General features: G+C 37.4%; 1 long non-coding RNA gene across 1 annotated transcript; it reads right to left on the reverse strand.

The window, feature by feature from the left end:
* Positions 1-140,372: 140,372 nt before the first annotated feature.
* Positions 140,373-141,553, reverse strand: LOC140669690 (uncharacterized). Its single transcript, XR_012047378.1, has 3 exons — positions 141,278-141,553; positions 140,908-140,954; positions 140,373-140,430 (listed from the first exon to the last, which is right to left on the reverse strand). It is a non-coding gene; the product is annotated as an uncharacterized lncRNA (long non-coding RNA).
* Positions 141,554-144,179: the final 2,626 nt, after the last annotated feature.

Consider the following 144,179-nt stretch of genomic DNA (forward strand, 5'->3'; position numbering starts at 1 on the left):
AATATACGAATGTCTCAATGTTATGTATATAACTTACGTGAAAGTAGGGAACGCAATAAGCAACTGTTATTACTACCGTAATCTCTACGCTGCTTATGTAACGCGATTGTTCGCACCATCTGCTGCGATATCGTCGCGCCTCGGGCGATAAAAAAAGTAGGCTTACGAGGTGGATATTTGCATTCGCTTTTGCACGGTAGGTCAATGTAAATGATCCGCGGAGGCCGAGAGCGAGCGCAGCTCGCGTTTCGTGAGAAAATAACGCGAGAGAAAATTCGCGCAAGGTGATCGAGTGGAGCTCGTTGTCATAAGCGCCCGTATATTACGAGCGGCATGTCTAAAGAATGTTATGCTCGCAAGCCAGCGAGCTCTCGCCGCCTCCGCCAAGATTATCCTCCATGTGTCGATTATCAACAAGGATGCTAAATATGTACATCATGCATGGTCACATTATGGCCTCTCATCGTTTTCTATCTGTCCGTATCACACGGTACTTACGACGGAGTTACTCATATTATTGTTTGTTACGACAGTCTCAATTGTTGCAAATATAAATGGACAGTAGATAAATTATATCCAGCAGTATTTTTTTTTTAAATTTAAGCGTAACAATTTTATTGTGATATTTATACATATATATGCCGTATTTTATTATATTCTAACAAAGAATGCGTGTCATTGTTAAAACTGAAAATAATCAATACGTAACAGCTTAAATTTAATGTACGGTTATTTTTAAAATAAACATTTTTGCATTAATTTTCTGTGTGTTACAATAGAATACAATGGAGCGTGGAATACATTTATGGAGAAATCAGTAAATTATGTTACGTAACGGCAACGCGAAACGGGTTAGAAATATAATATCAGTTTGCGTTATTTATTGATGGATACGGTCGCTTGTTAATATTTACAAACTAACTATTAGTCATGAATATGTATTTTCATGACGTAATAAAGCTCTTTTGTTTTTCCTGATTGTATGTTAATATAACACGATTGTATATTAATATATAACACGATTCTTTCCACATTATATACGTAATACGCTCTGCTACTATCATATAACTGTTATTATTTAGAGAATTAATTAAAATCTTGAGAAAAATATATTTATATAATTATATTATTCATATAGCTAAATACTAAATATTAAAACTATTTTGCGTAAAAAAAACTTTTTATACAAAAGCTTTAACTTTAAAATTTTGCAAGAATTTCAAATGCTTGCTAAATAATATTTTATGAAGATTCATTTCCTTGTCGGTTGTACTTCCAACTACTGAGACAGCCTGTATATCTGAAGGAAATGGACTTTCAGTAAATTGCCAGGAATAGTGTTGCATGTCTTTCGTGCACATGAACAATGGCGGCTTACAATGAAGGAAGGATAATTACTTTGGCTAGCTCGGGCGATTTTTGGTTCTCTTTAGTCTTGTGCCAACATCAAGAACTTGCTTGTTCCTGGAAAGAAGTGACGAATGAAGCCACGTGAACAAAGACCGATCACCTCGCTGAAATGATCCTGAGTATTTTGAACTCCCCTGAGTAAATAAGACAACGTAATGACCGCTTCCACACTCAAACTAAATAAGCTGTTCGTCTGTCTCTTCTTGTGTTTCTAATTAACACGTGGGATTAACAGGTGTGGGAATTTGTTAAAAATATATCTGCTTTATTTATTATGAGGAAAAAACTTAAAAATGAGGTATTTTAATTTTAGAAATGAAATTTTAATGATAATAATATACATAACTATGTTTTTACACTCTACGTTGAAAAAAATATTATACGATGAAAAAATGTGATAGAATACAGAGAGAGAATATATATGTATTTTTCTGAATATATCATCCATTTTTCATTTTTCTTAACTACGAAATTCATTTATTTCACGTTCACGTCGCACACAACGATATCATATGTATTTTCCAACAGATTGCTCGATCATTGAACGACGTCCCGTCGAGTAACAGTGCCGCCTTCGACAAAGACTCGTCATGTAAAAAAGTCCATACGTAACGTTTCCATCCTTCCCCTTCCCTCTGCAGTCACAGTATTTTTTTCTATTTTGTCGCCCGTCGCGGAATTGCATTTTACAGCGAAACGTCTGAAACGCGTCCGTTAACAGACAAAGGGAGATAGATAGAGAAATGACACAGTACCGCGACGCACCGGTCGAGTTATTTTCATCGGTCGAAAGTGGAGTAAGCAGTATAGCAGTGTTTCCTCCCCGCTATGCAGCTCCGAGAGCTGGATGGCAAATTCAAAGCAGAATATATTTTTAGCGCCAGACAAGCCCATTAGACGCCAACACCGGTTAAATTCAGCGGTTAAATCCCTCGGCTTCAAATCAAAGTCAGATAGCAGTCTCACTGTCGACTAGGCTGTGAGTTCGATCCTTTTGAAGTTTAGCCAAGTCCTTGCTTTTTATCTTTTTCTCTCCTCGATTTTGTTTTAGATTGTGAGAATTCGTGCGCGGTTAGCGAATCTTTGAATTCCAGACATACAAATACTATGTACCTTTTATCTTCTAACAGGTCACTCGAAATTCCGAGGAAAGCATTCTTTTCGTAGTAGTACCAATATATCATTTAATCATTTAACACGGTAAGTTCTCTTGATATTTTTTATTTATTATTATAAAATCATTGATATACCAAAAGATTAATTCGAAGTTAAATGTAACGCTTTTAATCATTTTATACTATTTCGCTTTCGAATAACTCTCATGTCTTACCGTTCAATTAACTGTACTGATTTCCTAATAAATTTTACTGATTATTCTCTTGTCGATTCAACATTGACGTCACGACGAATTGGACCGCAACGTCGGATAAACTAGCTTCCGCCGGATGGCTCTGTAAAATCTGGTCTTTGGCGAATCTAACATTTTCATTCACCGTCCACGCGGCGCGACGACCGCAGTTTAATTTACGGTGCCTTGCTGCTAGTCGCTAGAAATGCTCGACCACAGAACCGCAGCGGGTTACAAATATGAAACTCGCTGTGAACGAGAATTCTCAAGATCTAGGCGCACCCCAGGGGAGCTTGTGGACAGCGCTGTTATACAGAACGACGTAATTTAATTCTCATTGAGCGGAATAGTTTTTATGATTTTTAAAAGTGCAAATAGATATCGAAATCACGTGTTTTTCAGTTGCGAAACGTTAGCAAATATTTCGCTTTTTCTACAGAAAAATATAAAATTTATTATATTACAAAAGAAAAAATCTTAAAGAACGAGTCATACTAAAAAACATGTTTTTCCATGTAGTCTCATTTACACAATTTAATAATAATTCCTCGAGTATTAACGAAGATGGCGTGAAACATTTATATTTTCTCGACTTATTTTCCTAGAAATGAGTCATTTGAATCTCACGCAGAAATCAATAAACGAATTTCTAAATAGGAAAGTAAATACGTATTGTAGTCTTATTATCGCCTTTTCTCTTTATCACGATCCTTGTCGATTGATGACTGTACATCGGGTGTACATCGAGTACATTAGCAACCACAACATCGGATACCACGGATGCTAAAGGGATCGGACGGAAACGTGGCCGAGAGAGGCTGAGGAAGCTTTGACAGCTGTGTTAGTCGGGCTTTTGCTTCGCTGTCTACCACTGTACGGGATAGACGAGAACACGATGGGCCGCTATATAGACTCTGGTAGCTCTCCCGTTTCGAGTAACTCCTCGGGCCACTTCAAACGTCGCGTCCATTTTGATTCATGTCAGCGTTTCCATTCACTACGAGAATGCAGACAGTCGAGTATGTAAGTATGCGTTTTTATAGTAAATCGTGACATAATAGGCACACAATTACACGCATTTAAAATCGTATACAAAAATGCTCTTCCACGTAGGTACATTTCGAAAAAATTTATATACTATTGGAGATTGTATTAAATTTTTTGTTTTCTCGAATATTATTTCTCAATATTATTTTCATCTAGTAAAATAATATGTAAAAGATGCAGAAAAGATAGGCCACAGATCGATATCAGGTTCAAAATACATTTTCATTTTCAAGAGTAGGTATCTTTGGCTACTTAAAATGTCACGTTCAGTTTGGTTTCCATCAGTACAGCTCCCCGTTCAACATTAGGCTAAATGGAGAGCCGTCCTCAATTTTAAATTCAATAGTATTTTTTATAAGGTATCTTGCATAATAACGCGCAGCGTGAAATACGATCTTCTGTTACAAGGTCAGAATAGAATGGTAGAATATTCGTGATGAAACACATTCTTACATCTATTTAGTAATTTCCGTTGTTTTAACGTTTAGAAATATATTTTTCATGACATTTAAACTCTTCTCTTATCTTCTCTTGTGTGCATTGTGTATGAAATTCATTATATATATTAAGATAATCTCTATATTATCTACTAATTAATTCTTTTCACTATTATCTGCTAATAACTCCTTACTTGATCCTAAATAACCGCTTCTTCTGCAAGATTTTACCTCAACGTTGCAACCATAAGACAAGATCAAGACGACAGCTAAATTAGCTGTGACATGACACAAGGGCATTTGTTTTATATATTATTCTAATAATTTTCGCAATTTTCGCAATTGCTCTTTGAGCAATACGGTTAAATCCGCGAACGAGTGCTCAAAGGAAGGCTTTTTCCACGCCGCTCCTTTACATCGTTCTACCTAAGAAGATGACGAGGGCGAATGCACGGAGTGAATGCAACGCGCGACTGCGTACATACGTCTTCCATCAATTTATATCCGTCGCTTGGAAATTGAGCCTTAACATTTATGCTGGCACGCTTAATCTCGCCAGGTCCGTCGTCTCGTAACGGCTCGTAAAATATTTCGGACAGTTCGGCGGAACGAAGAACCCGTACGCAACCGTAACGAAGACGAATGACCTTTATCGTTGAAATCAAGCGCGGTGCACCGCGCGAACGCACGACGATATATCCCGTTGTTGCCTGCTTTCATCTCCTCCCGCACAACTCCGCGATATATAATACACGGTCGACTTTCACCGCGCGCCGTTAACGGCGATAGTCAATAAATCCACACGTCTCTCACCCGCGATGAAATACAATGGCGCGTACCCGTGTGTGACCTCTTCCCCTCTGCGATTATGCGGCATTTATCGGAGGACGATCTTTTTCGTCGGCTTGCACCCTAATTGGCCCGACGCCTTGGGACGAGGAAGTGAAAGCTCTCGCCGCCGTCGCCGCCGTCGCCGCAACAGCCGCCGCGCAGCCGCCGTGTCGCTATTTTTAATCTTTGCGAAATCATTATTGATATCCATTGGCGGCTCTCTATGAGTCACGGATAACCCGTCTAAGCACGTCTAAGTCGTCGTTCCTCGCAGAATCGAAGCTAGGTGTGTTCGGCATTCCGGTGGGTAGACCGCAGCAAGAACAACGAGACACGGAGACCAGAGAAAGTCTCTCCCGGGTTCGACACACGCGCACGACACGCCATCACGTGCATCACGCGACGATTGTCCGCGCAAACGAGTTTTGCAACTTTACCGGGGCTGACATCATTTGGGACAATGCGCAGCATAGCATGCACTCCTGGCACAGATTCTGCACGCCTCGCACCTCTGCCTGCCTCGTAGGACAATGGAGAACTTCCACTTCCGTCAATGCGATCGTTGCCAACCGAATGGCTATCGGAGACACCAAGTCGATTCTCCCACCGAGAAATTGCTGTGACATTCACGCCAATATTTAGCAGTGATGGTGATTTATTATGCTTCTGATCAAGATCTTTAATAATTTTTTCCAGCATTTATAGGATTTGCATTAAAGTTCATTTTAAATGATTCCTAATTATCGTGATGTCAGCTGGAAAGAAATTTCTCACTCTAAAGATAATTGTTGACATAAAATTTGCTTCATCTATTTTGTCAAAAATCCAAAGTTTATTTCTTCTTCATTTCTTAGTCAATAACCAAAATTTGATTTATTTCGTATTGCATATATAAAATGAGAGAAATTAAATATCGAATTTATTTTTAAATACATTAGCAGCTATTTAATTCATAATAAATCAAAAAGTGTTGAATAATTGACTGTTCCATGTATTGATGCAATAAATTATTTTTCTTTCCTAAATTAAATATTATTATTAACTTTTTGTTATACTGTGACGATACATGTATTAATAAGTATATTTTTCTTTCTCGCTGCTATTGTACTGCAGAACGAATATAAATGGTGAAAAATATAATAATAAAGAATCGAGAAAAGAACGAGATAGAAGTTAAAACTGTTGCTGTGTTTTCCATCGCTCGGATTACGTTTATTACGTTTATATACGTATATACATCGCAATACCGTCGCAACGGTTTTGAAATAGAGAAAATATTTAGTAATGAAAAAATAAGAATGTTAGAGAAAAGGAAAAGTAATCAGTAGCAATGTTAATATAAGCTATACAGCATATATGTCTCGCGTCGTATTACCAAATACTTTCCCAGAGATTTCTATTCTTTCCCTCATGCAATTCGATCCGCAATTCTTAACGAGCCAGCAGATTGTTGTCTCAATTTGTACGTAAGACAGTAGCGTGAAATCATTAACCTCTGTATCTTGTTTCGGCTTTGGTTTTTCTAAAAATAATGAAACCTGTATTTTTCGTGATACAGCTTTAAATATCTTTCTCTAGATGAAGATTATAATTTATTATCAATTTTTTAGTACGCGTTATATATTCACATTAAATAGAGGGAAATCTAAATAATGAGATTACAATTTTAACCTTTACTCCGTATTGTTATTTTTGGCACCTTCCAACTGTACAAGTGGGTCAGCGTATTTTTGATAAGTTTATTAATATGTAAAAGTGTTTTAAAAAATCTGAAAAAAATGTATATACCTTCATTGAACATTCTAAGTAAAGACTAAAATAATAAAATTAAAAAATAATTTACTTAAATATATTATTTTATGATTATTTATTTTCGAGAAATTGATATTGTTAGAAAAATCACGGACAAAAATGACCCACCAATACGGAATAAGGGTTAAGTTTATAAGATAGCTTTAATGCAAATTTAAGATTCATCATGAATTAGAAAGTCACAATTACGATATTACATTCATTAACATTAATTTCACATATTTCACAATAGTTCTCGTAATGCAATTTTTTAAATTCGAATGAATCAATCTAACGCATATTTTCAATATGAGGTACAATAAATTTAATATCGTAGAAATTGCTAGAATCCAGGGTATGATTTTGAGTTGAATTTTAGAAATTCAAAGATCTCTGTTTCTCTCCAAGTGTGTAGTCGGAAATAAGAAAGGGGGCTACCGACATACAGTACCTGATATAAGGAAATATATGCTAATATATGACATGTACTATGTACATTTATTCGTATACAGAACGAGATATACATAAAGCGGCAGTGAGCCGCGCACAATAGCAGCTTTACGTAATCATTCTATGTAAGCTATTATGTTCTGCCGGGATTCAATTACGCCCTCCACCTTGTCGGTCTTTCTTCTCCCGTTTCTCTCACCCTTCTCGTACTCTGCGTCTTTTACACCCACTACTCGCCGCTTGAAGTGCTGCAACGGTAACGCCTAAGGTTGCTCCGTACTGATGTACGTCAGTTTTAGCTTTATACGTTTCGCTTGGGTTAAAATATTATCAAACAATATTTGTAATTTTTGAGAGAAAAAAATTTGTAGAGAAAAAAAAATTGAAACGAAAGAGAAAAATAATAGACAAAAAAATTACTAGTTTTTTTTTTCAATAAAAAATATTTTCTCGATTGTAACTATTGTTATTTTTCCGCGCTTTTATATTTTATTGTACAATCTAGTATGCTAGCTCTCGTTGGCAAACACGTGCTTTTAATAAATATTGCGCGAAAGTACTCAAGGAAAGGAAGACCTACAAGGACCTTTCGTTCGTGTACTTGAATTCGGGCGAGGATTTAGTGGCCAGATCGATGGCCATTGACGCAATCAAGCTACCAGCATGATCTCCCCGCTTTGTCGCGCAGGCGGCACCCATATGTGATTTTTTTCTTAATTCCCACAAGCACGTGAGAGGGGACCGCAGGGGAGGGGTGACGAACCGAGGGGACGCGTGCGGCGATGCAAGAGCCCGAAAATCGGGGGACATCGTTCTTCGCGCTATTATTTATCCGAGCTGTCGACCGTCCGATCAGTCATGCCGACATATGCTTAAGTAAGATTACATTTCTACTAATGTCTACGAACGTACCGCATCTACTTCGACTAATAGGCGCAACATAAGGGGGATAAAGAACGTTCTCGGTCTCGGGGAACCTGAAGGTGGGGATGTAAAAAAACAGAAAGGAAGGGTAGACCAAGTTAGGTCGGCACCGAGTGATATATCGCGCTTCAACAGGGTGGGTCAAATTTTCTTTTTTCAGTCGCTTAATGGCCGCTCTCTCGACAGATTACGATGGCGCTGTCCCAACTGGGACGATCCCTTATAAAGATTAGTGGCTTATCGTGGAGTATTACTGTAATGCGCCGTGGAGCACGTATAATGCACTGAATGTTTCGCATGACAGAACCGCGGTTGCGTTAAATAAGTCTACCGTGTAATTCGAGACTGCACGCGTTACCTTTCGCTCTTCATTGAGTTTGATATCTACGGATGATTGCAAGGAGAAACCGAAATGAAAGAGGAAAAGATTGTGTTGCGTTTGATTTGCATCTTTCAACGAGATTAAAGCAAGCAACTTTTCCTATGTTTATTCTATAACAAAAGTGCATTTTTTATTTATCTCCGAAAAGTTTAGAAATTAACAAATTGCTTTACAAAGTCTCGCGCATATTGAATAACAATTAAACCTATTTAATCATTCCATCTATTATATTAATTATATACATGTTTGAAATTTAATTGCATCGTCGTTATTATTATCGAGTTGATAACAAGACTAATTTTAGACAATTACAGTAAACAACAGACAACTATTCTCAATTGAAGACAACGAAAGCCGACAATGTGTTTCATTAGTCTTGTTGTTTCCATAAGAGAAACTTTTTCCGCGACCTACGTATAGCAAAACGAAATGTAACGAAATTACATAACAATAAAATGGTACCGATGCGCTCCAAAAAGTTTCTCCCTTGCCCGAATGTTTGATGTGCGAATCGGTACACGTGTCATCGCGACGTCTGGATGCACCTGGTGCTTGCATACGCACCTCCGAAAGCAGTACAATAGGCCGCTAATAAATTTGGCAGACATTGGAGGGAGGGAAGGTAATAGGAAGCTTTATGACGAACACAAGTGATCTTTCTCACGCGATACCGCGTCATAGTACGGATACATTTAAATGCATCATTTACGACCACGTTATGTCTGCGGTAGAATTTTTTTATGCAAAATTTAACACTCGACGTGAAATAATATTCCCGACTTATTCAATTTGTATGGTTTGAATTATGCTATTTACTCTTGAATAAAGGTATTTATACTTAATTGATTGTTAGTTTATGACGTAAAAACATGCATATCTAATAATATATATAGTTAATAAAAGTATTAAATTCTTGAATAATCAGTTTGATGACTTAATAATAATACACGGTTGGAATTTAATAGCGTATGTATAGGAATCGTACGATACTGAATGTCAATTGCAATAGATATCGTTATAGAGATGATATGTATATTGACTGCACTTTACGTTGCGGAATGTACATTGCGCAAAATTTATTACGCAAAAACGACGAGGTTCTTTGAGAGTTATTATCCGATGTATCCTTCACTTTTACTAACTAGATATTGTCATATTGTCGATTAATAATCTGTCGGAGGCTATATATAATCTAGAGATTATCGGTATCTATCAGCCGCAGGATAATCGATAGATATTCCTTTATCAGATCCTTCGCGTCCGTCAGTTACATATCTTTGCATATGCTTCTGCCTTCGCGAAAAATCTCGTCAAACGCAAGTAAGCGCACCTTACGTCATCCCAAAGACACGTTTCTACATGCCCGTTCACATGCCCATTCGTAAAAGGATCGATACTTGTAAAGAGGAAGCGGACACGTGACTGTCCTTACCTAATACTTATGCGATGATCGCGCGACTTGATAAGGGAAAGTTCACTTGTGTTTGGCTGGTAACCAAACAGGCGATCAATCGATAGATTGCGATGCGCGAAAGTCGACTCGAGCATTAACGATGTCGAGAAGCCTCGTATTTTTCGATGTAGAAATTCATCGTCACGCAAATTTGTTTCTGAATGTAAAATTACAGAATTGTATAACGGACAGAAATTTGACTCAATAATATTTTCGAAACATAGTAGATATATACGTTTTTATACATACACATAGATTTAGAAAAATATTCTTCTTTTAAAAGAAAATATGGTTATTAATTATGGTAAATTAATAACATAATAGTAAAATGTAATAAATTAATACACATATATATATATATATATATATATATTAATTGTTTCATTTAACTTTTCTCTTTCTTCCTTGATAACTTTCTAATTTATAAATTTTTTGTTATAATTTTTTCAAATTAACAATTTAATCACGCCCTATTTTTTTTTTTTTTTTTTTTTTTTTTTTTTGAGAGACACTTTCAAGAGCATCCATATCCCCTTTCCTTTTAGCAAACAATGTTATTATTATATTCTGGCATCGCACGGATGTGCGATTGATGAAAGTGACGAATTCGAAAGAATGACATTTGATTCGGAACGAATGAAATAGACAACGTCATTTCCGAAATTGACATATCGATTAGTTTTTTGGAAAGGAAACGCGAGAAGAACCGAAGAGTATGTCGACATAAATATCAGTTACTGAATTTGTGATGTGAGCAGAACAAGTTTTGTCAATATTTAGGATATACCCTTCGTCAAAACTGTTTACCTGAAACTTATACTTCACTTCGCAAGGTATTGGATATAATAGCAACAATCTCAAATTTAATAATGAAACTATATATCAAGATATTTAATATTAAATATTAAAATATGAATAATATCGTCAAATATTGATTAAAAAAAAACCATTAATTTAAAGTTTATCACAAAATTTAAAATATCGCACCGAAACAAAATAGAAAATAAAAATTTAATAAAAAATGAATATCTTCGCACTGTAATCGATCCTCTCTATTTTCATTGTATCGTTCAAAGAAGCATACGAGTTAAGACAGCTGGAGATATTCACCGTAATTATTGATAAACATAATAATCCGAGTATTGGTGATGACGATACGCGTGGACGCAACGATAACTCTATCACGCAAGTTACAGGGTAAGCTCGTATATCCTCGTATTAAACCGTATACACGACGTACTTATATCCAAGTAACTCTGCACTTGCACGCCCATCCGACTTCCCGTCATTTCACCGACGGGTCTGGAAAAGTCATGGCTTTTCGAAACGAGGGACGCGTGCGTGGCGTAGCGTCGATCACGCGGCATTACCGACGATAGCGATCGATGAGATCGCCATCTCGTAATTTCTTCAACATTTAGCACTCTTTCTTCGCTCGTTAAGGCTTGTCCGATCCGAATCGAGCGCGCGTAAAACGGTCTATATACGGCGCTCGCGCGGAACGCATACACGGTTCTTACATATACCCAGCACCTCCGGGGCCCTCGTAATCATTGCGATTACCACGCGGTAATGCGGCGCATTCTCTCCCGTGAACTCTGCTTCGTGATATCCGTGTGGAACGGCGAGTACGTGACTCTGCTAGCCGCTGAAAACAGGGAAAAATGTATAAGGACATGTGTGAGTATACGTGATAGTAACCTTAAAGTAGGAAAGTCGGCCGATACATATTCGTACTTGTATCTACTACACATATTCGGTCGCAATTTTACAATTTATACAAAGGAACAAAAGGCTGTTTTATTCACGACGCTTCTAGCTGGACCAGAAGATTGAGGGGGGGTCTCATTATCCTTGAATACGACAGTACAAACTGTTCACAAGATTAGTGTAATTCATTACCAGATAGTGGATAACATATTTAATTTGTAATTATTACATGCAAAAATGTATTTATAAATATTGATTGCTAATCCGCACATTTTGCTACCTGCGTGTTCTGAATTTTAATTTTAATGACCCAGTGTTTAACTATATATTATTGTTGTCATGTTATTTTTTTATTGCAACGTATCTTTTTAATGCGATTAATCTCTACGATCAGATCACGATTATTTATAAACGTTGCGCATTATTTATCAACTTATACAATCTATATTTCTACAAATTCCGTATAGACTGCTAAATTGCATGGTGAATATTTCACTTCCGATAATACCATTTGTCTGACGATGCCCGAAAAGGGCGAAATAGCGTAAATAGCTATAGCATATTCGTACAATTTTCGACGAATTACGCTCTTCAATGCCCCGTACTTTCCGCTTGTATTATCAATTTTGTGATTTGATCAATCGATGCGGCAAGTTTGGTTTTGGAATACAAAGATGGATGGCGATAAAAGCCGATCGAGGCCTTTATCGCCATCCATCCTTTCATGATTATCTATGCGCAATATTCCAATATTTATTGAAGCTGTATGACCAAGTAAGTAACTACACTCATTTTATATTGCTAAATATATGCATTTTTGTTTAAATACAGTTATCGTGAATGTAAGGTTTGAATTTTACATCTATCATAGATTAGATATTAAAGTATTCGAATTCATGTGCACTTTTTCAGCAATAGTATTTTTAAATTTAGTAATATATCAAATATGTTAACATTTCGCGTATATCATTTTTAAAATGCAGTATGATATATCATAGAATCTTCTGTATGTCAAAAATAAATATAAATTTATATTACTTAAATATCATTATTATAAAAAATATTAACAAACTCAAAACTTTTTTTATTTTCGCGAATTGAATCGTTTTTGTGTCAGCATATAGATGCAATAAATTATTAATTGTAATCTTCGGCAGATGCGTTCGATCGGTGATCCGTTTAGATATGCCAGCGTTCGAATTTAAGAAGCGTACACACACTTGGGGTTGTGCGACTTTGCTCTGTAATCACGTGTACGTGCTTAATGGGAAAATAGACGAGTGCCGGCACTCGAGTGTCGCGATATCTCGCGCGAGCAGGGTCGACAGCACGGGGGTGCCGATTCGGAAGGGCGTTGTCTGCTCCAATCGCTTAGGGAAATTGACAAAGAGTCGACAACTGTCAGCGTGCAGCTGGGTCACCGACTTCGAATGCTCGCACGTCACGTACGCGTATATTGTGCGCGTGTATACACGCCGAAAATTTCCCCCTATATATCTGGCATCTCTACCCCGCCGGCCAACAGCGACGCGATGCCTCTTCGACGCGCGTTCAAAAGGGCACATATCGCTCACCCCCTTTTCCGCGACTCGCAACCGTCCCATTGAATCCGTTCTATTTTTCCTGGACTTGACCAGTTTTCCGTTTCGCGCGTTTTCATTTCCGCGGAAAGCAACCTCGAGTTATATCGCGCGTTTATTGTAGCGCACTTCACCTCCGTTTTCATTGCAAGATGTCTTTTTCTTTTTCTTTTCTTTTCCACAAAAGAAAATGCTGCATTTAAAGACTCAAGAATGACTTGTCTATCGATTAAAGTAGAGTGGCCGAAGATTTGTCTTATAATCTATGAGAGTTATTGCCATTATTACCATCAGTAGCAACGTTATTATTATTACTACCTATTATTATTTTTATAAATTCAGTTCTCAAAGTAAGTAAATAAAAATGTACAAAAAATGTCAGATGTATATATAATAATAAAAAGAAATAAAGGAAAATGCAAAAATATAACACACTTGTGTGCATAATATATATATATATATTAAACAATTATAGTAAAAATTATAGTAAAAAAATTAATTATTAAAAAACTAAAACCAAGAAAAATTTAATAGCGTGCTTTTTGTTTAAATATAAAAAAATCTTATTTAAATATTATCAAGAGAAATGATCATTTTATGTTTGCACTAATAATTCAATTTTATTTTATTATTGTATGTAAAAATGATCAAGAGCATGAAATGCAGCGACACGATTTTGTCAACGTAGTTTATATGGAAACCGTTCTAAGTGCATTAAAGAGGATCGCGATTCCGCGATGCTTTAATGAGATTCGCGAATTTTACGCGAACACCTCGGGTCCCGGAAATGAATCTAAAAACTTCCCCCGATTCGAATAACCGAAGACGTTCGTTTGGTCGATCGTGTTTCCGCGTACGCGCGCGCGATCTTGCTTGTTCGCAACCGATTATAAGCATTGGGAGTCGAAAGGCAAGCGAGCAACTAAAACGGAGAAGCGTTATCTGCTTCTACTCCGATGGATATCATTTCACGGGATCCTGAGCAACTCCATCCAATCACCACCCCTGCGAAAAGCCCTATCCGTCTCTTCTCCCTCCACGCATCCGACGTTCCTCTCTCCTTCTCTCTCGCGAATAAGTTGTTTCTCCGTCTTCACTTCCTCCGCCTCTTCCTCAACTTACTTCGGTGCAAACTATTGATTTGTTTCATAGCCTGCGGCTTCTGTAGCGAGACGTGAGGTAAGGGCTTCTCTCTGTTCCCTCTGCAAGCTAGGGTGGCTAGTGGTACATACCACCCCTGTTTTAATCGTGGCAATGTCGAACGTTGCTAGCCAGCTTGCGATGCTTACACACATACACAATCACGTACTAATCTCTTTTTGTATATAATGTGCCCGGTTATGCGTGTAATCTCAATCGATGTCCGCTTACAGTTTTATCCTATCCAAGATTTTTTCCACGGGTTGTCACGTGTACCAGCGGCGATGTTTGTTGCGTGCTATAACTCGACTCACGATATATGAGATATAACCCGCATATGTTTCGAGAGGCAAATAAGTTGTCAGTAAGTAACAAATGTTCACTTCATAAATTATCGTGCGATATCTTGCATATTTCATTTTCCAAATTGTTATTTCTATCGACTAATTATATAAATTGCAATTCGTGACATACCAATTCTGCAAGAATTTAAATCATTTGTTATTTGAATCTACATATTAAATTGTACTAAAAACTGATATAGACTATATTAACGCTATTTGCTTGAATAGTTCATATAGCTTATTACTAACGAATACTCGTAAATTATATTAGGGAAGGCAATGCTAATATAATATTAATTTAAGTGCCGCAATATGCATTAAATGCGCGTGCATTAAAGCGAAATATTTAAGACTGGAACGTGATTTACAATTGCTTTTGTCTAATCATTTGAGTCAAAAGATTTTATTCGTCGCGATCTAGTTACTTTCTCTCTCTCTCTCTCCCCCTCTCCCCCCCCCTCTCTCTCTCTCTCTCTCTCTCTCTCTCTCTCTCTTTTTCTCTCGCATTCAATTAAACCTAACGGCGAAATTATTAGATAGCCGTTAGGTTTCTTCCTAACGTTAGTGATGTAGGTAGACCGGTTTGATTCCCATGTGACGAATATAATTGAGATAATTTATTGGCGAAAGCACCGTTAATCATATTTACATTTGAATCACGTTTTGCACTTGGAAATGGAAGGATTGAAATCATCGCTGTTTATATTTTATGAAAGTTAGTAATCTTTCTTTTTCTTCTTTTTCTCTCTTTCTTTTTTGCAATTATTTGTAAATATTTAATGAGGCGCATGTGAAAAATAGATGTATCTTGATCACTAAGACCTTTTGTACAAAGCTTAATTAAGGAAAATTTTATATTAATAATCACACTATCGATAACATCTTATTATTTATGTTTAATAAATATTTGTTAACATTAATGATTGGAGCTCAATATTTTAATTAAAACTTACACTTTGCTATGTTATTAATAATTTACTGCCATATCGTGTGCGTTCTTTTAAAGTTTTGATTCGGAAGTGCATGATTTCTCTTATATAAAAGCTGTCCAATTATCTCGCCATACAGGTACGTTTTGCTCTTTAATGGACAGATTAAAATCCCGAAGGTTTTCATTTCCATGGCAAGAACCTCTTAAATGAAAGGATGATCTCGTGGCCGTAGAATAGAAGCGGAATGGTATGAAAAACGTTTGATAGCTCGTACTTGATTGCAAGGGGTGCATTCTGTTGCGGTGGATTTTCGTGGCAAGTTTGTTCGTCCATTTTCGGGATAAGATGAGAATTACAAGCGTTCCGTTTCAGGATCCTCTTTCCCTTCGAGAAACATCGTCATTCCATGAACACAATGGGAGATGTTTCGTGGGGTGGAGTTGTTGCTGTCCCCTTTCTCTCTTTCTCTTTCTCTTTACCCCCTCGATAATTCGACATGGGATGTTACGTTCACGATTTTGCGAGGGTTTGTATGCGCTTACACAACCATTTCAGCAGGTCGAAGCATTTTAGGTAAATTGTTTCGCGCTAATGCGGCTAAATCCTACGAAAGGGAATCGACATCTTGTATTTCCGTTGATAAATGCCTATAGTGGTTGTATTGTTTTCTCGAAACTTTTTGAAGACAAAAGATTTATCGAAGATTGCGAGAAACTTTTATAATTATTATTGTCAGAAACATCGATAAGTTACTACTTTTAATTAAATAAAAAATACAAGATATTCTGCGAATAAACCGCCAAACTTTTAGAATTATGTATTCTAGACGTCATTCTAAGTAAAAAAGTTTATACATTAGAATTTATCAGTTATCGACAGATCAATCATTTTATTAATACTGTAATAATCCAAAAATATCAAAAGATTTATAATATTTTTTTTACGAATATTATTCTCTAAAGCTAAATCGAAGCATATTTATAAAAAATAATATGACTTTACTTGACACTTTAAAACAGTCTAAATATGGAAATTTGTAGTAGTAATAACAATATATGGCTATGTGTGCGGTAGCTTTAGCACTATTCAAACACCAATGTTTTAATGTCAAAAAAATATTTGATGTGACACAACGTGTATCTAATGGAAATGTACTTTAAGCGAGGCGAGGCCAAGAGCTATGGTCAAAACTTTGCGTCACTGACAAGATATATCACTCAAGATATGAAGAAATAATTTCTAAATCTAACTGAACCGAATTGATATAATATATATAAACTTTTTGGCTTTAGAATGAACTCTAGAACACATTCTAGAAGTTTGTCAGTTTACTCGTGGGACATTTTCTATACATATACAGAATTTAATAAAAAATTTTTCTCGTTTTTTCGTTCTCGATGTAATTTTAAACGATAATTCGATAATTTTAAACGATAAAGTAAAAGTCACGTTCTTCGTGTTGACTGAAACCAATTCCGAAATAACTACCAAACACGATAAAACGTTAGATAAAAATAATAAATTGCGGACAGCAAATTAACTAGTGTTCTCACAGCGACTTGTCGCCGAGAATTTTCGAGCGCTGCTACGAATCTTAGCTGCACAACTTAACCAATTTTCCTCCAATGTCGACGTTATATAATCCACATCTGTGGATCGCGCACTGCGTATTAATCTTCGTTTAATCGAGCGCCAGGCTCGCGGATAATGTTTTATCGGCCGACATTTCTCCTGATAGTCGATAACGGGCGATTAAGGAATTTTATGGGCTTGCTTAAGGAGGAGAGGACAAGAATCACGATCGACCTTATCGTGTAACTGCCGTGCGGAACAATATTTCAGAAATCGTTTCACTTTTAGGGAACAAGAATGTCCCGCGCGTCCTGGCTGGGGTGATTCACTCCCGTATATGGCCACGAACCCTCGACTTCGTAATTGATTGGTCCCGATACGCCTCCTTATCTCTTAATCCATCTTCCGCTCCCACGTGTCGCTCGTAGATTCGAACCATTCTGTTTGTTATGTATGTTAGGCTTTTTTGCACATGCATTGGGGTATCAGGGGAAATAAATGCTAAAAAAAAAGAAGGGGGAAGGGGATCTTAAAGAATCAATTTTTCTGCGCGCGTACGTTATAATGAATGTAAATGTTTGCTATGATTGTATAAAGATCGATCCACGTGCCACTATTACGGAACAAGAATGTATTAGATGAATAACGTATCTAAAATAATGTTCTTAATATATTGAAAGAGATGAGACATCGACATAATTACGAAAGAATTTGCCTGCTTTTAAGACAATTTCTATTAAATATTAAATATCATTATCACGATGATACTAGTACTTATTACTACATAATATCTTCAGCGACATATAAGCGAGAAAATATTCAAATTTATGGTAATAAAATTGTAATAGCTGTTGTAATAATCTACCCTCAAATTATTTAGTTCGCGAGATTTGTTTTCTTGGAAAGAGGAATGAAAGGAGAAAAAGAAAGTCAAAGACCAAGAGATCGGCCATGCATGAATGCTTTGGTGAACGTGTGCATATTAGTAAGACGATGGCATGTGCGTGTAATTGTATATTTATGCAAAAATGATTGCGAAACCGACCAGTTTCTGTGTCCGTCCTGATAACAACCGTCCGCAGCAATAATATTTAAATCGCTAAAATTATTTATTTATCGAGAAGGTTTTTCTATTAATGTTAGTCAAATACAAATGTTAGTCGACAAATCGAATTTGCGCGGCATTGATAAAGACAAACTGTACATATCGTTCTTGACATGTGTAAATTTACGCGCATATTGGATTATTTCTCGAATATATGCTTCGATGTTAAATCATTAGTGAAACTATACATACACTCGTCGTTGTCTTGGCGGAAAAATAATGGTACGAATTGTTCATGAAAGTCTATAATTAGACTAAATTGCAACTGGTTTCTCTCGTATGCGCCTAATATAACTCAACGTCCAATATAATACGTTTTACAAGAGTGCACGCGAATTTTAACATATTTTATTAATTCTGTGAATGTTTATCACAAACATTTACAATCAGGAAAAATGTACCTCAACAAGATTGTTAGCATTTTTGCCAGGCATGCGTCTTACAAGTAAAAAAACTCTTGTATTGCTATTAATTAATAAAGGATTATTTATATTATCAATTCTTATAATCATGTAATGACTGAATACGACGACATGAGCTGAAGAAACGGACAAAAAAAGCAAAGTAAAATATTACGAGATTATAATGTAGAAAGTATCGCTGTATATTTCGCTTCTTAAAAATCCTTGCTTGTTAGAGAGAAATTATTAGCTGTGTTCGATTTCGCTAGAGAATACGTTTTAATCACACTGCAGAAAACAACTCCTACATATATCAATTCTCTTACCTGCAGAAATAGCAATTGGTATAAGTATATAAATGTTGGTAGCGCTGAATAATTAAACGCATATCTTTGCCATTATTAATTTATGAAGTTTCATATTTTTATAATTGAATAACTGACTATACTGTAAAATTTTTAAATGACTAAAACGATGAAACGTGGTTCACCAATAGATTTACCAATCTAAAAATATTTAAATTTAATTGATCTGCAGATATTTAAACGTGTAAAAGTAATTTTCTTTTTCTCTTTGTTTCAGGTAAGTGTCAACTACATACATATGTTGTTATCTGACCAGCCGTTCAGGTAAATTCAGTTTAATTTAATCCGACGATGCAAGACCAACTACGAACTTTCTGAACTCTTGTTGCTAATGAAGAGCTCAGGGCTAAGTAGCCTATAATCCATTCTGTTCTGGTCCTTGGTTAGCATCCTCATTTCGTGTCTTGCCGTTCCGTCGCGTTACATATGTATTAAGGTTCGTTCCTTTTACCCGTTACAAGCACGCTATGGCATTCGCGAACATTATATGTGTTTCCCTTATGTGTGTGTTTAATCGCTAGTGTGCGACGGTCGTGCTTGCCACGCGATATCAATTAAATCTCTGATTAGCAAACCCCTCGCGACTTCAGTCTATTACCTTTGAATCTCGCTGGCGATTATAGACTGTTAGCGTTAACTCGAGACAATCGAAAAGTTCGCTGGTCTAGTCGTGCGAGAATCGAGTTAGTTGAGAGTTGTACGCGACAAGCAACATGTTGCCGGTGTGTGTGATAAACGAAGGACTTGTATTGAATTCATGTTGCTTTGTAATTACATTATGAGTACATTGTTTATAAAAAGATGCGTATTTTAGGCTACAAGCTTTTTTACAAATAATATTGTTCATTAAAAAATATAATTACTGTTAGTAATTTTATTACTTAGGTAATCAATTTTTAATCGATTAGATGTATAACTCGCTTGTATTTTGATATAAATGTACATTTAATAACAAACTTTTTTATTCAAAATAAAATTAGCAAGATAATATTATTCATATCAATCCTGCAATTAAATTTGATTAAATTTATCGCAATCGTATATTCTTTTTAAACGTTTTTATAATAATTGTCAGATACATAGAGAAGAATTTTAAATTTTCTTCGTCATCCGCGCGCGCGAGAAGACCAGTGTGCCGTAAAAAATATCCAGCGATATCTCTATACATATGTAAATACGACGTAGGTATTTTTCGCGTATCTTCGACAAAAGGCATCGGCCCGGCGGACGCGGATACGTCCGACGAATAATTTAACGACCCACAAACGGCACCTCTCCGCCTCGGCTGACCGGCAAAGCGGTGGAAAGGCCATAAATTCAGACGCAACGAGCGACAGAATAAAACGCAAATCGAGGTTCTCACCGTCGTTCCCTGTAGATCTCTTCGCAATCCGAGCTAGTCTGGAGGTTTGCCCCGCACGCGGCTTTACGAGAAATAAAATAAAAAAAAAAAACGAACGGTCGGTGGATTCTCTCTCTTTTGGGCGCGAGGTCGAAGAAGTCGCGCGAATCGAGAGGCGTCGAATCGATCGCGGGAAAGCGATCTGAAAAGAGCGGCGCGAGTGCAGGATTTATGATTGTCGCGGTTCGTTGTTGCCCGAGGATATCGAGACCCCTCGGGGCCCGCGGCTACCTGGGGAGCCCCGGGCGATCCCTCATGTCCGTCTGTAACGGCGTATCCTGCTACGCCGCGAATAGAGACCGAGCGGAGAGTAATGGGCGGCCCCGGACGGAGCAGCCCGGAGGAATCTCGATTTCGCGTTAGTCCCTGTTAGTAACCGCGCTTGTTCGACACCGACTCCGACTCGTCGGAGACGATTGTGCGTCTACCGGCCGGTTATTTATGCATCTTAGCGGATTCCACGTTTTACGCGCCGGCTGCCGCTGCTTCGGGTATAAAGAACGGATTTTCGGTCCACATCTGTAGAAATCCGCTTCTTACGACGGGTCGTTTTCGTAGTCGATCGCTGATTTCTTGCACGTAACCCTTCTAGACGACATCCGGTGGCCACCGTTTTATTGTTATCCTTCAACGTTGTTTATTCGCGATTTTACACGTTACTTTTTCGATGTCACTTATCTTTATGTCGCCGTGGCGAGTAATTTTTATATCCTTTGTAAAAAAAAACAAAAAAAAAAAAAAAACATTTACGCAAGAGTGGTACTTTACGATCGAATATCAAAATAAACAGTATTGTAAAATAAATATGATACATTATTTTTGCAATATGCGAATACTTTCCACAAGGCATGAATAGCAAAAAATATTTCTCAATTATTTCTTGACCAAAATGTTTTACCAATATTTTTCTAATATGCAACATCATGTTTTATTTTAAGAGTATATATTATTTATGATTATTTAATAATTTGATATAGATTTATAGATGGCTCTTCATATTTTTATCCTACTGCACTTTGAAATCGATACCGTTTGTACAATAAGAGTTGCATAAAAGCAAACAGGGTGAATTAATAGATTCACTTTTTATTACAGTATTTCGTATTATTATACAACAACACAGATTTATATATATCTCGCGTGGTTTTTATCACACTATAGAATTTGATAATTAAGTATTTTCAGTTGTTTTTCACGTAGAGTATTGGGTCTTTTGATATCGAATAATTTTTGCAAGAAACGATAACGATGCACGACTTTTATTGCACCACACTCATGTTTGACATACTTGCATTCTGCTGTATGTCGCCCTTAAATACGCTTAAACGAGCAGTGTCATGGCAAGTCACTGTATTTCTACAAGTTAGTTAAAGTCTCTTTCAGTCGCTGCACTTATTTACCTGTACGTACAATGAACACAAGTAACTGCATTTAAGCTTATGCAAGAGCACTTGCAATTGTCGGGGGCGAATTTTAAGACGCGTTTAAAAAGCTCTTGTGATAGTTCTGAATGAAGCTTTAAATAACGAAAAAGCGAGTCTTTAATTATACAAATTTCAACATTTTAAAATTGAATCTAATTTTAACCTAAAAGGTTTTTTTTCTTCTAAGTAGTAATTTCATTTTTTCTTGTAGTAATTTATTGCTTTTTGTCAATTATTTATTTATTACACATCTTTAAATCTATTAGCTTTATATTTTTTTATTCTAAAAAATAAATATTATTAGATAATAGTTGCATTATATAACTATATATATAGATAATATGGTAATTTAATTGGAAACAGTGTTACGATGATTCTGCTTTTAATAAACTCGAAAGACATTACAGGTCAGGTACGTAGTATAAAATTGTTGAAATTCGTCTAACACTTTAGTGAATATTTATATCTAAGACTCGTCAGGATAGAAATGATTGATGACACCACATCCTATATAATTTCGTTGTCTAACGCCTAGTCTCGGCATAATGAAAGCCTTTAGTCGAACACTACGATTCATTATCAAAATTATATAGTCTTACATCTTACAGACGTTATATACTTTTCCCCACCACATAAAGTACATATATCAAATAAAGCAAACTGCACGGCGTGTGAACTTGCTGTAACGTCAAAGCGTCGCTTTTTGCCATATTTAGATTTTACTTACAAGCACTTAACTATCACGCAAATAGTTCATTCAATAGCATTCCGATGTGTCAACGATGATTTATTACCTTAGAAACTTTCTTAAAAAGACACGAAGTAAAAATGCGATTCTTTGTCGATCTTACTTAATAAAATTTAGATTGCTAAAAGATAATAGTCCAAGTAACTCCAAACTAAAGTTTTATTATAATAAATTTGCGCCAAATTAAATCGATAATTGATATGCTTTATTATTCTTCCGAACTTTAATTAATTAAAATTTTTCAACTTTTAATCGTACTTTTAATCGTAACTAAAAATACTGATTTGACATTTTGAGAAATCGGTCATTTTCTCTTCTCGGTCCATAATATATATGATTCACAGAGAAAGCGGCCAACTTCTAAAATAACAACCTATATTTGTATCTCGCTTCCGCTTCGCACGACAATGAGATGAGCAAAATATACTTTCATTTTACGTGAATAAGCGAGCGATAACTCGAGCGTAACTGTAGAACGTACACAGGAAGATGCGCGACTCGAGTTACAAGTTTGCAGTTTAACGACACGAATCAATCGATTCGCCCAATGTATTCTTTTACTCCCTCTCAATTTTCTACACAACAAGAAACGATTATGTTCTATAAAAGCCGGGATGACTGGTCCGGCGACGCGTAACTTCTTACGACTCGATTTTATTGTTACGCGAATTCTGTCGCTGAATAACTTTCCTCCAGTTCGTCGTGAGACACGTTTGTTTTTTAACGTCTTTCCAAGAAAGAATTAAGAATAATTAAGATATGAATTAGGGTGTTTATTCCTTAGAAAAACATGGAAAGTTTGAAATTCTCAGGGATTTCTTTTATATCTAGAAAAATTAGAGAAGTCCTCATGGAATTTTATTGAGAATTTTCAGATAATTTTTTTATAAGATTTGAGTACACTCTGTGTGTGAAATTCATGCGCTTGCCACTTTTATTAAATTAAAACTTGAAATCTAAATCATTTTTGAAAATTGTAGGCATTATAAGAATTTGAATGAATATTTCTTTTAATCGAAGAAACGTTTCTAATTTATAAAATATTGAAAATCCAAAAATCTTCAAAATTTTGATTTTTAATTCACTATTAAAACGTTTAATACGATCCAAGAATAGGACGCAACTGCGGAAGACGCGTGATACAGAAAATGAGATCAAATTTATCATCCATGCGATACATGAAAATATACAAAGTATCCATTTAAATACTTCTATTTCACAATCTTTTGTGATTCTCTCATTATCTTGACAATGGCGACTCATAATGTTTACGCATAATGTTACCGCAGATGCGCCAGCAATTATGCCGAATCGGGTTCATCTCGTGCGTCATTAACATACGAATTTATCAGTAACGTGCATCCTGTCCTGATGGCGAAATTCAGCAAGTGATATGAACGCATCCGCGTATGTCGCATTCCCGCCATTGGACCAATATACCCGAATGATTTACTAGTACTTGTAACAACGCATATATAGAACACGTATATCACGAATGCAGTAAATAATGAATCATTTCGTTCGACATCATGTCCACCGATCGAAGCCCACGCAAATACATAATTATTTATCAAAGAGATATAGAATCATCTCGAACTTTGTCGAGCTTTTCAAAGCCGACAAGCCTTTATAAATCTTGATGCAATGATGTACAGCTTTTATACATTATGATTTGGAATATATTATTTTTTACATATATGCGATATATATATATATATATATATGCAATTTTATTTAATATTTAATATTTAAATTATATGTTATATTATATATCATAAAATTATATATATGTATATGTTTATTAATTATATATTTTCTATTTCAAATAATAAATTATTGTAAGAAATTTTTATAGTTTCTTGATATAAAAATTCAGATTATTTAATTGCATAATAAAACCATAATAAAAGCAAACGTTTGATTAATGGTCAATGAGAGCAGCATGACAATGATCAGCAATTATTTCTTGAAAAGTTAGAATTGGCTAATTCACGATTCAATAGCGATTACATGTTATGCCGCTAAAAATACCGATACCATCTCGAATTGTTGAATTGCAAAGGAATTTTTAGCACTATGTGAAACGGTTTATAATTCTCGCATTGAACAATGGTCAATAAATCCTAGACAGGAGTGATTTCTAATTGTACGGTAAAGGCATATGCCATTTTCGTCGCAGCATGAGGAAATTTCAATGTTAATGGCTTGACATTTACTTAATCATGACTGTACGCATTACGGCCACCGGACTTGATGTTTCCGAAACCCCTTCGGGAGGCAAGTTAGCGACTTAAAGCGTTCCCGCAATAATCCGCGTGAATAATGACCAATAAATCCTAGTTTTTTTTTCGCTCGTTCGAGCAACCCATTTGTCAATATTAACCATAAATCTTAGCGAGTGTACCGATTCTCTCAGTATTTGCGCACGCGCCTGCTGTATCATTGATATGTAAATTCAATACTAATACATATTAGTTTTCCGTCGAATGATTAATGCGTCGCCGATACGTTTTTCTCTTGCAAACGCAACGACGCAAACTGTATTTCGGTTCGATGTACATACTCTTGTTTTCATGTTTTTATGCTCCTCTGTTTATGAGATGGCAATTTCTGCAAATTGCCACGGCAATTGACGTTTCGTCAGATCCAAAATAAAAGAAATTTCAAACTATACTGTCACTTTTCGAGACTCTGACAGCCCTTCATCTTCTGCCCCCCTCCCACCCGATTACCTTTAATTCTTACCATTTACAAACGTAAGCTTACGATACGATAATTATACGTGCGAACCAACATTTCGCCCATTTTTATTTTTCTCAACAAGCTATTCTAATCGTTTGAATTTGTTGTCGTATTTAAAAAATGTTGATGCAAAATTAATTGGTGAATCTGGATAATTTAATTTATATTTCAAAATGTGTTAGCAATTGTTTCATAAATTAATGTCGTGTAATTATTTCAGGAGCGTAATAAACGCGTTAATAAACGACCAATATATTCATAATAAACGATGTACATATCCCGTAATGCAACATATCGATCCATTTATCTATTTATTATCTATGAACTTGCTTTAACCCCATCGCGAGTAAGGTATGTACTCGATTAATATCTTTGCTCGAAACACTGTTGATAAGATAAGGCGTGGCTGTGGCTGGTATCTCCGCATGCATGAACTTTGACTCGGTAAAGATGATATATAGTTCTCATTAAACGTCTTTTACACAATTTCTCGTTGTAGGAGAGGGGGGGAGGAAGGCATGAAAATTAATTGTTTTTAACTTTTTGCAAAAAGATTTTTAAAAAAAGCTGTAAATAATTTTCTAGCTTCCATTATTATCTAAAATATTGCATATGTACAAAAATATTTCTGAAGAAATATTTATTCTTATTGCAGTTGTTATTGATGTTTATGCTTCTTTATAATTCACAGCAACCGATTCAGCTTTTGTATTTGTTATTTATACCCTCAAGATATAGATCCGCAGGCACTTAGGGGCTAATTGCGCTCGCAAAATTATTTATGAGATTGACCTCGTTATATCAAGATAGCGTTGGTGTGATATAATTTTGTTGCAAAGAGCCCTTTCTGGAGAAAATGGATACATTACCTTATGAATAAATTACCGAAAGTAGTGATGCCACAATATTATATACATATAATATCGCGCGATTATATATAATATATATATATATATATATATATATATATATATATATATACATATATAAACAAGCATTTAATTTGAAGTAATTGACAGCGAGACTAGAGACGATATTATATAAGCGCGTAAAAGCGATGATCACGGAAAAGATTCGACGCCTCTTATATAAATTTTCAGACTTGATTATTATTAACGTTTTAATTATCTCACTAACAAAATTTAATTTTTGACTAATTTAACTCATCCGATATTGCGGTGAGAAATAATATTTATTTACGACGATGGGTACCCAAAGTAATTATAATAATACTCTAGCTATCCCATTAATCCACCTGATTCGTTACTTCACCGCACTTATCCGCGAGATGATTAATTTCACGTCGATAGCGCGAGTACCACGGCAGGCGGAACATGTGTCGGTATCGATAACCGAACGAATACCGAACGGGGTGATTGCGGAAGCGCGGCATAATCCCGAACACGTGCACGTATGAACCTTGACCCTGACCGGAAGGGATGATGCACGAATGCACGAGACACGTCTGTACCCCTTAGTCCCATCGTTCCGACCGAGTCGCTTCCAGGATCCGTGGGGTTGCGAGATAACCGGAAGGCTCGGGGCTAGATGAATGGCCACGAGCGTGGCTGGTATAACCGAATAATATCACTCATCGCTGGCGATTAGCATAATCCAATGATTCTCGCGGAGGGCGATACCGCCGTATTCATCCCCAATGGGAATTGCTTTGGATCTTCGTTGCATGCTGCATTTTGCATGTGAATGTGAAATTGCTGTTTTATTGAAACAACGAGTAAGCGTTTCACTATATTTTTCATGAAATTTTTCCTTTTTATGTAAATCTTTATCTTCCAATGCTCAGAAAATAGACGCCTTTTTGCTATTTATTTAAATAATGTCAAGTATTATAATTGATACACATAAAGTATGAAAAATAATTAAATACATATTTTCTTTATTAATGCCTATTTCAAATTATTTTATAGATATAAAAACTTAGAAAGTATTTAATAAATAAGAGTTGTTTTAATTTATATTATATATTTTAGATAATTTCTAATTATAGTAGTATGCAAGTATGAAATTAAATTCGTTATAAAATCATTTTAAGGAACATTATTTAACATTCCTATTTCTTTCAATGTAAAGTTCGCTGAATTATATACTTAAATTATAACTCCATCAATAATAATTATAATAGCATTAGTCAAGTACAAAACAAGTGGTTACGAATATCGCCAACGTCGTCAAATAATATTACTCGCCAGTCGCGATTAGCATAATCCAATGATGTGTAGAATGATTAACAAATTTATTGTCGCTGAGATCATTTTCACTTGGAATGAACCACAGAGCACAGGCCAAATATACAAAGTTTGAGGACATTAAGCGCATTATTACACGACGATGCCAGCCAAAAGCGGAATAAATAATATATCGTCGCTCGCGGGGCCTTGGGCTTCCTTAATATATCGTGCGGTATAATGTACATGAAATGGCGCTCCCAGACATTGGAAGCGAACGAGCGGACCCACTACCAATGGGTTATTTATTGATTTATGTGAATAATCAGGTTTGAAAGCACACCTTGTCGGAGCATTAAGGTTCTTTTCCGGCCGGTAGTCGTACGCCCTTTTTTATTCTCTCGTACCTTTCTCTTCTTTTCTTTGAGCGCAAATAAATTATGATTTAGCGCCTATTTCGCAGTGTATTAAGCATCAATAAAAGATTGAAAAAAAGCAGAGGGAAGGAAAGAGGAAATGGATGTTTCGGAGAACATGCAGAAAGGGAGGTCGAGGTGAAAAGAAAAGGCTCGAATCAGAGGGCATTTCAATTTTGGCTCGAAATTATTACATTTGTCCGTAGAAAAAATATCATATTTTCTGAATACGTGTAGGTATACGTATGTCTACTTGTCTTCTCTTCTTCTCGCTTGCCCATCTCTTTTTTTTCTTTACGCGTCATTCTGGCTCGCTCGTTTTCCGCGCGCATACGAATTGTGGTTAGCGGTTTGTTTCGCTTCACGGTCTTTCCGAAACGAGGAAGGTAAGTAGAAACTGCTTGTAACGATCGAAAGTAATCGGTCGGTCCACGGCAAGGGACTAACTGGGGCCTGGGGGAGAATAAACGAGTATCCATTGTGTTAAATGTGCGAGCTTACGAAAATCGGAATTCTTTTAGCAAATAATTTCTCTTGTGCGAAAGCGAACATGGAAACAGTATCGAATAATAAAATGTGAAGATATATAAATTTTGTTATAACATATGTTAGTACACTTTGTTATCGTCTAAAGAATCTTAGAAAAAAGTAAATGTAAAGGTAATCGATTATCAGTGAAATTAAAGAAATCACACTGTAAATTATCTTATTATTTAGTTTTTTATTATTTATTGTAATAAATGTGTTTTGTGCGTGTGTAAATAATTCAACGTGATATGAAATTTATTATTATTATACCTATTGCACGAAAGAAAATTGTAATCATATATATATATAATACTATTACATCAACATTATATAACACACAACACAGGGTCAGATAGATAACGATATTACGCATTTTATCTTGCGCATATTTTCCCTTGACGTTTGCATCCATCCATTTTCACGCTATATTACGATATTATGATATTCAAACGTGCATGAAACCCATATGGAACCACAGAAATACTCTCCTAGAGTAACTAAGTAAGTAGATAGGGAGGGAGGGCAAGTCAGTACTGCAAGTAAGTATCGATTACACATAGGTGCGATACCCACGGAAGGGCTTCCCACGATTCACTATGGCTATTCTAAGCTTATTTTCTTTGTTAATTCTTCAACATGCATCTCGTAACCATCTTCATAAGTATGAGAATAATGATACTTCTTTTTTTGCAGTGATGATTCACCGATTACGTGATGTATCGGTGAAAAAAATACTCGTTTTTTTATCTCTTACTTCTAATTTAATTTTCTTATTTCTATTTGCGAGAAATATACCGCTTAAAATAAAAAAAGAATTGAGGTTAATGATGAGCGCAGCCTGATTTTTATCAAAAATTAAAAACTGTTCTTATTGTTAAATTTCAATTTTTTGGATCATGTCTAATAGTTTAATCCATTACAATATCTATCTTTATATTTATGCTATAATATTTATGAATATTAAAAAAACGACGAGAATACAATAATGTAATTTCATTATAATAATTAGGTAATACAATCGCAAAAACTACAATTACAAATTTTACAGACAAGCCTTATATATGTTGGAAAAATAATCATTTATCGAAAGAAAATCAGCCAAAAGCATGTCATCACACAAATAAAAACTTGCAAAATTGATGGTTGCATCCTTTCGTGTTTCCAAATTCTACGTGTTAAAGAGAAAAATAATTCGCTGGTTTCATGGTGTTGTATCTGTCGGATGACGTGACGGCACGTGGGTATGCAAAGGGAATCGGAGGAAGTCAAAGTTAATGAAATGCAAACGGGCACAGGAAGTGGCGGATTTGCGTAAAGCGCGGCCGGCTGTTAACAAGCGCAAAACAAACGCGTGAACAAATACACTGGGGATGCCGCGAATAAAATAGTTTGATGGCCTCTCCTCTCCTCCTCGCAATCGGGAAGAAGGACGGTAGAATGTGAATAACGAGATGAGGTAATTCGAGGGGGTAACAATCGGCGCAGCGCGACCAAAAGGGAAAATTAATAGGTAGATATTTATTAAATTGAACCGCCGCTCTGCACGGTCGAATGAATCGGTATTTGTTCATTGTCTCGCCCATTTAATTGTAAATATCAATATGTTTTATTTGCCGTTTAACTACCCTCTGCATATGCCACTCTCGTTGCTGACAATGCGAAATATCCGTAATTTTTTTCTCTTACGAGCTGCCGATCGATCGAAACGTGCCATTCGAAAATTTAACGCGCTTATTTGGCTCAATCAAACATTTGTCCGCTCGTTTTACCGTGAAAAAGTAGCGAACTTTTTGATACAGCAAACGTTAAAGTAATAAATCAAAGCTGGTCGATTAATTTTCTCCCTTTATTGCACTTCATGCTATTTTTTTCTAGGTTCGTTAAAAAAAAACACACATATATCTTTGCGTAACATCGGGAAAAAATTTCCAGAAATAATCTCCGATTTATCCGCAAATTTATTTTCTCTCATCGATTTCATTCACTATATTTACGATGAGATTCGCACAAAAGCCTTTCTCTTGATATTTTAAAGAACTTGTATCTTTCGATCATACGCCAACGCAACGCTTTGTAAGAAGATACTTTTACGTCGAATGTCGATTTACCGGTCGATCTGTCCGATTTTCTTGCACAACCGACATGTAATTTTCACGGTAATTTCTTATGATTACGTACAGCACCTTTCACTCTCATTCCTTGTCTTTGTTCAATTTATGTACGTGTAATTGTCGTCCTAGCTTATGAGTACGCAAGCAGTGGGATTGCGAATCATCGTCAGGCTTCGATTGATTCTCATGGTATCTAGAAATTACGAGAAACATAATAGTGAGCAGATCGTAGGTTAAAAATAGGTGTGTTTTCTTCGCAGGAATTCAAACCTGAACTCAGGTAAATTTCTTGATCAAATGAGCTTGATGATCAAAAGATATAAATTCAAGTAAAAATAAGATATTAAGAGACTTTTAAAAATACAGACAATTAATCAGCCGTTCCATGCAATTTTTTTTTTTAACTTTTAATCGTGAGATGACGATTCATCACTTGATTATTTACATAATTTGCCTTACATTATTTAATTAAATTTCACTGTTGCATAAATTTCGTAGAATTTACAAGCGGATCCGCATGACGGTCTTAAATACCGGTATATCGATCAATCGAAATCTCTTATTAAAAATTCAGTTTCTTTCGATCAAATACTATAAAATTTACTGAAATATCAAGCTTGTATATTGAGGCTCATTTAGAAATAATATAAAATTGTATACATATTCTATGTAAAAATTCTTCTGATTCTCCTTCCTTAGATTTATTATTTAATTCGAATACCAGTAGCGATCAAATAGCGCAGAGGACAACATGAACACAGTGAAGAATTTAGTAGGATTGAGAAACACGCGAGGGGCAAACGAGATATTCGGGGTTATTGAAGAGAGAGAGAGAGAGAGTCGCGCGATGACGTCGCCGGCTCCTATTTTACGTCCATTTTCATAAATTAAGCCTTATATCAGGGGGCTCAGGCGCGAGGCTGCGCGGTCGTAACTTCGGGCATTACAATAATAAAGAGTCGGGTTAGGCCCGGCTGAGAACGCGCGTTACAGAAACGAGTTGGGGACGCCGCGCTGTGAGTTCGGACATTTCCATAATCCGACCGCGATGGTACCATCCGGTGCCCCATGAAAAGCTCGACTTTACGCGATGTTTCTAAACTCGGCGTTCCTCGTGCAATCCTAAGCGTTGTTATATATTTGCGAAGCGCGTCTCTTCTCTCAGTTCCTAACTATTCGCGCCGAGAGTTCGGAATTTATATCGTTCGAAAGCTGCACTCGACTTTGACATACATTGCATATTTGGAATAACAGGTTACGAAAAAGACCTTGTATACATATTTGGCATATAATTTGGATAAACTAATAACCATATAACGTAATGTTTCATATGTGCAAACACAGCTATCGCAAAGATAAACTCACAAAACTGTGTGAAAAATTTGTTTACTATTGATCTACATATATTGTATATTCTTTATATAAAAAAAAAAAATATTTATAATTGTAAATTTTTTGTTTCTCCATATATAAGGATTTTATGCTAAAATTACTCATGAAAAAGATTATTTTCAGATATTATATGTTAGCATTATACTCTAAAATTCAAATTCGATCGTATTAAAATTTAATCGCCGTTCTTTCGCTTCTGAATGATATTTTTCTTTGTTATTTTAATCTTGACGGAACCACGCTTTGGTTGCTCGGGTGTGCTTAATCCTTTTCTTTACGCGCGATATATTATCGATGCAGCGCCCACGGAATTCTTTATCGTGAACTTTCGTTCGGGTTACAATCGGGTGGACGGCCGACGCGACGCGAGAAAGAGAAGCCAGCTTGAGAAAGAGAAGCTACACACACATTCGAGCTAGCAACAGAGATAACTTATTACTACGGCAGCACAATAGACGTTACTATGGAATTACATCTCGTAGCAAGCGAAATAGACCGAATCTGACTGCAAGTACAGTTAAATCAATTAAGGATTCTCGATTCTCTCTGTGCATGCGTATGAAAGCAGCTATTACTAAACAGCGATGTCTGCAATGTCATATAGAAACATGCTGCTGAGAAACGGGGTCATGCAGGGGATATTAAAATGAGTGCCTAATTGAATATCTAGATCAAAATATTGCTTAACAAATTTCTTTTTTTCGCAACCTTATATTTTATAATTTTAAATAGTATAGCATAGACATAAATCTCATTGACAGTTAATCGTAAAATTATGATTTGTGTTATTTCGTGATAATTTCTAAAGTATTAAAAAAAATTAGAAATTATTCATACATTTAAATTTAAATCTTATAACTCAATTAATCTTTATTTTAACTCGTTTCTTTTTTTTTTTAAATATGTATTTTTTCGAAAAATTACGTACATTCGAAGTTAAATATATGAGTTTAATTAACACACTTTATATAATATATATTTTATTAACTCATTACATCCTACATCTGGATTTTTACACACGCTCAGTAAAAATGAACTGCGCACAAATACCTTTTTTGTGTGATATTATTATTATTAGACACAAGTCTTTATTCCGATCACGTCATATGAATCACGGTCAGCCACATCATTTTACGATAACAAAAAGTCGGGAATTAAATTCCGTCTGCATAGCCGTTGTCTGTGTTTCGAAAAGATCGGTAGCTGACTGACGAACGGTCGTAGACGGTACATAAATAAATTCGATTGCCTTGACGATGGTCTCAGAGAGTGATCGTTTCTTTTTGCATGACAAGTCGTGCAACGAGAATGTTTACGTACGCTTAACAATAAGTCTCCGCCGTATGTGGCCTTCGATGGACTAAAACTTTATCGCGCATCTGTTAGGTATATCAGAATGCGACGCACATACCGATTTCGACGGTGAAGGTCATCGCCGAGAAGGTCCTTTCGAAAGAATTTCCGATGGAAGTTTCGTATTAGCAAAATAACTCAGGATTATTAGTTTATGCAATTATTTACGTCGCATTTACGCACTTTTTGTGCATTGTATTATAGGCTGCGATTGACGCAACAAGACTAAAACTATAGCATTCGAGAAGAAGTAACCGCGTTGACGAAAAGGATTGCTGGTTTATATTATATGTACGTGACGGCATCTGACTCGGCATTCGGTGCACACATGTACCATACCTCACAACCCCTTGTCTTTCTCCATATATGTATGTATACCGGCACTCGTGAATTTTCTGTGTAAGCGTTTTTTAAGTGACTCCCAACGTCGCGTTCTGGCGAGCGTTCTCGATTACTGGCTAAAGTGAGGGAAGTCGGTGCGTCTCTGTAACGTACATTTTCCTTCGTGTGATATCAAGCAAAAAGATCACGTTAACATGAATTTTTTTATAATGTTCTAAAAATGTGAATATTTCAGTGCACAATTTAATTTAAAACATTTTTCTCTCGATAAAATATTTTTTATATCGTCTTTTAAACATTTTTTTATTTCATGTAAACAAATTTCTGTATACATTCTGTGTATATTCTGTAATGTAATTATATTATTATAAAGGGAAAGAGTTTCGATATAAGAAAAAAATAATATGAGAATTAAAATACTATTATAAATCGCATAGCGATGTGAAAGACTGATATGGTTTTAAGTTTAATTAAATTTTAAAGCGCATATCTTTTATTTTTTCTATATCTATTCATCTATATCTAACCTGTCATCTAGCTGTTACATTCGATCACAGTTTATCAGATGTACTTGTATATGAATAGTTGACCGGACGACATATCATATCGATTCAACGAGCGGCGGAGATGAAAGGACATCGGAAGGGGAAGATTTGATCGTGACGTTCGCGAGTCAACGCACGTTTCATCACCGTCAATCGATCGCGAGCTTTCACTTTTGTTCACTCTTTCGATGTCATTGACCGTTTAATATGAATACCCATACTTGTTATAAAAGACCGCTACTTAATGTATAATTTATGATAAAAATTAAAACAAAAATTTACAATGTATGTTGCACGGGTCCAGATATATGTATACGTGCATCCTGATACGTATCCTGTAGATGTGTATATTTAATTATTCAAATGTGTATGTTTACACGCGACACAAAATTATGAATACAATCTTTTATCTTCAAATTTTATCACACAACACAAATTAATTTAAAATGTCGTTTTTCCTTCTCTTTCTTTGTTTATATATTCGTTTTTATATTGTGATATACTTATATTGCAACTACAGAATATTTCGACATTTGCTTAATAGCATAATTTCATTGTAATATCAACTACTTATATTTGTCTACTTCTGTTTATTAATTTGCAAATGCTAAAATTTATCAATATTATTAATTAATTTTCATGATATTTCTGTAATCGCATAATGTGTTCATAGATTTTTGGTTTTATATATACAAATAGTTTACTGCATATATATATATCTTCTTTAGATACGTATTTTAGTACTGCATATCACGACGTGATTGTGAGATTTCATCGACCGAGATCAATATGCATCCTTTGAGGATTCTGAATAAAAGTCATCATAGATTCAAGATTTTCTGCGAGAAAGATGTCACCGACATCGGTATCACAAAACGAAGGACTCCTGTCACGCGTATATAAATACGGTCTTACTTTATTTCCCACGACATTCGAGTGGTCACGATGTAATCTGCATTGAGGTGCGACCATTGTCTGTGCTAACTTCCCCTCTCTCTCTCTCTCTCTCTCTCTCTCTCTCTCTCTCTCTCTCTCTCTCTCTTTCGACGTATAGCTCTGTTCTGTCCGCCACTCAAGCTCAGATTCTCTGTCTCGACAGACGGACGGTGGATAGCTTCGCTCGCATCCTCGTACGAGCTAATTGCGGTTCTGAGAGTCTGAAACATTGCGCGAAGGTTTCGCCAGTTGCCTAGGATTACTCCGAGCTCTTGTCTTAAGAGGATATAATCAGATTTGCTAATGCCTTCCATAATTCATCGAATGTCCCGGTTCGTAAGCAGAATACTGAAGCAGTGCTACGAATATTTTGACCCACATGATTGTATTAATTCTTGAATTTAAACGAGATAAAACCCTTCATAAGAAAAAGAAAGACGAATAACTATAAAGTTTAGAAATGGATTTATATAGCAATTGATAGTATATCTCAATCGATTAAAATATTAAAGAAGAATTGCACGGATCAATTATATTATAAGTAAATGTGTCCAATACATTTCGAGATTATGAATTTAATATTACGCAAAGTACTTTTAGCCTTTTAAAAATAAAATTAATAACTCATTTGTGAACTAATTTGTAAAGTAAAGATTTTGTTCTGTAAAATATAATTTGACCTTAAAGTCGTAAATATTATATTTTAAACTTTTTTATAGTGAATGTACCACAATAATTTTATATTGATTAAAAAATAAACAAAATTTTAAGGAAAATTTTATAATGATTAAAAAATAAAAATAATTTTAATTTTACAGGGCAAATCTTTACTTCAACTCATAAATTAATTATTAATTTTATATTGTAATAAAAGTAATTTTAATTTTAAATTAAATCTCAAAATATATTAAATATATTAAATTCATTAACTTTTGAAATAGCTGATTCGTGCAATTTCTCCTTAAATTAATAAAGCAGTTATTCTTTATACACTTAGAGATGTATCAAATATGCGTTAAAAATATTTATCAGACAACAGTAAATCTTAACAATAGTATAACTATTATATTTCTTTTTATATTCTTATATATATATGTATAATTTTATATTATAATATATTTAATTGTACTCAAATTTCTTAATTCCCTCATCATATTTGAGGTCATCTCTTACGAACGCTCGACCTTTTCTCCTGCTTCGTATTTGTAGTATTCAATTAAGAATATATAATACTATATGAAATCTGCCACGCTATCCGGGATCAAGAGTTTTGCCAACAACGACTAGCCGCATCTTTTCGATATGAATCAGGATTAGCTTTTTCGTTAGACAGCATCGTGATTTAAGAGAACGTACTAACTGTGAGAGTCGCGGGGATAATGATTATGCATGCTCTCAGACGTGCGGGTGTCTCGAAATAAGAGATAAAAAAGGGAATTTTAATAGCCAGGCCGCGAAGATGGCGTCTTCCCTATCAAAACACGAGACGCGTTCACCATTATTTATTGGTTATTAAAGTCATGCGAGAGTCCGCATGTGTATCCTTAGCCCACGTTTTCGAGTGCGTGGACGGACACGCGTGCGTAAAACGCGCGTGTTAGGCGAGAGATGGGTGTTGTCATTATTTCGCCTTTGTCGTCGGATGATCTACAACGACGGATTAGATTCCTAGTTGCGCTTCTTTGATGGTAATATTCGTGAAGTATGGCGGGATTAACCGCATACCTAGATTCTGGCCTATAAAGGAATCTATGAATCTATAAATTCTCAAGAATTTTGTAAAATAATCTTTCTACAGCTATTTGTATATCCAAAAATCTACAAACATGAATATTTATCTCGGATTTAATCAAATCGAATCGAAAAGTTAGTCGATACTTGTGTAAAAAACTTGAACTTCTATCATAAAAGAAATGTGTCAACCGATATAATTATCTTTTAATTTAAAATATTCTATCTATTACTTTATTTAATATATTTTTATATTATTTGTTTATTATACTCTAAATATAATTTGAGATAAAGCTTATTTTAATTGTTTGCTCAACGGCATTCATTTATTACGCATTTAGAGTTGTTTCAATTTCGTTAATTAAATTTTCGTTGATTAAAATATCTCATCGTTACGAGCAACACCTACTTGGCTAGAAAACGTCGCGGTATTCCGTCGTGTTAACGTACGTCGCTGTGTGTATTTCGGGTTAATTGAACAAACCAGAGAGTTAGTTTGTACTCTCGAAAGAGGAGTTCGCTCTCTCTCTCTCTCTCTCTTCCCTCCATTTTATCCGTTTTTCTTTCTTTTTCATCCTTCTCTGTTTCTTGTCGCAACAGGAACCGTTAAAAGTTAAACGTCCTCGCGGCTTTCTTCGTCAACGTCCTCATCATCATCTTTTGATCCTTCCGCGGTCTCCTTCTCTGCGTAAATCGAGCTTAAGTTCATTAATTTCGCGAGGCTTTCGGGTGTTTTGGAGCGAAATCGTCTCGACGACTAAAGGATTAAAATTATGGGCCGAGAGCATCAACAGTGCCCGAACTAAACGTCATATTACAATTAACGATGAAGTGGCCTCACAGCTCCGGCTCTCTCGCGCAATCAACTTAAGGACCGTAGTTTGCCAGGATGTTCTTCTCTGGTTCTCTCCCTTTTTCTCTCGCGGTTTTATCCGCTCTCTTCTCCGTATATAACAAGACCGAACGAAAAAGAGTTCGTGATTCGTCAAGCAGCTATGAAATGTTCTCGAATTATGTTCAAGAAGTGGTCGACCAACTCAAACTACGTCGATAAATTTGTTCCCGCGCGTCTCATAATTCGCGTTAATTGACGTCACTTCTAGCGCGGCTACAAACATTCTAGACAGCGATGAAAAGTGGCGTGTTGTGCCGGAGAAGAATTCGAAGAAACGTCGCGAGAATCCGTTGAATTATTCGCGAACTTCGCCCCGACTTTATTCCAAGCGCATTCGTCGCTCCGGACAGCCGCGATTGTCGCGAAGTCTTAAATCCTTCACGATATAAGAATCACTAGTCACTCCGCGCGCCGGCTTTTAGAAGTTTATAGAATTTAAAGCGCCTCGTTGTGAAAGGGATTTTCAGTATACTGCCGCATGTGAGTGGTACTTGTCGCGCGAATACACAGAACTGAGTACCATCTATTGTACATGATATGCGCATTGCACAAAATTTATGATGCGACTTGCGCGGCTCCGACAAATTGGAGATGCAAAAATAAAACCAGTCAATTGCATTCAATTTAACGGTATTATCTCGTGGTTAATTTTTATTCATGCTGTATTATTGGAGAAATAATCGCATAAGACGAACTTTGCTAAATTTCTACTTTTGCTTGTTGGTTGTATTTCTCTTCTTTTCGATCGCGTCCCAAGCTACGAAAGACCGAAGACGCTCCGCAAATACCGAAGTGCGATTTTCTTGGGAAGTAACGAGCCGGCTACGTCTCTCACGATAATTGACTTCCGGCCGCCTCGTCTCGCGATGCTAAACTTTTCTCGAAATGAATGGAGAACGCGCGCGAGAACGAAGTCTAACGGACTGGGACGAGGTGAGAAGTTCCGGGTTGAGCGTTTTACGGACTTTCTCTCACATTCCGACAGAAAGAGAGAGAGAGAGAGAGAGAGAGAAAACGGGACGCAGTTGGGGAAATGCAGTTCGGACATCGTATTTCCTTTTCGCTCGACAAAAGCGCCGCGGAACAACTTCGCAAACGCGACGAAATCCGGTTGCGCCTCTCACTTACTGTCGGTCGCTGTGATATTGTTGGAAACTTTTGCACGCGCCGAGAAGCATTCGCTTAATTGCCGCCGGGTACGTCGACGATGATGACGAATCTCCGAGAGAGAGAAAGAGAGAGAGAGAGAGAGAGAGAGTGAGTTAAGAAGGCAACGTATTCATGGTTCTGTCGTATAACGAGCGATAACGTTCTTGTACAACGTCGGTTTATCCGCTATTCAAACACACCCTCTCCTTTCAATCTCTCGAAATGTGAACGCATTAATTATATGTATTGTATAAACGTTTGACTTTTATTTATTCTCTATTTAGGAATCTTCGAAATTTTCCGCGAGCATAAACTCATAGCATTCAGTGCTCTGCCAGTGGTTTTTAAGATATAATCGTATATTATTTGTACTGCGCATTTAATTTTATGAAAGAGAGCATTAATAAGCAGTTGGTACATTCTATGGAAGTCTCAGCCGATTTACTTTGTGGATTTCAAAATGAATTGCTAATTACGTCACCGAGCATCTCGTTAGAATAATATTAAGATAATTATTGTTCTCGTGCAGTTTCCTTTCTTTTTTTAGTGTAAAGGTAGTATTTCCATTTCAATATTTAAAATATGTATCATTGTAGATTAACCCTTACTCCGTATTGTTATTTTTAGCACCTTCTAACTGTACAGGTGGGTTAGCGTATTTTCGATAAGTTTATTAATATATAAAAGTGTTTTAAAAAATCTGAAAAAATGTATATACCTTCTTTGAACATTCTAAATAAAGACTAAAATAATAAATTAGAAAAATAATTTACTTAAATATATTATTCTATGATTATTTGTTTTCGAGAAATTGACGTTGTTAGAAAAATCACAGACAAAAATGATCCATCAGTACGGAATAAGGGCTAATTTAGCATATACGTATAATTAAAATATATGATAATGTCTATCTATAAATTTCTTTCAATATATAATTAGACAATTACTATTTTCATTCTTCATCATCTTACAATTGTACTTTATTAATCGCAAAGAAGTATTTCTCGGGAAATAAGTCTTTTACATTCTACGGAAGTCATCCCCATCATGGAAACGGGGAAACCACGACGATACGTCTGCAAAGTTGGCGTGCGATCGAAGGAACAAGAACGGCAGTGGCAGGAGAGGAGAAAGATACTAAGAAGACACAGACGAGAGAGTTTTAAGAGACTGCGAACACGGAGATCCTGCTGCGAGCGCGAGCTACCCGCGCCTGGGTGGCGCGTATGCGGTACGATTGTAATGGGGCAACTTGTCAGCTACCGCGGCTCGTCCATCAGAGAACGAGAGGTACACCCGACTCTACTCGCCAGGATAGGAAATGATCCTCGGAAAGCAGTGCGCTTTTCCTCAAGAAAGCCAATCCTCTGCTTCGCCTCGTGTTCATGCCAAAGATGTAAGCGACTAATACAAAGAATCGGCTCTTGATATCCCCAACATGTAGAAGCGCCGAGAAAGGAAAAAAATACCCGGCATGCAAGAGATACGCGACCTGCTGATGAAAACTTTCATCACGTTTTATTCTTCTCTAAACGCGCGCTTAGACTTCTCTCATAACGCGAGCTTGTCGTCGTAATTTAAATGTCATTGCCATCGCGTCTTAAATATACGCAAAGATAATGTCATAGCTTAGAAGGAAATTGAAAGTATTTTAGAGACAACAGATAGTATCATGATTATTATAATTGAATATGCAATTTGACGAAGACATAAGTATATAATGCATACAACCCGTCTCAGTTCTTGGAAAACAAAGTTAAAAGTTATGAAAAAAATTTGTTCCTTATTTTTGCAAGTATATCTACAATTTCTCGAAACATTTTATAGTTTTTTATTATTAAGATTTTTATCTATAAAAAGTTTGCTTATATATAGACGAATAAAATATCATACAAAAAGATTATTTTTCTTGGCAAAACTCTTTCTGTGAAACTCTTTTTGTTTGATACAAGAACGAAAAATTTAACAAGACGAGACTACCTGTGCGTCATGCATAAAATATTCTTTCACATAATACTTTCAAGGAAGCGTGTGCGTTTATCAGAGCGCACGGTCGCACGAGACAGTTTTTAAAGCAGCGCACGTGCCGTGATTTACGCGTCCTAGTTGTTTAACAGCGAGATTATCGAGCGTATCGTTGCTGGCAGCGTACGCGTCGGGCAGCTTTATTTCTCTCTTTTTTTTTTTTCACCTGCATCGTCGATCGACAATTACGCGATTGCGATCAGCGCCCGGAGCCAATAACGCGCCCGCTCGTTCTCATTTCCATAATTCACACGCGTTTCGCCTCTTCTGTGCCTCTCGCGCGCATCATCCGGATGGTCAGCAACCACGTCTGGGCCTCGCAGCTGCGCTCGCGCCGCGTCGCACATCTGGTTCATCTTCGAGATTCGCGTAACGCAATATCGGAATATCAATCTGGCGATCTTCCGGAAGGACCGCTTCGTCATCAGAGATACGATTCAGAGAGACGAAAAGCGACGATCAATTACGGACGGTCCGCCCGTCGCGAATTCCATCCGTTTTGCACGAGCTGTTTTATCCGCAAAATCCTTGTGCATTTATACTTTATTCCCGTTCGCTCTTCATCTGACAATGAGAGCGAGAGGCGTCGATCGAGCGTGTATAAAACACGATTGATCGAATCAGCAAACGAGGCGAGAGGTGTTATTTATTTTCGCAGACGGTGAGTTCGCCGATTAAGTCCGATAATCATCCCCTTACGCGCGACTAATCTTCCATCCGAGAACGACGTCACGGATTATCCAATTCACGCGCTCGCGTTCACTCGTTCGCCTCGAACGGCGGAAAATCTCAGGGATTGGATCTATCTCTCCTCATTTTCTCCGTCCTGCTCTCACTCTTGCGCGCGCGTACGAGTACACCTCTGTCATTCTCCCGCGAGTACTATACTGTACTAGCATTATGCTCGAGACGCTCGAGTCTGACCGGCCATAACTTCATCCTCGACTTGGCTGACGTTAATTGGCGTATCGTGCCGTAATGCGGTCACGCCATTATCTCTACCTACTGCGAGAGGTTGATATTGCATTACCAAGTTGATCTTTCATCGTCAGCCCATTTCCTGAGCTCTGCCTGGACGAGGCTCTGGCCGCGGGCGGCACGTAGCGAGCGGCGGAGCGGATGAACCGGAATCCGGCGACCTTGAAAAACGTGACTTTGTCATGGCCGATTAGGAGGTTCGTTAACCTCGTCTCATCTCGATTCGCGATTGAAGGATACGTCTTCGACATCGATCGATCGAACGTTAGCTGATTGCGACATAATAAGTCTCGTGATAATCGCGGCGATTAAATCGGAATTTTTGAAAAGGGACCTAGTGCGAGGTGTAACTTTACACTTTTTTTTAAAGGTGAGAGTGAAGATTGTGACGACTATTAATGACACTACAGATACTAGAATGCAAATCGATATATCGCACTACCTGCGAGGACGACGATGACGATGCTGCTGGACTCGAGAGCTGCTACAAACACCGCATCAAGGACATAAGATTTATAAATTGCCGGCTTTTATTTCGAGTTAAGCCAGCTTTAGGAGTTGTCCCATTAGGTGGGACTCTCTCGCTCGTCGTCGTCGTCGTCGGACGTTGTTACGTCTGCATAAGCGCCGTTTATACGAGGGTAGATTAAGAGGCTCTTCGCGGCTCCTAAATATCTTATTAAACAGCGTCGCGATGGTCTATTAACTCGCCTATACCCGCTTCTCTTTTTTTCTTCCTCTTTTCCATCGTCGTCGTCTTTTTCTCTCTCATCTTTTTCTTCGTTCTTTTCTTCGCAACATGCAGTGTACATCGTCGCTAATGCGTTTTCATCGCGCGGCTGCCTACGCCTCCAGCGATTTTTCGTCGACCGCACGTCCACTATTAATACCGTAAGAACGGGGTATATAAGATCATTCGAGGATGCTGCGATAACGTATGACTTCTGTAACGTGAATGACTCGTCGGAAGTCGTCGATTAATTCCTGATTCTTTCCGATCGCAACCGCGTCCTGGAATCGTTCCGTCGGAAGCGATTCCGAGAAATGAAACCGCGCAGATTGCTTCTTTCACGTTACGTCCCCTCTTGCTACATGTACTCTCTATTAAATTGCTATCCGCTTTGTGAACCTCCGAGGCATCAAGATAGAATCGGGGGAAGCTAGTCCACGCCGGCGACATCGCGTCTCGTGGAAGAGCATCTCGCGTTCCCTTTGATTTCGCTCGGAGCTTTAAACTCCATCACTTGCTGGTGTACTCTTCGCTAGGAAGCTTCTTCTCGTTTCCTTTTACGAGGAGAGCGGTTTACGAGCACGTATAGGTACTGGATAATTTGTGATACAGTTAGAAACACTGATATAGCTTATCGTGTATTATCAGCTAATGGTTTTGCAGTGTTTCCTCGAAAAAAATAACGTGAATATAATCGTTTATTGTAAAAGGATCCATCATCTTCTAGAAGTTTACAGTTACAGATTGCAAATAATGAAAAAGGCGTAAAACTCTGTCGGTTCATATTTAGTTTCCCGAATATATTAATCGTAGGAAATGCAATTAAAACACAACGGCGTTTGAGTGACATTTAATACGCTCTAAAACATAGGAACGCTCTCAAATATAATTAAACTTGAGCTGGTTCTGGAAATACAGACTTTCAATTAGCGCTTTCTCCTTTCATATGAATTGACCAGCACGGTCGTAAATAATTCACGAAACTTCATCCGTGTGTGTTCCCGCCCGGCTCCACTGTCTCGAAAGTTTTCGGACGGGCCGTCTGACGGCAATGTTATACCTAGCTCCTGCATCGTAAACACCAACTCGTCTTGAAGTCCTGTAGACCCACGTTCACCTGAATGCGTTGTCGTCGGGGTAAGCCTCATCACAGATGAGTAGCAACTTTCCCGTCGGAGGTGACTTCTTGACACGTACGTGAGGTAGTTCATATGCGATCTACTATTAGGTGTCTTTATTGATTACAGGAACCATTAACATCTATTGCGGTTTACAAGTTTAATCAAAAACTGTTGGAAACACTGCATTACTGAAATGTTAAAAATTGTTAAGTTATAAAGAATACATTTGTGATATTGAAATTTATTTTGTTTTTTTTTTTTGTGTTGAAAAAAACTTGAGTGCCGAAATTAATGACTAAAGAAATTACGAATATATATTAAACGAGTATGTACTATTAGTATGAAATTTATCGTAATTTAGACATTAGAGTATTCCTTTATTACATCGATGAAGCTTTATTTTAATATAATAACAGAAATATCAAGTTAATTTATTTCTTCAACGTTCATTTCCTCTCTCATCTTCTAATTATTAATTTTCGCAAAGTTATTAAAGTAAGTATAGCGATGGGAACTGATACTTTAGTCGGAGAAAATGAAGAGAAGTCAGTGTAAAAGCTGGAAATATATAATCGCTAACGGTTCCCGTTCTCCGAAACGAAGACCGTCTCGTCGTGAAATTCGATGCTTTTGCGAAAACTTAATTTAAAAGGGGGCGAGCCGAGCGGCGTTGTTGGACCATCACGTCGGTATATTAATTATGAACCGCAAGTTGCAATGGCGATATAAAGAACGGAAACCGCTTCAGCCGCGAGACGAACATCGCTGCTACGTATTGAATTTTAATCATTTATTTGAAAGTTGGCACTAATTGCTTCGAGAGTTTCCGCAAGAAACTAGTCGCGTCGTCTTTCAGAGCGGCGGATAGACAACTTTACCGTATCTTTTCACGACGGGAAAAAGCGAGACGAAGGAATAGGCGAAGCCTTGGAAGGCGACACCAGTCTACCTTGAGGTGGAAACGCAAAGATTCCCAAGAGATGCGCATCACATGCACATGCACAAGATTGCAGGAGGATCATTGGCTATGTGGGTGTAAATGTTATCTGGCGAGACGCGGGATATCGCCGGTAGAATCGAACGTATTTCAGAAGCGCCATGAAAACCGGATTATTCTTGGAAGGGGAGATCGTAGATCGGACTCGGATTACGTCTTCTGTCATGGATTTCTTCCTTTTATATAACGGTCGTTCGTTGATTCTAAATCATTTCCTTTATTCAAAAATTGCCGAAATCCATTTAAATACGATTATATAAAAAAAAGAAATGCATAACAGAAGAACAAATTTTTGACCAAACTATTTATCGTAAAAAAGGTCTATATAAGTATCATTTTATAATATATACATATATATATATATATATTTTTTTTAATTATTATTGATTAAATTTATTATTGCAAAGTAACAGTCACAATCATCATGCACCGATATGGTGCCCAAGGTCGGAACGAATGCTCTCCGTGTGTGTAACTGGCAATAATAAAGTCATCGCGCCTGTAAAGGGCAGCGCGATGAATCTCGCACGAGTTGCGTCTCCATTCATCGGTTTACTTTGCAGGTGCATCCTCGGCGACATAAACTCACCACGCGTACGCTACCACGATACCAACATATATTCTGCAATAATTACGGCCGCAAAATATTTCAAAAGTATTTTTATCGACGTTATTTTGTTTACTATTTTTTGTGAACTATGAAAAAAGCGCCCATATTACAATGTAATCTTAAATACAGAAATAGTATGAGATGTAATACGCGATAATGCGTTATATGTTGCATAATAAGTAGCGCCGGTTTAAGATTATCCATAACAAAAAAATGATTCAAAATATCACAACTCTTAATTTTATACATATTTTCTTATAAAAGTAGTTATTTTATTTACGTTGTGTTATTATACAAAAACAAATTTAACTGTTAATTGCCCATTAATGTAATGCATTTTTAGCTGACAACCTCGAAAGGAAGTTTTCCTCAGAGCGTCTTTTTTTCATATGATAGAGATGTTGACAAATGTCGTTTTCTTCTTAATAAATTTTTTTTCTTTTCTGTATTTTCAATGTCCAGGAACTTTAGATAACTCTGTAGCACATTTATTCAAGATTCACAAATAAAATTAACGTGGCGCCGCAATATTACAATATATTCGTAGGCAGATCGCATATGAAGGTCGCGTACGGTAAGCGCCTTGCGGTTCTAGCCATGGAATGTCGCTGGAGTTAATTGTATTGGCTTCCTCAGGCTCATTCTTATTCAATCGTGATCATTATCCGTCGAGGGACCGTCCTCCTACGTGTAACTCGCGCGAGTGCGCGCGTTTACGTCAATCGAAAGTACACGAGTACAGATGCAGACACGCAACGAGTTCTCTTCGAACTTATATCTTATATTCACCCATACCGACGACTGTGCTTCACCTATTTCAGTCACATATCCGTGCGTGTCTCCGCCCGTGAATGTACTGCTTCTCGACGTAGAGCGTTGGTGTATTGAGAAAGATATAGACGCTACTTTATTCGCCATGAAGACTAACTAACGAACGTACGAATGTATGGTACATGCACGTTTCTCTCTGTTCCATGTTTCGATACAAATTAATAGCATTTGTTCGCCAAGGCGCATTTCGAGCTTCGTACGTGCATCAGAGCCTCTATTGCGGCCAAACTGAGAATCGCATGGACGATGAGAACACACGTGCACAGCCATGCAATCAGTGAAAAATCAGAAGTGAAGAGAGAGAAAGAGAGAGCGAAAGCTGAAAGAGGCTCTCGTCCAACGCCAGGGGTGTCGCTAACAAGACGCAGACTTTCCGCGAGGGATATACTACAAACGAACGCGTGTACACGTACGCATGTATGCAGAGCGAAATGGCGGACCGATCCACGCATATGCATAACGGTGCCAGGAACACTACACTGACACGCAGACACACGCAGATACACGCAGACATATACACATGTACACGCACGTCCAGTCCCTAATGACTTATTAGCAGGCGCGCGTTAGTTAACGACGCGACAGGATTACTCGCGTCTATTGTAGGTTCGTCACCCCTTTTTTTTTCACTTGCCTCGCCTCACTCGATATTTGTTCTCTTGCCACGATCGCGGCACTACGACCCTCTCGCGTAGCAGACTTTCTTCGTTCCTGGTTAATGTCGACAGTATGCAACGCAGTCTCCCCTTCCTCTTGTCGTCTGCTCTTTGAATTTTTATTCCTACGCCACACGCTCTTGCGTGTCAACCGAGCTGTTCACACACATTATGTTGTCATATTTAAATATTAAGTTTTGATATTAATTACTCACAGCATGTAATACGTGGCTGTTAATTATTAACATGTGCATTTTATTAGATAGATATGTTTATTACGTATATTTTGTCCTCTATGATTTTTGTCAATCGATGTGAATTTTAATTAACGGCAGAACGATCTTACTTAACGCATCGCGGTTACTTCTCTCGCTCGTCTCTCCGTCGTCTTCCATAATTTTTCCCCGTGCTAATTCTTTTCTCTACGCACTTCCGTTGATTTTCGCTCTCTGAATTTTTATTTCTGTACCGTGCTTACTTCCCCACATCGCCTGGGTCTTTCCACGCAGGTGAATATGAAGGTAGCAGGAAATGCGCTAGCTCTCGAGAATGCAGTGCGACGAGAAAAGGGGAACTTTTCTGCGTCCATTAGGAAAATTAATGATTTTAATTTTAATTTTTGCTCTCCCGAGGAATCGACCTCAATCTTGCGTCGATTGCATTCATATTTCTGCGTTCAAAAACATAATGTTAATAGCGAACAATTTGTCTACGATTACGTTTGATATTTGATATAAAAACTTTATTAACGAAAATTCATCATCGAAACATCAATATATAATATTTAGTGCGATAATTATTTAATTAATCGACAAGACTTTTCAATTAATTTTTATTTTTTGAACTACATGGAGAAAATTTTACATATCTATCAGAATATATGGATTTCTTCTATTATAAACTATTTTTTTCAAAATCACTAAAAGTTTGTGCGAATTGTATATATTTAATGTCTAACATCTTTCAACATGCGGAACGAGAATCGCGCGGACAAAATTATGTTCTATTGTTTTATGTCTCTTGTCGCACAAAATGTGATATTTATATCCTTAGACGCAGAATCGCAGGTGCACAAAGAACTCGTATACAACGATGCAACTACTAACTCGATATCTGATTTCTGTTTACGATCGCCGCGTGAGAGGACGAGATCTGTATAGTGGAATGGCAAACCGAGAGCGCAGCTTTGCGATTCGACGGCACGTATTCCACGTTGACGCGAAAGAATACGCGTGCATTCGGACACGCAGAGGAACCCTCGTCCCTCGAACGCGGCTTCTTACAAGCGGCGAGGCTCTTTGATAGTCGGGACCGTTCAAGCTTCAGGTTCCCCATGTACGCACCAGACTGGCGAGTTTCAATCGAACGAAATTGCGCGTAATTACGTGCAAGCGCGCACGCTTAAGCGTCTAAGATTTAAAGGAATCCGGCACCCTGTGCGTGTCGTGTTTATGCGTGTATGCATATACATATATATACGTACATTTGTTTACGCGAGAGATCGTAATTACGCGTGCATGCAAGAGCCATCTCTGCATCGGCGAGCGAACGGTCGGCTAAAGCGTTCAGATTCAATTGATATTAATTAAAATAGCGAGGGATGCTGAGAGAGAGAGAGAGAGAGAGAGAGAGAGAGAGTGCGGCGGATATAATTACGCGTTTATTTCTCTCTCTCTTTAACCCGCCTGCGTTTCGAGAGCGCATTCGCGCTCGCCACGAGTTGCGAGCGACGTTCCTGACGTGCGTTACGGGCGTACGCGTTCGCTGCAGAAATGCAGAAATCATGTCGCACGTTATTGCGAGCGTCGTAATAGCGCGAGTTCGCGTTCGCAATGATGCCAGATTATACGACTGTGCGATGTCTCGGAGCTTCGCCGACGCTATATTTAATTAATGGAGCCGAATGGAGAAGAATGAGGCAGGTGCGAATTGGAAAGTGAATTCTCATGTTCGTTTATTTATTATTTCTGATTTTACGTCGACTTGTAAAATATATCTGTCCGCGACACGAAGCCGGAATATGTATATCTCATAGCATAATGATAGGAATGTATATGTGATCGTATCCGGAACTGTCATATGAATAACTTGTTAAAATACAGTTAAAGTATCCGGTAATGTAATATGGTAAATTATTAAATGATATAATCTTTGCTTTTTCCATCGCGTGACATTTTAATTTTTTTGATGACTCATACTTATAAATTAATAAATACTCTCTCTGTGTATGAATGAGGGTGTATGTACATACATGTATATATGTAATATATATATATATATATATATATGTATTATATAATTAGCGAATATATCATTTCCATAATGGTAAAAATGATATTTTATTTCTATGTATGCATTATAATTACGATGTGTATCATTGAATAGCTGTAAATTGATTTTTTTATTCATATAGAGAAAAATGTAATTTGCGTCGTTATAAAAACCTCGGAGCGTGCTAAAAATTTGATTTGCCAAAGTATCGCTCCTTTACAAAACATTCTCGACTCGATGATCTAGATCGTGCGAGCATCCTCGTGGAAAGCCGGAAGTACAGTAAAGTCTCTATCCGTCGTGTACAATTCTCAGACTCGTTATCGCGATATACGCTTTGTACAGCTGGTCCACTCGTGCCGTTCTAAATACAGTGGACCACCGGGGTTGGCCGAGCCACATGGCCGCCATACTTTGTACAACAACACACCACATGGAAAGGAGCGCACACAAGTGTCGTGTATGCATCTACATGGACAAGGACATTACAGCGAAAGCTCACGCTTATCCCAGGACGGTACAAGAGAGGGCGTGGTGCGCCACGCTCTAATTATCAGCTCTTCATTTTCTTATCTTCAGGGTACGAGCGCTGCCCCCGTTGTCTCTTTATGAGACAGCCACGTAACATTAGATATGCGCTGATCTCTTATTTATGTCTGAGTGAATTTCTACCACACTCTTTCGAAAGTACGAAGAGAAACCTACCTATAGCGTAAAATCCTATTGTGAAGGCGTGTCGAGATCGCTTAACGGACAGTTTTTGCGCGCGCTTTTCTCCACGTGGATTGTCATCGATCTCTCTCCCTCTCTTTATCTCTTTCTCTACTTACCTCGAAAAAAGGATGATTTATGCGTCGAGAAATAGGCGCGTGTCCTGACAAAAAAACCGTACATGAAATGTGGGGAATTACTTTCTACGCGCGCGATGCAGATAACTCCATATCAAATTGATATGCAAGTGCGAAAAACTGGCTTATCGTATATAGCGCTGATCGTACATTTTCTATAATAGGCAATGATTTTTAGAGTTGGGTTATACATTGCTCTATCAATTGTTGTTCGGTTAATCGATTTATCACTGTCATAGATTTAACATGAGCAACATTACGATAATGCATAACGTCAATAAATGGCAAATTTCTGCAAACATTTTTTTTGTCATAAACGAGAATTTTCGAATTAATATTTTATAGTAATATTTCGATATTTTATCACTATTAATTATAGATGCGTAATGTATAAAAGATGTCCACGTGACTATTTTATTGAAAGAGATATTCGTATAGTTGTCTAACTATATGGTATATGCCGTTATGTAACGTATATGATTATTATACAATCACCTTTCCCTTATTGATACGCACCAGAGATTTATGTATACAATTATCGCGATTTTCATCTTAAAACTTCCTCGTTAGTTATTAAAAAAATTTTTATCATGAAATAAGTATTTTTCCAAGTTTTTTAACACATCAATGTATTAAATGTGCGCATATTTATATTAACGAGTTTCGTTCTTGTTGCACCGTGCATATGCATATTTTGCGCGTTTTTCTACGAGTTCTTTTTCTTTCTTTTTCACATTTATAAACTTTTTCTCGGTGCGAGCGATAGTGGTGCGTATGAAACGCGAGCTAAACGGAAACCAACGTCGCAACCGTCATCACTTCGTCGTCGTCATTGTTGACGACATTGCGCAAGGGAAATTCTACATTTTTTTCAGTCACTGCATCGCTCACCGAGGGGGAGCCATGCATCTACCTGCTCCACGCATGTTATAAGTACACGCGACGATGCACCGCGTAAGTACGTAGGGTAGGACTAGAAATTGGAAGAGTGCGCGAGGCGCAAAGGGGTGAGGGGCGAGGCGCGGTGAGAGGGGATGCGGAGAAAAAACCGGGGTAGCAACTAAGGCACCCTTTACGCAAAGCCTAGGGATCAATGCACCCGTCGTCAGGGTGCACCGCCCTGGCGAGTGTTCGCGCGCATCGCGTATGCATCTTCGTATGCAACTCAGCCCGGTTTCATCCTCGTCAACCTTTTTTCCTCCGCGCACCCTTCTCCTCGCTTTCTTCTCTCTCTCTCTTTTTTTTCTCTGTCTTTCTTTTCTTCTCTCGATCCTCATACTTCCGCCTGCATCGCGTCATCTCTTTCCGTCACATTCTTCGCACCAATTTCTCATCTTTCTCAGCAACGTGTACACCACGCATGTCCCCTTATTCTCTTCTTACCTTTCCCGCAGCGTTCATAGGCACTCCTCTTTTACTTCGCACACTTACCCCCGTCCCAAGACCCTCCTCGTCTCGTCTCCCTTTTCGCACTTTTACATTCGCAGTGGCAAAGCCCTACCTTACCCTATGAATAATCCCTGCCGTAGTATGGCGATATATATACGTAAGAGAAAAAAAGAGAGAAGAGAATTCATTCTACGCGCAGTTACGAGCAGCCAACCGAGGTCGATCTGACTGTCGTACTGTTCCTCCTTCGGCATCAATTCTGTCGTTCTCCGCCTTGTCTCTTTACGCGTAAACTGGCAAAGGGTAACGACAAAATGTTAAGTACCAAAGGCTGCGTGTGCGTGCATCTGCAACCCTTCACGCAACCCGGTCGCTGGGTGGTCTAGATTTTTTTTTAAATACCGCGCGTAGTACAGCAACTCGACTTGGTTGCCAAGGCGAGAGGGCGAGAAGCTAGATAGGCGAATATATTCTTGGTATAGAACGTTGATCTCCTCTTCGTCACACGCCTTCCGTTTTCATTCTGCGCATATGTAGGTCTAATCGAGAGGCTTCGTGGCACGGTTTCTGGCCACTCGATAAAACGAAGCTGGCGCAGCGCTCGCGTTTCTGGTGCATCTTTATCACGCTGATGTACGACACTTGACTTCTTTTTCTACGCGCTCAGCTGATCTACTCGACTTGTCTTGCAGTCTTGCAGGGAAGGGTAAAGAGGGGAACGCACTATTATGGAATGGAGTCCATTAAGGGGTGCATCCATTCCGTTTTTTTTTCTTATATTCCTTGCTTTCTGGAGCCCGAAGATGCTCTTACCTTTTTATAGAACGTTGCTGCTACGTCCGCGCGACTTCCGTTTCCAACGAAAATTTATTATCCACCCAAGTCGAAATAAAGTGAAAGCAATTTCGACGACGTGAGTGGTTTCTTTCGACTCAAATTTCCGGTATTATTTTCTCTACTTAAACTTGTAGATACATAATTCAAAAAAGAGATAATATATATGCATTTTATATTTTTCTAGAATGTTTACATTTATTTATAGAAAATATTATTGTACATATGATATTTTTATTATTTGTGTAAGTATGCTATGATTTTTTTAATTAATTGACGAAAAATGCAAATTTTTTTACAAATTATAACAAAATCACGACAATTCTCTCGTCCCAAATAGATAATTTCTAATATATGGAAGATTTTGTGCCAAGAAAAAAAATGTCGTATATATGATACATAGATCGGACTATAAAAAGCCTATCAGTCTCGGCATCACTCTCGTCAACAAATAAGGCATAAAACACCACGCATCAGGAAATCGTGACAGGCACGTTTCGCCTGTGACGTGCATTTCATCCTTACATTCGACATACTTCGGTAGTCAGTCTAACGACTGCGCCGCGGCTCGCATTCAATCCGTTGCATGTTATCGAGTGTCCACCTCTACTTATTTCTGCGAATACACTAGCGAGTCTTTCTTTGGAGACTCGAGTTCTTACGGAATTCTCTCGCGGGATGTAACGTACTTAACTCGTCGAGATCGTCGGCGTGAGATCTATTCCTCGCAGAGAGGAGAGGAGACATCCAACGGCAACTCGGTGGTGGATCCAACTAAACCGGGAACCACCAAGGATGTACTCGCAGGTCCCGCGTACTTGCACGTTTATCTGCCGACTGTGACAGGTGACTCGAAGAGAACACCCCCTCTTTGCTATTCTTCATGCTCGAACTATCGGGCAACCAGTCGAGTCATCCGGAAAAAAAAAAAGTAAACACGGTTGATGGCGCGTTGGCGTATTCCAATTTATTGCAAGTTCGCTCGTCAGCTCGTCGAACTGGCCGGCTGGTTACCCGCTCGACGACCGAACGCTATAACAGAATTCGAGACCACCTGAGGCGCGTCTTTCATTCGCGAGACAATCTCGACCGAATAAATTTAAAACTTTATTTCTTTAATGCTTTTAAAACTTTCCTTTAACTGCTATAATATTAATTGAACTAGTTAATTCATGTATTGTAGTCGAGACCATGAATAAAGATTACAACACTTTACAATTATTATCATTGCAATTTTAAAAGATAGTTTGTTTAAAAGAGGCTATATAATCGCAGAGATGCATGCAATTCGATGGGAAAGAATGTCAATGTAAATTTAATAAGTCGTAAGCATTAAATGCGACAAAGTAGCTAATTCCGAGGCTCGATGTTATCTCGATGATATCGCCTTCCCATCAAGTGTAAGGATCGTTTACGATTCTCATCAAAGCCATTTAGCCTTATAAGTTTGATGACAATGCTCTCGAAGCGTAACGACTAATATAGGCGATCCGCAATAGCGCGATAAAAGACGATAAAGACATATTACCGGAACGTGCGTCATCGTGTCACTTTTTTTTTTACAATCTCATTTTGACTTGCGCGTATTGTTCGCTAGTAAATTTCCACGTCAGTGGATGTAAATCGGCCCTTTTGCTAGTTCCGATTGGGTCGAGATTGGAAACTATGCGGTGGCGTTAAATCGTTCAACTGCAACTGCATTACGTTCGGAAATTAGCCCGGGTGTGTAATCGATTAGGCTAATGTGGTCATACCACTATCGTGTATCATGGTATTTCGATATCGTACATACGATTGTATTGATTCTAGATGGATGTACTTGGTGATTATTACTTCCCTTTTGATTAAAGAGCCTAATATTTCGTGTTTTGTTTTACGTTATTTAATCAAATGTTATTTTATTTTTTTCTTAATTTAGCAATAATATAGAAATATGTAATGAAGAAAAAGGGAACGTAAAGTGGAAATCCTTCCTCGGGCGAAGAATTTTTTTTGTCATGCTGCATTTATTTTAAAAAATTCAAAAAGTTGAGATACAGTTTTATAAAATTCGATAATGTGTGCGTACAGTAATAACGATAAAAAATAATTAATTACCTTTCTCCTTTTCTTTTTTCTCTTTATTGTAAATTAAACTTATTATTTCCCTTTATTAAATTAGAATATATTATAAAAACGGTAGCTATGAGAGTTTTTTAATAATTTAATTCTCTATACTCTATGACAATATTAATAATTTCGTCATATTGTTTAATTCTTACTTAGAAATGTGAAAACCACAGGACCACACGCAATATACAAACGAATATTTTATGAATGCAATCAAGTATTTTATGTGCAATAATTTCGTGGGAAATTGCAAGCTGTTCACTTAAGTGCACTGTTTACTTACATATTATTTATGTCATTGCAGAAAATTACAGCGAAATCTCGCGTAATTCGATAGTTGGATAATTTATCGAATTATTGTGATGTCTGATAGATATACTAATTTTTCTTCTTTTTTTGTTTCAGGTAAGTGACGCTACTGTTTATTGCTGATCATATTTCTCCGAGATGTATGTAAAGGTATTATAAAATATTATACTATAGACAGATAAAAATAAAATAAGAATCTCATACATTTTCGTTACATGAAACATTAAAAATAATTATTATATATTGTTACATTAATAACATTACATTGTTAATTATGTAATATTATTAATATTATTCCAATAAGTGTCTTTGACTTTCATAAATTTACAAGCGCATCTACCAATAAGTTAGCATGTGTCTTTGCTTCTGGAGATCAAAGATCAATACCTACTAAAGTTGATTTGAGAAACGCCAGTCCACACAAACATTATTATACTATTGTCTACTTTATATACAGTGCTTTGCCGCCGTATATTTTGTATACAGGCACTTTCTGCTCCTCCCTTCTGCCTTTTCTGTCTTTTACCAATCTCTTCGAACGCGCATACGAAAATGTCTCGGCGGGAATGTGCGTGAGCGCGAGCTTACAGGTAGGAAGGGAGGGAAGAGGAGGGAAAAAAGGAGTAGGATGAATAGCGCGACGCGTTCCTGGTGCAACTGTATGTTAATGGAATGCGCATCCGAATACGGAATCAGGATGGAAGCCGTCCGGTTTGATATACCATTCTGCTTACGTTCTTGGCCGCTTCTCATCCTCTACCTCGTCATCTGGTCGTCTTTTCGTATCTGTCTCTTTCTTTCCTCCCTGAGCTGAGCAACGAGAGCGCGGCTCCTCGTCGACACTGCATAAGAATCGAAAACTATCCATCCCTCGTCTTATTCTCCGTTCCTTGAGACCATCTTCGGGGCCGTTCTTTTGGCAAGCCTCGCTTGCTGATCCTGTCCTCTCTCTCTCTCTCTCTCTCTCTCTCTCTCTCTCTCTCTCTCTCTCTCTCTCTCTCTCTCTCTCTCTCTCTGCCCTTCATCTTTTTCTACCTTCGTATGTATCAACATGGCATATATGTCATATCGATAATCCTTTACAAGATTTCGCTTGTATACGTAATATTATATGAGATACCTTTGTAGGGTATCTGCAAATTAATACGACACAATATTGGTTTTGTTGAGACGATCAGAATTAAATTATTGTACGAGAAAATAGATATAATCAAATAATTTATAAATACGCTAAAAAACGTGAGCAAAATTTTATGATCTAAGTGCAATCGTCTATTTTTAATTTAATTTAATTTAATTTAATTAATTTTTGAATTTTAATTTAATTAAATTAAGAAAGTATCACCGCATCTTGATAAGCAACTTGCTTGTTTCTGGGGTCATAAAAGAAAACGGTTAGTAGTTAGTATAGACAGTATATGCGCTCACAATTCGCAAAATAAACATCGAGCGAGATGATCGGGATACCGATCGATCGCCAAGTTCTTTCTCCTTTTGTCGACCGAGATCTCGTGGCAAGAAACGCACGCGGAATGCACAAACATGTTGCGGCAGCAGCAAAGGCGACCTTAATTAATTAATGAGGCAACGTTCGTCGAATGTTTAACGCGCAGATGAACGTATACTATCTATATGAATCAGCATTCAATTCGAGAGAAGCTGAAATTATTTTAATTATATATGTATATATATTAATTATTTATTAACTTAATTTTTTTAAATATATATTGTTACATTTACGATCCTCTCACGTTCGTATAGTAATTTTATGTTAATTGATTACATATTTTGATGGGTAAGAAACGAACAATGCATTTGTAATATAATTGTTTTGTTCCATACTAATTACGGTAATGATAATGTTCTACAAAGTATACGTCTCAAGATTAATAGCGAATAATCACATTAATAATGAAATAAATCTGGAAATATTATACCAAGCAATATTAATGACGTAATATAGTGGATTTCTCTGTCAGTGTAATGCTACCTGTTTGATTAAAAAACTATCTTAATTAATTAACAGATATCACGTTCGACAGATGGACCACGTTGAAATATGGAGGCTGTCTAACAAACTGATGTTCTCTATGCAGACAAATAATCTTCTTAATTTCGATTGTCTTACGATATACAATTAATCTGTTTACAAGTATAATAAGTATATTATAAATTGATTCTTAATCGCTTGGCAGATTATAAATACGCATATAATAACAGATTGTTAACTTACAATAGTCATAATTCACTCGGAAAACATATTTTCTTTTTTCTCTCTGATTGTATTTTCTTTTATCTTTCACATATACATATATCCATTTACGAATAATAATAATAGCTGAACGTGATTCAAGAATAAGAATGTTTTTAATTATATACGTTATTAATCAAGTATCTGATTAATTGGGCTTTTTAAAAACAATTTTTATGATAACAGACAACATTTTTTTTTTATTATTTATAAAAAAAGATCTATATCTTATATAAACACTTTTCGCGCTGTCGCACGTTGTGAGAGTAGATTTTTATGCCGTGCCACGAATCCAAGAACAGACTAAGTCGAGTTTAGCTAGAATGTGGCCTTAATTAATTAACGAGACGGTGCTCGACAGATTGTCAGAACTCAAGGGAGCGGGTCGCGCGGCGGAAAACCGGCGTTCCGTATGAGCGACCGACGCGTTCTTCCGGGCGTATCCGTGCTCTACGGTGTGCTAATTCGGTTAAATGCTTAATTGCTTAATTCCACTTAATACGTCTGCTTTACGAGCGACTGCGTCCGCCTGTCTCCGCTTATCTCACCTTCCTTCCTCTTTGGACTTTTTCCGCGCACGATTCCTCGCTCGATCGACGTTCCCAACCTCTCCTCTCCTTCTCTTCTCCTTTTTAATCTCTACCTTATTCCAGCTCCTTAACTTTGTCTCTGTCGATTGACCGGACGTTCCACCTTCTCGAGGACGGCCCGAAGGACTCGAAGAAAGGAGGATCGACGCGGACGAGTGTGCATTTCCGTCGCGACCGACCGGTCCGTTCGCGACGAGGTCGATGGCCTCGCTACGCTGGGCCATCATGGCAGAAAGAAATCACGAGCATAATTAGCGAATGATTGATCGATGCGTGTCGCACAAGCTATGCATGTGCATTGGCTCCTCCCTCCCTTCCTCGGTAATGCATCTTCGTCGCTCTTTGCTTCGTCTTCGTTTCTGCCTTTTCGTCGCAGGCTTTGCCCCCGATCTCTTTTTCTTTTACCTTAATTTAGTACCCATCCGCGGCAGGCATACGTTCTGAGAACCGCGTATATGCACACGTATGTATATACGAGAGATTCGTATGCAGGTACATATTCGGCGTTTTTTGCCGCCACGACGGCCGTTTAAGTTCCACAAAGTTCTATGAGACGAGATCTAAATTAGGAATAAATTGCGGGATTGTCCTGTACGATCTGCTTCTGCCGTACCAGCATTTATTTTGCACCGTTATCCACGCCTTGTACCATGGAAACTCTACAATTCGTCCAAAGTTTACGATGGCGTGCCCTATCCGCCCACGTGCGGTAATTCGTGTCTTGCATTTACGGAAGGTTGTACGTAACATAGCAATGTATATACATGTACACGCATTATCTCGCAGAATAATCGCGCCGCGACAGTAATGACCGACCATAAAGTAATTAACAGTGGCAGTAAACATGGTCGACTACTGCTATAGCCAAGTAGACTACTCGTCACGCATCTAAGGCGCTTTGAAACGATTTTACGAGACAACGGGCAAAGATTCTCTCCTACGATTTTCTTCCGTCCGAGGCATAAATTGGTCATCTATCCATAATAAAATCTCCATCGCATAGGACCATTAAGTTCTATTATAATTTATAGCACGACGTACGAGAACTAAACGAATTGATATTCGTGATTAGATAATCCTCCTGTGAACAAATTTATAAGTGGCAAATAAAAATAAACAAGCTTATAAGACAGTTTATCGCACATTCGCAAGCTTGAGAAATAATCATTTAAAGAATTCACCAGGACTCAGTTATACCAGAGACACCCACTATTCCGAGGTCTTAATTTATAATCGACTGAAATGAGTTTCCTGCCGTCTCGATGTCTATTATCAATTCCATTCAGAATTTAATTCGCGACGGCTTTGCGCTAGTAACGTCCGACTGATTCGCTCTAACAAATTCGATAAGAAAGATATATTCATGCTCTTTATGTTCCCTTTATCTCGTTCGCGTCTCGATATAACTAATTTTCGCGGCTCGATTCAATTAGCGCGACCGTCTCATTCACCCTCGTGCAATATCGTTTTCATCACTTTATCGAGCGATCCACGCTCGTGCGATGAATTATTCTCGCGCGTCACTCGTGTCTCGGTAAAGGCGATCGCGCGTATAAATCACTGCCCACCTATGATCGAGAAACTCACCGCGGGTGGGTTAACCATCGAGAGAGAGAGAGAAAGAGAGAGAAGGATTGTACCAGGACAACAATGCGTTTTAACCAAACGACGCGCACTCGCTCGTTAAAAGAATTTATCCCGACCGGACAAGCCGGCCGGCCGGATCTTGTCCACGGTGTCGCTATCAATATTACCCACGAATTTATCGTCGTCCGTAGGAGAGCAGGTCCGGCCGACCGGCAGTGAAAGCGCTGGCGGATCGCGTGGATGTCGGACATCTATCGCGATACACTCGATCTCGCAGTGGCACGAAAAACCTCGTTGCTCTACCCGATATCATCCATCGACCTAATCTGGTTTGACAGAAAAGTGACATCTTGTTGTGACGGACCTAACTCTGACGTTGTTTCCTCTTGTCCGCTCACTCGTTGAATCCTGTCTGATCTCTTTCTCTCCATTTATCGTTCTCATTTTCTCTCGTTTGTTGCTATATGTAAATCGAGATACGGTCTCTTTTGCGACGAGTATATCTGCGAGTATAGATACTATCATGTAATAAAATACAATATTTTTCTTTGAAAATAATTAACCGTGTTAACAATTTGTACAAAAAGAATAATTAAATAAAAAAAGAAAATATGGCAAAATGTGATATTATCGATATTATTGATGAAGAACGAAAATTTGCTATAATCTAAGCAAATGCTTATTTAGACTCCATTCATTCCATCGATCAGAGCGCATCTCCGCTCGAAGGTTCAATTACCTGTTTCTGCTACCGCGAAGCCCTTCCCCGAGAATTACGGCGGTCGAGATCTCCGAACCCTTAACCTGAACTGTCAGGGGGCTCTTTTGATTAGAATCAGCAGGAGCGGAAAGTTTCATGCATGGTGCGCGGTTAGTCAAGTATACGTAATTTTCCGTTTCACGCGGCCGGATATGAACAATTTTATAGAAATAGAGTTGTCAGATTGTATTTTCTTCTCCCCTGTTTTTCTCTGCTTTTAGCATTTTCAACGAGTAAAATAATTTTATAATTAATATTGATTAATATATAAATATTACCTCAGTTCAAGACATAAATATTATTATTTTTATTATTAGTTATTCATATTTTTAACGTTTATTACTAATAATAACTAATATACTATATATAACATTTAATTATTACACACAAATAAGATTTTAAAAATTAGCTCTTAATCCTTCGTAAAAAACAGATAATTTTTCCATCTTGAACTAGTATAGTATCTCGTTAAATTAATGTTCGTATATTATTCCCTCTTTCTTTCTCTCTTCCTCTTTCTGAGACAAAGCGCAAAACAAGCAATAAACTAGAAACATTTCTGTTTCTTGTTTCGCACGACCTGAGAGAATATCACCAATGAACTCATCTGGCAAAAGGCGTGAAACCCGTCCCGACGACGTTCCTTGGATTCCACCCGCTGCATGCGCCTCACTCGGGATTGGCACCTCCTGCCACGCTTGTTACTTTGTGAGCGCGCAAGAAAGTGAAGTCACTATCATAAGATAAAATTTTTAATATATTTTCCAGCCGACAACAGTAATTGCCGCGTGCTTGCACTCTTCCCAATCCCATATATGCTTCATTAGACGCACGTGGCCGTTTCTCGCGATTTCGTCTGCGACACAGTTAATTAGTCCCGGTCCTGCGAGCATTTGCCGATCATTTGCAGATATTTACGTTGGGCCCTCGTCGGCTTAATATCTTTTAATACACACGCCAAGCACGTGTCACGATCGGCGTTAGATTCCTTGAGTACTCGTCGCGTTCGCGGGAAATGACGAGCGTTCAATTAACACTGTTGGCATGGCGCAATATCTGCGACTGTACGTTACGCTTGTAATTTGTTCTCCGCCGCTTGCTCGCGCGCACTCTCGTGCGAATTGCATCTGAACGACCGAAATGTAAATGCATAAATGAGCTTATAAATTGCGATTCTCACACGAGAACTGTATAGAAAAATAGATATAAATTGTTGAAGAATATAGCACTAATATTTAAAAACTTAATTCTTCTATTGTTAACTCTGAAGGAATACCGCAGTATAATTCTGCTGATAAGTAATCATTAATTTTTTAACTTATTGCGTATATAGAATAGAAAAAAATAATTTCTCTTAATAAATTCTTATCCGATTATGTATATGTTACTGCTAGAGATATAAAATTAACTTTTGTCAAACTCACAAAATGTTGCCATTATTCATTCCTTTACGAAGAAAGATGAAGTTTTAATAAACAAAATTAAAATATAAAATTTTTTAAATAATAATTTATCATCTTTTCCCTTGTCTCTCATCTTTCTCTTCTAGAAAATCGTTTCGAGTTCACGTAATCTCGCGATCGTTGACAGAGTATTGTCGCGTTTGATGAAATAACGGTGAGTCATGCTAATGGAGAATATTTATTCATCTCTGCGTAAACATCTGGTAGAAACTCGCTTAGAGAGCATAAACTTTCGAGATGTAGGTCACCCGAGCATCGCGCGCGCGCGCGCGCGCATAACATAGGGTTACCTCACATAATTTTCCACATTCGTGATTACCTTATTTCTGCGGCATGGCAATTGCTACGCAGAAATACGCGAATAATCTCGTTTGTGGAGTGTGCATTAATCGCATCTCGCCGATCTCTGTGCTAAACCGCATCTTTCTACGCCGCGAAGATCGAATGAAAAACTTCAAACATCCACCCCTGTATATTTAACGAGAAAGCTCGAGTCGATGAAGTGCAGATACCCGCGTTGCGAGGATTTAATTCGCGGTCGTATCGCGTAATAAATGCTTTCGCGGTCCAAAGAGAAAAAGAGAGAGAGAGAGAGAGAGAGAGAGAGAGAGAGAGCAAAACATTATTCTGCTTTGCTGCTCTTGTCAAACATATGCCGCCGTGAAAGGTCCGTTGAAAACTACAAACATCAATTTCAATACCAGCCATCTTCGACACAATAATATATCTTCCTTTATACCCTTTGCATTTCGTTTACTTTTACTTCTACCTCTCTTTTATCGGTTTTTGGAAACGACATTCAATCCTTCTTATAAGTATATGTTTTCTCGAGATGTATGTTTGATGTTGTATTTAGTGTTAAATATGGCCTTATAATTCTTAGCCTATGATAACAAATGTCAATTTTTATACTTGCGGATCTGTTTCAGACGATATTCTTATCAAACTAAATTGAGGATGAATTTTTATGTGATAAGATGATCACTTTTCAAAAAATAATTGATTAAAAATAAATATAATAATATTATAATTATTTACAAAATGTTGTTGTTAGACTCAAGTGAATGTATATCTATATATGTGACATGTAGTACAACTATAATTTTTTAAATACTCTATTTTCTTTTCTATATATTTACACATACACGCATACACGTATACATTCAATTTCTCTTACCGTGTATTCCTTGAAAATTCCAGACACTTCTACTAAAACTCTCAGAAAGAATGCTTCTTCTGTTTAAAGAAAGGTGTTGTGTAGCTGTTAAACCGATGTTCGACAGACAGCAGAGAGGCAGAAGTTTAACCTCATATATGTTTTTAAATGCAATTGTCCTTTTTTTGCAAACCTTAAGCGAGCGAACGAGCAAGCAAGAAACGAACAAGTTATGGCACGCGAACGATTAAAGACCTTGGTGTAAACGCACGCGAGTTGTTTTAACTATTAATTCAGTTATTAAAACCCTCTACGTTTATGACATTTCACCAACACGCGAACCTCATATCTCGTAAAAATGGACTTGTACACGCGTGATATTTACATTACCATTGACGATCCTCTTTCTCTCCTCTTTTTTCCACTTTAGTCTAATGAAGAATAATTGCGCCAGTATGTTTTTGACCGACACGGATTATGCGACCGAATCATAACAGCCTGATTTGTTTCATTCATTTTCTAGCGTAAGCGAAATCTAGAGTCTAGTCACATTTGCATAATTGCGTGATATTTTGACGGATAATACATATTCCCCACTTTTAGAAAAATACTTCTCGTATGAACACTTTCTATTGCTAAAATGTATTGTTGCCGTCCGTGTAAATTGTTTGGATATTAAAGCAGTTTGAATATGTACGAGTTCAAATACTGATTATGCAATTTTTTCGCTACAAAGTAAATTCCGCCAAGCAAAAATTCCGTCTGATATCGCGATAAGAAATGCTACATGGTAAAATTATTTTAAGTATTCTGTTCTATAATACTTGTATATGAAAACGTGCAGAATTATACTTGCAATGTCGCTTTTAGAAAAGAAGTTAAATGCATTAAACAAAGAAAATACATAATAACGTGCATGATAGATTGCGTACGTGATAGACAAACAATAAATAAAATGGTAATTTAATAAGAAAAAAAATTTTTTGTTTATCTTTTTATTTTTGTTTTTCATTTTTATGAAAAACAAGAATGAAAATTAAAGAATCAGAGACCGTTACATTTCCCACGAAAGGAAATAAAACGATGTGTGTCTAACAGCTAGCCTTTCTTTTATCCGTTATAACGATGCGTACACGTCATGTAACAGTCATTTTGATCACACCTTCTTGACTCGACATGCGGAAATTCTCTTGTCCAGAAGACCTTAGAAACTTTATTGATATTACTAAGCGGCATATTATATATGTGTATGTACATATATAATGCTTAAAAACGCGCGTATGGTACAAGTACGTTTCAGAGTGATGCGATGACGATTTGAAACGGCCAATTCGTTTTGTGATGCTCGTATATAACATATAACGACATTCATTCTTCAGTTTTCCTCCTTGTACTCTTTTCACGGTCGAAATGTCTCTAATCCTCTCAGAGTCACACATTTGCGGCTGTCTATGAGTTATGGTAAACGGGTGCATAATTCGCCCGTTTCTCATGCTTTCACTCGGCCGTCAAATCGTTGGAGACCACGATGACTAAAAGCGTTGCCTCCTTTCACTCTCATACTCCAACTCAAAATTATACGCACCACCAACAGAGGCGACATACGCGTCGTCAACTACACACACTGGTCGAAATCTCATTAACCACATGACGTGTAATTATCGGCGAGTGTTGTCACATATAGTGTTAATTTCCTGTTAATGATCGTGGAAAGTGCATATTCTCGAAAACCAATTAATTTGCAGTTTCTTCACCTGGCAATTATATTATCATTCGTTTAATTTACTGTGTGAGAAAACTCTTTGTACTATCTTTGTACAATATAATTTATTTATTTAATCTCATCTGTTTTTACAAACAGTTATAAGAACATTTAAATTTTCGTTTATAGAGTTTTTATTGAATCGCTAAATTTCTCTAAACCTCAGTAATTTTCTTATGAAAAACTTTTAGGTAAATAAAACTGTTTTATTTTTACATACTTATTAAAAGATCTATTTTTTTCACTTTGAAATCTTCTTCAAAAAGATTCTTTCATAGCCTTCTATTTTTGCAGAACGCATGGTAGCCGCGTTTGAGAATTCTTCTCGTAATTGCTCTTCCGCGTGATCTCTACACGAATAGAAAGTCTATTTCTCAACGACATCACATAATAATTTAATTGGATATAATCGGCTCGCTTATATGGCAGCAGGACATTCGTAATACCGCTTGGCGCCGTTCACCAAACGCATTTGTCTTTTGCGATGAAAGCTACGTATAATCATGTTATAGGGAAATAAGGAACCCGGACGCGGAGAGCGGAGACCAAAAGAAATCGTAAGAACCGAATGTCTACGCATAATCCGACAATTAATTAATTGTCATCGGATATATAGAAATCTTTCTATTTGGTAGTAATAACATAAACACACGCGTGCTATAAAATCTTTATAAATTTACTCGCCGTCAAACGTGGCATATATGTAAATCTTCAATAATTTTATGTGTCAGATCCCTAGACTGATTACATATTACGCATACTTTTTTATGTAAGTATCGCTTTTTTTGTCTCTATCGTATAATTACGTACATTATGCATCGCACATACTTCGATAAAAATTGATTGCACTTATAAGTTGTGATTATTCGACTAATTCCAATTGGATAAATACATAGCTAAAATTGTATTATTATTAGCATATACATATATGAATAATATATTTATAAAAATAAGAATGTATATGTAAAGAATGTTATGTTTATTAGTATAAAAGAAACTCTGGTATACTATATACAGAATCAATACATATTGTGTTTTATGCATCAAATAGCTCTGCTAGGAATATTTCACAAATGCTCTCGACAAATTAAATTCCATAAATCGATAGTCGGCTTGGGAGTAATTTGAAAAATGCGTATGGAATCTCGTAAAAATTCTATGAGATACTTGTTCCCTCATATATTTCACGGAAAATCGACTTAAGAGCACCTAGTATATAAAAAAGATTTATATATTCGTTAGTTATACATCGTGAACGAGAGATCATGTAATATTCCGGATCACGAATGCTTTCTATGTAAATGCGATGAACGGATGTCGATAGATAGTCGAAGCGGAAGAGATGCACTGTATCATCTTTTATATATCTGTATCTGTATACATCACATACGTACATAGTACGTGCACAAACAGCTGGTTCAACGGTTCACGACCATCATCGCTTTGCAGATAATATCGCAATTATCCGGTTGCTTCCCGAAACGCGCGTTATTAATGCGCGTTCATGAGCAGGTGAGAATCTTTTTGACGTGCAAATACGTAAAAATGGCGAAAGAATCTCCTCGAGCAGAGTTGCATTGTGCGCGTGATAAATGACTCTTCCACGATTTCGTAAACTACCGAGCGCAAGGACGGGCGAGATTAATCATGAGTTTTATTAATTTGTCAAGCAACTTTGCACACCGTGCCGTAAATGGGTTCCTGTAGCAGTTTCGCGTCATTTGTAGCACGACCCGCCGTAATATTGTTCGGATAAACCGTGCAAAGGATAAGTTGTAAAGTCGATAATATTCGGTGCCAAGCCCTTCGTCCTAGTTGGAAACCAAGCCAACACGCAATAATTTCATTTGTGAATACATTATGCTGTTATACATATATGTATAGCAATAGAGAATTATTTACATCATGAACAAATTTAGGCTATAAGTCTTCATAAAAAGAATAGAGCTATTTTTGCTTATACATGTCAAAGATATAAAAATAGATTGTTCTTCTTTCCAAGTTATGCTCATAAACTCTTATGCTCTCATAGAGATAACAAATTTAATCATGTCCTCTATCGATTTATCGATTGACCTCATACCAAATAGATAACTTTAGCCCGCGCCCTTTACAGTTTCACCACAAACTATCTCTGCCGAAATATTATTTATGCGTACCATCAAGCATAATGGATTTGACCAGAAACACTATAACATCGCATCCATTAATGCTTTCCTCAATTCGATATCAATTGAATCTTTCAATAATAGAAAATGCAGTCCATTTTCGTTATTGAATATATTCAAAGCGATATACTAAGCTTTAAATAATTATTTAAATGTTTGCTTATTAATATGCACGCTTAAGCAAATTTAGATTTTAAAATCAGATTGTCAATATTTTTTGCAACGCGTCGAATCAACTATCAAAAAAATCCGTAAGACTACATACTTAGTACCGGTTATGGAAAACTGAACGATCTCGATACATTCTATCGTCAGAAACCTGAAATTCGAACAACGAAATTCCGCTGTATCTGATCGTGATTGCGAAAATAAAGAACCGCAAACTGCAACCTCTTTTTTTTTTCAACGGCGCCCGCATATCCTAACATATCAAGCTGACACTGTATCTGTAGCTTTTTGTCGTTGTGTTTGTCTTTCTTTCGAAACTGCGTATGGTCGGGCGGCCTCAAAAGGCGCGAAAGGACAGTGTATCCCGTCGCGATTGTGACACGAGAGAAGAGAGAAGCTGTGCTGAACAACGGAGACGCGATATGAATGTAGGAGATTTAAGAGTTAGTGATCATGCTCGTTAGGACACGTGCGAAGAGCCTATGTCCCACATGTCACGCATATCTATAACGTTAATGCGTTACATACCTGCACGCGGACAGGCGAAAGTGCAAGTATGCACATCAGTAAGTGGGGGGGGTACACGAATTCTTCCTTTCCTTCTTTTCCCGACGGTCGATGTGTACACGAGTATGGTAAATACAGGTACACGCAGGTACGCGTTGTATGGCCAGGGGTACATAAACTATCCTTGCATTATCGTTCCTGCACACGACACACGTTATATGTTCGTAAAACTGTGAAAACAAATGCCGTCCCGACGACGAGGATGTTGAGAAAACGATTATACCCGGGGTTTGGGGTCCGACACAGTCATCTACAGGTTTTATATGTACGACGGGTCATTAATGAAACGCGGACAGCTTTGTCAATCCGGTGCGGATTATCTCATCGAAGACCCGTGTACGTGGACGGTGCTCCTTCGCAGCAACCGACTGTCGCCGCTTCCGTTCTCCGGCTCTGTAATAAAGTTATAGCCGCTTCATTCTTTTTTCAACTTCTTCCCTCTCTTTCTTCCTTCATTATGAATTCGGCGTGGATTAATTTTACTTGATAATGAACCGAATGAAGATTATTACGAATCAAATGTAACATTTCATCTCCACAGTTTTACCTTTATTTTATTTAGATTATAAACATTTTTTTCCATGAGAAACGAGGGAGATTATATACCATATATATATATATATATTAATTCAACAAACAGTATAATAAATAATTGAGGTATACTGTAACATACCAAATCTGAACAAGAATGCAAATTAATGCGATTGTCACATGTCTGGTATTTTTAAAAATATTTATCAAGAAGAATCTTTACAAAGAACTTGAATAATAATGATAGTTTGAATGTTGTATCAACGCACGTATTTTATGATTTGTGAATATAAAAATTTCATTGTTCTTGTCTTTTAATGTAACGTATTAAACACGAGACGGCAATTTCTCCGTAAAAAACGTTTAATAATACAACTAACTAACGAAAAACAAAAAAAATCACCAAAATCCAATTCGATCTATTAACAACTCGAGTTCACGTGAGTCGAGTCATTAGCGAAACATGGTTAGCTTTGCCAACGAGATGCGCGTGGATTATCTCACTCTAAGTTTCGTCGTTGCAGCTCTTTCGCAGTTGCACGCTGATAAGAATTTCCTGCATGGCATTTGCATAGTGGAATATAGTTTTGTAACGCTCATTTAAACTATGATTCGCAAGAAAAGTGCTTTTATGCTACACTGTTATAATTTGATATAATTTGTAATTAATACTAGAAGAAGAATAGGTATTTCTTTCAACATTTTCGACGCTTTGTCGGCATTATTATCTGCGGTAATAATTTCCAAGGTAGACGCTTCTTAAGCTGCTCTTCACATTTTATGAAGAACTTAAGATACAAGATACTAGGTTAAAAAATCAAGCGACCAGCGTCGCGTATTAAGCTGTTTTCGGAGGAACCGATCAAGAAGTACCTGATGGTTTTACGCGGTGGACGAACCATTAATGCAACACGGTTGCCTTTGTAAAACCGGTACGGATTATCTCGTCGAAAGTTTCTCAACGCAGCTCTCTTTCTGCGGACTCGGGCCCGCAGTTGCTATCGCCGCTCGCGATGCAACCAGAGGATGCCCTTTTGTAATTAACTGCGAGCGCGTAATACCCAGTACACTGCAGGGCCACGTAATAATTGGTTCCTCAATTTTTGGTTAACGAGTCCTTTAAGTGCCGCGCGTGCATTCCAATATCGATAAATCTTGAACGAAATAAATACATGTTCGTGCGATACACATTCTTTATATAATGCTCAGGACATCGCTGGTGATAATCATTGTGAATAAAAAGATGGGAACGATATAATTTAATCAACAATTAATGCACGACGTGTTATTCATAGGTATTTTGAATTTTTATCTCTTCGATTATAAATGGAGTGCCTGTAGAAGTAGCAAATAAATCATAAAGAGACTACGCAGAAGAATAGAAAGAATTATTGTCTATGTATCCAAAAAAATGTTAAATCTTGTTATGCTACAAAATTTTTATTACTGTAATTATTTCAAATTATATTGTGACATGTATTTAATGTAGCATGATTGTATAATTTGATTAAATAATTTTCCCAAAATACAACATGAAATTCTCGAGACGTTCTTAGTCTATGAGTCTATTAAAATGGAAAAAAATGCGATAAGTAGCGAGATATGATATACGGGCCATTTAATTAAGTCGCAAGAATTAGACGTTTGATGCAGAAAAATAATTAATGTAACCGCTCACAATGATTTTCCGCAGTAACTTAATTCGCGAGCACGTTCTTATTCTTAATTATTTAGTTGGATTTTACGTAAGTAAATCTTGCTTCAGACATCAATTGGACACAACGTCATACCGTGACAATTATCCAGTCTGTCACGTAATGTACCTTGGCAATCAAAGACATAGATATAAACCTGATACCATTCACGTGTGATATTCGCGTCTCGAGGGAAATGAAACGCGTGCTCGAGAGAGGTGAGGATAATTTTCGCTAAGTGTTCCAAACGCATCTTTCGATACGGCCAAACGTGCCAACTGCTGTAAGCAATCGCGATATCGTAATACGTTATAACTCGATGTACGCCCCGTTGAATCTCTCTTACTTTCGCACTCCTGCACGGAAACGAGTTGTACGCGCCGCTTCTCCGTCGGCGCAACCGATCGTTTAGATATAATTACTGACAATCCTCAAGGGCACCCATATCGCCCGTGATTGGCCATTTCCATGGCTCTCAGTGATCGTTAACGGGCATTATGAGGGATCCGTAAAGGAAACCAACATACGGAGAATTACACTCGCCACGCGGTGATGACTCGCGTGCGCGAGTGTTGACTCGGCTTGTATACGAAATAACCCTTCGCCGTTCTATAAATTGCCCGGTACAACGGCCGTACCATTCGGATTCAACGTGGAAATCAATTTTATTTCGAGCGCGCCGGCCGTGTTCCAGCCATGTTTCGCACGATACAAAGACGAAGTATCCACGAAGATGCGGCGCGGATATCGAAGCGATTTTCTTCTTAAGACCCTATATAATTGAGCGGGTACGGCTTTTTATGATCGCTACGTGTCGGCGTCGGTATTTTCATTAACGATTTATAAACACGTGGCTTACTTTTTAGGTTCCGCAGTAAAGTTGGTTGAATTTTATTGATACGGGAGCGCTCAGTGGAAAATAATGAGATCGAAATAAAATAGATTGAGGTACGCGATAATTATGTGCACCTAAACACGAGATAGAACATACAATTAACGCAGCGTGGTTATATTTAATACGCAATTTACACGTCTTAAACACACGTGTAAATTGCGTTTAATAAAACACACTTCTCTATCTTCTCGTTGCTTAATTCATTGTCCGATACACACGATGTCTAATAATAATGTTCGCCTCACGAAGTAAGTTCACGATTCCTGCTCGCCCGGTTCGCCTCTACGTCGTAAATAAAATAAGACCTATCCGGCGAAGATAAACGTAATCTGCCGACGATACCGTTTTTAGATCGTCGTCTCTCGATCTGTTTCGTCGCGAATCGAGGTCTTTGGGTTTCACGAAGTGACACAGGTACCGTGATACGTCGCTTTCGTTATATTTCCCGCCGAGATTCCCTCGGTAGATTAACAATTGCAGATTAACAACCGTAGATTAACAACTGTATTGCCAGGCGCACACAATTACTAACGGTTCGCCGGAAAGATATCGTAACTCCTACAGGCGGTCATATCCGCGCTTCTCTCTCGGGTGGTCATTAGCGGGTATATGGGTGCTATAATAAAGATGAAAGCACGAAGAGAACCTTGGTAACGGTGCGCTCTCTTTCTCTCTCTCTCTCTCTCTCTCTCTCTCTCTCTCCCTCTTTCTTTCTTCCTTTTCTCTTTTTTACGAGAACAACTACTCGTCGCTATAATACGCTATGGGTATACACGCATGCCATTACACATGCGACATGTGTGTGTGCGTGCATGTGTCTTTGTACAGCCGCATATGCATACGTTCTTGGCCTCTATCTCTTGGAGATGCTGCTGTCGGAGCACCGGCCGCTAGATTGGCTTAATAAGGATGATAAATCGGCGTTAACGCAGGAATTACGAAACGCTCACGGTCACTCCCCGCGACGGGGAGCTCGGGACCTCCTGCACCGGGGGTACCCGGTACCCCGGACGATCAGCAGGGTGTCTGGGCGCGGGAAAAAAATACAGTCTGCGCGCTCCTATAAAAAGCCGTACAACCTGCGCGCTCTTGCTATACGTATTTGCACGTTCTGCGAACACGTTTATGCGAGTGTGTGTATATGCAAACGCGATTGTGTCACACGCACGAAAATCGGCAATAAAGCCGACGAACGTCTTCATGCGGCGTGCCATCTCGCATCTCGATCGCAGCTCTCGGAAACACTCGCGCAGATACTCGCGCCTCTTTCGCGACACTGTCTCCAACGCTGGAGACAGCTTATTGGACTTAAATATCTCTATAAATAATCGATTATATGGCGACCGTTAAACGTCTTAATGAGCGAGACACCAGTCCGTTTCCTGAGTAGTTGAAAACCGCTCGACGCTCATCTTTCTATCTCTCTCTCTCTTTTTCTCTTCTTTTGTCTCTCCCTCTTTCTTCGCGATTTTACTTTTGTTAATTTTTTTATATTGTCGCAACCTCGTGCGCGCATTATCACGTCGCTCCCGATGCATTTTTTTCTGATACAGAGTCACGGTGTTGGTACGAATAAAGCGAGAGATACAGTGCGATGATTTAAACGTATTGCGTAAAACGTGAGGAAATATGAAGATATAGAAGATGACTTGACAAGTTTTTCTCACGAAATATGAGAAAAATTTTATTACTGAAAATGCAATTTTATCGCTATCGTTTGTAAGTTTATTTTACGTCGCTTTATTTGATAAATCTTTTCTTTATTGTGAAAAATTAGAAAAAATTATTCAAACCTATAATACTACGCTCAAAGTTCCAGAGAATCTTCTCATACGTGTCGTGATCGATAGGAATGAGAAAACGACGAGAGAAAGAGAGAGAGAGAGAGAACGTTTTCTCTTCGTACCGTGAAATCGGATAAGCATCGTCTAACAAGTGGTGCGCGTTTAAGTACGCGACAGTTTTACTTAATTAGCGGCGCCGGAAAGGATAGAGATAATACGGGACAAATACTCAGACGCGTCGGTCATTAGGAAGAATCGACGGCGAGAGAGACGGGGCAAGAATCGGCACGAATTTCAAAGTTTCGGAGAAAGGCACACCCATGGATACCGTGGAATGCAGAAATGAGCGGGCCAACACACCGCGCGAATGTACACAAGTATTTGAAACGACACGCAAAGCCTCACCTTTGTTACCTGTGCACCTGTTATCTCGCCAAGACCATCTCTCTGTCTGAAACAAATACATCTCCGCCTCTGCTGTTGCCGGGAAATTAGAGAAAAGCCGATGTGTCGGCGTTCTTTAGATCCTATCTATCGTAGAACAATGTTTCACATCAAATATTTGTCCCGATTCCTTTGTAGAACCTTATCGTTGCTCATTAATTAATATTCCCAAATATTTGAATTCTTGAACTATGCCGAAAGAACTGTATATCAAATAAAATTAAAGTAAAAGTTATTATAAACATAAATTATCTTTTGCGTAAAAAAGAATATCGCAAAATATAAGAAAATGTTTCATAACAAAAATACATAATTAACACCCGTCTTCATTTATAAATATACTGCGTTTAAACAATTATTTCGATAAATTTATTTATTATTTAAATTCGAGAAATTACATAATATATATTAAGTGTGGAGATTATTTCGTGGTTATGCAACCTCGAAGCTAAAATATTCACGCGATAAAAATCACAAGATTCTTTCTTTCTGACTTTTAATGTGATGCCGATTGAACAATGACGTACAATGACGAGCACAAAATATCGTTGACTGGCCGGTGCGATCGTGACATAATAAACGCGCCGATACGCCACTCAGAGATATTTCCGGAACGAAGAACGTTCTATTAAGATGTCTCAGCGATTCGGGTCACAGCTGGTCGAGCGATGCGCTCGAGTGCATCCCCCCGAGTACATTTCGCCCCGTCACTGCTTCTTTCTTTGCCTTTTTTTACCACGCAACCACCATCACTGTTTATTACCTTTCTCACCTTCTTTACAAGGCAGAAGTATAGAATGGACTTCGGAGAAAACTGAGATTTTATCGGAAGATTGCAATTCGCGCAACGCTATATCGTCGTCATCGGTATCGTTTTTCAAGCGACGTGTCATCTGCTTTCCGTGTAAAGGACAGATAAGTGGGGGCGAGGATGATATTATTTTACATACCAGGCGGAGCGACATTAAGTCGCACCTCCGAGCGTCCCCACTTCCCGTTGCACATTTAACGTTTCACCGCGTTTACAATGGTTTCCCTTCTCGAGGGATCGTGTAGATAGATTACGAAAGGACTGTGGTAATAGAAGCAACTAATATTATGTAACTACTTATTTTTTATCTCAGTATCCTTTTGCTTTTATGAGAAGCCATATCTGTTGTATGTCCTTGTGTATAATGATATGTAAAAATAGTAAAAAATAATTAAAAAATTATTTTAGAAAGAGCTTATAAAGTAATTAAAAAGAATCAGGATGTAGAGACATTATAAATTCTAAATATAATTAGAAAATTGAATATCATGAAATTTTATGAGAACCTATAGAATCCTTAAAATTTAATGACTGGAATGCACTAAAATGCACTTAAATGACTTTCTAAGTATTTGTACTCCTTTTCTATTTATTAATTTTTTATTTATATATAAGACTAGATTGATTAGTACATATATACTTTTTTAGAAAAATAAAAAAGGCACAAAGTTGAGAAGTAGCTAATATAGTTGTTGCATAATATGTATCACGATATAATTTTTTACACTCGTTAATAAAAAAAAATCTACCGTGATTCTTCTAAACATTAAGAGTACGTGAGAAATCCTGCGTTTAATAGGATGTTCAGTCGGTCTCCTCGTGGCAAATGATATTTTAGCCACGAGTTTTGTTTCTTGTTAGCATCAGTGCCTAATCTACCCGACTCGCGCTACCGTATAGTCCAAGGAAGAGGCTAGTTTACGGGAGGAGATAAAAAAAAAAAAAAAAAAAAAAAAAAAGATGAAAAAGAAGAAGTTAATAAGTCAGGTCACTCTTGGCCGAGTCCTTTTTACGGAGATATCGCTTCGTTGCACCCAGTTTTCGATGTATCGAATTATGGTAGGATTTCTACAGGCCTCCGCCAATGGTCAGCACGCACGAGTGTCAAAGGAAGGAGATGTGAGGAAGAGCGTATACGTATATGCAAAGGGTCCACTTGCGTGTGAACAAGGTTATGCTAATATTGTACTCGTGTTGAAAATGTGTGTATACAGATTCGCCACATAGTGCACTCTTACAGTTCGTAGATCGCGCAACAGACACACAGAACGTACAGAACGTGGGTATGTGAGCGGGTCATAACTTCTGGGCAAAACTAATTATGAGCGTGGTATTTAGGCGGCGAGACACTACCTTTTGTTTAGACGAAATCTCGTTTGAATACATTAACCTGTGATGAGAGCACGTCTACAGCGACGCGTGCAGTTCACGCACGAATTGACAATTAAGTTCTTCATTCTATTTTCTCCGTCATATTGTTTCAGTATTTTTTTATTACTTGAGATTTACATATATAGCGACAGTAAATTTACAAGTTTCTCCGTTGCTTAAATTATTACTAACGCATTTTACTTTTTTATAGTTGCATTTTAAACTGCTAAGTAATCAATAATAAATTAATATAAATTTATATTATCTATTTATCTATTTTTCTTTATTTCATGACATATTGACATCCGGGAATTTACAATAAAGAATCAAAGAATTTATAGACTCTTGCTCCTTTTTATACAAAATTAGATCAATTAAAATTCATAAGTAATGCAAGATAAAAAGCATTTTTTTCTCGAATAAAGATTTGCATTAGTATTAATTAATATTCATTTCCTATAGTTTTAATTATAATCACAAGATGTATAAAAAAAGATATACATATATACATATGTTTTACTGATTGTACAAGCTTCTAATATATCATAAAACAACCCCTTTGAAATTGACGCTATGTCAATTAGTTAGCATTCTCTACCTTAAAGCTTCCGCATGTGGTGACAAAAAGCTGATGCCTAATGATCTTTAGAATCACACGTGTTCCAAATCATACGCCGACGATGGAACGAAACTAAATACGGGGCGCATAATGATCGTCTAGCAGCTAACCCGTGCATAGTATGTGTACACACACACACACACACACACACATATATATATATATACAAGCGTATATATTCTCCCATATCCCCGGTGCATAAGCCAGCTAAGTAAACCCAGCCCACGTTGGAATCGTAAACGCGCTTACAGTGGCGTAGCATGGCTGAATAAAGCTCGTCGTAGACTGTACGACGCGCACATAGCATTGTAATTGGTATTAACACTCGCCGTCCTGTTTATCTGGAATGCTAAACTCACTGTCGGCGAGCTCACTGCTACTGTTACTAAAGTAACGTCGTGTGAACAATTGGCCTGTCTTACCAAAATAGTTTAGATAGTTAAGATAGTTCCTATGTTTGCAGAATTTGAAGACTAAAATGTTTTAACACACATTTCGAAACAATATATTCTCTCGCATCTCATATTAAAATCTCGCGCTCAACTTATGATAGATTAAAGTTAATCTAGAATTTAAATAAAGTCTTACACGTATCGCATAAAGAAACGAAACACGATTACACGTTGTTTTCATTGCGTATTATACGCGTATAATGCATACAGCACGTACGCATTGATATCGCGGCAAAACATTCCAAGTGAAAGGGAATTATTTCGTCGATTGACGTTTGAGTACTTCCGCATGACGCGTACCATCTGCTCTCAAGTTTTTTAGCTACAGATGGATGTCCTTTTAAAATAATTGTCGGTCACGTAACGCGTAATTATTTTCCATATACTAGGTGCCACATATGTTACGATGTACTGTGCGATAGAAAACTAGGAAATTGACTCTGTAACACGAGAGTTGTAACACAAATTTGTTACCTGAGAAGTAATGGTTATAGCTATGTACTTCAAGTACTAATCTTGATAATTACTAATCCGAAGCACGACTTATAACTACCACTAGTTATGTTTACATATAGATAATTACACCCGCATTATCAAAGTTGTCCCGTTGCGTTTAAACAAGTTGCGTGATCAACGCTACCAGATAGAAAACATGATTCTCTCTCGCTCTCTCGCTCTCTTATGTTATTTTATCTTAATAAGTTATATCACTTCTCACAGGCTGCTGAACATGCACAATCGTTAAAAAAGGTATCAATCTGTTAGTAGGAGATAAACGATAAAAGATATTTTAATGGATCATGATAAAATGTAATCTAGATATCGTTCAGCTTTCTCTAATAATATAGAAACGCAAGTGTAAGAATTATTGATTAGTATCGATTTACATTTATACAAGATTTTGAAACAGATATCTATTAATTATTTATTTAAATGTGCATAAGAAATCTTGTATATTTTTTCCAACATTTATCGATATTCCATATACATATTTCGCGAGAACTGTCAAATTTTACGACACCACTATCGGAAGCGAAAGTTTCTTGAGTCACCACAAATACCGATGCCTTTGTGAAGAGCATTGTTCCGTGCCGATTAGAAAGTCGAATATTGATAGTATAACATTCACGGACACATACACATCCTATTGTATCATACGACATTTATTACTACAAATATATATATATACGGCAAACTCACAACATATCAGAATTGTCCGAGTAGAATGACGGTTTAGTAAACGCGGGTGGGTGCTGCTCGTGTCGGGAATAAATAGTAGACGCGAACGCGAAAGATTTCTCCTAGAAGCCGAGCCTTCTATTGTCTTCAAGTTCGGAGGCTTGTTGCATATAGTACTTGGCAAACTTGTATCTCAACGTATACTTGCTTTCAAAAGAAATAATATTTTTTCTCTACTTTTCTTATTTATTATATCTAACATTTTCAGAGTATTAACGAAAATAATTGTTATCTCTAATATCTTAACAATTTTTATAATTGATAAGCGAAATGATTCATATTGATAAATTATTATAGGTTCATGTACAATAGAAAAAGTCGATCGCTAGAAAGTAAACTACGTAAGTATATACTGGTAGAAACAAAATACATATACGGGAATCAATTGTTTAGCAATCTACTCTAAATTGTGCGAAACTTCCACGGATTGAAAATTAAATTAAATTGATTGTTTCCGCAGCCGTACAAAATTACCGCGCGTTTAAAGGAATTTGGCGTTAGCTCTCACGTAGTTTCAAATACTGTTAGACGGCCGCTGGACGGCATACTTTGCGGAAACTAATTGCACTCTAAAGCATGTAATTAGGGAGGTCGATAGGGTCGGTTTTATTACATGCTATATTCTACTGCCGACGTTTATTCAGTCAAAGCTATTTCTACATGATGTTTTACGGTGTACATTAGGGACTATAGACAAATGTTGACTTCCGATCGAACCGGTAGCCCTTTCGGGTTCGAAACGATAAAAGCTATCAGCGGTTAGTCAGTGATACACTTTCTACTTCTCGCTTTGTACATACACACGAGTATGTAGGCGGTAACAGTATCGATTTGTTTCATATAAAGTGCTCTTTTGTTTTTTTTTCAATTCGCGTAATATATTGCACAATATTTTGTCTCCGGATAAAATATACATACAGTATTGTATATCCAAGATGTTATAAATTTAACGCCCCAACGACTATTTGTGTATGTGTTTCCGTTGAGTATTTCGATGCTATATGTAATTCTTTAAATACGCGATTGTGTAAATATATCAATACCCGGATGTTCATTAATTCAATTTTCTTCCTCTTTACATAATATAAATTGTGTTAAAAATACAATAACTCGAATACAATAACACAATTTATATATTTAACATATATAAATTTGACAAATAATAAACATTACATACAATTTGTACTTTCTACTATTTAAGTGAATGAAAAATATACCAGTAGATTATTAATTTTTTTGATATACAATTAAAAATGTTATTAAGTGTAAATATAGATTTAAAAAAAAAGTGTCTCACGCCACTGTGACTTGATCAAACGAAGCGATGATGCAGTATACAACAATGACAAAATCGAATCCAGGCGTAATCGCGGACGTTGTCTCGAATCTCAATGCAAAGCTTTTTTAATGCGGTTTTGTTCGTACCGTGCTCGGGCCAATCACGTGTGGCAGGCCGTCGAATCCTACCGCGAGTCTTTCGCGTTTATCGGCACAGGGAAGCGCAGCCTGGTCCCGATAAACCGTATGCACCGGAGAGAGGAGAGTGCACCGTATTATAATGCCATTGCAGACGTGGCATTAGCGTATCGCCCGGCTGCATCTCGATCCCTTCGACCGTTCCGTTCCTTCATCAGTTACTTTGTAATCCTGTGCGCGCGGATACCACCTTCGGATACCTGCCTTGGTTACCGAAGATTCGAGGTCCGATGTAAATAACGGGAAGCGACTTCCAACTCTTTTTCTGATCTCGCTCTTCCTTTCCTCGACCACGACCCGTCGTCGCTTGCGGAATATCTTCGGGATACGCGCGGCGCCCGTCGACATGATTTCGAACTCGACGGCTAGACAGTTTATCTTTACCTGTGTTAGAGCGTCGATAATTTCCATTGAACGATAACCAGACCCCTCGGGCGAGCAAATTGCATTGTTCGTGCCACACTATCGAAACATTGTTAGACATTGTCACAATTTGTGGATGTTCATCTTGAAATGTGATGTAAAAGCTTTGATGTGTACTCCTGATATATTCGATTTATTGAATCATATTACAAGATGTTTCTATTAGAAGATTATTAAAAAATATATTTGTCTTTCTTCCATTTCTTTAAGCTATTAAACATTTTTATTAATTTATTGTAAAATGACAATATATATTAATAAAATGATTCCGGATAACCACTCATCGAATACGTTATACGAACCTCGCTATTAATTACTACGGAAATGCTAATTGGACGTTTGACAACCCTAATTTCCTGGCACGGTTATTAAATGCGCCACTCGTTACAACCTCGTTGATTGAGGATTGCGTACCGTGAACGTGCGAACTCGTTAACATTCGGCTATTATAACGTCACGTGTGACATTATACTCTATTTTAATATCGAATTTTCCCTGTTGTATGCGAGCACCCTTTTTTGACGTTTTGTTGTATTTGAGGGTTTTGTTAATAACTTGTAATCCACTTGTAATCCATGACAAATTTTCACGAACATTATCGCTTTAACATTTCATTATAACGAGAGTACTTTATTCTTCCTAACAGATTGTGTCACTGGCTCGTATAATTCTCTTTTCATGATCGAAAAACACGAGATATTGTTTAGAATGATTTTATCTGTCGTATAATTTGCTATAATGAAATCTACAGACACACTCGCTCTCTTTTCATTAAACGCGAAAGTGTATTTTATAGGAAATGTTTTCGTTTCATTTCGAAACGATTAGATTTTGTAAGGTTAAATTTTTACCTTCGACAAAAAAAAACGACAAACGTCATATTCATCACGTTGCGGTAGTGAAAATCTCGTGTCGCTCGTTGTTAAAATAATCCGGATCATTTATGAACGCCGGCCGCAAAAAAATGAAATGGTCAATACGCTTTTATCGATTCTAGAAAGTTAGGGTACTAGGATTCGCATGCACGCGGGAAATCGCATTAGGGCTTCAGCTGTGTACACATTAGAACTAATCCAATATATCCATAAACTTATATAAAGTCGGCAATAAAAATATAATGCACGATAAACGCATGAAAATGTATTCTGAACATTCTTTCTTTCCCTCTCTTTCATCTTGTGTCGCTGACATTCTTATCGGCAATTCTCGTAGCCTATTGTATTTGTGGGCCCATTTGTAAAAGCGCTTAACTGCTTCAATGGTTCGTTGGCGAATCTTATTTCCCATTCTGATCATCGAACTCGAAACCGATTATTGCACAAATGTCATTCTTATTCTTTAAATTTTTTCCTTTCATTTTCTAAATTACCTAGATCTGACATGTGTTTTCTTTTTTCACATATTTGTGACGTCCATATTTTACGTATATCTTAAAGTCATACATCTTGAAAAGTCAAAACTCAATACCTGAAAGTTCCTAAATTTATTTAATATTTTAGAAGCAGAATTTTATTAAATACTTATATTATTAAACTTCTAAATATTATAAAAAGATTAAAGAAGTTATATGTATATATCTAAAATTAAATATATCTACTTGTATAAATATTTTTTTCTGAATATTTTAGTTGGCAAAGTTACTCATTTCGCATTAAACAAAGTTGTATCATCCAATTTTACAGTTGCAATTTAATAACAGGTCGATATACTTTACGGTTAACTCTCGATACATTCAGCAGAATCGATTTTATTATTCCAAGAATTTCGACCAGTACTCCATGTCGTGTGAGATCTGATTGCACGCACTTAACAAAATGAGCTGTTGGTTAATACCAAAGTTTCATGCTCGTGAATGTAACCTATCTCGTAAGCATCATCTTCATTCTGGGATCACCAGAGAGTGTCGAAGTTTTATCGGGAGGAGGTACGAGAGGAGCGCGCGCGAAACGAGAGAAACCGGCCGATTGATTTATAATACGAAATGGATTTCGCGGGAAGGAGGCAACGATAGGCAGCGTTGGGCTCGATTAATCTTAAATTTATAGCTGCAATTATCTGTCTACGAAATATCCAAAAGGAAAAAATGAGAGAGTAAAAGAATAAGAGAATCCTGGACCATGCTATTTGCCGTTCTAACATTAGCAGAATTTTTAGTTTTGTTCAAAACATTGGTAAATAAAAGTAAATGATGTAGTTTTGTGGATCTAAATCCTTTTTTGCTAAACCAATGTCCAAAACATAGTGTTATATCAATTTTACGGCCACCGCCTCACCAATTTCTGGGTACCATATATTTTTTCGCGTCCTACAAATCTTACTTATTGACCCTCGAGTATATGTATCCGCTGTGTATGTATCAACTATTTTATATAGACCAACTATTCTATCTACGATTATTCGGGATACGCACGTTTGTATATGTGAGGCATATTATATTATATTACCTACGTATTTGAATGACATCTTTTTAGTAAGAACTTTCTAGGCTTCTTCTTTTAGCAAACTGAATTTTGATAATTATCAGATTATTCCGTACAGATTATTCCGTATATATATTTTCAGACTTAAAACATAAGTAAAAAAAATTATGATAAATAAGATTAAAGTTATATGATACATTAAAAAATTATCATTATTTTTTAAATTTATACAGTGTTATATATTTAGACACAATTAAATTTGAAAGTATAATCTTTCGGAACAAAATCCGCATAATCATCATCAAAATTCAATTTGCTAAAATCCTAGAAAAAGATCCTCCGTATCTGCAAACAAAAAGCAAGAAATCAGAAATAAAATTGTGATTGATACTAAATTTAAGAAAATAAAGGTTAAAAAAATTTCGCATAATCTATATCTATGTAAATCCATAGATATAATAAAAACACGTGTTTTTATGAATTTATTAATATTTTGACACTTTTTAAACATTTCTCTCTTTCTCGATTTCAAAACATTACATGGCATTTGTAAAAATTTATCAATATTAAAATTTTCGCTAATAAAATAAAATATCGGATTAACAACTCGTAAAGTATTCACATATATAACTTTAGAAAAATTTTCACGTATCAAGTCAATTTATTATTACAAGGCTATTTTTTTCTCGGAAGATTTAAAGAATTCGTAATATACATACATACATACATACATACACATACATATCTATATACACACTATGTTTACATTGGCAATACCGGGATCGTCTGACACGAGGGTGCACGTGCAATAACATTCAGGTGCATAACTTAATACACCTAATTCCTCCGTCAGCGACGACTAATTATAGACGATAATTCTACCATGAATATACTCCGATCTAATCTTAAACCAGCTTTGCGCTGCTTCCTTTCACGTTCTTTACCCTTCTAAGTACAAAACTGGTTCGAAGATTCCCAAGAAGCTAAGTCACGTTAGGTTTGTTTCGTATTATCCTGCCATCTATTACGCAGCAATTTTATTAATATGAAGCAAAAATAATTAGAATTTGACGGGTAAATATATTCATGATATTCAACTTGTGCAATGATCATTTAATATCGAAATATTGCTTCTTCTATGTTACTTAGCTAAATCGACTTCTTCAGAATCTTGACGATAGATGCTCATACATATGCGTGTAAGTAATCATGTTCATTCATTGCAACTATGATAGATGAGCCTTCGTTACTTTGTTAGTAACTGGCATCATTTTTTTTAACTATGTATATTATTACAAGTAAATATTGAGAAGATTTAAAGGAGAAAAGTGGAAATAAGGAAATAAAAATAATATAATTAGAATTAAAATTTTCCAGGCAATCTTTCGATTGAGCGTTTTAATGAGTTCGTCAAAGAATGGATCATAATTTTACTGACGAAATTCGTGAGCCAAGCCTGACTTACAAATCTCGATCACAAACGTAATCGTCCGCCCGATCGAATCTCTCGAATTATCGATCGTAATGTAATGAGCGTAACAACAGTAAGCAGTAGTAAGCGAATGGACGGAAAGGGAGACAACAGCGTTGTCTAGAAAGATAGACGAAGGGCGGAGATAGTCATAATGCTTGTTGTGTTCGATGCCGACAATGATGCTTAATGTTCGCCACGGCAACAGCACGAGGTCGTACGCGCGAGCGTTTCACTCTTGCGGAGAAATCCTGTGCGCGGGAACTGGGTCGAGGTGTATGTAATCGTAAAATTAGCATAACCCCCTTCTCTCGGTGGTGAGTCCGTCGCGCAGCGACTATTGAGAACCGGTGAACATTACTGACACGGTCCTAAGAGGACGTTCTTTATGACTACCCGGTACGATCGTTCGGAGAATAGAAACTGATTTCATTCTAACATGACGTCTTAGATGACCGAATACATTCTACCGGAAATGTCTTATTAGAATTAGAAGAAAATGGATTTCTATTCGATGTAAGCGCGATGTTTCTCTTTCTTTTTTTTTTCTCCTTTCGTATTATTAAAAGCATTTATTTAAAAAATTAATGTAGTTAAAAGATTTTATTAAAATAAATAAAATATAAAAATAGGTAAAAATTTAAGCAGAATATTTTTTAACAAGATTCTGAAGTTTTTAATGTATGCAAATAAAAAAAAATGTTATCTATTTTGGCATTACGATTTATTGATTGACAATTGTCGAGAATCAAGAAATTTTTAGATTAATTTTTAGTTTAAGCATATTGCTTGTCGTTAAAATAATAATAAGATTTTACATAAAATTTCTTACCAGAGAATTAACGTTATATTATAAAATAACAAGTTATTAACCCATAGATCACTATATAAATTACGGAAAAGTTTGTTAAACATTATCACGTTTAAAAGTTAATACTTTACTTTCATTTTAGCACGATTGTCAGTGTAACGACAATAGCGGACTTTGTTGCAGCTATTACCTAGCTTGGTCATACAACACAGGTGGCGGATTTACAACGTGCTGTAAAACGCGAAATGAACTTTCACGCGCTCTTTATTACGGAAATAATGAAAAATACATTATGATCTTTTTAAGTCGTTCAACGAAATATTAGCGACAAGGGCGATCGCGTCGAAGGAGAAAGAGAATAAAACTCAATTTTATCGTAAGGTCACAAACTATCGCAGGAACGATAATACATAAGTCAGCTGAGATAATACAAATAATAATTTACAACTGCAGGAGGTAGATAACGCTGATAACGAGGACAGACTAATGTGTTACCGCAGTAATCTTTATATATATCTTTATAATTTTTATATAATCTTTATATTTATATACACAAAAACAGAATCTCACTTCCACGGAATTATTGATGGACGGTCTGTTTTCACTCACTTAGCTGGTCGTTCGTCTTCTTATTCAAGTTGCTTGTTTTGTCTCCGTAGAACGTATAGCGCAGGTGAGCTCCTCTTTCCAATTTGTTCGCTTTTCTCGCCGGTTTCATCTCGACGGACGGCAACGCCGATCGATCATATCGCGTGAAGCATGGATCAGAAATTCAATACGATCCGCGCGTTATGTATTTCTAATGCTTTAACCTGCATTACCTACCGTCATAAGTTGCAGTGGGTTCACATGCCGCGCGAGCGTTAAGCGCGAATTAAACCGCGGTTGCCGCCGCTAAATTTTATTAGCGGGGCGTGTTGTGACACCGTAACTAGAACCCTGCTCGTGCCCGACCACGAGGTTTTCAAAGAGCTTCTTTCAGAGCGAGGAGCCCTTTAAGCGCGCCGCGATATATCTCGTAAATAATGAAATTTTACGACGCGGAAACCGTATTTGAAACAACGCGCCACACCGCGGAACGAAAAGGTAGACATAAGTTACAAGGCGGGTGCGAGGCGTTTATCGAGTCGCCGAGGTTTATGCTTCGATTTTCTCACACACGCGACCGAAATTCCGAGTGAAACGAGTTTCACTTACTTTGCTGCAACTCGGTTGCACGCGTCGTTGTTGCCATGGCATCGAACGATTGATGTGGACACGATATTTTGTACGTTGCTGTGTCACCACGTTATCTCCATTTTAATCAAAAGTCGAGCTGCGGTTTCGAATATCGAATGTCGAAGTCAATAGAAAAAATTGTATTTTTATTTTGAATTTAACAACTCTGCGAAATACAAGATTTTGTGTATATACAAAAATGATACTTTTAGTTCTCTATTATATTGGTTTTTAATTGACGAAACATTTGTCAAGTTGACAAAATACCAAATATTTGTATTAATTTTGAACAATATGAGGCTGATATTCTATCAGCAATAATTTAATTTAATTTTAATTTTTCATATGAGACATTATGTGTGTGTATGTGTGTCTGTTTAAAAAAAAAAAAGAAAAAAATTTTTTAAATTTTAAAATATTAAAATCGATTTTTTATCAATTCATATAAAAGAATATAAAATTCGTATTTATTATAAGTATTTTTTTTTTACTATAAGCAATTCTTTAATGTTTAAATTTAACGTTTGCATATCGGTTAAAAATATTCGACAGAAAGAAAATCAGTTTGAATTTTGTTGTAGATTACAATAAATCTTTTGAAAAAGATAGGTATATTAAAATTTTTAATTATAATCCACAATATTATTGCGAGTATCTAAAAACGCGCGAAGTCTTCTGAAACTCTGATAATTTATTGAAATAATATCAGATATATCGATGTCACTGGAATATCCTGCACTCTACGGAAATTCTAGAAAGATTATAATCATGGAGTACGTTATTGCGAGATGCTAGAATCCTCAGGGCGAGACTTTTAAATGGAAATGACGCCACCTTGCGTACCGCTTTAATCTGGGAGTAGCGAGTGACTCGGTGTGTTTTCAGCGCGCGCTGCGCGATGAACGCTATTATAATCTGGACCTGTATTTCTGACTGACTTTCAGAGAGTCGGACCCCCGTGCAGAATTGAGTCGAAGGTATGAATAATTCATGCTTGAACGGTCGAAGAAGAAGGGAGGAGGGTAGGAGAGAAGGGAGGGAATTACAAGAAGGGCCCCGTTTAATGCTAACCAGCGATACGCTGGTTAAAGGCGCGGCAGTTTACTGAATAAAATCCCTGATTGACCGGTGGCAGGGTGTTGACGGTGGTAGTTGTCCAAGCGGGCAAGAAAGCGTCGAGCTATATACACGGTGTGCTCGAATACTCACCGTCGACGCAATTGCCAAGAATTGCGATCGTTTCTCGACGAATGATTTATCGAATGACTCCCGTTGCGTATAATAACAGGAAAGAATTAATGCGCTGAAAATTGGTGAAGAAACACAGCGCACGGTTACTTCTGTACGCGCGACGTGACAAAATAGTAATTGCATTCCCTTTCATCACTGAGGAGTGCTATTAATTAATGTCAGTTGGCATGAAACGTTAATAGTAATTTTGCAATAAAAAGAAAACCGGTCGGTCACCGCGCGCATTATGTAAAGATGAGTCATTAATTACAAAGAGTACGAGAGAGCCTGTACCAGTCGCGAAGCGGCTTTACAATCAGCTGTTACAAAATCGCGATGACGGAGATCGGCAAGAAGCTCTGCGCAGAGAAGCTGACGCAGAGCGTTGTTCTGGAAGGAGCCACGCTGTCCTCCCACATTTTATCTTCGATCGGAATTATCGACGGTTACGATGACTGACGGCTAAAATTGAATTGAAAAAAGAAAACGTCGACGCGAATAAACTTGGAATACGCATCCTCCAACGATTCAGCGAAATTCTCTCATGTCGTTGCTCCAATTATAAACCAGTTTCTCGCGGGACTGACAGCGAACATTTCCACGAAAAGTAGAGAGCTACACATACACATCGCATTTCCGAGACTTCGAAAACGCCAAGTTATTTACGAGATCCGACCATCACCTACCTACAGCTGCGAAGACAAGAATCTCGAAGGGATACGCAGGAAAGAACTGTCGTGATGCAAAGCGAACTTTTACCGGAAAATGCTTCCGTGCGCATTGAGCTAGGAAAGAACGCGGCCAGCAGGTCCGACAGGCGAAACGCGAGAACGCGTTCTGTGGGAACACACGGTAACCGAATACATAAACGAGAACCCCCCGATGTGACGCGACGAGGCGAAGCCTCTCCTCTCGCTGGACAACGAAGGAGCTGAGGTGATGGCTCGTGTCAGTTTGTCTTATCTCATCGGGACTATCTACCATTGCTTCTTTTCACGTTGTCTTCCTCTGCATACGTCAGAGGCACTCGTACGACCTCGTCATCATGTCGGCCCTGATCTGTAACGGTCGCGATCGAGCTGCCAGTCGTTCATCGGCTTTGATCTGGTTATGTTTGGTGGCAAGTCTTCACGACTTTCACGGATTTTTAGGCATTCGTGTGCATTATTGTTTCACGGAAATAATAGTCCATCGTTAAAAATCACTCCAGAAACCGTTTTCTGTCGTTCTGTGTAATCATTCAGAGATTGTAAGTAGAGTTTGACGGTAATTTGTTTATCAGTTAAATTAAAATCGAAATCTGAAATCTTTTTTATTCGATTAAACGCTTTTCTTTTAAAAATAGCATGTTTCAACAAATACAATACATATATATAAAAAAATGTTAAATTTAAACTTAGTTTTTATACTTACTATATAAAATATAAAATTTTAAATAAACTGATATAAATATCTTTTGTCACGCATAAAGCTCCTCGTGAATTATTTTTAATTTTATCTTAATGAGCAGATCGTCGACCTTGCCGAGTTGTTTTATTGTTAGATTCATCGAACTCGAAACTAATGGCGTAGAGTCGATACGTGATATCTGCGCGTACTGATCAATTAATTATCGAGCATGTTTCGCAGAGTGGGGTCAAAGTATTGTCGGATCACAAAGGGGAGACGATTTTTAATCTCGCGTAGTCCCGACGTACGATGTTCAGGACCATGACTGGCGGAAAAAGAGAGGAAGTCATTATCAGATGACACCTATTATTTCATTCGTCCGTTCGCTCGATTTAATTACACATTCAATTTGGCTCGACCTTATCGCAATAGCTCGCAGTTTTGTCGAACACGACACGCTTAATGACTTCTACCTAGCTCTTTTAAATATTCTTGACCGCCATTGACGGGTGATTCGCCGTCGCCGCAGCCACCGATAGAAAGACAATACCTCTCGTGTCTATAGTCGCGTAACGGACCTTAATTGCTGACAAGAGAAGCGTTCTGATCGTTCATAAAATTGTACAACTTTTTTTACAAAGAAGTTTTACAAAACGGGTTTTTAATTATTCAACACATGCTAACATATCATTTTTAATAGACATTAATTGGTGGCGAATCAAACAAATAGAATACTTCACATCATTTTAAGCGACCTGGCGCTTTCGATTCGTATTCTGTCGCGTTACAATTGCGTGTCCTCAGCCTTGACAAGAATACAGCTGAGAGCAGGTGTGCGGACAATCGCCGTGACATGTTTTGAATTTTATAACGGGCATTAAAAACTAATCGTAATAACTGTTGAATTTTATAAACTGATGTTATAACTAACGTAGTACAATAACTCCGAGTAGTACAATAACTCATCACAAATTTAATAATAATTATCTATCGTTTTTTACTACTTACTTCTTATTCATAAATTCTCTTTTATTTTATTTCTGCACAGCCTTTTATATTGGCTAATAATTAACTCTATATCCTTTCTTATACGAGATAAATTCTTATTTGTAAAATCTTGTAATTCCACCTCATCTTACTTTATCTATGACCATTATTAGGTGAAAAGTTCGTCTCACGTATTTTTATGTCTTTTAGAAAATGGCAATAAGTGCTTTTCTTTCTTTCCTCCTTTCTTTCATTCTCTCATTCCTTCGAATACATTATGTCGCGGTCAAAGAAAGAAACCATCGGCAAAGAGAGCGAAGCCGCAAGAGGAAGCGTAACCACGTCGCGGAAGCGTGAAGAATGAAATCCTCGCACTGAGAGCGTAATCAGGCGGTATTGCTCGCTTCTCCCGCGCGCTCATTAATTATGTTTTTATGGGTGCGAAAGGGGCAAGGGGGGACAGTAGAGGATGACACAGGGGCGGACTAAAAGCGCCGGCAAGAAACGCCGCGCAATTATCCCGCAGTTACTCGAAATTAGCGTATCGATTAACCTCGTTTCGTCTTGGTCGCGTTGTCGGCGATGTTTTGCGTCGCTGCGACCGGGCTGCTGATTCTTTCCGGTTTCCATGCACGCGGCACCGACGCATGCGTGTTATATGTATATACGTGCGTGTGCACGTACGAGATCTGCGTGAGCTTCGAGTTTCGACCGATCGATGATGAATTGATTGCGGCAGTTAATAAAGCTGACTGACATCGATACGGCTGGCCGGATGCGGTTTTTATTGCGATAAACGATGTAAACTCGGTGTCAGATTCCGTAATTGACATCTGCCAATTAGCGTAATATTTGTGTGACACATTAAAAAATTATGTCGCAAAATCTGATTTAATATCTTCTATCACTTGTAACCTGACTGATTGTATTGATAAATATGATATTTTCAACCGCGAATCTAACAAGAAGCATTAGTAAATTGTAACTATTGACGTTGATTAATCAACATACGAAATGTGATTCCTAAAGTTGCCGGAATCGTTAATTATGAACCACTGCGGTATGATTTTCAGTACAGATATGTTCCAATAATTTATCATCGTTTTACCAGATTTAATCGACTGTTAATTCAACGATTGCTATTGTTCATTAAATTTCCATTGTTTATACATGTGCGATGTTAAATAATTAATGCAAATTAACTCAATTATTTTAAAAATATTCCCATTTTGTTACTGGCAATAATATTATCTAATCTGAATATAACGATTAGCGATAACACAAATATAGTGGAATGAAATTATTGTATCTTCAAAAGATTAATATGAGAAATGTTATATATTGCAACAAACGAAATTGTTGTGGATATAATTTATGTGCGTTACTCTAGGGATTTCCAAGTTTCAAAATTCATACTATTCCATAATACTATTACACAATATATCAATTATTACTTGAATCTATTACAGAATAGCACCTGCGCCAGGTAGCCATATTACGACTGTTCGATTATTTTACTCCATTACAATGCGAATTAGAGATACACGACTAGAGATAACATGTATCTAATATGCTTCTATTGTATAAAAATCTCTTTATCTGCATATTCATTAATCATTCACGAAAGTTACAAATAATTTATTTTCTTTATTTACAGTCGAGTATTTTTGAATGCATAATAGATAAAATATTAAATAATCTGAATTTGTAACGCCAGCGCCGCATGATATAAACGAACTTACATTATCCATTATATAAAAAAGGAAAGGAGAGAAAAAGAGAGAAGGATAGAGAAAGCGAGAGATTAATTAAAAATATGCTGTCAAAGGCATTCGGGAAGAGCTTTCCCGCCCATATGAAGCTTCTTCTCTAGGCTAGAAAAACGACGATGTTAGAGCCGAGAAGGCGTGGCTCGTGTCTCGTTCCCTCGGGTACTCTATCTTTGCCTTCTCCTTCCATCGGTTCTCTTTCGGTTCTTCCTTCTACCTGGTGCACACGTGTAGTAGCACGTATCTTCTCGTGTTCCAGTTCGGCTCCGGTTCGACTTTTGGGCCTTATACATAAATATCTCATAAATAACCGTCCGGATAATCAATGTCGATTATAATTACCCACTGCTTGTATCACTAACCCTTTTCATAGTCCTTTCTTGAACAGACGCGACGTCGAGGAACAAAACGCACATCTGGCATCTTTTTCATGCCGTCTTTGGATGGACGAAACCCTTTTAAGGTAAACTCATTCTCGTGGGTACGAGCGCGTGTATATTAGCCAATGTTAGCAAACATTTGAAAGAAATCGTACGATGAAAAATGTGTGAACAACTCGCTTCAGCTAAATCCCGAGACTCATGATATTTGTGGAAACGTGACGTATAACTGTTAACAATAGCGTCAAAGAAAGAAGAATGACGAATTACAGTATAAACATATTAATAATCGAATGTTAGGGTAAAAGTCGTAAAGAACGCTATATGATATTGACACGAAAAATAATATAAATATATGCTGATGTGATCCTTGAATTTTTCCGTCATCGAATTAATGTCAACGTAAAAATGCATTTTTAACTTTACACATGTTTGACTTATGTTGCTTATGCAAACTTAAGCGAGCCCCGCCCTTTATTCTCTTTCTTTTTCACTCATCGATCAATAGAGCGCTAACGACTCTTCAGTAATTCAGGGCTTCGTTTTTTAGTGTCGACTAAAGATGCACTTTGTCGCGGCGAAGAGTAACGAAGAGTTCGTTACCGACGTCCTGTGCACGAAGGAAATAGGATCGCCCGCATGCTAATTAAGGCCGCGCTTGGCGTACGGTCACTTATCGACACGCTCTTACTGACTCGACCCAAGCCCGGCGAATCCTGTCTTAATTAATTTTTCATGTCGTATTGATCGTGATTCCGGAAGTCGCGAGCAATGTTACTTTTACGTTGTTTGATAAAATATTATAAGTATACATCACGTGTACTTATGGGAGACGAGCAAAAGATATTTTAATTTAAAGGTATATAACAATACTAATATTAGTAATAACTAATAATGGTATTAAAATGATCGAGTATATTTTCTTTTTTCAATATTTTTAAAAAGATTAAATTTTTAATTAAAAAAAAAAGTTCTAATTTATCCGCATATCTAATGTATTATACTTAGTTTTAGAAAATATTATTTCATAATATTTTTCTCGAGTCCTTATCTTTTATCTTTTTATAATTTTAATCTATAAATCCTCTCTCTTTCTCTCTTTCACACTTCCTCTCTCTTTCTCTTGTCGATGTATTGTAATTACATTACATCATTGTGGAAGAGAACACCGACAATGAAATTTAGCTTCTCATCTCGCTCGGAATAACTTCACGTAAACTAAATCGTATTATACGTGAGTTCCTCCTGCATACGCAATACCGTGAGCGACTGCTGTTTACGCAACAGCTATTACTCGGTACCTATTTCTAACAATTTAGCCCGCAAGCTTTCCCGGAGGAAATCGACAGTGCACGTGAGCCCATTTAATCGGCACGCAATTAATTTTCCAATTTCTGCTCATATAATTCGAATTGCGTTGTGGACTTTTCTCAAAGCGCAATCGGCAGCATCAAAATGATGACGTATAATCGTGCCGGAATCACATGAAATCACGATCCAAGCTTGTTATTGTCGAAATACCTATTATATCCACCTACTGCAATTTGAGTAGAGTAAAAGACTCTCCGAATCCCGAATCTCGAGCCGCTCTTATAACGTAATAAATGCGTTTCGAAATGAGATACCGCGACTTGACACCGTAGCAAGGAACATCAATCGAGTTCATAATCAAGCGGCTAAGTCGTCGCAGTGAATTTCCGGTGAATCGCTACGAGTCGTCGTCGTAGGCGGTTTTCGATCGAGATTTATTTCCGCGGGCTGAGGCCTCTCGAGATTATTATTGTTGCCGCTTCGGAGACGTAATCCTGCACGGCGATCTCGGACGGATGGGGTTAAAATCGCGCAGTCATGCGATCGATTCAGCTTACATCGAGATGAAATCGCTCGCGGTCCGGCCCGATCGATCGTTTGCATTGGGGTTTGTCGAGAGCAACATCATCGGGTACGCTGCTCAATCGTGATTCTGAATCGATCGATAGACTCTATCTAACTCCGATCCTCGCTTTGGATTTTATCAACCACTATGCGCGATATATCGCTCGTCGATTACGGCAGAGATTTCGTGCCGTGCCGCGCCGTGCCATGCCACGCGATCAAACGCAACTGTTGGATTATGACCGCGAAATTATTGATTTCGAACTGTTGCCTGAAAGCACAATCGGTATTTGCTTATAGCGATTGAATAATTTACACTCTACATATTTTTGCTCAATAACTGGATATAGTCAAATTAACAAACAAGGAAATTTATAGATTTGCATCTTGCGATTAATAACAGGATGATCGTGTGCGTCAGTTTCATAGAAAATTAATTTTTCTGTGAAACTGATAATGTACACAGGGTACAAGAATTTTTTTATTTTATATATAGCAAGTATGTATATGTATATACAATATATATAAATCTCACTTTGAGATTTAATTTTCGTAAACCTCTCTTATCCCCCTGAAGAAGCATAAGGCGAGAAAAGTCTTATTAATTTCTTAACTTATAACCGGGTCTATTATATATTTATAAATATAATACATGTCAAAATATTATTGAAACTAATACTTTCCAGTTAATCGCGAATTATAATCATAGTTTTACTTTTAATTCTTGTTGAAATGTAAAATTTCTTTGTCGTAGAGCAAGATAAAACAGAGTTCACGAAGAAGTTATTTGCTACCAATGACGTAATACTAATATAATAGCTAGAAAGCTAGCTTCAAAGATGCGTAAGTTGCCGAGTTCGTTTCGCGAAACTGGCAACCGTTAACGCTTGCGAAAGGCATAAGAACCGTATAATTGGACGCGTCAAACGCTATAAGCGAGCACGTTGCTGTTCAATCTCGACTCCCTATGAAGAACGTGCCTCGTACTGTTGCGCCTTCGCTGACGATCTCTCCTCGGCGTGACTAGGTATCTACGACTTCGCGGGTGCACCATCTGCAATCTCGTTGGCAACCGCTTTCATCTCGGAATAGATACGCGATAAATGTTTCTGAATTAGATCCAGCTATCACGATAGATAGATACGCGATCGGCGAATCTGCGAATTAGTCTCGCTGAAGAAGCCGCTACTCGATGCTCTTACGCTATCGTCATGGCATCGAGATAATTCGCGGGACGCGAACCGATGCGATGCGAGAGATATGCCCGTCGTTTTATCTTCCGCCTCTCATTAATCATCGCGAGCAATTTTTCGTCACCGAGACGTACTCGCGTAACACCGGTCATTTCGCTCGCGGACGCTATAGAAATCACAAGTAGCACCGTCCATCGACGGACGCAGAGCTTATGGTGTTCCGTCGGTAGTCCCTTGGAATGCACGCGCGATTGCTCGCGCGACTGCATCCAAGCATGCGCGTGTAAGGAGCGCGTGTTGTACAGCATCATGCGTGAAGCGCGCGCTTAAGAGAACCGCGGCACCATCAAACATCCCGCTGCTAGATGGAGGCGATGATGGATAACCTTTGATGAAATCATTCATATATCAGCGTCCTCCACCTCGCGCGTCGTCTCGTGCGCGCGCTCGCGCGCGCTTATTTGCCGTGTACCGTTAATCTTTAATTACTCATTGATTTATTATTAGACACGCGCCGTCGGCTGTGCGTTACCTTTCGCACCGTAGCCGATCGCTCTGGCAGCTACGGTATTCTTATGGCGGGATTATTCTCATGAATTCTCTGTGGAAAACCGAACGTTCCATTGACACGCCAACAGTCTTCTTAAGCTCCATCGAGGTCGATAGTATGATCAAACAGCTTAACGCTATAAAACGCAACTGAAGAAGAACTAAATGAGATTTTTAGTTTCACTTATTTACAAGTTTAATTCTATACATATACAGTTTGACTCGTGTAACTTTTTATTGTGAATTTTAAGAGATTTTCTTCTCATTTTTGTTTTAGTCCAATATTTAATGTTTAACAATTTTTTACACGCCATAATACTCTTTACTGTCTTTTTAACATTATTAATATTACTTCTACAAGAGCATCCAGAATTTAATGAGAACGTGCGCCGATATATTATAATAATAAAACTGTAACATATTTATTGTTTGTAAAAATCCCAGGATGCAATTTGCATGTAAGCCGCCACAATAAAAGATTATATTACCGATAATATATACTCGAGACTCGCGTAGTCCGTGTTATCGTCGCAAACTCGAAATTCAAGATTTGATGTACAAAAAGAATTATTGAAACGCTCAACATCATGTAGAAAAAAGACAAAACGATAATAATTGATAGATAAATTGTCGTCTGAAGCATCGATTAGCAATATAACGTACTGCCAACACTCGTGGTGTTTGTACAGATTGATACTGCCGTCGTTGTCGGACAGGTTCTCACGTTTGAAATTGAAAGCAGAATGACAATGTTCATATGCGTGTGTATATGTGTGTGTGTGTGTGTGTGTGTGTGTGTTTGTATATATATATATGTGTGTTTGTCGATCTTCTGCTCGTACACTTTCACTTCGTTGCCGTTGTCGATCGCTCTTATAATGATCATTCTGACGCCGTGCCTCGAGACGTCCTGCGTTATTAGAAATCGTTATCGGGGACAAGTTCTCGGCCGTGCAACTAACCGATATTGGCGTTTTGTGTCGGCGCATGCATACAAATTATGGCCATTACACGGAGCATAGCGACGCTTGTTTCTTCAGTATCTGATAAATTCTCCTTCTATAGAGAAACACACTTCAGAAAAAATACAATTCGGTAGCCAATTCCGCTGTCGTCACGTTTCTATACAAGCCTTACATAGCGGAAATTTTTATCGTATTCTAATCTTACTTTGATTGCTAAATTCCATACATCCAATTCAGAATTGAAGAAAATCCAACAACTTATATATTGTGATTATCCTAATATAATATGGAAGAAACTAGTTGTGATTTTAATCAAATATAGTAAGTGTACGTATGCCAAGAAGCAATGTAACGTGATAATAAACAAGTTTTATGTGAAAAGATCAAATGAAATCTTACTGTTTTATTTCGATAATATCTTGCATCATTTTATAACCACTTTTGATTATATCATGGTGTTATAGTTTCTCATTCCGTGAGTGCATTATCCAATTTTCTACGACCAGAATAAATAACCGTGACATATACAGCGAAGATGATTACACATTAATAGTTCGTGGTTTAGGATTCTCGAGCTCGGTGCTTGCTCGTAGAAACTTCACAAGTAGCACATGGCGCGCATTTATGCAGGCTTACGTTGTTACTAATGCAAACCTTGACGTTGCGACCAACGACTAAATTTTTCACATGACCACTGTCATTGATTCAAGCATTTACTGACGTTCGATCGCGTCCCTTCGATTTTACCGGATCAAAAATAAATCACAGACCATCGCACCGGCGCGCGCATCGTTTCGGTAGAAACACTCGAAATATCAGAGGGGAGGCCCGACATTTAAACGCCCGGCGCTAATGCGTCCCTGCGAAACTTGAATGACACTCTCAATAATAGATTAGATGCCGGCTAAGTGCATCGCCGCCGCTACTCGTGATTTATCGATGCCGACACGTGCGAGTATCGAGGTTTTCACTTCTCGCGGTCGACGCGACGCAGAGCGTCCCGAAATTAACGACGGTCGTAACGTCCGTCGCATCGCGGCGGAGCGCTCTTCCGTAAGTGACAATTCAACGACAGGATGTGAAGGCGAAACGACAAATTAGTGTTCACCCACGGAATGTCCGCTGAATCATCGTTGAATCAGATTTCATCAGGCATGTCTTTCTTTTCTCAAGGAGAAGCGACGGATGATGAAAAGAGATACAATGAGGAGACATTTTATTCTTGCGTTTTTATATTAAACGAACAATTTTTGCAAGAATTTCAAAATCGCGAAGACTAACAGTGATTTAGAGAGTATAATTTAATAACATATTTGCAAAAATATATCAAATAATATATCTGCGAAAATATAATCTTACAATATGATATATAAAATTATAATATAAAATGATGTACATATACCGTTAATTAAACGTTAATAAAATACTGATTTATAAATTATACGCTCTTACATATATAAATACATGCATCGAAATTTCAATTTCTTGCAAGTGAGCGCAAACGAAATTAATCGCAACTTTAGAATCAGTTCGTATATGACATTTTGACAAGGAATAAAAACGTGTTGAGTTTAACGTCATACTTCAATATTCACACGTTCTATCAATCGATTTACAATAAGGACGGATATAGAAGTGATATATATGTATAATCTCGCGTAATTCACGCCGGAAAGAAAAATGAGAATGGTAACACATGAATATTTCAAACTCTACGAACGTGCAAAAATCGGTTCTTCGAATGGACTTACTCGATCAATTGCAATGTCGTGGACGTTACATAATCATTTTACAATAAAGACTATCACTTATTAGTGTGACTAATTCTGACGAGCGATTTCTACTATTCATTTACTGCGCCGCGATGAATAATAGTTGCGGTTTTCCTCAGATTGCACAATTTCACTCTCCATCTATCTGTACATGACGTCTCTTATCGATTACAATATGTGTATCTGTCATGTGTATAGTACCTTTTTCACATTCGTTGATCGTAAATCGTAAATAATATGTACGGAGGGGGCCTTGTAATAGTGGTCTTAATATTGCCGATAGGCAGTTATATATCTAATAGTTTGACAGAGAAAGTAAGAGAACAAATGTCATATTAGCTACGCACCATGATATTTATCAACTAATCATCTAAATCATTAGAGCGATTAAATCTATCGATCTTGTTAGCAGCATATTATATATTGCGTTGTTTATAGGAACAATCTAGAAAAAGTAAACTAGAATCTATTTTCCGATTTGACGATTGAAAAGTTTCAGAAGAGTGTTATATCCGAAATAAAAGTTTGTGTACTTTTCAAACTTTACCTATTTATTCGATCATGTTATGTTTCGCGTTTAATAGCCTCGACAGTTTTACCTACCTTATGCCCTCGATTATTATAGAACAAATGATATATGCGAGGTCACATGCAATAGCAATATTCGTTAATTTCCCTCGATCGCGATTCGAAAAAGAGAAAGAGTCGAATCGCACCATCGTTCTCTTTTCATAGCTTAATTCTGTCTGCGCGATAAATAATAACTCCTAATGGAACGCCAGCACGCAAGCATAAACAATGCACGTTTGGGCGTTTGATCTCACTTAATGTGACGATCGTGTCGCGCGGAAATCCAAGAAGATCTGAAAGAACCCTTTCAAGAACTGCCGGCGGAAAGACGTGCGTCTAAAAGGTGTTTTTTAGGGTGACTCCCCTAGTGAGCGCTGGCAAATTAAGAAAAAACTTTAAGCGCTCTAAGGCTGTCGAACGTGCGTGAATCGAGCACGCAACTCGCACGCATGTGCTTAATCGTTTCTAGACCTGTCCTCGGCTTAGCACACCAGTTGTCTATAATAAATACGGTGATAATTTTTTTTATCAAAGTGCACACATTCGCTCCATATATTATTCCTTTGGAAACATACTAAAGTATCAAATGATAAAAATAATAAGTACTCTCTTTGTAAAATATCTAACCGTTTCTCACACATTTCTTACATTTTTAATTTTACTTTAAATACTGTTTTGACCAATTTATATTCGCAAATATGTGATATACCCATGAATCTTCAAAATTGCATTTGCCCCAGTTATAATTAAAGCGCGTTTATACATTCCAAGCAATAAAATGATATTATTAAAGAGAAAAAAGTGTCAAATCGCTGATGCACATGTGAAAACCACAAGATATATAAACATCAGCTTTACTAGAACTTTAAGCGTTGTGTTCTTCGTGGTACAAGGAGAAGACTGTGGAGAATCAGGGAGCTAACACGGTCGAACCTGTTTTCAGCTGTTTTAAAAAGAGCAAACCAAGCGTGCGAGCAAAAGCCGACAAGACGAAAGAAATCGTTAAAAGGCGGTCCCATACGACGGTGTCCGATGCTTTTAATCCAGAAAATCCAGGTCATTCTGGTCAAATTAAATTATCAAAAATCGAACGCGCGTTAGAAATCTCTGTGGAAGATTCTATATAAAAAGAATCTATATAATCACGCCAGCCGCTTGTACGGCCAATCGTAACTATAACGCTGCGCGTCTGTAAACGGTTTACGACATGACTTTGCGGATGTTTTTACGAGTGTATAAAGGTGTGTGCGCGCGTGACATTTTTCCTAATAACGCGCGACGACACGTTTTCTCCATCTTCGTCCCGGTGACTCACGGACATGTAAACCGGCGGCTAGATTTTTCTCAAATCGGCATTTGCTCAAGCCGATAACGATGACGCTCGCGCGCGCCCATTGTTTGAACGGTCCGAATATACATGGAACAAATTGTACCGTCCTTAGAGTCGAGACCTCGAGGGTCGGCAAGATAAACGAGGCGACTTTAGCGTCTTATCTAGCCGCGAAAATGGCGCAGAAGAGTCGTATGTGCCACGGATAACGGCCAAGAAATAATAAAATATAGGAATAGGGATTTAAGAAACAGGAAATGCAAGAATACACAATACTCCAGAGCAAAACGCGTCTCCATATCGACACGTAGAAATAGATACTCATTTATAGCGTTTATTTTATAGATAAACAATCGCAGGTACTAGATTAAAATGCATCTTGCGTTTCTCAGCAAAAGCGAAGTCCATTATTTTTCAACGATGTCTATGTTTGATAATTATAATTTCTTCTTCGATATTTATGATTATAATTATTACTGATCTCTCTTTCTCTTTCTCACCGCGGATTGGTGACCTTACATGGCTCGTTTTGCTTTTTTTATTGTATTACTATGTTTTATCGTGCATGTGTTTTGGTCTATGTCTTGACCGTACAAACGCGTTATTTTCTCATCGCAAAGGTATGACTTGTGGAGCATAAAAGCAGCGGTTAACGATGCTTCGGTCAAAGTTCGCATAGTTAAAGTTACGTAAGCGAGGAAACCTTCCTGCTACACGTGCATTACTTCGTGTCCCGGAAGCGATCAATGGAAATTTCAATAATAGGTTGCATTACGTGTAATTTCGATTCATAGTATATTGCACGCAATGTTATTTAAAAGAATCCTTAGACAATTAACTGACCATCAAGAATTTTGCCGTGATCTAAACCGTTATAAATAATTTTAAAAGAAGACTAAAACTTTATAAATTTATACTTTACATAAATTTGATAAATAAATGAAAACTCGTTTTTTTTTTTTTTTTTTTTTTTTTTTTTTGTAACGTCATATGTTGAACAATGGTTATGCTATTTGAATATGGAGCTATAAAGTAGTGAGAAAACATTCTCCGTGTGTGGTTTCTAGAGCTATTATAAAGCACTGATCCATATTGTTCTCGTATAACCGCAATTAGAGAATGCATTTTTATCAGCTGATAATAATTGACTCGAGCATAGTCCACGCCGCAACTATATCGCCTCGGGTCTTGGTCCTGCTAGATTAATGAATACTTATGGATGAATCGATCATTTCGCGGAACCGCAATCATAATCTCGCCGACTACACGCTTTGAGAACATCGTGTAAATGCATTGAACCGGGGCTCAAATCGCGATAAATCTTGCCAACGCCTCGGAATTCCATGCACAGCTCTCAACTGTCCTTCGTCCAGCGTTTCGTGTCATTATCATTAATGCGTGAAAGGCGCAACTAAGTGGAATATACGTACCGCGCGGCAGAAATCGCTCTCGGGTAGACGATCCTTTCACGCTCGTACTATTATCGTTCGCCCGTTTCGCAACTATTGCTATTGCTATTATCGCTGACCGCGCGCAGGCATGATATCGAATAGACAGTATCCGCTGTACGATAACGTGAGAACGTTGGTTCCAAGGCGAGATCGCTGCGTGCAAGGTCGTAGGGAGTAAACGATCGAGACTCCGGTTCGCTATTCGACTACTCTGCCCGCTCGAGGAAACGCTCGTCAAAGCGGAGGATTTTTCTTTCTCCGCCAACAAGTCTGACAATACAATGCGAGATTACGATGTCGTAAGACTACATTGCGATGTAAATTAAGAACTAATGGCGTTTTAAGTACGAGATGCGTCGGTTAAATACGATTAATGTGCCATAAATTGTCCTTATCCGCTTCGCTTTACCAACGCTGATGATAATAATTCGCCAATCTGTCTAATTGCCCTAAGACTGCAGAGACTGATTCCATACGCAGATTACGCGGATTATAATAGATTGTAAATTAGAAATTGGCTCATTCAAATGAACAAATTCAAATGATTATTAGCTCATTTCAATTTGCATTGTTAACTTGTCTTACTCGCCAAGAAGCAGTAATTTGTGTATCATTGTTAATAGTTTTCAGGGGTCAAGTTTTAGTTCAATTTTAATGATTTTTACTAATGTCACTACAGTTTTATAAAATTTATTTCGCATAAATTTTTAATTAATTTTTTCCGCGGATTAAAGCTATGATTATGTTACAATTTTTTGCCTGTCACACAAATTGAAGGATAAAATCCAACCGCAAAGTTTTTTCGTTAAAATATACCGACACTTTACATTACGTTATTTTTTTGAAGAAATTTAACTACGTGACATGTAGCTACAAGGATGTTTACACGAGAAGGCGTAAATGTGTAACCGCGTCTTGGGCGGGAAAAAAAGAACTCGCTTACACGATATATGGTTCTATACCCACGACTCGATCGCCATAAAAATACGATAAAATATTTGGTTGCTCACTAAGGCAGCCGATATAATGGTTCGCGAAGCGTCCGGTTACTTGAGGAGGATTTTGAGCGGATATATTTAACTATTTTTTTGTTACACGCAAGTATTTTCGCGCGCCGTTTCATAAGCGTTAACGAGCGACGAAACGAGCACAGCTTGCCGAACGAGCGACCGATACGGAGGCGCGTAAAAATTTTATGCATTTTCTAATCCCTCCTAAAAAGAGAGAAAGGGACGAGGGCCTCGGATTATCGACATCATGCTTCGCTAATTTCGTTAAACATTTGCGCCCGTTGGTGGCCCTTTCGCGTATTCAAGTTGACCTTGAAAAGTGGCCTTTAAAATGGAGTCGTGCATCGCGAAACGATGTTCGTGTGGATCCTCTTGCTTCTTTTTCCTTTCTTTTTTGCTTTCGTCTCGCGCCAATTCTTAGCCATTCGCGTTCCTTCTGCGATCCGCTTTTATCCGTTACATCGTCGTCGGCTCAAAGTGAAAGCGAGAATACGGACGAGGAGAAGAGAAGAGAATCGCGAGACGAATTGGTCGGACATTGGGGGAGGGATCGCGCGAATCCTAGAACGACAGAGAGATGGACGACGTGGAGACATGTCGCGTCGGGGATCGCGGTCCCCAAGTCACGAGGGAAGAGTAACTGCTAGCCAAAGAGAGCGAGAGAGATCGAGAAGAAATCTCGTTTTCTCGGAACTCGGCGAACGAGCACAGGTTCTACAAAGCGTTTCCGCTCGTTCGATATTCCGAATTCACCTTGATCGTGCTCGTTTTGTCGTCCGTCGGCTCCGTCGCCTTCGCTCGCGCTAAAAAGACGTGTTTTTGCACGTGGATCAGACGCGCAGCAAACTATGCTACCGACGCGTGTCGGTGCCTATTGACGGCTCAAGAAGGAAACGTTCGCTGCGATTCTACGAGCTGGATGCATGTCTCGAGCCTGGAAAAATCCTAGTCGGAACTGTCGCATAGCGAGCGATGCTACCGCGAAGAAGATATAAACTTTTTCAAAATTCTGGAAAAAATATATGTTTTCTGAACATTTAGTATTTCATATTATTTTCCAAATATTTTCTGTTTATTTAGTTGTTTGAAAGATCGTTATTTTTGTAGAAAACGAAATATTAATTACGACATTAACCATCTCTAATATTTAATAATTAAAAAGAAAATAATATAATATAGTATCAATATAAAATTAATACGACTACTATATATACTACAAATATATATATGTAAAGAATAATAAAAATAAGTTTAACGCTGCGCGCACGATAATTTTGGTTTACCTTGCTGTGCGTAATTGGATTTATCGATTAAGAGGCATTGAGACTTGATGCTTTGAAATCGAGATGTTTTCGACTATAAATTATGCATTAATAAGGATAGGTATAATATTACAGTGTATTCAAACTTCACCTCGTGAAATTCGAGAATGTACTAATTACGATCCGCATAATTATAACGCAGGAAATTCGCAATTTGCACGCGACAGATACTGTAATTATAACAACAAACTCAACTCAACTTCGCGCTTAATGAGCCGTCACTGGCAACTCATTGTTATTATGTAGAAATTCTGTTAAATATGTTTCATTCCGGCGTGTCTTTTCACTAATATAACGATCAATTATCATCCGCTATAGAAAATAATATTTGTCTTTCTTTATTAATTTAATAATTTTGTTTAGGCAAGTATAAAAAAATGCATCTGTTTGCAACTGATTTATTTTATAAAGAGTTAATTATGTGACTCTCATTAGTAAATAAATTTTTTTAATTTTCTCTTATTAAAAAATAAACTTTTCCTTAATATAAAAACTGCGTTGCATAACATGAATTTAAAAATAAAGTCAATAGGTCAAATTATTCCGTATTTTTCATCTAGTTTCCCGAGAGTTTAATTACTCATGTTAATTAATCCGGTATCATGACAAGAATTTAATTTCACTATCATTTCGATGGTTATATTCGTATTATCACATCTTTAAACGACTATGATTCTGTGAACGTGACTTATCTTTACGGCAATCGCTCCGATATTTGTTCGTATGCTTAGAAGTATGTTTTATACGCGTGTGATTATACGTAATTACTATGGATAACATTTAATACACCGATAACGCGAAGGCCAAACAACTATGATATTTCTACCATTCAATCGGTTTGAAGTGACATCTTGATCGAGATTGTTATCGCATATCCTAATTGGTATATCAGTACGCTCGTCGACACTTTATCAGCGAGATAATATCGTGCGAGTGAGCGGCTCGTCTGTGCGAGCGGCACTCGTTTCCGGTAGGGATGTCCCGGGAGAGCAGTAGTGTCTCTGATCTTACGATTATTTCGACAGGATATCCGGAATGGGTTGCACGCCGCTAAGATAACATTCACCCCCGCATAGTAAATTGCGGCGAAACAAAATGATAATTGTAATTACTTGTGTGTGCGATACTAAGTAGGTAATAAAATGACATAATTGCGACATAAACAAGATTATATATGTTGCAAAATACACTGAATTATAATTAACAATATTCATTTACATTTATTCAACAAATATGATATTTTAATTAAATTTACGTTATCTACATGTAAATGAGTATATAATCTTATCTGTACGTAAATGCTAATTTAAAAACATTATCTCCAAGTAATAATTTTTATAGCTTCTCTCTCTTGTAATCAATCTTGTACGATGTTTTTATCTGTCAAATGCTGTGCTTATAATCACTACAAATATTATATCGTCACGAGAATTATACATTATCAAATATGTTTCTTATACATTGCATCTTGTACGATAGATATATTGATTATAATCAAATTTATAGATAGAGATGTGTCATGTGGATTAAAAATAAATTGTTTGTAAAATCTGTGGATTAAAATGCGCATGCAAATGTAATTGCAAAATCTGCAATATAACATGAGACAATAACATATATGTATAATCGTGAAAAGCAAGCGCGAAAAAGATGACAACTGATGATATTATTGAAAGTCAGAAGCCTCAAGTGTTTGGCAAGTTTAAAGACACACCGTTGAAAAGAATTATCGAACGAAATCGGATAAAAAACCGGGTTCAAGATGCGAGAATGAAAGAGAAGAACATTGAAGAAGGTCTTACGAATAAAGACGGTTGGCACAAAATCGACGGACTGATGCTAATCCGACTTGTCATGGTCGTCCAACGAAAGAGATACAGGTGAGAAGAGAATTCTACAACTTATTTGCACGTTATCCCAAATCGTTCATGGGACAAGTAAATTCCGGATTTGATTTGCAGGACATTAATCCTTTGCGCGAGCACTCGACAATTTAGTCTGGCCGCTCGAGAGAGATGACATACTTGACGAAGGAAATCATGCATAAAAAATGCTGATACGTCAATCACTCTCTTTGAAAAAATCCATATGCTAATTCACAATCTTCCTTTTCTAGCAAATTCAACTCATATTTTTATATTATATTTTAACGAATCAAGATTCATTCTAAATGTATCAAATTTTAATAGAGATAAAAAATTTTATAATTATTCTCTAACATTTATATTAATCTATTAAACAATCTATTACAAAATAATTATTAAAAGTAAAAGGATAAAAAGTTCAAGAATATGTAAAAAAATAAATGATCTTTTTATCTCACTTTTATTTTGGAAAAACTCGCTCGTCACGAATTAATAATCGATTCAAAGATATTCACGAAAGAGGCTGACAGAGGAGAGCAATCCCATTGACGAGGCTCGTCAGCAACGTCATCGAGAGTCCATCTCCAGCAGAAGAGGACCGAACAGGTTTTCGGTCGTGAGGTTAACCGCAAGCACGCGTTCAAGAGAAAACATTCATGATCCGTCACGAAATACCAATCGAATCGATGTGAATTTGAGAGATGGACGAAAAGAGCGTGGATGACATTCGTCATTTAATACGCTATCTATGCATGATGTATACGCGTGATTGCTTATCGATAATGATACTTTTCAGACAGAAGGTGCGACCAATTGAATTGGATTCCGAAAAATCATTGTACCTTAATATGTCGCAAGTCAACGATTGTTTAAGATTAATTATTCCCCGTAACGCGCATATTAATTACGTTTGTTAAGGATGTTTCTTTTTCTTTTTCAACTTATATACATAAGACATACACAAAGACACTTATAGTTTTCAAGCGACGACAATACATTCTTGCTGTGCTTTAAATAGTAATTATCTCAAATTTATGACTTTTTAATCGATTACATGCTCGTAAATTTGCATAATTGTTTGATAATTCCTTAATTTATTCCAGTCATTGCGAATGCTGTATAAAGTTAAATCGCAATGCTGTACACTTAGAACTATGACTATGCAATTGTAAATATTTGCTAGATGAATGTGAGATTGCAAGTATATCACTTCACTATTTTTAATAGTGCCAGATAAAATCTTAGGATTAAGATATATTTTTTTCGTACAAAAGACAGTGACAACCCACTTTAGAGATATGATTTATAATTTATATAATATATAACTAGTTTTATTATATGCACAATACATAATTTATTTTATTGTATATAGACTTGTATTGTATTTGCATATATCTGTAGATATACACAGAAACATATAAACATTTGATTAATTAAAATACGCATAAAATTATAAATAAATTTTAAATTCCAGTCGTGAATTAAACATTGTTTAAAAAAATGAGATTTAAAGATATAATGTTATTGATATAGCATATATTGTAGATACTCAGTCGCTCAAATTCTTTGAACTGACTCTCGAATTTTTCGTGTTATTCCACATGTCTCGAACATAAATTCAAACTCTAATAAAACGTCACATATTCGGTTAATCTCGGAGGCTAACGTATGCAGTACACGCAGATAAGCCTGGTAAACGTAGAAAACAACTCAGAAAACCACATGACGGGGGGAAAAGGTGCACGTGGAACTCTAGACATCAGCGTGCTCGCGATATCTCCCGTCAGAGCGAGAAACGGGACGAGAAAGGAAAGAAGTACACTTCGAACAATGTCCTCTTTCCCTCGGTTATATCCTTCTTTCATACGTCGAGGGTTAACGTGGGCGAATGGCGAACCTCGTCGGACGGAACAAAATTTCAGATAAGACTGAGCGTAGAAGAAACCGACCGAGAGAGTGTAAACCAAGTTGGGCGGAGAACGTGATAGAGAGAAAAAGAGATGAGAGAAAAGTATCTCTTCTTATCGTGCGGTTAACTGAGTCCAGGCAAGACGCAAGACACTTGAAAGTATTTTCCACGACGATAAATAATCCAGAACGAATATCATTCCATGAACTGACATGAGCGAGAGAAGAGGGGATCGAGGCGATAGCAGCTCTTTCGAGCCTCTATCAGGCTCTTTTTCCCCTTTCTCTTTTTCGCTCTCTCTCTCTCTCTCTCTCTCTCTCTCTCTCTTTTCACGCTTCTCTCTCTGCCGAGCAATATTTACCTGGAAGTGTCCGCTTTCGGGGGCATTTGAGTCACAAAAGCACTTGCACGATCTATTTCGAGGACTGGAGAAATAATGTCTCTCCATTGGTGGGCCTGGCGATTGGTCGATTGCGATTACGGTAACGTGCCCGGATTCTCTACGCTTTCAGAGTCTCTAGACTTCCGGTATACGAGGCTGCAATTCCCCGGAGCTTCCCCCTTCCACCTCGTAAAAATTGCAACGTCCGCGAATATATATCTAAAGTAGAGCACTATATCCGTGGCTAAGAGCCTTTGATAAGAATGGTGAAATATATATTTGGCAACGATAATTCTCTCTTTCTGTTTCATGAATGTGATGCTGAAAATGTCGAGACAGTATATTTCACGCGAATAAATGTTATTTTAAATATAATATGAATAATATATGAAAATTGGGATTATAAAAATAACTGCTTTATATAATTTGTTTTTTACATTTTGAAATTTAATATTTATCTTTATGTGATTCTATTGTGCATAATACTTTGTTACAATAAATAAAAATGGTAGAATGAAAAAATGTACAAAGGATGCAAAATTGCAACTTGCAATCTTTTTGTAAGATGAAGAGAACGTTGACTTAAAATTTGAGACTTAAAGTGGTACCACGAAAAAGTACTGGCATCTTCTTCATTACGCGTTTAAAGCGTATCATTTCGGGTTACCTGTTGATCCGATCTCTAAATCTGCAACGTAACAGCGAATAATCGATCCTCGCGATGAGAGCGACGATCTCACAATGATCGACGTATCGCAATCGCGGTTGATTGCACCCCGCAGTATGCACGCATCCACGAGAGATCGACCCTGTTATTTACTAAGGATCGGTTTGGTCGAGCGCAGCAAGTCTCGAAGATACGCCGCCGAAATAAATCGTGCAGAATCGCGGCTACACGAGAATCAACTCGAGAATACATGAACAGATTTCGGCTAAGTATACTCGTTGTGTAATGTCGTCGCGTGGTGCACGTGTCGAAAGAACGGCCGGAATTAGATGCTTGCGACTCGTCTCTGTTCCTGAAGTAATTTAGCCCCCGAACTTTGCTTACACATCTGGATCGTTGTTGACTTTTGGTCTTATTTCGATAATGTGATTATGATGGTTTTAGAGAAGGAGAATAATAAATTCTCGAAAGCAGAATATACAATAAAATTTCGTTTTTTAGATATTAAAAAAATGTCATAAAAGACATAATATTTATGTGCTTATACTAAAGGATTAAAAGATATAATTAAACAGAAGATAACATATATGCAATTATTAAATAAGATTAAAAAATATTTCTTGCATATTTATATTTATATAACAAAAATATAATTAGTTCCCTTTTTGATCATCAAATTAAAATATCTATAAGATACATATATTTACATATATATTCAAAAGTGTTAAAACTTTAATGTTTCTATTTTTTTCACCAACATCCCACAATTTCTAGCTTTTTTCTCTAAGAACAACATTTGTGGTATCACGCGATGAAGTAGAATATATTTCTTCCGAATTCCGAGTAGGAAACGAGAAATAATAATATTTTCTTTCTTCTTTCCTTCTTTCACAATCTTTTTGAGCCCCGCAATAGGGGGAAAGAGAAGGACCGAATTCCAATGGAGTGTCGCAAAAAACCTTTTTAACTGGTCCAAGGACCCATAAACCGGGACTAAGAGGGACACGCAGTTTATTCTCATGTTTTAACAGATGTAACACGGCACTTGTGGTTAATTTATCGTAACGAACATGTCATGACGAATTATCCGTATTAAGTTAAAAATGGGTTAATTGATATCATTACCGGCGTTATAATTATTATGTCACTGATTATTCAGATATTTATAATTATATATAAATCTAAAATGACATAGTTTATTACATGTGTATCTATAATCGTCTTAAGTCTATTTTTTCACTCTAATAATTGCGTCCATCTAAAATCGTGTTCTGACATACAGAATTATATTTTTCATATCTTCAATATGTACTATAAATTATAAACTCATGAGATTTGCTAAATATTAACTATTTTCTAACGTTGAAAAATAATGAGTAAAATAATCTTATAAATTATACCAAACTGAATGAATAAAATAAATTTGAATTATAATAGACTTTAACGTCTTATATTTAAATAGAATTGTTTAGTTGATTAGTTACGTGTGTAATTATACTTGATCAGTTAAATATATATGTATATAATCATACTTTTTTCGATTTTTTTACACAACCCTAATCAAATAAATTCTCTTTAATAATACACCTGTAGTGATTCTTCCGCACTAGAGTTCACGCCGATTTTTTGCCCTCGTTCGTTCCTCTTGTCGGTCAGGATCCGTATAATAGGTGCGATATCGGGGCTCGAGAAGGTGAACGAAGAACACGTACTTACCATAATGCCTGGTTCCGCTTTACAAGCGCTGAATATCGGTAGGAATCCTATAATCTGCTGACATGCGCGATTACCGAAAGCCTGATGGACGGACAAACGTACGCGCCAATGATGCAATTTAAATTTGACGGTTGAATTAGTTGATTAACGGCGAGGCGGGACGTCTCGACAATCGATCGCTTCGGCACCGGAAATACTTTATTTCGACTCGGCTCTATTGTCCATTCGTCATTAATGTTTTCTAAATTGACGGAGTTCTTCTGCAACGTTTTACAAAACGCAAATATCAATAATTTCAAAATTATCTGCTTTTTATAACGCATTTTAAGATCATTTTTTGTCTAATTATTATTTGAAAAATATTTTAGATTGCTGTATGATTGTAACGCTATACAATGCGCACAAGATTATATCTACAGCTACGTAGTTAATTGAATTATGAGATTAGCCTCACAGTAGAGGAAATTAAATGTCATCCATCTCCAATAATCCATACACGACGTTTAATAGATTTGTGACAAAATAATATTACGCCAATGTAATACGAATTTCACAATTCCAAGTTATTGCATTCAATGCGACGTTTGAGTTACTTCGAAATTCTCGTAAACGTGTCGCAAGCGATGAAATAATGCGTCCATTACGTTATACATTTATATGTGTGTATGTACAAATATGAACAGAATATTTTATTGACGTAAATAATATAATATTTAAACATATGATGTTAAATAATATATACAAAGTAAAATATCTCGGACTAAAAAAAAATAAAATACATATAAGAAATAATGACATATATCTCATATCACATCTACATATTTTTCACAAATTTCGTGCACATCATATTGCGTTACTACGTAAGCAAATTATTACAAATATATGTTGTGTTAACAAAGGATGCTATATATGTGCTGTGTATCGAACTTTTGCCGACTCATACGCATGTATCGAAACTTGCAAATTTCTCTCGAGCTGATCGGTAATTACCCTCGGAGGTAATCATCATGATTGACACTGATTGCCTGCAAGTTGCATACAGCGCGCGGATCATTGTTATTCATCAAGACTTCCACGGCGACTTCTGGCATTACCGAAAGCAGATGAAGTCGCAGACGAGGTTACGACATGGTTCGCCGCGCCTCGCCAACTACTCGCAGGGAATGGCGAGTCCGTCGAGTAGCAACGGTGTGTTTATTAAGCGTCGCAACGTCTTAATGATTGTTCGTACATTCGTTTTTCTATCGTCACCGTGTGCGGTAACGAACAGGGCTATATTTATCTCGCGAGAAAACCCGACGCACGCCGACTTTAAGTACTTCATCCTATTATGAACATCATGGCATATCAATTAACCACGTCGCATTACAATATCTAAATGTGGGAAAGGTCCAGCTAACAGATTAGTGATTACTCTATCTCTCTGATATACAATGGCGCAAATCTTTCAAGGAAAAAGTACGCATATCAAATTTAGCATTGCAAGTTTTACAAACATTAAAAATTCCAAGAGCTTTTAGTCGTTATGCAAAAGTACTACTATCGCACTATTATTACGTATCTGTCTTTTCAAACACGTAAAATTGAATATGATTTCCCATGACACTTTCAGTTAGATACCAAGTACAACGCGCGCGCTGTTACTGAAAGCCGACGCCGATGGCAGGAGATCGAGAGGTTGAGCAACCTCTAGTCGTTGACGTGAACGCGCGCGAACGAGAGTGACGTGAGGCAGTCGGCGTGGCGGCCGCCCGCGGTCATCGGGAAATGTTAATTAAACGTCTTTTCTATATAAGGATCCGCCGATGTTCCCTGTGAGGCATTAGGCGGCCTTAGATCTGCATTAGTCTCGAAAGGTCGTTCGAAAGGAATGCTGAGCGCGCAGCGAGAAAATACATTTATATATCTCTCGTTAAAGATTTCAACCAGACATTTTTTTTCGCGACAAGAATAATTAAAATATTTTCTGGTTTTCCAAAGGTGTTGGAAAACTTAATTTATTAACTTTGTTCGTTTCTATTTATGAAATATAAAGTAGAATTATAAATTGGACACAAACGGCTAAGAATCTGAAAGCAAATTTTCAGATACACGGTCGAGTGAAATAATTATTCGTTATTTCAGTGGACGTTCATTCCGTTGCATTGCGTCAGAAAATATTTATGCGCATTCGGTCCCGAGTGGACACGTGTGGCTCTTACAACCATTATAAAAAAAAAAAAAAAAAAAAGACATTCCGGTCGAGTTGTGGTTAATTCCTAAATGTCGAGCTTAGTCCCGATGTCGAGTTTTACGGCACTGCTGCCGCACTCACGCGAGTCTCGAGTCGCGCAGGAGAGAGCACGGGGTCTTAAAAATAAACCAATAAAGCGTCATTTCACACGCGTTTACATGAAAGTGGGGCCTCCGGGCCCGTCGCGTCGAGCTAACGTCATCACTCTGTGGCCGCAATAAAAGTAAAAACTCGGGCGCGGCGACGACGGCGGAAGCGACAGGGCCACATCTCGGTCCGTTGCTCGTTTCGAGAGGATCGAATCCGTCACCCTTTGTGGACACAGAAGGATGCCGTTCGCTTTATTGCTCCTCTCACATCGGCCGCGCGTGTGCATGTCTCTCTCTCTCTTTCCCCCTTTGTGTGCGGAGACTTGACACCGTCGTGTTACGGGCGCGGCCACGCTTTTAAAGTTTATACAAATCTGGACTTATACGGCCAACGCGCGATAAACGTGCGAGAGAATCACTTAAAAGAACAGCTTTGTACGGGCGTACAAGATGGACAAGGAAATAGAGTGTAATAGCTAAGAAAAGTGTGATTGCACTCCGGAAACGGTTGCGGTTCGACGCGTGACTCTGTCAACTAGGTATAATCTTTTACGGATAAAGATACGCAATTTTTACTGCTTCGCCCGAATAAATTCACTCGCAGATGAGTAATACTCTCTAAATATGTGCATTACCTATATTAGAGTTTCGTAGCTTTCCGCATCGTACACGCCGACTTATAGGGTAAACTAGGCCAGAGTATGATGGCCATAGGCTGTAATTTTTTCAATAATCGCTACATCGTGCGCTTTTTTAATATTAATTGCTATAAATACGTTTTTTAATTTTTAAAATACGTAATTAAATTATCTAAAATATGTTATACAAGTGTACATGTATACAAAATCTATATACATGCATCATGCGTATATGTTACTTGAATCAAGTAGTCATCATTGCGATATTCTTACGTGTAGTTTATAAAAGTTAATCAATTATGTTAACAATTGCTAATTATAAAGATTATAATTAGCTAATCGTATTTTAAAGAATAATACGGTCTATACGAAGTACGCATACCTTATTCCTTCGAATGTCGCCGTACATATGACAAGAGCAACAGCGCGCTACGTCTGTAAAGGTCGAGCGCCGAACACTGTGTGACGATGTAAGATAACAAATTCCTTACGCCTATAAAATAATATACGTAGATATGCCGAATATCCTTTGTAAAAAATAGTGACGCGTCCTTGTTTGTATCCTTTGGTATGCGTGACGTAGGAAGACACGGCATAGGACATAGTGGGGGAAGGCAAGTGGGGGAAAGGACCGCCGCGTCGCGCAGAAAGCAGAAAGACGAGAAAATTATTATTGTTCAGCCAACGCTCGCGAGAGTTAACAAGTACGTATTCGACATACATATGTCGTTTATATTATTGCCAGTAGCTTTCGATATACGATCTATCTGATTCTTTTGTAAAACTAGTTTTACTTACAACACCTTTTGTTCTCGAGTTTCAAATTAATTTTATTAATAAATGAGTGTATTTTAATTTCGATAATATTACGTCATTTCGGTGAAGATAATATGCCAAACACTATTAAAAAATAACAAAAATAAAAGTATGTTTTTTGCATTTTAAAAAACTATGGCCATCTTACCCGAATTTACCTTATATGTATAAAAAGCATTCTCAATCATCCATATGTTAAATATCAAATTGAGAAGGACGTACTTGTCAGTTTGTGTACTAGGCTTCAAAGCGAAATATTGCCATGATATATATAGCAACATTTAAGACAATATAAGATAGCTACTATTCATTAGCATAATTTTTTTCCCGAAAACGGTTTGTTAACCTCCGTTATTTGACAAAGAACACGACGTGTCAGTATTACGGTTTCCAGCGATACGTCGAGGCGGTGCGGTATGTAACGGCCTAAATGTATACACATATGGTACGTAAACGGATGATATATTCTACGAAAGAGGGATAAAATATATGAAAGAGACACGCGGTGCGAGTTGCGGCGAAAGGTAAGCAAACTTAGTCGCGATTCAAGCCGGAATACGTTCTGCTGGGACAGAAGAGAAGAACCAGCCGACCCGTGGATGGTGTTATTTCTGGAACATATGTGTATATTGCAGGATAAAGGAACGATGTGCCCCTCTATGTATGCGGCCTTTTCTTCGTGATACTTTTCGAGAGAAAATCATCGGTATGCTGTAACGCAACGAGGCATCCGAATCACCGGTTTCAGACGTCGTAAATTCGTCGAAGCTCAGCGCGCGAATCCGCGAAGTTTATGGGGCATGAGATTACTTTTCAGGAGGTCACCGGGGGTAGAAGTAGCGACGTGAAATCCATTGAAATTAACGTCGTCAGCGGAGCCGCTCGCATTCGCGTGGAATACGAACGGAGACGTAGAATCAAGAAGAACGTCGGCCGGTCGATCGATCGTGCACCTGCATGTCGTTATGCACGAGGAAATAAATCCGCGCAAAATTACTTTGAAAGATTTTTTATAAGAAACACCCTCAGGCAAGATCGCGAAAAGAAATTATTCACCGTTTCTAATCGTTAATTCAATTGTTAATGAAAATTCTAAATTACGCAGATGCATAAAGAAATGAATGAACGATATTTATTGTAATTTCAAAGTATAACATCTCACGTATACAATATTACAACGAGTAGAAATATGAAAAGCAATAAATAAAAAGTATTATTAAAATAAAAAATAAAATAAAAACAAAATTATAAGATTTATATTATATATATATATATATAAATTTTACATTTTCAATATTGATAAACAGTAAATAGACTGACGTATAATAGCTAAACTTAGATTATGTAAATAAAAATTTTAATCTTAAATTATCTTAGATTTAATCTTACAATTAGATTATTCATGTATCCGGTTCGAATAAAGTGATTAAATGATACATCCCGAAAATGTTAAGAATAGAGAGTCTAAAGCAATTACATTAAGAAATTTCGTATAATTTATTTTTCCAAATTGGCAAGAAATTTTGCAAGGCATCAGATAGTAATATGTATATTTTTACTCATAAAATGGAGACGAAAGAAGATTGATAATTATTAAATTATTTAATAATCATTGATAATAATCATAATCAGCTACGCTAAACGTTGTCAAATTATAAAATCAAAAAGCAACAGAGATCAAAACAAATCTCTATGATCAAATTTTTCCGGTCGTCATTGCTGACTCTATTTATATCATCGCCCTTTATTTACATATAATACTCAACATTTTACCGATTTTTATACGACTCAACGAATAATTATACTGGCCGAATTCAACAGGGATGCGATTTATAACAAACACGAAAGATCGCATTTGACAGAAATCGATATTCAGGATTAAAACATTTAATCAACTACTGCTATCCCGCGCTCTGAATTCCTGCGTATATATGTATGTGCCTGTATGTGTCTGTAGTGCACGTCCAATGGGTAGGTGAGCGCGGTATGTAAAGAGATGAATAAAACCGCGAGATGCGAAGCGACGAGCGAGTGAGAGTCAAGGGCGAAGGAAAAGGGCGAATGATACGAAGGAGAGAAAAACAAAATATTGAAACGATGGCGAAGATTAGAGAAAGTACCAAAAACATACCAGAATAGCGAGCGAAAGAAACAGCAAACAATTGAAATTATTTTACGTATCAAAAAACTTCATTATAGAGACGTCGTTAATTATTTTCAAATATTTAGCTTCAAGTATCAATCTGAATAGTTTTGAAAATTTTTATATTTTGTTTGATTTTTATCTCTCAGTTGTTCCTCTCCCAATCTACTGCTGAAGATAAATGATGTAGCTTTAGATTAAAATCTTTTTTTGCTAAGCCAATGGCCAAAGCATTAGTGGCATATCGATTTTTACGTCCATCGCCTGAGTACCACGAATTTTACGCGTATTATATTTAATTTTATCTGTTGACCTCGAGTGTGTGTATCAATCAAATAGACCAATTATTCGGAGTTAATCGGGAATATGCAAACGAAGCAAATAAACTATAGACTCACGTGCAAAAAAACAAAAAATTAGAAATCGTGATTTATACTGTATTTAAGAAAATAGAGAGATTAAAAAAATTATATATAATTACAAATTCATAGACATAAAAAAGATAGATCGAACGCAAGACTCGAGTGAAAAAATACATATTTATATAGTTTTATATACAATATATACAATTATATTATAATATTATATAAATTAAAAAATTATAGTGTATGAAATATTTTTTTTTCTCTTTCTATAATATATAGAAAAATAGAAACGACAAAATAAATACAAATCGAAAATGTGTTGATTCATAGAATGTATTAATTCGATGACAACTTTAATAAACTACATTATATATGCTAATTAAGCTTCACGCTCAATTAAATCATATTTTTACATATACTTTCATCTTATAGTGACGAGTAATAACGATCTATAATTACATAAACATGAAAGGGATAAAATCAATCAATATCCGTCGTAATGACTTCCGATAACCAATTAGACTTTTTCGTTCTCGATGAGAAACTATTTAAGCGTATCGAGACACGACGCGACACGCATACTTTCGACCTTGAGACGTCACGTTCTCAACCTACGTGTGGCTTGTTTCGAGGAAACCTTTCTCGCGAACAAAGAACGAGTGCTACCGCAAGTTCATTCGCGGGCAGTTGCTCATCCTTGATTGCTGTAAAAGCCACCTTTGCACCTCTTAAAAAGGGTAAAAATAATAACACAAAAAAGGAAATCTGGAAAAATCTGGAACAAGGGAGAAAACGAAGTTTCCGTGAAGACGGGATGTGGCTTTTATATAAAGACGATAACGATAATTTAATGGTTTAAGATGACGTTGTGTGAAGCATGTGAGGGTGAAGGTGCTGAAGGGAGGCATAAAGGAAAGCGAGAAGGACGTCTTCCACGATGATGAAAATTATAGGCTGCGCGACGTAAACGTGTACGGCTTCTGCCAGTCGCGGAGAAATTGACGCGAAGAATTTTTCAGTCACCATCTAATGACTGTTATGGATGCCTCCTAGGGCTACTTTACGGTTAACAATAATCATTCAATTATGACGCGTGACGTGCACGTCATCCGATGTCCGTGATCGTGATGGCGCTATCATTTTTTTTTTTTTATGTACCTGACCGTAAAAGATTCGATCGAGATCAAGAGGAAAAGGCAGGGCGTGAATCATTCACGATCAGAACTGAATCGCTTCATCATCGTGCAAATTGCAAGATCGCAAGGTTTAATAATAGTAAGAATGTGATGGCATTTTTACGAAAATGGAAGAATCGTATCATTAGACGAAGACTGGAAATATTTATTTGCGATTAAGATCGGCTAAAAATGCAATAACATCTAATTGACATATAAATAAATTACTATTGCATATAGACCCCTCCTCAATATAATATAATGTGAAAAACAGTTTATACGCAAATATTTTTATTTTCTATTCCAGCTATACTCTTTTTGTATCTAATGGATAATTAAGTATTTGTCGCTTTTGTTGAAAATTCTAATCAATTAAACATTCGTGTGCGGAATATTCATAGACTAACAGTGCGAAATGCAAGAGTGATCTGAAAGTTTTGCGAGTTGTGTTCGCACGCGAGCGAGGCTCGTCATGCGCACATTGTGCGTGCATGCATATTGTTGCTTGTACACGGCTACACTTACAATTACTTAAATGAGAATGTTTGTTTAGTTGTCTAAACTCACAATCGGCTCTTTGCGTCTGTCTGATTCATTCAAGCAAACAATGTTAACGTCCCATTATCGTCTAGTTTTTCTCTTTTAATAATTTACTTTTTCACTTTTATCGCGTTAAAATGATGTCATTGTCGCTTATCGCGATGATGTCAATGTAATAATAATTACGGCAAACGATAACGATAAGAGCGGCGTTCGAAGAAGGCGGGCGATTGCGTGGAAAAGAAGCACGTTCTTGATATATACACGTTGAAAGTGATGACAGCAAATGTTCATGTGATTCATAGGAAATGATTACGCTGCGTTACTGTAAAAAGATTATTGTATCGCGCGAATAATTATATAATATCGTATATATAGTAACGTAGTATTATAATATAAAATATATAAGTTAGGTGTTTTTAATAAATATGCAGGTAGAATATTTTTCAATATTAAACTTTTATCCGAGACATTAAGCAAACACAAATATATATTTTTCTTATTTGATTTATCATTTCTCATGACTTCATTATTCATATCGTGCATTACCTCGCCGCGGACAATAGCGTGTCATTAGCGAAAGGAAACAGCAATTGCCAGAAAGAATAATTACGATGCAACGTTGCAGATTTACGCTCCAGACCATCTCGATAGTATTCACGTTACCGTACAAATTTCATCTTGATTGCTAATTTTTCGAAAGCAAAGAAACTGCGATTCGCGCTGGTCGATTTAGTCGGTTGCAAAAAAAAAAAAAAAAAATTGCAACGTCACGTGTTGCGTGTCTGCATATCTTGACTAACACTAGTGCGGATAGAAATATCCTTTTCCTTACATTCTGCAGACATAGTCTCACTTTCCGTCATTCCTCAACGCTACCCACACACTACCATTTCACGAGTCTCACGAAACAACTAACATCACGCATTGTCTATTGTGAGACACGTGAAAGGGATATATTTTAGACAGATCCTCGCATATTTAAATTTACGAAAAATTCGTTGACCCATTATTGTTTTATAAGCAGTTTCTCATGAAGAATTCAACTATTTCTGTAAGAACAACAAAGCTGCATAAATGTTTTATGTGTAGCACGCTAATTTTTCAATTAAAAACGACTTATATCTCTTATGGTGTAAAATTGTCGACACAATCAAGTAAGATGAATTGCAAGTCACACATACAATTTAATACAAAAGAGATACATGCGGAACGTACTAATATAACAACCAGATACACTTTGATGCAGCATCCGTATACATTTTTTATTACGGTATCCCCTTTGATGTGCGGACGAATCACGTTCTCGCTCGGGCAGATGCCTCGGCGGTATGCACAAATTGCACGCAAATTCCCAACACCGGCCCTTTCGGTCGTGGCTTCGTGACACTTTGCTCTTTTGTCAAGGCGCATCCTGCCGCGTGTGTAAAAGACAGATCCTTCGAGCGCGCTCCGCGGCCGTTCGTATAAAAGCAAAGCGAAGTAAAGCAATGGAAAGCAAAGTCCACGGCAAGCAAGTTGGTTCCTTCGAGCCAAGTTTGAGTCAAACTCGGCTGTCTCAGATTACATCGTGTCACCTCGTCTCGCTCGGTCTGACTCCAACACGTGGGAGAGAACACACGTGTTAACATCTTGTCGCCCAAACCCTCGGAAACCCGCCTGTTCTCGACCGATACTCGAACTCAGATCTCGAAAGGCGATCTGTTTCCCAAGGGAACTTCATCGTCTCGAAATCAAGATAACAACGCTTGTAATTACATCGTTTGAGAAAATATACGTGCTACATTGGACAACTAGTTGTCGTGTTAATGACAAATCACGCAAGAGTTATGTCTGTATTTTACCTGGTGTTAAAATTATATGTAATGTGAAAATTGCTCCTTTTTTTTCTTAATCAAAAATTAAAATTCTATTAAAATTTTATTAAAACTTTTAATTATATACATACATATATGTTAGATAAATATATCTAATAACAAAAATAATAAATATAAATTTCGCGTAGAAAAAAAAAGTATAACAAATAATATACATTAAATGATTTGCGTTTATAATGTGTATATAATTGTAGTCGATATAATTGACATCATTTAAATTGAAAAATAATGAATTGGATGCAGATTTACGAATATACTTTGCCTTTGTGGCGCTTCTTCGTGCACCGCATCATACTTCATCCCTGTAAATACCGATTGCACACATGTGCCGTTTAGTTGGCGTCTACGAAATTAAAAAGAGATCCGATACGGCACGCCGCGGTGTAAGTTCGAGAGCAAGCCAAGGGTGAGCCGAGGGGTAAAGGCGGAATGGGTATCCGATAGCTGGTGAGATGGATAGGTGGTCGAGAGAGCGTAGCGGGCACGCCCTCCGAGGCGCGATCTCGCGCGATTTAGGGCTCTTAATTATATGTGCGTGGAATGGAATAGCGTGCATTCGAGAAGCGGGGGAGTCAGACTCGTGCGCATATATATATATATATGTATGTGTACGTATCGTGCGCGCTTACATACATTTCGCTCTTTCTCTCGCTTCGTTTCTTCATCTTTCTTCTCTTTCTTTCTCGCTCTCTTTCTCTCTCTCTCTCTCTCTCTCTCTCTCTCTCTCTCTCTCTCTCTCTCTCTCTCTTTCTATACGCATTATGAATAAATATATACATATATGCCGTATTGACGCGTGTGCATGAAGGGCGTGGTACGCCCGGAGCGTTGACCAGGCCCGGTCGAATCTGGACGATCTTTTTCTCCACCCGAATGTATCTTCGTGAGAAGCGCGCCGTGAAAAGCGGCAACTATATTCATTTACTACAGATGCTACATTGTTTCACTATCTAATAACAAATAGATATGACCGCTGATATATATATATTTATACTCAAGGAATGGGAACATTTATTTTCTTTAATTTATTTGGAAAATAGCAGGATTTTTTTTTAAATTTTATAAAATTATAGAAAGCTCTCACGGATTTATATTTGCGACATTTAATTCAATTGTTTTACTTTTGTCTATCAAATTAAATGTAACTGTCACCGGTTGCAATTTTGAATTAAACGATATGAATAATACAATTTATTTGGCACAATTAGTTCAAACTCGATTTCGATTTCATGTTTTAAATAGAATATAAGCTATTTCGAAAATAAAAATCATTTTATATGCTCGTTCGTGTGATATATAAATTAATCTGATCTTAAAAATTTCAAAAATAGTTTGATGACGTGCGTCAATCGCGCGTTGCCTGCCGCTCTCAGGCCACAAGAAACACAGATATAGTATACAAGAATAAGTTATAAATATCTAACAATTAAGGACCACTTACCAGACGAACGAAGAACGATATCAACGATCGAGAAATCGAGCGCCCACCACCTTTACCACCCGCCTACTATACGAGACGAAGTCATTCCGGGCTTGTATATCCGTGAAATTAAATCGTGCGTTTGCGATGATCATCAGTCACACATATCGACGCGGATCGGCTCGCGTGCATGCGTGCATGCGTGCGTGCATGCGTGCGTGCGTGCGTGCGTGCGTGCGTGCGTGCGTGCGTACATGCATGCATGCGATGCGCCGCGTGACTCGCACGCAGCGGTCGTGTTTCGTTTCCATCGCGCAAATCATCATCCCGATGGAGAACGCGCGCCACGCGGATGGAAACGCTTAACTTGTAAATTGCATGCCCGCAGCGGACCGGCCACGCGCGATCGAACGCGCCTGATCTGGATCATCGTGCGTAGAGCTCGATGCACAATTGATCCGACGACACCGTTGCGTCCGATCGGCTGCATTCGTCGCGTCGCGTCGCGTCGCGTCGCGTCGCATCCGCCATACGATAGTAATCCTCGTGGCTTAACGACGGATGCTCTTCGAAGCTGCGAACAGACGACTGACTGAAACGTCTCGATGGCATCCGGTCACTTTGCTATCATCCCGATACAGCACGCGAGGTAATGGATCCTCGTAGCGTGTAGATTATAATAATGTCCTGAGTGACAGCGTAGAAAGAGACGGGAAATATAATGTGTAGGAGTAAAAGCGTTTCTATTTCCTAAGAGCATGTCTATAAGGAAGTCTCTGTCTCTATGAACCACTATAGAGAGAGAACGAAATTTGCACTCGAAAATATTTACTGCTACAAATTGATACTGCTCTTGATATTTTTATTCATCTTTCAAGCATCTATATTCTTATTATTATATTAACGACGTATCGCTGAAATGAACGTGATATTAATTGATCCAGCGATAAATAAAATTACAAATAATTATCTATTTGTTTATTATCTCATAAATATACTTTTAAGTTTTTTAAAATGTTACTTTAACAAATAATGGTTTTTTTTTTCATCGGCGGCGGGAAAGATTATTGGTAGACGATTAAGGATACGTTTAAGAGCCCGCATTCCAAGATTTTAAACGGCGTTTACGACTTGCTGCTCATCTCTGTCAGGTATATCTCGACGATGCAACGTCCGTGTAAAAGCGGCGTGTAACGGCCGGCGAAGAAAGCGCAAGGGAGAATGTGCGATGATATTAACCTGTATCACGCGCATACGTTGCGGTCTATCCTGGACAAATCACGTATTTACGATGTCTCGGCACAATGACAGGATTTTTAATCCTTCCAGCTCGCTCTCGTATGATTTGTCTCTTGGCGTTATATTTCGCCCATCGTGAGAGCTGCGTGCGCGTTTAGCGTTACGCGGACACGCACCTTTCGCGCGAGAACGGCGTGGCGAGACCCAAAAAGGGTCCCGGGGTTTGGCAGGAAGGATGGAGACCCCGGCGTGTGTACATAAACATGTCAGGCAGCCATTATGCAAATTTTTAAATACGACGGGACCATATATCCATACGGCTACGCGCGTCGGGGTGCGAAAAATAAAATTAGTATTTGCCACAAATGTTTCTCGGCTTAAGAGACCGCTCGGTTCGGATAAATGGCGCCGAACGAGCCGCACGAATAACTGCCACAAAAGATCAGCTCGGCCATGTGTCCGGCTCAGCTTCGAGCCGGAGTGTTAATGCCAGATCGCGATCCTGCCTCATTCTCTCGAGAAAATACGGCATCTCGAGCTTCGTATGACTTCCCTTTCTCACGAATTTGAAGTGGATATGAAATTATAATGCTCTATTGATCATTATAATATATTTATATGTACATATTTATAATATATTTATGTTATTATTGCAATACTACAATAGAAACTATGCGCATACACAAACGCACATTTGTCGAGAAAGGTTATTATTTATTATAATTTTGATTTATTACAATTTATACTTTATATTATATAGTTTTATAATTATGTCTCAAATTAAAAATCTATTAATAATAAATAAACTTGAAATTAAATGAAAAATATAATTTTGGTTCTACAAAGTTTAATTTACGATAAATATTTTTTCGTTTAATTACCTATAATAATTTATAAAATTATTGATGTTTGAATATTCTTGTTAAAGAAAAATTGGACAAAAAATTTTTCATAAAGATACTGTTCCTATGATATTTAATCGACAGTCATTGACAATATTAAAAATAAATTTTGTAATGAAAATTCTAATAGTACTAAGTTGTACGGTTTCTTTCATAAAGTTATTTATAAATAATTTAAATTTTTTCTTGTTTATAAATATCAGATTATTAATTTTGAACTTAAAAAATGCATTATCGAAATTGCGAATTTTATCACAATTTTGATTCTTTTATAATAGCTTTTGTCATGACATTAATATTGTATATCGTTATTGAATAAGTAAATGAATCATTCATCTTTCGACTCATCGTTGGATTCATCTTTTAAAATAGACATTTCATGGTGTGAAATCTGGCCTTGTGGCGCTTCGAAGTGTCGTTTTCGAAAACCGCACATTAATATCGCGCTTGTTGCCGCTCCGGAAGCTTCGGAATTTTGCTCATGCAAACCACAGTTGTAAAAAGCGCGACAAAAATGACCACCTCGTAGACATTTATGGTCGTACGTAGCAACAAAGGTGTTGTACGAACGGAACGGAACTGATTTGACACTGTTAAATTGGAATCGGAAAAACCCAAAATTCCATATAGCGTGGACACAATAATAAAATGAATAGACTTCTGGCGCCTCTCTATCGACTTAATTTATACACTTGTCTTATATCGTATCATTTCTTATACATCTTCTTTTATATCTCTTATTTTTAATACTGCATGAATAATCCCAAAACCATTCAGAGTTTGTTGAAGCAAGGAAAATATATCTACGAACTTATTTTTTATTTCAATATAATTTTAATATAATCTGATTAATTATTATATTTAGTTTTGTTCGATTGATCAAAGTTTGAAATAAGGAATGATAATAAAATAAACATGAAATGCATCTCATGCTATATTTTCGTTAACAAAATAAACTAGTTGTCGTCTAATGCAAGCTGTTGGTGTTGTTATGTCTGAATGAAGTAATTATTATTAAGAAGGAGAGAGAGAGAGAGAGAGAGAGAGAGAGAGAGAGAGAGAGAGAGAGAGAGAGAGAGAGAGAGAGAGAGAGAGAGAGAGAGAGAGAGAGCAAGTAATCTATATATTTCAATCAATATAATAGATTTCAGCTTCACGCCAACTAATTTCCTGCTGTTTAACATAAATAAAAAAAAAAAATATCAATTGTTCGTTCTTTCAAGATCGACAAGTAATGTTCTTCCTATCTATTTTGCAGAAAATTGTTTTACTCCATCCTGGCTCTGATATCTTCATCCTTTATACGAGTTAGAATATATCAAGGTGTTTTGCTATGCGAATTATACCAATCGCTGCCATTATCCCACGCATTGCGTAATTCTCGCTCGCGCGATCGCGCGAACCTATTCAATCGGATGTTAAACCGCAGTGCAGCGCATTTCCGGGATGGCAAGAAGTCAATCGTCCAACGAACGCGATCAAATTGTCGACTCGCGTCGTTCTCGGGTTCGCGTGAACCGGAAATTGCGAGCTGTCCGTAAACCTGTAAACGAACTCTTTGGACTTATTCCAACACGTAATACAAGCCCATCAGCTGTAATGCCGGCCGCGGTGCACCTCGCAACAACATACGAAACCTCTCATCAATGGCGCGATGACGGGTTATTATTATTCTTCTATATTATTATTCTACAAGATTTAAAAGTAATAGCATCTCTCTCTCTCTCTCTCTCGCGAATGTAAATAAGTTTTGTCAGTAGAATTTGAATGTGTTCCCGAATGTTGGAGAACGGTTCGCGCGAGTTACCGCTGAATCACTCATAGATGTCGGACAGAAAGCGATTCCGGCGAACGGTATATATCCGCGAACCATTTGCGCTCCATTTACATCCGAACGCTTAAGAGTGCACGCGCCATCCGGTATGCGACGACTTACTGGGTGGAAAAGGAGAGGAAGAGAAGAGGGAGACCGGTCCTGGTGGAAGTTGCCGTCGGGCCGCCGGGGTGCCCGGTCGCGTCTGCGGCGGAAATGAAGGAGTTGATATATCAGCCCGAGAGCTATAACTCACTTAGTACTTGCATACGTACCCTCCGCCGAACCTCCTTCCCGTCTGCCGCACAGCCTTGCTTCTTTCTCTTTTCCTCCGTTCTCGCCGTCCCTCTATCCTTATCGACCTCATCTAAATTTCTCCTTCTATTCTCCTCTCTCGGCGAAGTGAATCTCGGCGGTTAGGTACTCTTTTCCTTTACGCTTTTCGCGCTCTTTTCGCATGGCTGTACGCGCTTGCCGAGATTCGTGTCCAATTTTATTCTGATGTTGAGAGAAGGGCGTGAATCGCGAAAGATGGGGACAGCACAATTTGGAAGGCCTACATCCATGGCCGCGAGGCCACGGAGAGAAGAGACGTATGATTATCGCACCACACCGGTAATATTATGTCATTGTGATTTCATCAGTTCTACTCTCTCCGGCCGGACGAAATACCTTCGAGGTTTCGGACTTTAGTCTCTGCAAAGATGCTACGCTCGCTGTTCCTTCTCTGTTTATTTCTCGGACGTTACGTGGTTTGAGGGAGCGTGAGGGGATACGAGAGAACAACGGGAAGAACCGCCTAGAGAGGGTTCCTTAATAACATGGTTTGCTCTAACCTCTGTACTTCGAAGAATGGACCACAACTTGGGCTGTGAATGTTTTCAACCGGATATATTTTTGAATCGCATCGCATTTAAGAATTCGCAAAATTCACACGACGGAAACTGCTTTCATAAATCTATTGAAATATCCCATTTTCATATATTACAGTTTATCTAAACGTATAAGTTATTTATTATATAAACTATTTATTTAATATATAAAATTATTAAATTATTAATATATAATTAAAACATATAAATTATTTATTATATAAAATTATACAAATTATTTCTCTCCTTTTCTCGATCTTTGTGACCTGTTTATTAAATTTTAAATTAATATTTAAATTTTACTTATTATCTCGAACAAAGACGTTGGTACGCGTGCGGCTACTTAATCTCGAAGTAAGGAATTACAGTGTCAATGAAAAGAGACAGCTCACTCCGCATCCGGAGATATATTTCATAATCACAGTGTACAGACAAGGGTCCGAGATTCCGCGCGAGATCGTTAGTGATCGACGCGATCAATATCTTTTTTGTTTACACATGATCAGTCTTGCGCGATATAATTGCACGGTGTGATCCGACGCGTCTCATAATCGTTCGCCTTTCTTCGCTCCGTATTCGCGAAAGGAAAAATAAAAAAAATAATAAAAGAAGATCAGATAGGATCGAGTACTGATACGAATGACCTCGTGCACCCACCGAGCTACCCGGGATACCAATCGTAATTAGTTTCCGACCGTTCGACGTATATTTCTACAGGATCGACCAATCAGCCCCGAAGCTAGACGTCTCTCCTCCTTGTGCGTCCAAGGACGACGCTGCCATAGACACGCCGTCTCTACGTTCCGTTTAAGGAAGATCTTTAATAATCGCACCCCATCTGACGTCACGTTGAGTTTGGAGTGATCGCTCGATCGAAACCGACAACCGATTCCCGTGCCAAAAGCGTGTCCTTCGCGCGCGGCCCTGAACTTGTCGGCACTTAATATGATCCTCTATTGATAGAACACAAGGTTATTAATGACCTTAATGACAGCACGGACTCCTATAAATACTATTTATGAACGGAATCGACGTGATGAGGTTTCCTTTAGATAAAACGATGGGTTATCACGAAATCAAGATTTATGATTCTCGTATTGTTTAATAATGTCAATCGTTAATCATTAGTTTACTGAAAAAGCAGTTCTCTCTTGCTTGAATAGATTCATCTAAAGGTATCATACGTAACTCTTTCTTGTATGTGTATACAATATATCATATAAACACAATGTGAACATTAATTATCCCGCACTTATCGTTCTAGAAAACATGATATTTTGGTTTTTGTATGAAAAATAATATAATAAAAATGAAAATAAGACTGTAATAAATAATATAATTTTGATAATGGAAAAATGGGCTAGTAAGAATCTAACACAAAAACACAGAGTGAATAAAGAACGCAAAAAGTTTTATAAAAAGTTCTTTAATAAATTAAACGTTTTTTATTTCATTTTAGACTAATAATAATAAAGAATTATGCTCGTGATTCTGTACTATCATTTATTGAAAATGATTTAAAATGTAAGAACCATAACGTTTAATTTATAAAAGAATTTTTTATGAAGATTTTGCATTTTTTATTCGTACTCTGTTTTCTGCGCTAGACATTTTTATTAGCCCATATTTTCTGTTATTAAAAAAATTATTAAAACTATTAATTATTCAAACGAACATTATTATTAATTCGGTAATGTTTGTTTAATGCTCATTAATACTTAATAATATCAAAACATATAAATCAACAAGATCCGCCGATTTCATCAGATTTTGAACGTTAATGAATTCAATTATGATTTTATTTTATTCGCCACAGTCATTAATTCGCACATTCAACGGTATCATTGAATCCATAATTCCATCAAGCAGACGAGTGAGATAATGGTCGATTCTCTACAACATTATTGCGCAAAAGCGCCGTTTATCCTTGAACTTGTCGACAGATCGTTTTCCTCGCATTATGGTTCTCGTTGCATTATGATTACACGGATAATCTTCTCTCTCGGTGCGTCCTCGATGCTCTGAATTTTCGCACTTGGAGCTATCGATAGTGAGACAGTGTATATAACGAGCCCATAAACATGATAGTAACGTGCCGGTTTTCACCGTTAACGGCATCAGGAAGCGGCCGTGCAGCTGTATACCTTTAAGGGTTGAATCGTGATCGGCTTGCTTCGCGATTTTCCCGTCGCTTGGTTTACCGTATCGGACATGTACGTTACCGAGGTGCAGAGTGATCGTGTGCTCGTTGCACGGATCGTTCGCGGCCTTTAAGCTCGAAACGAGCGTGTAGAGTCCAACCAATAGCGCTATCAGATTTGAGAAGTAACGCGAAACAATTTCGCGAATGCATCGGCCGCGTTATATCAACCGGGAAGGGGCGCGTCTTGCTCTCTTCGCGGCATACGCGGCCGCGATCACTATAATTATTTTGCTGCTTGTTAAGGTGTAATAGTCAACGGACAAGTATTCGCCCAGATAGGGCGATCCGCCGCCAATTCACGGGGAATGGAATCGTGGCTTCTATCATACATACTTCTCTCTTTCCTTTCTCCGAGTCTTTCATTCTTGCAATCTTTTCAGTCTTTTTCTTCCTTCATCTCACTCTTTTCCTTTCGTTTAGCATGGATTTTAAACTCGCAGCTATATTTCCCCTCACTCTTATCCTGTTATTCTGCTGCGTGACTCATCAACCTAATCTTCGCATCTTGTTCTCGGTTCTGGCTGAGGAGCATTCTTTTTTATCGTGAAATTTTCAGGTCCATCGAATATCCCGAAGTATGTAATCTATACTTTCCTGAGCTCTCGAAAGTGGCTCGCGTGCTTCAAGAAGTAAATGAACAGGGTGGCCGAAGTTCCGCGGTATATATTTATGAATGGAAATAAATCTGTCGTGCGAGTAGCGCTATCGATATTCTCAAGAGGTCGACACTCTCGAATTGCCTTAATCTATTTCGTAAGTTGATTTTAGACATCTCCAATTTTTATTTCGATCCTAAATTACTTGCATGACATAAAAACGATTGCAACATCGTGTTCTTATAATGTCGCGGTGTATAAGTATTGTTATGAAATTATTATAAAATAAAAAAAATTATCACAATTATATTATATAATACACGTGGATAAAAAAAAGACACTGATTATAGTTTATTACATAATTACGGCAATTGCTGATGTTGATTATATTGCTTTACAATTATACCTCAGTCTTTATTTATTCAACCATTTATATTTATTTTTTATATGAAAAATATTCCATATATTACGATGCGTGTTGCAAGATTATCTTACTGTCGTATAATTTCGCGTTTGATTATTTTTTTTCCTCGGGGCGGGGTCCCTCATTCGCGCCAGGCCGGTATAGTTTTGGCAGTTTATAAGCCTCGTCCCACTAGCATTTCACATCAGAGAACACATCGTAACTTACCCGTCGCGTATCTCCTTACACTTATCTGCCGGGCTCGTTGTACATTCTCGCGTGGACCCGTGGTTATCTATGTGACGTATGTGCGTGGCTTGAAGCCGCGCTGACAGGGCCGGGTTTACGCATCTGTATAGTCGTACAGAGACATCGCGAATTAGTCCTGTATCAAGAACCGGCACTGTGCGCTAATATATGGTTAATGAAACATTGAGGCGTATACATATAAAACTGAAAATGTTTTCTTCGAAGCATTGCGTGCATTTTGCGTACATTCCCAAACTTATTTATCTAATACCACGATCTTGTAATTTATGATGACAACCTTTCAAGTCCCAACGTTACACGATCACCTAGATAAGATTCGATATCTATGATTTACGAATTGCATCAACCATTGTATACTATCGCGGATTAATGGCACAATATATGTGATTGACATTTATAAAAATAAAAGTAGAAAGACATTTGTATATAAAGTATTTTTATGAACTTAAAAGTTTTTAGAAATTATTAATTATTCTAACACCGTGATCTGTAAATATACAATAACTTTAAGTATAGTATAGTATATACAATCCAATAATTCAATAATTAAATTTTCTTAAAATGAAAATCTGATTATTTAAAATCGTCTTTGATATTATATATTTATTGCAAAATGTGACAGTGAAAAGACATTGACACTCATTAAAACTTAATAAATTTATTAATAATTACAGGGAAAGGATTCTAAAAATAATTATTATTAGCACTTATTGTAGGGCGAAATACGTAAAGAAATTTGCGATAAAGCATCCTATATATAATGTAAAACTAATTTGAAATTAAAATTGACATCCTTATTAATATTATTTCTGAAAGCAACGTCGCGTAATTCGTGGCGGTTTTGGTTGTCTCGTTAATCCGCGTAGACAAGGATGCACGTCTGCGATTTGTGAATTACGATCTAGATACTTGACTCGAAGACAGTCCCCCGAGTAAAGGAAGGTTAAAGATTGTTTTTTTTCCATCGATATACCGGCTCCAGCAAGAATAACAACAGCAACAGCAACAACAGTAACTGCGGCAGAGGAGGATGTATAGAGGGAAAGGGGTGGGGAAGAAGGTGCACTCTTCGAGCGTAATTCATTGTCCTGGCTGCGAGCCGTACGTATTTCCACGCGATGCGATGCATCTCTCGCATTATCCAGATAATAGCATCTAAGATGATCATCTCGGATGACCGCGCATCGGCTGACCTTACCGCTTGAAAACGACATATGCGGACGGGAATGCGCGTGCCCAGGGTATTCCCCTCTTATTTCAGATTCAAAAAAGGATATATATTTCATCTTTTATCCGAAGGTTCTTCGTAATTCAAAGCTATGCAACTATCGTTGCGCGCACACGTGAGAAATTTGCTATAAATGACGGATTCTTGACGCTTCCATTCGCCGCATCGACATCGCGTCGCTTCTTCGGGCAATGAACGTAAATCTCACTATCTTACGTATAGTAAATCCTCGCAACATATTTCTCACATTAAACCGCTGATTTATATTAATGTCATGCAGATACCCAGCTTTTTCTCCCTCTCAATGATGCCTCCAATCTACTCTCGAAATTATTACGCGCTGTACGTTACCCAGCGCGCGTAATCTGCAAATAATCTGCAAATGGAGAGGAAGGGAGGAGGGGGAAAGGGCAAAACCTTCCAACATTTTCGTAATCCGTATTTCTCGTAATAATATTGGGAAGGAATTTCAAACGTTATTTTTTATATCACATTCTGTTATTTGCGCGTTTCTTCCGCGCGCCTGCGCGCAAGTGTATATATTTGTTACGTATATATCTGCCAGTTATTTCACAAACCCGATGAAGATTATACGTTTTACATTTTATCCAAAGGCCCTTGTGGTAATTCAAGGCTACGCGCGGGAGTAAACGTAATATCGCACGCGGGCGTGTGAGTCAGTTCACGCACAGGAGATTTCAATTTCCTCTCGCGTCGTATCGGCCGCACCTCCGTCTATGTCGTGCGTGTATGCATCTTTATACACACACATATATATATATAGACTCTCGAATATAATCCGATAGTGAATATCTAAATAATAAAATATCGGCCTAAAAGATCCCCTAAAGTCGTGGAGATGCTCGTCTCTCGAATATTGAAGAATCAAAGAGATTGCATTATCTATATATTCCCATCGTGCACCTCAAACATCCGTAGCCTACTCTTGCCCTCTATTTTTGCGAATTCACCAAGAGAATGCGTGCCGCTCGTCGAATCGAGTTGCTTATGCTAAAAGGTGTCTCCCCTTTTTACGGAATCGAAAGGTAACAGGAGATGTTCCGACAAGAGACGATACCACAACCGCTTTCAGAATATTTCGGACGAGTTTACATAATATTCGCATAGAGAATCGCGTTAAGAAAAGTTACACTTGATATAACGGACAGTTTTATTTGCCACTAGCCACGTCTCTTTATCAGTTCTTGCCACGCAAATTAGCGAATCTACTACGAACCGGTTCGATCAGCTGTCCGCTAGTCGCGCCAACGGTATATTTTGTATGTTAACATTCTTGTAGAATGCTCAAGTTGTGGTCTCAGTAACAAGACTGACAACTAATTTGCTTCACGGCGAACCGATCCCTCTATACATCGGCGCTTTTTGCGCGCATAAATCGCGATTGAACGAACGAGACGTTCTCGCAGGTCGTCAACAAAGTCATTTGTAACCGGCGTGCGAGATTGAATGAAGAATACCCATCATTACCAGTTACATCGGCAACATCTGCTGTTACACGTTAATAGTCAATTCGTCAATGCATGATACTACGAGGGGCGTACATACGCAAATCGTGCTCAATGCAACGCGCATACCGATACAGTAAACGAGTTGCGATATAACAGGCACTCCGATTGATTAGAGTGTAAGAGAACTATGCAGAAAGAAATAATAATATATATATGTACATATGCAGAGCGTTAGAACAGGATGTTCTCAAGCAAAGTATAGCAAATGCGCGCGCTCTCGTTACAATAATTACTTGTAAGTTAAAACAAATATTGTGTACGCGCGTGCGGTTAACGCACATATGTTCAATCAATCTTTCATTTGATTAGAAGAGCGCGCGCGTAGTTCGAACGAAGATATTACATCCACACGCAATATTGCATCTTCGTTCGCAATTTGCAGTTACACGCGAATGCACGTTCGTTCTCTTATGGCGCGCGATGTAGTCGTTTGATAGGCAATTTTCTCACCAAATCAGCCCCCTTGTTTCGATATATCGTGGTGGCGATGGTGGTAACGCGGCCGTGGGGTTATAATGACACGCGCTATTGTAATACTATTCGCGGGAGTAAATAGTGGTAGTCATTGTATTCTAACAACCGCGCCGGTATAGCCTGGTGGTGCGGTTCAGCCTCGCTCTGCGGAGTTAGCTGCTAGTATTATAGTAGGCAAAAGCACGATACGAGTCCATGATATATGCCGCTCGTGGGCTTTGGGCGAGAGAGACGCGAATCATGGTATATGTATACCATCGAATCGGACGTACGTACATACATACGCGCAGCACGTGAAACATCGTATTCGCGATCGCACGCTTTTTCGCGCGCGCGGATTTGCAAGCAAATCTCTCTTTTACGCGTGTGCGTGTGCGTGCGCGTATGCGTATGCAGGTGCGCGACGCATCGCTAGTCAGGAGATGGGCTTCAGACAGACATAAAGGTAATTGCATAATTTAGTGCGAGACATTAAACATTCGCGTATCGCCTCTCGCTCGATTCTCTTCCGAGTCTTCTTCTCGCTTCCTCCTCTTCTCCTCTTTTGCTTCGTTTGCACGCCTCACGATCGTTCCACACCTTCGCGGCCCGCGGGCGCAACGCGGAATCCTTTTCCTCATCGCGCGAGCGCCCTTATGTTTCTTCGCCTCTTCCTGGTGCGAGCGACAACCACGTAAGCGTATACACCACATATATATATATATATATATATATATGTATATACGTTATACGTCGTAGGGTTCGAAAAGATGTATCATACACATGGATCTAACATCGAGGAAGAAGTGTTCTCCTCGCGAGAGAGATGAGCGTATATAGATGTAAGGAAAAGGAAATGTGCGAAAGATTTGTGTAATAGTCGTAAACTCTCTTGCGCATTTTAAATAGGAAAGAATAATGCAATTATCATCTAACAATACAGTATACGACGGAATACAATGAGCGACTTGTTAAAAAAAATCAAGGCTTAAAGTATAACGTCTGTACATATGTTCGCATACAATAGTTCATCAAGATTTGAAAAAATTATTTAGAAATGTATTATTTTAGAGATATATTATTTTTATTCTTTTTCTCTCTATTCTCTATTAATATGCAAATCGTAAAAGTTTTTTATTACATGCTTATCTCTTTTATTGCACTTAAATAAAAAATTTTATATTTAGGAAAATGTTAAAAGTTCCAAGATAATTATATTGTAGTCTGTAAGTAGATGAATGTAGATTCTAATTTTTTTAAATATAATTAAAGAAATATCCTTATTTAATGATAAACGTGTATTTTTAATATTTTCAATGTAGCTTTAATTGAAGAAAATACATTTAAAGATACACAATTACGAGGAAAACGTATCCTAGAGCGATAAATTGTGGCTTTTTTTGTTCCTAGTGGTATAAACCACACGTACAAGGGATTTCTCTGTTTTCGACGTGTATTAGTCGGCTACGTTAAACGAACAACCATTTCTGGAACAATGTTTGCTACGGATAGGCGTGTTGCTACAATAGAAAAAGAATGCTTGAACGTTGAGTAAAAATTGATGGAAAGACCGTATCGACATATTATATATAACTGTTTCTCGCTATTCTTGTTTCGTCAACAAGCACAGTGTTTCATCGAAAACTTATATTTCCAATCATTAAATAGAGTGTTTATTTTTTGTCACACAGTTTACCGTATTTATCTTCATGTATCATTTAGTTTTACATCCTATTGCAGTAACTTTTTCATATACAAATAATTTGGATGCATATGTACATATTTATTAAGAGTCTAAATGAAGTTTCGATGACTTCGCAATAACTTTGTAATTATGTATGTATTTGCAACTATCGAGGACACGCTGCAAGTAAGTTACGGAGACTCGGGGGAGGTAAAAATGGCCACACAGTTCACGGGGGAACCTCATCGATCATCGTCAGTCACCGTGCGGACCTCGTAAAAATTCCGGGATATACTCCACCGCATGCGTTTCTTCTCGTAGTGTCGAGGTTACGAGCGAGATAGTTTCTTAATTAAAGTCTGAGAAGGTACGGCGAGTTCAAGGCCGGAATCCCGGTAAGCGGAAGTAATTACGCTTATCCAGAGAAATCTATTAAAAGTTTAACTCAATACTATCTCTTTTCTGAATCCTCTGCTACGTCTTCCCCGTATTAGATATCGTTACGTGGCTATCTAAGAGTGGCTATCTCGTCTTAATGAGTCTGAATAAATTTCAGCATAGAGAAGAATTTCTTACGTGGCCCGGCGTTTAATTTTCCAACATCGTAACACGTTCTAAGAGTCAAATTGTCAAAAATGTCGAAGTAATAAAATTCCTACCACAGTTTTATCTCTCTACAATCTCTCGTAGAATGGCCAAACGTCTCCGAGAACAAATTTTGTCATTATAGAGTTAACGACTTACATACATTTTTTTTTTTTTTTTTTTTTTTACAAAAGCGCATCGCTCCTTCTCTGTCTCTGATTTTAATTTGATTTAACGAATGAACGCGAGTGCCGCAGTCGCTGCAATTTCTTCGTGACAGTGATTTCCCGGTGAATTTGCCGGCGAGCGAGCGCAAACTGCAATCCACCTCTCGTCGTTCTTCTTTAATAATCGTCAAAGCAATCTAGACTACTTCCCGAGTAACTCCGTCGGGAGCGTTTTTACCGCAGTTCCGCCGCGGGTGCCGGCGCAGCGCGACGCGTCGCCATCCGAAAACTTTGGTCCGAGGTCCATTCGAGATTCGTGTCGCTCGCGGTGAAATCCGTTCTCTTCCTCTCGGTCTTACTCTATAACTCTATACGTCTTTGTGCAATCGCGTCAGGACTCCCTGGTCCTCTTTACTTTCGCGCCGCGGTGCTCACTCGCCGAGGCAATTCCCGGGATCCATCAAGAGTCGCAATTCCAGGTTCTCTCTTCTCACTATGGTACGCCAAGTGCTGTTTCACTTCCAGTAGGAAGGCATTATCTTGGCGCGAGTCGCAAGTTTATTGTACACGGATATATGAAGTAGACGGGCTCGAGGAGGTAAACGCGGTTCGCGCGCACGCACACACGCGTTGCGTGTGCACGCGTGTTACCGAGCTTGGAAGAGAGCCGAGAAGAGGGAGGCCGTGTGAATGAGCTACCGTTCTGCTGCGGTCTACCAGGCGTGTTCTTCTTATTGATCGGAATGCGTGCCGATGTACGCCGCGGCCAGGTCAGGATAACGTACAGATAGAAAAGGAAGAGGAACAGAGGGAATGGACGATCGACAGCTTCGGCTGAGAGAAACCGAACGCCTGATATTCTCAAACGGTAGATAACAAAGCGCAAAAGAGAAAGAGAAAGAGAGAAAGGAAAAGAGAAATCTCAGGCGTGTTCCGTTAACCATTCTCGCCTCGATTCAACCGCGATCATCCGAGAAATGTGCGACTGTAGCCGTGACCGCCGACGTGATCCAGTTCTTGACACGTATCGCGCGTTTATAGTGTGGGAACTGGATACCGAGAGTAAAAATAATCGAACCGTTGATAAGGAGAGGAGAGATCTAACGGTATGATCTTACGTCTTAAATTTCTATAAATTATATTATATTTATACGTACTGTTCTCTATTTTCTCTTTTATTCTTTCTTCATTTTTTTATTTATTATGAATCGTGCGAAATTATCCATCTCGTATAATTGTTACATTTACTATACCACGATAATAATATCTATAATACAGTATATGCTTAAAAATTCTGTTACACAATAATAAGTCATGTTATTATATCTGTTGCATAAATAATTGAACCGCAATTTCAACAGCAAACATCGCGATATTATGGAAAGTGAAACGAGGGAGAATGGTAACAGGTGGAGATTAGGCTCTTTTTTTACGTTAACGAGCTAAACTCTCTTCGGTATTATTTGTAAAATCGCGTTTGACATCATTCAGAATCATTTTCTACTTGATGTAACTTGCCAAAACTGTCATCTGGAGAATCGTCTAATTGCACTCGTAAAGGATCTAACCGAGAGAAACGAGCCGATCCTTCGAAAGGAAATCGGAGAAACCTGATCGTACATGACTCGCGGACACATATAGCGTATTTCCCTGTATCGTGTACAAGTTGTTACCAATTATGCATCTCTGTACCAACAACTGTGATAACTATGGCATCGCGACACGCCTTGCCCGACGTGAACAACGTTTTTAATTGTTGCCCGAGAGCGGGCTTAATCGCATATTAATCGGTAGAAAGCAAATTTGCAGTCGGCTTGAGTACGAACGCCGATCGACATTCGTGAACTCACTGTAAACCGCGAACGAAAGAACGCTCGAGATACGCATAAATCGATAGCGGAGCAGCGTGATCTCCATAAACGGATATGTCAGTCAGTAAAAGCTACATTCCGCTGAGTAACGTTGTTCCCGGGCTCAGAGAAATTAAGGATACGATGTAGGCAGCGGGTTAAGAGCGATTAAAACCGATGATAAGCATAGAAAAGATACGTGGTACACAGACGGAGCCTTGTCGGATACGTGTACATGCTGTCGTGATTGGTAATATTGGCAAAAAATATGTAGGCAATAGAACAGAGCCTCTCTACGTTTTTTTTTTTTTTCTTTTCTCTTCCGATAATAACGAAAAACATTTTCAAAGCACAAGGATATAACAGAGGAAGTTTTACACGCTCAGAGTACAACGCAATGAGTGCGGTCAGCGAGATTGATACTTTCAATCGCTGAAAACGATGTAACCTCATCTCGCGAGAAGAAACCTGGGACGGATTGTAGCCAATCGCGATTTCTCGTTCGAGTCGATCGCGTCCTGAGACGCGATAAAGGGAAAATGTCTTGGATGGATATGACCGCAAAAGCGGAATCGTTCAATTTGACGGAATTCATCTGACAGCGCGTCCATCTCACACTCTTCAAAAGGATGTGACTTGCTTGCATGCAAACGTCAACACCTTTAAATTATATACTTATCCTTTGTATAAATCATGCACTAATCTAATTCTTCACAAATACAATCGATCTTTGTCAATTGTTGAAACGTCGTCGGAACAGAATTATCAAGTTAACTTGACTTTGTCGAATTTCTGATTAAATCTCTTTAAATAAAAAAATATTTTATTGAAAATTGTTTTATTGAATTTTATTGAACTTTTTAAACTGGGATTATATAATCGATGTAAAATTGTGTAACAAAAAAAGCTTTTCAAAACTATATATATAGGACTTTTTAAATACACGTATATGAAAATTTTTTAGTTATATAAGACATATATTAGTTTGTTTTACAAGTTAATTACATCAGTTTTTTATCTTCTTAAATGATTTTTATTTTTACTGATGCAAATTTTATTTTGCTCTTTTTAGTTTAATTTATTCGATCAATTTTTATTAAGAGATTATATTATATTTATATTATACATTTATTTTTTTCAGAAACCAATTATTTTTTCAAATACCATTGTGCTCTCTATTGCTTTTTTCGTAATCTTTTTTTACAAAAAGAATGAAAAAGTGACAACACATCTTTTACAGCCTTAGTGGCATTGGATATCAAGTTCCACGAATTTATAACTATTTTGATATCTACCTTTTTACACGTTTAGTTCCACGAGCGTTTAATCAACCAATGATATAGTCGTGGGCTCGAAGCAACGAAATGTCTTTAAAAAGTATTCGATCGCCCAATCGACTGTTCGCTCTGTTCGATGTCACTATACGTTGGCGACCATCTCGAGCCATGAAAGAAATAAAGATAAGTATGCACTTGGGTGGGTATGATTACAGCAGAATTATTCAATTTCATGGAAGGTGTCAAGCGACACACGTTTATCTCGCGCTCGTTGAAAGGGTTAAGCAATGGACTGTATGGAATAGCAACGTCTCACATTCCAAAGCGAGAAGTAAAGATAATGCGATAGTGACGCGTGTAAACTCCCGGGGCCGTATGGAAAGGAACGTTTGCGTGACGAGAGTGACGATAAGGATTTACGAGGCTTGACAGGGTGGGAAAGGGCGGATGAACGACGGACCGCGTTATTTTTACGAGCGTCGCTGGACCTTCTCATTGGCTTTTCCACCGTAGAAGGAATTCGCACTATCTCCGTTCTTTCGGTAACAATCGTTCGTCCCGGAGAATCCGAGTGCCCGCACGCACGAAATTACTGGTCCTTATCTAAGTACTTTCTTTTATTGTGACTGCCTAGAGTGATTCACGGAAAATACTCGCGACAAATCTCGCCCGGTTATCGTGAAATCGTTAAATTTAATACCATTTGTCTAAAAAAAAAAACGAAACGTTCTCGTGCTAGAAACAATTGTTATTCGAAAAAGGCGAGAAAGAATGAAAAAGCTACAAATTTTGGTATAAATTTTTCAATGTTTTGATAACAATTCTCTCGACCAACGTGTATTCATTCGAAAATCAATACATTTCTGTCATTTCATCGTTTTTGCGCTTCGATATTGAGCTACTAACGCGCGATAGTTTCCGACATATGAATGCACCAATACATTTTCCTCACTTGCAAGCTTATGTTCCGCTCTTTTCCTCTATATTCATGGTCATGTTTTCAACGATCTCGTAGACAAGAACGATGAAAAACGGTGAAAAAAACAACTATAGCCGTTTCTCGCGCGAGAGAAGTATATATCGTAAAATCGGCACAAGATTCATTCCGCGAGTAGGGTTCTATAAACGTTGACACTGCCGACTCGTAAATCAACGAGCTTCGGTATAAAGACATCTTCGGGTTTTCTTCATGTGCGAGAGAGCGCAAAAAGCTTGCTCGGTACGCATCGAACGATCGCGTATATACATTGTGAAAATTTAAGGCCCGCCGCATCAGCTTAGACCGGATATGTAAAAGCATAAACAATGATCTTGCTAATCTGATCTCTCGTGTGCGATGTTTTTGCCGCGCCGCACCGTGCCAAGCACGCCGTGACACACGCGTGTGCGTACGTATGAAGGACCAGATAGACGGCCAGGAAGTCGGAGCTGGTAAGGAGATAAAGAATGATAAAAAGCATTCGCATCTTTTTATTATTTCGTGTACGGGTCAAATGTGAATTTTCTCCGAATAAATGCGCATTAGTCATGTGGATTCTTGTATTCCATGTGATTAACATGGATGGTCTTTAACGAAAATTATTACGTATCTCTCTCGTAGTATGAACTAAACATAATGCGTAAATCAATATGTAAGTTATCTAAAATATTTATAATCACGAGTGAATTTACGTGAGAAGTTTCCACGACGTATTAAAAGTTCAAATATAATAAAATATATTTTTCTTATTAAATTAATGTGACACGAAAAAGTAGTAAGCTATTATTATAAGCAAATCTTTTTTTAGTTATGGAAAAAAATTTCTTTCAACTTTTATGAATACTTGAGAAAATCGTTAATTCATCTACAAATATTTGAAATGGACAGTGAAACGAACAAAGATAAGAGAAAGACTTACGCTAACGGGAAAACGCGTGAATTGAAATTCAACGTGCGAGTTTGGTTACTCTGGACCCGGACGTCATCATCGTGTCGAAGGGAAAAAGACGACACGCGTTTCGGAGACATAAGGCCAACGATTAGTATTCCGGTCCAACCAAAATCCAACGAGTTCGGTACTGTTAAGAGCGATTTACGATAGTAATAGACTGGCCCTCGGCGGTTGACCGTGAATGCTAATACGCGTTATACGTGGGTGCTGCGTGGCAAATCTAATCAAAATCCTACTATGTGAGCGGGCCCACATATTCGGTCTTTATAATGCGCTGTATTGTCCCGCTGTATTATCATCTCAATCCGCTTTCTATTTCTGCTCGTTTCCTTTGTCATCATTCACGTCTCTTCCTTTTTGACGCGACTTTGTAAACTGACAATATTTTTTTCCGCCTCGATTAAGCGATATTAGTAGTATTGAATAAGTATTATAATATAGCCAAATACACTCGAGATATTATAAGTAACATGCGCACATTGTTACATTGTCGCTCATTCCATATGCGAAATATTTTATTCTCTATCTTTTGTAAATGGAGATTAATAATTGAACATGTTAATGGAGTATTTAAATGCAGATTGGAATATGATTCATATCAAGTGCTTTGAAGGTAATTGTGCATGTTAATTGCAAGAGATTAATCAAATATTGAAAACGTCAGTAAACATTTCGCGTATGTAATAATATCGAGAATCGTTTCACGATAAAGTACGGCAGATACATCCGTGATGTGAGTGTAAATAATGTGTTGAAATACCGGTTTGTGTCGCCAGTCCTGCCTGGTGTGTTCGTAACTTGCCCCTTTTTCGTGCAATATTTATCTTTTTCAGTTTGTAGCTTTGTGTTCCACATCAAAGAGACATCATAGTATAAAGCAAAGATAAGAGAAATTAAACGAAATCGTCATGTGAATTATAGATAATTAATCCAGAATATATTAATAGGCGTTGAAACACATAATTTTACCCCATTATAATATGTTGTAATATATTATATAGATACACTTTTTTCTTAAGATGATTTATTTAATAATTAATCAGCTTTTATTTTCAATTTATCAATTACTTCCGAGTAGTAAAGAATTCTCTTTGGACATAAAATTTTCTAATCTACTATAATCTGCTTTGATATAATAAACACTTGATTCTGAATTATAATAAAGAAACATTTCTAAAAAAAAGTAAAAATTGCCAAGTATATAAGATATTATGCAAACTTGCAAATAGAATTTTAAAAAAAATGAAAATTTAAAATATTTATACATACAATATGTACTTGGCATTTTTTGCCATAAAATAAATGTTTGTAACTCACCAGCCGATGCGCCGCAGCGGAGTTGATGATATTGTGGCTGTGTTGACCTGTAACAAATATAAGATCCAAATTACAGCAGCGATCAAAATAATTCATGTTCCGAAACATTATTATTTTATCCATCAAATTTCATATTACAATATATACGTACAATAACCAGATATAATTGAATATTTTTATAAATTAAAAAAAATATTTTATTTAAATTGAACAAATTTTTGCAGGATTATAGATTTTACATAAAAGTTTTTCTCTTAAATTCTCTCTTGTTTAAATTATTCAAATAAACAACATGAATTCATGCCCATATGCGATTAATAAAATTAATATATTATGAATATTATTAATATATTAAATAACAAATTTTCACTCTAAGGTTGCTCCGCCAGCGTTCGATACCTCCGAGGTCAGCTTCTCAGGATAAAGCTATCAGGATCCGTTGACTCATACGTTGCGAAAAGTTTATTATCACTTACTAAGAGTTCACATAAATTATTGTTTATTATATGGCACGATAAAAATTGAGACACGATACTTTAGGCGACACTCTCGTGCTTAACGCTCGACACTTTGTACTCACAAATTCTGCGATCGCGAAGCCGATGCAGTGCGTGTTTTAGGTACTTAGCTTCCCTTTAGGTTAAATCTTCTACTCAACTCTCCCACCAACGCCAAGATGTATCTGTTGGGAAGTTTATTATATAATTTTGTAATATAATATATAATTTGTAATTTATTTTATAAATGAGAGATATATTGTACCTATATCGCATTTCTTTTTTTCTCGATAAAAAGAAATTCGATATAAATATATTTTTAAATAACGAGTAAGGATCAATTTTCTCTTTTTTAATTATAAAATACATTACAAGCTATATATATTGTAAAATTATATAACATAAATGCTCTAAATGTGCTTGAAATGTTCAATACATCAGAAATTAATTACTAGTTATTTGATTGATATTTACTCAATACGAGATTATATTATATCCGAGAAATACAAATGCAAATTGTTAAAAAAATAATTATCGTTTATAAATATAAAGGAACGAAGCGGTAATTTATAATTCTCAATCTTCATCGCATTGATTTTTACTTCGAATGAATAAATTGCGCGAAATATTTAATTCAATAAATAGCTATCATCTTGAGATAAGTTTACGAATCTTTATTGTGAAGTTAATTAATTATTAACGAGCTGTTCGCTATCGTTAATTGTGCAAAATGATCCCGTTTTCTCTCGGTACTTGTCTCTATGGCGCCTCGAGGAATAATAACACGATGGCACGCAGAGAGCTCACAACCTTCTCGCTCGGTCACGCCGCACAAATGACAACAAACATATCTCACCCGTGTTTTATATTCTTTTTTTTACAATAACATGTCGAGGCAAACAATGTTTAAATACTGCGTAACAACATGTATATGTTATCATGTTCAAGGGATATTTAACACTTTATGAAATAAATACAAAATATATTGTATTTCTCGAAATTAATTATTAATAAAAATGTATTATAGTTTCTTTATTTTAATAAATTACTGAGAAAATTCTTTGTTTTAATTTCATGATATTATTTATCTATTATTCCGCATTTTCAAAAAGTAATGCTAAACAAATTTAATTCGGCGAAAATATATAATTTTATTAAAATAATCGCCATATATGTATCAATAAAGTAATAATTTATAATTCTCATCTCTTGTTTATCGCTTGCTTCGAATAAATTCTATTTTAAATAAATAAATGATAAAAAATATTTGCTTTCATGAATAAGTATTATTTTGATATGTAGTGAATTTTAATATATAGAAAATTTGTCAATCACAAAAATTAATTAATCACGAGTTTATATAATTTTTAATTATTCCTAGGAAATAATCGTGTTTAGTGTCTTTTAATATTTGTCGTGATCATACTTTAAGATACTACGACACACGAAAACGATTGCCGAATTTTGTGGCGTATAATGTAAATGTGTTTTATAATAAATGTCTTTAGATATTTGCGATGAGAAAATATATATATATATATAAATACTTGTATCTAAAAAGAAATATATTCCTAACATTTTTATCTTTATCATTATTATAAAAATTATTTATAAAGTAATAAGTGTTACAAAATCTAATAAATTATGCTATGTTTGATATTTTGGTAGAAAACATATTAATTGCATTGCAGAGCGCGAAAACTATATACACTACAATGCAATGCAGTCTTTGCATGTTATTAAAACGATATATAAAAATAATATTTGTTATTTTGGATTTCAGATATCTTCAATTTTTTTGATAAATTATCACACATATGTCTAAAAATTATTTTATTATTATTCTTGTCAAAATATAACAAAATTATAATAAGAAACTCATTAATTCTGTTATAATGAAGTATAAACATGTCGCACGAGCCTCGAAATGAAATAATTGCCGCTACGTTATAGTAAATTAAAATTTCCATTTCCTTATCGCTTAGGTTTCTCATATTATAAAAATTATATTATAAAAATATGCGAATAATTAAAAAATATATTTCTTTTCGACACCTAACCAATCTGTCTACAGTCGTCATTCTGAAACTTGGTCCAAGTATTCCCTGCAGGGTGCAGATAGCGAGGTCTAAGCCGAGGTCACGAGATGAGCGCATTACCCATAAGCGTAAGCATGTAATAAAATCACAAAGCTAACGACCGAGAGATTCTGGCGGAGCAGCTTGGCGAGCAAGAACAGAACAGTGCGAACATTCGAGGCCGGATTCTCCCGTTATCCTCGCACAACACGAAGAATTTCGATAAACATTTCGGACATATTCGAGAGGAGGTCGACTATTGCACGATTTGACTATCGTCTAGTAACGTAATCGAGAAATAAGATTGTGTTTATTTAGTTTGAACATCGAAACCTCGCCAGGAGGTCCACTGCAAAACGATCGCACGTTTTTCAGATAAAAGCGATCAAGTTGAACTGATATCCGTTATATCCAATCACTCGCGAGTTTTTATATCCTAATAATTAAAGTTTGAAAACACATCGAGACTGGATGGTTTTCGAGATATAAAAAATAATATTTTAAATATCTCGAAAAACCATTTTCAGAGATATTAAAAATAATATCTCTGTGCGCGTACGGAAAATTTGACCGAAATTGATTCGCTTGCGTATTTGGAATCAGCGGGAAAATTTACTCCGACAGTGTACCGGCTAATAAAAACCATCGCACTCATGGCTGCAGGATTTGCAGTGTAAACTCTTCAAACGGAAATCGC

Source organism: Anoplolepis gracilipes, chromosome 9, assembly GCF_047496725.1.
Source record: "Anoplolepis gracilipes chromosome 9, ASM4749672v1, whole genome shotgun sequence".
Taxonomy (NCBI): domain Eukaryota; kingdom Metazoa; phylum Arthropoda; class Insecta; order Hymenoptera; family Formicidae; genus Anoplolepis; species Anoplolepis gracilipes.